A 144,179-nucleotide genomic window follows, 5' to 3' on the forward strand; every position below is an offset into this window, starting at 1 on the left:
TCTGCATATAATTCGGATCCTAACAAATGTCCAAAAATATTCAATTATAATCTACCTTTAAACTTGACGGTCAATCGGCTAGTACTTCGTTAACAGCCTGCCAGCAATTGGGAGCTAACCAGGCAGTGATCAGATAGCAATTAGTCAACAACCGAATAGCACTCAGGCAACAACCAGACAGCAATCAGGAACACTTCTCCTGAATAGGTGAGGCTACAGGGATAGGATCCCAACTCCCACACACTTGAAGGGGGGGAGGGGCTGCAGAAAATCTTATACCTACTCCTGACTATGTGAGGTGAGGGCAGCAGAGATGTATAGGAACAACATATTCACATGATAGAAGGTAGTAAGAAGGGACACGTCATAAATTTATTCAAATAAAGGCTGGAGCAGGGAACAATTTTATGTGAAATTGATATGTTTTGCCTTAGCATTACTGTGGTAGTCATTACAATTTTCTCGTTAATGCTATTGTGATGTATCACGCCTGGAGGGTAAAACCGCATTCCATTTCTGGCACTGTAAGCAATAAATTCTTAAGTTGCTTGCTCAGCTATGACAGGTTCTATATTTGTATGTGTTTAAGGTTGAAATATTTACCATTCCACATCCAGTTTCTGCACATGTAAAGCCTCCTTTGTTCAATCAATGTAAGGCACCCCCGGCAAAACAAAGGTAATGGGTAACCAAATAATAAAAGACCCTAAAAGACCCCCTTTATATAGCTATACAATGTAATCCAATAGTAATTTTGACGGTCTTTGGCTACCATTTTATTGGGTACTTTTATTCAATTTACATTACATAAAATCTATAACTTTGCAAAATGTTTTGTTCTTCTTTCTATCTCTCCTCACCTTTCAACAGTTAAATACCACTGTATAGTATTTATAATAATACTCTTCAGATTTCACCACAAACATATGTAAAAGAGCATCAATGATCTACACGCTTAATCAACTCACACTACACACATTCAATATCTATAAATACATTCATTCATATTCTTGAAGACATAAATTTATTCTTTCATTTCTTCAAAAGTTGCACCGATATAATCAATCAATCAGTTGTAATTCATAAACATGATTAGTATATATTCTCTTTGCGCAAAACTTTCTGTTCTTAAAATATTATCATTGTATATGAAACATTTAGGGCTCCATTACTATGGCGGGGGGACAAAGTCAGCTCGCCACCGCAATGGAATGCGGGAGCATCCGCAAGGGGTGCGACGGTCCAGCACCTGTAATTAGGATGCCACCGCCACCGTGTCATCCCCTATTACAGCAGCCATCACCCCCGCAGTTTACGAGATAACCTCCCTTTTGGCCAGTTTCTCCGCATCCGGAGGAACTGTACCAGAAGGGAGGATTATTTCAGAGAAGCCAAAATATTACAAGAAAAACTTGTGATGCGTTCATATCCCTACCGGCTGGTAAAACACGCAATGAAGCGTGCCTGGTTTTATGACCGACAAGCTTTAATGCAGAAAAATCAGTTGAGAGTTTCCGAGTCCAACACGGAGCAGACTACCTGTGTTCTGACTTTTGGCACAGAATCTACAGCAATAACGAAAATTATCAGAAGCAATTGGCATCTGATTAGAAAAGTTGAACCCCAACTGGCTATGCCAAGATTTGCGTTTAAAAGGGGAAGAACTTTACGGGATCATCTGGTCAAAGCCTATACTGAACCTAAACTTAACACCCTTCCAAACATTTGGGGTCTTGCACCCATTGTTGGACACTTTCCCTGCGGCAGCTGCACGGCGTGCGCTACCACACAAGTCACCAAAACATGCTGTATCAATGGAAGAACATTGACTCTTAAACATCATTCAAACTGTTTGACTAAAAATGTGGTCTATTGTATCCAATGCCCATGTGCCCTCCATTACATTGGAAAAACGACACAAGAAATAAAAAAACGCATTACCCAACACCAATCCCGCATCAGATGCAAAGTCAACACTGCACCACTAGTAGAGCATTATAATAACATGTCTCATGCTCCGTCTGACATGAAATGGTATGTAATTGAGTCTGTAAGAGGCACAAGGAGAAGACCCAATGTTGAAAAATTGCTGGCACAAAGGGAAAACAAACTGATTTGGCTGTGTGACACAGTTGAAAATGGGCTGAATAGCCTTATTGAATGGCATACTCTAGCCACGCTTACCTGATTGGCTTTACATCTGATATATATATTTTTGAAGATGACTGTCATTGTAATTGGAAAGGTTATCTGGACACTACTTGTGATGGTAGTTGCTCTCTGCCTCTCTAATGTAGTACTGTGTAGGTATGACTAGCCTTAGATGGCTACCATTACTGGTTCCGATTTTTGATGTACATGCATCATGTTGGTTGTGCATTCATTGTATGTGGGAACCTTGCACCTGTTAATTGTTTTAATTGTTTTAGTATCTGTTGTTATTAGGTTTTCGTTTTATTCACATATATGTCTACTAGATCTTTTGACTAGGCTAAGATGGCCGCCGATATTGCGGGTATCGATGATGTCATCACGCTAGTATACTTAATCACGCAATGGGTGGAGATCGCTTGGTGTCCCGAGTATTCACCGGGGATCCAGCACGGACTCTTTCGAGACGGCGCATTGCTGTTGTTTCAGTAAGTGTCTTGTACCCTCTCCGTTTCTGGGGGGCTTGTTCCGTTTTCGGACTTGACCATTTCAGTAGTTGCAGGCACTTGTACTAATTTTAACTCTGTACTGTTTTAGACTCCGTGGCGACAGTCCTGACTGTGAGTTGGTCTTTTTGGCTATTGGGTGCATGGGTTTAAGGTTATGTAAACTTAGGCATTAATTAGGAGCGTCCCTCTTGATTTATGCTTTGTTTTGGTTTAAATGCAGAACGACCTGTGTGGCGTTTTAGTTACCGTGAGTTATGTCCCGTTATTATTGCACTTTAACACGCTGGTATTTTTTGGAGCATGCTATGCTTACATCTCCCCCTGACTAGATTGACCCCGCATGTTCACCTTTGGTTGCATGTGGTTATAGTGACATAATGGTCTGGCATTTGATTTGCCATTTTTTTACAACACTGGAATTGGGTTGTGTTTCAGATCACGTGTTTTTATATCACTTTATTGGTTCTTTGTGTTGAGCTGGATATTGGTCTCCGTGTGCCTCAGGGTTTATTATTGTTGTTATTATGTTTATATTAGACATTTCTGTGCAACGGCTCTGTCCTGAAGATGGTCCGACGGATCGACTTGACCAGCATGGACCGAAACGTCGACGCTTAACACCTGTCATGCAACACACTGTATAATTCACTGTAGAGTTTGACGTGTGAATTTGTATGTGTAAATAGTTACCTGTATGTGGTCCGTATATCGTAGCCACATGTTATGCTGAAGGTGTTTGTAGACTACCAATCAGTTTACATGTCTTGGTAGTCTGTCTGTTGCCAGTTCTGTAATTCTTTTCATGCATTTAAAATGAAAATTGAAAATCAAAAATAAATAAATTACATATTTTTGATATAAGCCCTTTGGTTACCATATTGATTTGTGTGATCACTAACGTGACATATATAAATGCAAAGTTGTTGATGTTAATGATTCCTACCTGGACATTTAGCTTATATCTTTGATATTACCCAGTCCCGGTGGGATTATTGGGTGGCTCTATTCTAAAACTATCCCCTATTCCCAGCATTGTGGCGGGCGGTGCTCACAGCACCGCCCGCCACAATGCTGGGAATGCACGTTGTGCATCTGCATGCACAAGTTGACAGGCACCGCGTGATGGCTGCCTCTTTGTCCATACCAATGCAGGTGGGTACCATAGTACCCCCCATGTGCACACCCCACACCCCCAACCCCCTGGGGGCCCGCTACGAAGGCAAAGACTGCATGCCTTTCCATGGCGGCAACGCTGCCATGGAAAGGCTGAACTCTGCAGTGACCCTAATATGGATGGCGGTGCCCTCTATGAAGACAAAGACCGCATGCCTTTTCATGGCGGCAATGCCACCATGGTAAGGCTGATCTCCGCAGTGAACCTAATTTGGATGGCGGTGTCTTGCAGACACGGCCACCCTATTAACCATGTTTTCCATCTGCAGCAGATCCCCAGCCCTCCTGATATGGCGGGGGAATTTGAAGTGTGAATGGCGGGTGGATCGCCCCCACCAAATCAGCGGTGTCTACCGCTGGCCCGGCGGGGGCGATCTGCCCGCCATCCTAATGGGCCCCGAAGAGGGTAATCCATTCTGCAAATGTAACTTTTTTGTAGGAGTGGGCGAAATTTGCTAAATTGACTTTCGCAAATTATCACGAAAATGTCGAAAATCTCTGCAAACACGCGGAAATATCGCGAAGATGTGGACTTTTTTCCCCCGCCTGTTTGCAATATTTTCTGCGTGATCGCGTTGGAAATGTCTCGCCAACTTGCCCATGCGGTCACCTATGGACACGGCCATCTTGTTTTCACTTGTCCCGACCGCTCATGATGCTTATTTCCTGTTCCGGGTCACACAATGCATGCTCATGCCTGTTCGCGATACATATTTCCTGTTCGGGAAGGCTTTTACGTGTTCGGGAAGCTTTTTGCTTGCTCGGGGGGAAAATATCGCGCAAACTTGCCCACGCGGTCGCAATGGGTGCGTCCATCTTGTTTTTCACTCTATTGCTATGGTTCTGGGGCCTGCATTTGAATACTCCCTCTATCTTTTCAATTCTTTGTTTCTAGAAACTTTTTTTGATCTTTTTTATTTATTATCTCTCAGACTATTTTCCTGCTTCTATATTTTTTTTTCTACTTTTTGTGTTTTTAACTATTGTCTGCTCTTTTCATTTCTTTTACTTACTTTTTAAATTATTTTACCTTTTCTTTCCCACCCTAGAACCATGTCGAAAGGGCAAAGGGATCGACACAGGAGCCAGAGCTGCGACCGCCTTCCTTGCGGAAGGTGGCACCCGCAAGGGGTGCAGGCAGGGGGCTTATTTGGGGAGGTGGAGTTGGCTGCACTGGTTTTCTTTGTGCAGAGCCACCTCCGCTTAACCCTGGCAGCAGGTGGCAGGCCTGAGTCCGGGTACGGGCTCCGTGAGCATCGGCAGCGGTGGGGTATGGTGGCCGGGCAATGTTTCGCTGCTCTGGGGTCGGCGCACCCAGAACCAATTGACGCACCGGTGGTCCGATATCCTGGACCGGGAGCAGGACCTGCTGGACCTGCTAAGAGTGGAGTTCCCGGGTCTTTGTGAGTAACTATTTAATTAGTACTACTTTGTGTCTGTTCTTGTGCTCTGTGTTACATATTGTGAATATCTTTTTTCCAAATAGCTAGAATGCTGCTGCTTACATTACAGGTAAATTACATTTAAAAGTCTTCTGTGATTGTTATGACACAGGTGCTCTTCTGCGCTACTAATCTTACTTGTTTGCAACTTTGCGTTTGCGCTCCCTTAGCGTGATTAAGTAAGAGTTTATTTTAGAGAAATTAAGTTACGTAATGCTATAGTGACTCTAGTCCTTACTTTGTCCTGTCACTAAGAGATGGGGCGGATTGATACTTAGGTTTAGTTACTTTGTATGAGTTTGTAATTTTTAAGTGGTATGCGTGATGACCCCTCTGTTACTTCACTTGCTGCTTGTACCCCAGTCTTTGGTAGAAGCTTTTCTAGTTTGTTCAATGAGTGGTAATAGGTTTAGCACTAGGGGTGGACGGAATTTGCATAGTCACGCAATGCAAAGTTCCGCAAAACTGTAAAAATCTCCGCGAACACGCTTGTTTGCGATGCTTTTTTCCTGTTTGTGATCGCTGTTTGCGCGCTCGGGAAGAAATTTCTCGCGAACATGCATTTTGAGAACGTGAACAAGCAAAATATTCTGCGAAGCCGCGGAATGTAGAATTTTGGGTAATTTCACGTTCTCCGCAGAACGCGAGATTACCCAAAATTCTGCGTAATTCAGCATCAATAAATCAACCAAAAATTTGGTGTATACAAAAATGTAGTTATGTGTCTTCCATTTGACGATTTATGCATTGTTGAGGACTAAAAGAAGTGGAAATGCATACTTAATGTACAGTTGGCACGCCTGGAATAGGTGAGCTAGGTCAGGTGGTATGTACTACTTAGGCTTAGCTAGTATTCTGGAATCAGAATGGAAGACTGGATTATTGTTGATAAATAGTAAGTAGTCGATGCGTGAAACCCCCGATACTACTTGTTGACCAGATGAGATCGATCACTTTATTTATTGCAATTGTTGTTTACATAAATGTTTTTAAAAAAAAGATTTTATTTGTTTCACACCAATCATCAATGTTTGTCTCTTTCTTATATCTTTCATGTACAGCACGCAGGGGCAGGCAGACAGGGTCTCAGTCGGCAGGGGGAGAAGAACAGCAACAGGAGGACAACAACGAGGGCTCTTCTGCTGGCCCTAGTAAGTCTTCTCGATTTGAATATTAATAATTCTTATTCCTGCATTTTTATTGCACCATATTTTTTCCAAACTATTGTTTGCGTTTCCTAATGCTATTTTTTACCAACAATTATCCTTCGATCTGGACTATCTATTTCTAAATTCTTGTTATCCCTGCCTCTAACTGCCTCTGCTATGATGACTCTCTGTACTACTACTATTAGTCTGTCTGCAGCTAAGCTTGCCCAGTTGGCCACTCTTTATTTAAAAGGTTTTAAATAAAACTCAGATTCCCCAGTAGCTCTAGCCATTGAGTCCAGTCCTTTGGGTTGTCCTCTTGTACTACTTCTATTCTTATTGATCTTGAGTCTTTGTTAATCTTGAGGTTTTTCGACAATTCCCACCAACAAATGCACAACCAGATTTTACTATTTTGATAGGATAGGACATACTACTACTGTTGTAGGGATTTTGCTCATACAGAACTTTGCACAAGAAAATAGAATGTTGGTGATGGTAGGTTGGACCTTCCTCGCACATCAATCAGAAGTTCAGAACCCACCACAATCCCCTGCTCGACTAGTTAGTAGTGTCTCATCATAACTATTAGCTCTTCAAACCCCCCCCCTAAGATACCCAACAAGTAGACAACCCAGAACAAAACACTTACAACCTCTCAGTTGTGGAAGCAATGCACATGCACACCCTTCCTTTTGCTCGCTCACTCATGTAAGTCTACACCAAATACCACAAAGTCTATGTGAGTTCAAAAGTTTTATTTTCAATTGACACGCTCTGTACGTTGTTCTATAATGCAGCACCAGCATGAAAATGCATACCATTAAAACAATAAACATTGTTACACTTAGTTACAGTTACAACAATTACAGGTACATGGAAAAAAATAGGAAATTATGAAAGCTGAACAGTGGGGGAAGCACCAACCATCCCCTTAGACGGAATATAGCTTATATAAAATTATAAATGAAGATATCTGAACGAAGTCTGGGGATCCCTCACCTTAGAAGAACCTAATACTGGTAGTTGTTACATCATAAGCTATGCAAAGCTCTATTTCGTAGAAGGGAATCTTCCATCTGTAATGAGAAAAATGGTGCACTTTACTATATTGCAAGCATTTCTCAGTCGTGCCAAAAAGTGTAGCATTTTTATGGATAAGCAATATGGACTAACACCACAACTCCATAATGTGTCTTGTTAATGTTTTGGTTCACCTGGTATGCAGCGCTTAGACAGTAGCAGTATGAGGTCATGTGGGCTCAAAGGTGTCTTATACAACAAGCTGCGAGGTAACATCACGTGTGAGAAAATAAAAGACACAAAGGTAAAATGGTTGCATGGCTCAGGCTAACTAAGCAAAGACTAGAATGACCCTAGGGACCGCATAACTACTAGTGTCTACTCTACTACTACCTGATTTGTACTAGTGATGTATGTGGTATATGTATGTATTACTATTAACTCATTTTCAATCTTGGGAGGTGTATATGACTCCTAAAAAATGTGTAATATTTATTCTAGGCGCACTACTGACCACCAGTGCTGGGGCCAGCGGCGAAGGCGCCACGGCTGGCGAGGATGCAGCAGTTGCAGATGGAGCTGCAGGGGGTGAGCCAGCCCCAGTGGCGGGCGGTGGTAAGTTAGATTCATAATCCTTAACTATTGACATTACACTCACTGCAAGGGTGTACTGTATGTGTACTGCACTATTGAGACTTAGTAAGGAAGAAGTTGTTGTGAACGTTTGAAGTTTGAAGACACCCTTTAATTGGCATTAGGGGAGGGAGTATTGACTAACCAATGGCCTCTTCTATCTGATTTCATCTCCTCTTTGAAAGTTTTATGGAGAGGACTAAATGTCAGATCAGATAACCTGGTGTCGAACTAAAAAGGGAAAGACGGGTGATAGGAAGAAGGACGGGCGAGATTTAATATTTATGACTGACAGGGAGAAGGATACGTGTGATGCATGCTTGCAAATTCCAAAGGTGGCTCATAGGAATCAGATGCATGGTTGGTTGAATGCCTGAAAAAATCCTGCAAATGTTAAAACCCAAGCAAGTGAGAGGATAGATACATACCACAAATGTTATGTACTGTGCTTTATAGTGCTACCATGCCACTATGTGTATAATTAACTTGTCTTACTGTTTTTCTAAGAGTATATTTTACAATAGTCTTGTTTTTTCTTTTTGATATACAGCTACTCCTTCAAAGGGGAAACCAGATCGGAAGTAGTTGCCCACCAAGGCACGACGCCAGAAGCTGGAGGCCATACAATTGGAATATCATCTGCTGGTGGTCCTGGAAGAGGAAGAGGAGGAGACAACAGCAGCTGAAGTCTCCTCCAATACCCCGGGCCCCAGCCACTGCCCTACAGCGGTACGGCGCCACCATCTGGTGGCCGCCCGCCACCGCTTTTCCATCACTGGTGCCCCACCACTGTTGCTGAATCTGCCGCGCTCTAAAGCGCTGCATCACCCTACTTGAGAAGGCAGTGGGTGTCCTCCAAAGACAATACTGCAGAACATAGGAGACCCTGTTTATTGCCCTTTTTTATTTATTGTTTTGGTGGGTGGGAATTGGGCGTTATGGTTTTTGGACAATTGGACATTTGGTTGTGCTTTTTCTATACGGACATTGGTTGGGGTTAGGGAGAGGGGTGGGTCAGGTTTTTTTTTTTACATAGTTCATTTTTGCTAGGGTTATTAAATAAATATTTCTACTTTACATACAATGTTGCTAATGTTTTGTGGGTGGGATTGCTGTTTTACATCACACAGTTTCCTTGCTGGTGCAGGCCAGCCCATAGCTAGTGTTTGATTTAAATAATTGACTGACTTTGTAAGACACAAACAGATAGATGCGGCACCCCTCACTGATTGAGTTGTCCTACTAGTACTGTCAGTCTCTCTGTTCTAGTCTATGCATGCTTTAACTGGACTCAAAGGGGTGTGTGAATTGATTGAAAACATGTCCATTATTAATTATGCCTCCCCCAAACTTCTCTTACCTTTGCTTGATGTGTAACTGAACTGGGGTGGCAGAGTGGGCTAAAGAACGGTGATGGATTAAACCCAGATCTGTTGACTGGGTGTGAGTGTTTGATTGGTTCAGATGCTCCGTCCATCACCACCCCCTTTTGTACCGCTTTGTTCGCCATTAGTTGGCAGGGTATGCTCAGACGCGAGTCCCTTGCTCACTTTGCCATTGGATTCAAGCAAGCCTGGCTGAAGACGGCTGTAATACCAGAAACCAGTCCTAGGAAGCTTGTTTCCGGTCCAGGGAAGGCATGGCATGGCAGTTTGGGCAGGACTGTTCCAATGAGGCACAGGGTCAGACTGATTTGCACATGGCCATGTCTGAACTGGAGTGGCAGAGTGGGCTAAAGAACGGTGATGGATTAAACACAGTTCTGTTGACTGGGTGTGAGTGTTTGATTGGTTCAGATGCTCCGTCCATCACCACCCCCTTTTGTACTGATGTGTAACTTAGGCACAGAGATGGCTACATTGTGATGATGGTTTCCTTTCCTAGCATGCCATGGTTGTGGTGGTGGTAGTAGTAGTAGACACTGGCAGGGCAGCAGCATTTGCAAAAAAATGAAATGAGACAGTCAGTCGCCTGAGAGAAACTGTTCGAGGAGTACTAGAATGAAGTACAGAACTTACCGTGAAACAATAATGTGCAAAAATATTTTACAGTAAAATATCATGGTGGTGGGGATAGCCTACTAAACAGAGTTACAAACGATAGTTGTGTCGAGTCACTTGACTAGACCTACAGTACATTCAACACAAGAGTAACAGTTAGTACTGTGTATGAGGATGACAACAAATCCAATCAAAGCCGGCAATTAATGCCGATGTATATGTTCATTTGGTAAATAAAAATCAACTGTAAAATATAAAGCTCATGGGTGGGAAAGCAGAAGAAGATCCTCGCTCTGCCTTGAAATTGAAGTACTGTTGCTTTCGCCACATCCGCCCCAGCAAGCGTGTGATCAATTATTGGTGTACATTTAAGTTATTCACACCTCAATAAGTCACACAGCCCGGGGGAAGAGGGTTAGGGTTTGTTGAATGGATGGGAAGGGGTGTTTGGGGAAAGGTTTGAAAATGGAAAACAGTACGCATGGAGAAACAACAAACGACAAACTCTGTAGACTACCATATCTATATCAATATGTTAAGGGAGAAAAAGGAAATGCATGCATGATGATGATTGATAAGGAGACCCAGATGACATACAGTTTTTGTTCAGTTGTTCCGGGCTTACTTTTACAGATAGCAAATAACATTTTTAAATATTGGTAGGGGTGAATCATAAACAGATAGCAAACTTAATGATAAAAATAACAACAAGAAGAATACACTGTTGTAAAGATTGTAGACAAAACAATGAATCAAATTTTTTAAAAGATGATGAAAGTTGATACTGTTACTGTGTTATCCTGGTCAAAAATGTGGATTTGCATCTCAGCATTCCTCTTGGTCCTCTCGTCCATCAATCTTGGGTGTCGCCACTGCCTGCCTGGCAAGTGTAGATTTATTGATAAGGTAAGTGTGCATTGTTTTCCAAAGTATAGCACAGGGTAAGTCCCGGCCTGTAATTGCAGATGGAAAAACAAAAAGGATATTATTGAGAAACAAAGTTTTAAAAAATGCACAAGTTATGGTGCAGTGCAACAAGAACACTTTCCGAGGAGGCATGTATGCTTCATCTCTACTCTAATCTGTTTCCAGCATTGACCTACAACAACCACAGGACAGAGCAGGCTCACAGTGACGGCACGTCGCTTAGCACATCCTCTGTTTAGAGTACATTTTTTTAAAGAGTTGGACAAAGCGCATATCCAGCAACATAGCATTTTAATATTTGAGTGACTAATCAATGCACCACAGTCATACCACCGCTAGCCTCGATTCCACTTTTACACAGACATTTAGGTCTGTTGTGGTTGTTGTTGACTTGTTTACCTTTTATGCCACTCATGAAACGTCCTGACTTTTTATTATTCCATCAATTATCTCTGATACTTTTACTGACTGACTGTGAAGATCGGCCTGCAGTAGAAGTACAACTTTGTTATCAAACAACAAGAGTAGAAATATTATTGACTTGAGTCACTGTTTAGTGTGTACACGAAGACTAGTACACTTTGACTTCACTTCATGCACAACAAACAACAAAAACAGAAACACCAATCACTCAGAGTCAGGTGTCCAATGCATGCCATTAATTTTCATTACCTGTTCCTTCTCATCTTAAGTTAAGGGGCCGTCTCTCTCGCCATCATCATCATGGACGGTGCTGTTGTCATACTCAGTGTGCAGTGTACTACAGATTGAATCCCCCTACTGTATTCAATCAAAAGCTATGTATCAAGCTGCAGTAGAAGTACAAATGTCTTATTAAAAATATTTGCGCGAAGGGAAAAATTACCTTGAGTTACTTTTAGTGTGTAGAATGATTATTAGAAATAGTGCACAATGAAATAACTTCATGCACAAAAAACAACAGCAAAATCACTCAGTCATGGCATCATTCATTACCTGCTCCATCTCATTTTCAGTTAATGGTCAGTCTCTCTCGACTCAGAAACAAGGATAGCTATAGTAGTCATCATGTTCCACTTCTTTTGGAGGGACTAGGAAAGATTTTATTTTTTCTTCTATTTTGCATCATCCAATCATCATCTGTCTTGAGGGCAATGGATTTAGGGAGATTCAGGAGGATGCAGCGGAGGAGCTGGATTCGGAGGACTGTACTGTGAAATACAGACATCGTATATCGTACATTGACATAAAAAGAGTAAAAGAAGGTAGTGATGGATTTGTTGTGATTCAAAGTTTGTAACCGGAAAGACAGACACACAAATAATAGAAAATAAGGGAGTAAAACAGTAAGTGCAAGCCTAATTGTCAGGGAAGTATAGCTCATCGTCAAACCCTGGGGGTTCAAGCAGAAATAGGTAATCATCATGTAACACACTACTTCCATCACCTGAGCGGCAGTCCTCATCTTCCTCCTTTGATTCATGTATTGTGTAATTCGGTGGTATGAAGTGCTGATTCATTTTGATCATTGTTAACCTCTCCACATTTTTGGGCGAGAGACTGGTCCTTCTCACAGTTACAATGGAATCAGCAGTACCGAAAACACGTTCAGAAGACACACCTGCGACAGGGAAAGCCAGATAGCTTATCGTCAGCCTGCTGAGCAGTGGCCATTGGGCCCCTTTTCCATACCAATACTGCAGTGGTAAGGTAAGGTAAGTGCTTTATTGTTCAGTTAATAAAAACCATTACAAATAGCCATCGGCAATAAAAGAGAGCAGGTTGTAAAAGAAGACAGTTAAAAACAGTTAAAAAAAAATAAAAATAAAAATAACTGGGGGAATGTCCGTCCACCACGAGATGCTCGTGTATTTCTTCTAAGAGGTTTTTGTTTATCTGTCCTGGGTCTTGTTCCCAATGGATGGTGTGTTCTATCAACTCCATTCCCCTTTTTTCCTTTTGGGGGACGGGCTGGCACTCTCCCTAAATGTTCGAACCTCTTGGAGGAGGTGCTTCAGTGTTCCGTATCAGTTTAAGTCTCTAGGCCGACCTGATGTTTAGGAGCTGACGGTGTTAAGGGAGTGGTGATGGTGTGCGTTTGGTCTTTCATTTTTTTTAGCCTGATACCGCAATTGGTTTTGATCAATGTACACCTCTGTTAGGTCGTCCAGATAGGCCTGGATCATCTGCTCAATGTTCAGGGGTGCGAAACTTTTTTCCGGGTCTATTCTCTGTACATCAGCACTGCATTTACCAATGCCTAAATGTAAATACCAACCCTGTAAAGATTCTACTGGTCCGAATGATCCAGTTATTGCTGTTGTCAACAGTGATGGTGAGTGTTCTGAGCCAAACGCACTGCCCTCATCCTCCGAAGTTGCACTTGATGCCGGATGCCCTGCTGCAGTACCTGTTGTGGGTTGAACTAATGGGCTTTTAAATTTAATTAGCAGCCGTTCATTTTCCAACTTACTCGCTGCCTCAGCTATCCAAGTTTTGAAGCGGGCAACATCCATCTCTGAAAAAGGAATTAATGTCTTCAGTGTCAATCTTGTTCGTGGATCCAGAATTGTGCTAGAAATATAATGTTCTTGTGACAAAATCTTATTTTGCACCCTTGTATTGTCAGCTAAGCGACGGGCTAAGCTCTCCACCCACTCATAAGCTTCTTTTTTTTCCTCTACACCTTTGTATGATTGATTTGATTTGATTTGATTTGATTTGGACTTGTAGAGCGCATGGCTGCCCTGGAGCGTCCCAGCGCTAATCCTAATCTGAACCTGATGAACTCAAGCGAGCATCTCTTTCAGCTGATGCTCTAGCATTTACAATAAAGGGATAGCTTGGCCCATAGTACAGTCCTTGCTGACTTCACGTGTGAAGACTTCAAAAGGATGAAGCATGTCAGTCAGGAATTTAATTAGGCACCATTGGTACATCTGTAGGGTCATGCCTTTCACAGTAGCATCCCCTCTTCGCATGACATATTCATTGAGTGGCCTGTACTGCTCAAACAGATGATAAAGCATGTAATAAGTTGAGTTCCGACGTGTCGCCACCTCCTGGATGAGTGCTTTGACTGACATTTTATAGTCACGTTGAATGATCCTCAGCTGCTTCCGATCTTTAAAAGAATGGCTGAAATTAGTGCATATTCTTCGGCAGGTGGTCAGTAAGTTGCTGACTATGGGTTCTTTTTTCAGAAATTCTTGAACTATAATGTTTATGCAGTGTGCCAAACACGGAACCCTGAAAGAGGAACCAAGCTCCATGGCCTTGAGTATATTATTGCCATTATCTGTGGAAACAAAACCAATCCTAAGCACTCTTGGATGCAGCCATTCAAAAACCTTGCTGCAAAACTCCTCCAAAATGTTTACAGCAGTATGAGATTTCTCCATGGCGAACATGGCTACAGTAAAGTTGCATGTTTCCGAGAAACTGTAAAAATCTCAGCTGTGTCAACAGCACCTCCTTCAGATAGCTTATCTCTAACCCCCACAAAAGAGACAAAGCCTGCAGTGATGCACATGTAATATGTGGCTTGGCAACTGGTCCACATGTCTGTTGTCATGTGGATATTGTGAACAGCACTCTGCTGCAAAGCTTGTCCAACGAATTCCAGCACATCATGATGTATGGCCGGAACAGGAATTCTTGTGAAATAGGACCAGCTGGGAACCTTCCATTTAGGGCAGATGGCTGACACAAATTCAAGGAAACACACCCCATCCACAAATGAAAAAGGGAGAAAGTCCAGCGCTAACATTTTAGCCAGCTTCGCATTGCACAACCGTGCAGTTGGGTGGCTGTGTTGGAACTGCCCCTCCAACATAAGCATACTCTCAATGGTAGGCTGGATTACTTTCCATAGTGGTGCTGTTGTTTTCATTAACCCAATTAGGCTTAGGCTCAAAGACGCACTTTGTTTCATTGCAGTACTCAGTCGCCTTGGTGTCTCAGCCTGACTCTGATTATGGCTCTTACTGTGGTGCCACTGGGATGTTGCTGAGGAGGATGTGGGCGTGGGCGGTACCACTACACTACTGGGGACAGGGCCTCCACCTTCTTCACCTTCCACCGCAATAATATGGTCCCCTAATTTTTCATGCCCAACATCAATGGGTTGATGTTTTTTACTTTGTTGTATGTGAAGTAGGTGATTTTCCCACAAGGTAGTGTGGTGTATTTTGAGATGACTTGTTTGGCCTCCGGTACCATAGTTTGAACCAAGCTTACCCCGCCGAACACCTTGTCGACCAATTTAGCTCATAGCAACGTTCTCCTCCTTAGTGCTAACAGAAAAGAAGTCCCAAACTGGGGAGGAGAACTTTCTGGCGCTGCTGGATGTGCCGCTTGCAATACCAGATGTACTGGAGGGTGTGCTTGGAATGTGACTCTGTGCAGCTACACTGTGACTTCTACTACCACTACCTACTGAGATGGTTGAGCTGGATGTAGGTCCCTGCCGGGCCTTTGAAAATATGGCAGCAGGAGGTTGTGGTGGTGTAACCTGTGTTGGTGGTATCCGTGCTACATCCCGCTCAGCAGCAGCCTTTCTGGATAGTGTGAGAATGTTGGTCTCCATCCCCTTTGGGGCGGGAGTGATGTGCGAGATGACTCGCTCCTGTTCATCAACATCATCCCCCTCTTGTACATCTACCTCCATAACTCTATATTTTTCCGGAACCTTCCTATCAGAAGCATTGCCTTGTGGCGTGCATCACTCTCAGACTGAGCTGATGGCTGCTAAGTGGCATCACAATCATCAGAAGCGGGGCTTGGAGAAGAAGATATGGCAGCAGGAGGTTGTGGTGGTGTAACCTGTGTTGGTGGTATCCGTGCTACATCCCGCTCAGCAGCAGCCTTTCTGGATAGTGTGAGAATGTTGGTCTCCATCCCCTTTGGGGCGGGAGTGATGTGCGAGATGACTCGCTCCTGTTCATCAACATCATCCCCCTCTTGTACATCTACCTCCATAACTCTATATTTTTCCGGAACCTTCCTATCAGAAGCATTGCCTTGTGGCGTGCATCACTCTCAGACTGAGCTGATGGCTGCTAAGTGGCATCACAATCATCAGAAGCGGGGCTTGGAGAAGAAGATGATAAATTAAGGCTCCTTTTCCTTGCTGATGGTCTGGAAGAAAAGAGATCTTCCGAAAAAGTGGTTTGCTCCTTTTTGTCTGCAGGAAGCTTGATTTCCTGAAATGCCCCTACTTCAGGAGCAACAACTACTATTGTGGGCTGTTCTTGTGGCTGCTGCTGTTCTTGCGGCTGCTGCTGTTCTTGCGACTGCTGCTGTCCTTGTATTGTATTGTATTGTATTTAATGCTTGTTAAGAGCAGCTGTCACCCGAAAGGGTATCCTGGCGCTGAGACCGTGTCTAACCGTCAGGCGAGGTGTATTTTACATTGCTCTTGGGAACAGGTAGGTCTTAAGGTCCCTTTTAAAAGAGGGCAGATCTTGGCTGCTCCTCAATGCCAGAGGTAAGGTATTCCATAGTGTGGCGGCCGTGAAACTAAAGGCACGGCCGCCCATCCTCACTCTATTGATCCTGGGAGTTCTCACCAGGAACGCCGAGGAGGATCTCAAAGGTCTGGCAGCTTGATACCATGAGAAGAGGTTTTGGATTGGTATTGGTCCTAGTCCATGCAGGGCCCTGAATACAAGGCATAAAGCCTTGAAGGCAATCCTCTGCTGGACCGGCAGCCAATGCAGATCAGCTAGTGCTGCAGACGATGAGGCCGATCGTGGCAAAGACAGAGCCAGTTTAGCAGCCATATTTTGGATCCTCTGCAACTTTAAGATCAGGGTCTTAGGGGCTCCCAGAAGTAGTGCTTGCAGTAGTCTAACCTACTGAGAATAGAACTCCGCACTACCTCTGCTCTGGCAGCCCGGGGAAGTATTGGTAGGATCTTACGTAGGGCACGCAACAAGCCCATGCAAGTCGCTGCAGTCCTGTTTACAGAGGCGTCGAGCTGTAAATTGGGTTCAAAATTGGGTTCAAACAGAACTCCTAAATTACGAGCCGATTTTGCAGCTTCCACCGAGCCCGGGATGGAAGTAGGCCAAAAATTGTCCGGTAGGCTTGCGGTGTTCTTGTGGCTGCTGCTGTTGTTGTTGCCGCTGCTGCTGTTCTTGCGGCTGCTGCTGTTCTTGCAGCTGGTGCTATTGTTGTTGCTGCACCTGCTGCACACTTATCTGCTGAGTTTCCACCTGCGATGATTGTGTAGTACTTTGCGATAATGACATTTCAATATTGCTGCTTGTTAGATGACTGGCTACCTTTGCGACCCTCTAGGGCTTGGGCCTAGGTTGGTGGGGTTGGACCCCTGATGCGGAGGTGCTGCTGTCAGCTTGGTTCCCGGACAACGCTGCTGCATGCGCAATTTGTTTGGTCCCCAAAAAAATATTGGCCGGCACACCAGTCGTGGTTAGTGGCACTTCCTTTTTCTGTTCCTTCTTCTCACCGGCAACTTTCTTGGTACTGGACCTGGTACCTTTCTTTGGGGCAATCTTCTTCAGATGTCAGGCAGGACGCAGGTTCACAAGTTGTGGTCACAAGTGGACGTGATGCGCAGCAGGACTACTGTCTGGCTGGCAGTACAATGGGTGATGATGATAACACCTCCTCCTCTGGCTTTTTGTGCACCTAAAAGCAAATACGCCAGGAGAAGAACATCAGTGAAATGTTACATTTGTTGTTGTGGTTCAGTTACTACTGTACTAGTACAAACAAACAAACAAACAAAAGTAGATATATCCATTTCTGAGACTTTGTCAACAAGGGCTATGTTATACTACTGTGTACAGACTACACTCTCAGGAAGGATAGGAAAGAGAATAAGAAACACCAAAATACAAATGTAATGGAAGTGGGGTGGACCCTAGTTGGCATTAAATTATTTGAGCATCACATCATTCATGGAGCTGCTGTTGGTAAAGGGGATGGATGGATGGAAGCATTAAGCCAATAGGAAAACCATGCAGGCCTATATGGCAAAAGCAGGACACTAATAACTCCCACTACAAAAAAAGGCCACCAGCCACATGGACACTCACAAATCACAAGCAACAAGCAGGAGGCCTGGGAAACACCATGAACTGACAAAAGGCCTACAAAAACCAGGCAAAGGATGCATGCTGAAGCACATTGGTCTGCCTTTTTAATGCAATAAAATGCAAAAACGAAAATACATAGGCCAAAAAAAATGTCTGCAGGGTGCATGCATTGCACACCAACACACACCAGACACACACGACAAAGGCATGTCTTTAAGACACCCAACATCAGAAACCCCATCCCAAAAACACACATTTCCCAACTCAATCCAATGCCATTCATGCCCTAAATTATGTCTAAATTCAACAGGCCACAGAGAAACACTTGTTTAATGCACCTGTGGCTACCTGCTCTGAGGCTACTGGATGAAAGCAGGCCTGTTGGCAGACAAGGCCAGACAAGCTTGAAGGCCTAGACTTCAAAGTGGCTACATGGCCAGGTCCACCCAACTACAAGAAACAGGAGACAGACAATGCACTGCATGCCTATTGCAAAAAACACACTGCCAGCCTTCAAAATGGCTGCCAGCCTCATGGCAAGGACTACCCACAACAAGAAGCCCAGGCCCAAAAGGAATAGCATGCAGGCCTATATGGCAAAAGCAGTGCACTAATAACTCCGACTACAAAAAAAGTCCACCAGCCACATGGACCCTCACAAATCACAAGCAACAAGCAGGAGGCCTGGGAAACACAATGGACTTACAAAAGACCTATAAAAGCCAGGCAAAGGATGCATGCCATGCTAAAGAATACTGCTTTACCTATTTAATGCAATAAAATGCAAAAACAAAAATAGACAGGTCAAAAAAATGGTCTGCAGGGTGCATACATTGCACAATAAAAAAACACCAGACACATACAACAAAGCCATGTCTTTAAGACACCCAACAACAGAAACCCCACCCCAAAAAACACATTTCCCAACTCAATTCAATGCCATCCATGCCCTAAACGATGTCTAAATTCAACAGACCACACAGAAACACGTGTTTAATGCACCTGTGGCTACCTGCTCTGAGCCTACTGGAAGAAAGCAGGCCTGTGGGCAGACAAGGCCAGACAAGCTTGCAGGCCTAGGCTTCAAAATAGCCACCAGCCACATGGCCAGGCACACCCAACTACAAGAAACAGAAGACAGACAATGCACTGCAGGCCTATTGCAAAAAGCACACTGCCAGCCTTTAAAATGGACGCCAGTCTCATGGCCAGGCCTACCCAAAACAAGAAGCCTAGGCCACAAAGGAATAGCATGCAGGCATATATGGCAAAAGCAGGACACTAATAACTCCCACCACAAAAAAAGGACACCAGCCACATGGACACTCACAAATCACAAGCAACAAGCAGGAGGCCTGGAAAACTCCGAGAACTGACAAAAGGCCTATAAACGCCAGGCAAAGGATGCATGCTAAAGCACACTGCTCTGTCTTCAATAAAATGCAAAAACGAAAATTCACAGGGCAAAAAAAGGTCTGCAGGGTGCATCCATTGCCCACCAACACACACCAGAAACACACAACAAAGGCATGTCTTTAAGACACCCAACAACAGAAACCTCACCCCAAAAAACACATTTCCCAACTCAATCTAAAGCCATCCATGCCCTAAATGATGTCTAAATTCAACAGACCACAGATAAACACTTGTTTAATGCACCTGTGGCTACCTGCTCTGAGCCTACTTGATAAAAGCAGGCATGTTGGCAGACAAGGTCAGACAAGCTTGCAGGCCTAGGCTTCAAAAGGACCACCAGCCACATGGCCAGGCCCACCCAACTACAAGAAACAGAAGACAGACAATGCACTGCAGGCATATTGCAAAAAGCCCACTGCCAGCCTTCAAAATGGCCGCCAGCCTCATGGCCAGGCCTACCCACAACAAGAAGCCCAGGCCACAAAGGAATAGCATGCAGGCCTATATGGCAAAAGCAGGAGACTAAAAAATTCCACCACAAAAAAAGGCCACCAGCCACATGGACACTCACAAATCACAAGCAACAAGCTGGAGGCCTGGGAAACACAATGAACTGACAAAAGGCCTATAAAACACATATAGCTCCATTGAGAACCTTTAAGACCCGCCCGACTAAAAATCAGGAGGTGTGGTTCTCAGAGGATTTAAGATCCATGAAACGGAGTACTAGGAAATTAGAGAAAATCTGGCGTACATCCCATCTGGAGTCAGATAAAGGGAAGTATCAGACGGCGCTAAATTCATATCATAAAGCTATTCGAACTGCCCGCAAACAACATATTTCCTCACAATTAGAGGCGGTAGGAAATGCGCCAAGGATACTCTACCAGATACTGAACTCCTTCCTGAAGCCAGCAGCATGTGAGAGTGTTGACACTTCATCTCAACAACTTTGTGACGATACTGCCAGCTTCCTCACGAATAAGATCGATACCATCTATGAAAAGATTCATGCCTCCATAGCATCCATTGGACATGTTATCTTTCCCACTGTGGTCCCAGCGAGTAAAAAGGTCCTCGCCCCCACCTTCACTAATTTTCCTAACATCACTGTGGATGATGTGGAGGGACTCATTACAACTATAAAAAGTGGGAGCCCCATGGATCAGCTTCCACCGAGAGTGATGATCTCAGTGAGGAGCATATTGGCACCAGAAATCCAAAGTTTGGTCAACCTCTCTTTGGACACAGGATGTGTCCCTTTAGAGTGGAAGAGAGCCCAAGTGCGACCCATCCGCAAGAATACCGCCACTGCATGGGCTGACATGACCAATTTGAGACCTATTTCCCTCTTGCCATTCTTGGGAAAGCTCATAGAAAAGCATGTCAACAAGCACTTGTCCAATCACCTGGAACATACTGGTGCACTTGATCCATCTCAGTCGGGCTTTAGACCAAAATACAGCACGGAAACAGCATTGCTGTCAATTACCGATGATCTACGCATGCTCCAGGACAAAGGAACATCAGCTGTCCTGGTGCTGCTAGATCTATCGGCAGCTTTTGATACCATCTCTCATGAAATTTTGGTTGAGCGCCTGACTGAGACTGGACTAGGGGGCACGGCACTGGCTTGGCTAAAGAGCTTTCTTCTGGATCGAACCCAATGTGTCACCATGGGAGATTTTCGATCCAAGGAGACCAGGATTACTAAGGGGGTGCCACAGGGCTCTTGTTTGAGCCCCACATTATTCAACATCTATGTGGCCCCCCTGGCGAACATCCTGAGAGCCTTTGGCTTTTGCCCAGTGTCATATGCTGATGATACTCAGCTGCTCTTTCCCTTTGACCATCTAACTCCAGAGGTATTACACTCTTTCTCTGAGGGGATGAGAGCAGTTTCCCAATGGATGTCTTTGAACAAGTTGCAGTGCAACGTCTCAAAGACAGAGGTTATGCTCTTTGGTGAGGCTAAAATCTGCTGGGCTCCTGACTGGTGGCCTTTAGACCTAGGCCCAGTCCCTGAGCCTAAGCAGATAGTCAAGAACTTAGGGGTCCGTCTGGAACAAGAACTCAGCCTGAAGCAGCATGTTACCAACATTGTAGGGTCCTGCTTTCGAACTATAGGGCTACTACGCCGAGTTTTTCCTCTGCTTCCAGACACTATTAGAAAGACCCTGGTCCAGGCGCTGGTTATCAGTCGTCTCGACTATTGTAATGGCCTCCTGTTGTCAGCCAATGAGGAAGATTTGGACAGGTTGCAGGTTGTGCAGAACACTGCAGCTAGGCTGGTGGTAAATGCTCCTCCCAGAACACCATCAAAACCTCTTCTTGCCAGGCTTCATTGGCTCTCCATCCGGCAGAGAGTCACCTTTAAGATCTGTTGCACGGTACATAAAGGTCTTCATGGTTTGGGTCCCTCTTATCTCGCAGACAAGTTTGTGCCGTATGTCCCTTCCCGTGCTCTACGGTCCAGTGATCAATTGCTTCTTGTGGTCCCTAGGATCAAGCGGGCAAGGCAAGGGGGTAAGGCTCTGTCGGTAAGGGGACCAAAGATTTGGAACGGCCTCCCCCTCCAGCTTAGGCAGCTTGAAAATCATCTGGCCTTCAGGAAAAAGTTGAAGACGTTTCTGTTTCAGGTCTAGCTTTACAGGTTTCAGAATTGGATTACAGTTATATAACTTGTTCCCTGGTAGGTTTGGCAGTCATATAGCGCGGAGATACTCCCCTGGGAGTCTATTCAAGCGCTCTATAAACACGCAAAATAAATAAAATAAATAAATAAAAGCCAGGCAAAGGATGCATGTTAAAGTACACTGCTCTGCCTTTTTAACACAATAAAATGCAAAAAAGAAAATACATAGGCCAAAAAAATGGTCTGCAGGGTGCATGCATTGCACACCAACACACACCAGATACACACAACAAAGGCATGTCTTTAAGACACCCAACAACAGAAACCTCACCCCAAAAAACACATTTCCCAACTCAATCCAATGCCATCCATGCCCTAAACGATGTCTAAATTCAACAGACCACATACAAACACTTGTTTAAAGCACCTGTGGGTACCTGCTCTGAGCCTACAGGATGAAAGAAGGCCTGTTGGCAGACAAGGCCAGACAAGCTTGCAGACCTAGGCTTCGAAATGGTCACCAGTAAGCATGGGCGTAAAATCCGTTTCGCTCGCGGATTTTGCGGATTTTCAGTAAATTCGCAATCCGCGAGATTCGCGAATCTCCCGCAAAATCCGCAAATCCGCGAGCAGCGGACTTTATGGCTTGCTCGCACTGTTCGCGTGAGTTCGCGGCTTCCCAGTACAACTTCGCGCCCCTCGAATAAGCGCAAAATTGCAGAAATACGATCTTAGCAAAACTGAAACTACTTACCAGGTTCAAAAGTTCAGGCTCATCATTAGTAGCCATTTCCTGTAGTGCCTCCTGAGGGGCCCCTCCAGAGTTCAGTTGCCAGTTGCAACTATTATGTGACCCTGCTCTGAACCTCAGAATAGTTACACATATGCCACAAAGGTCCTGAATTACAGCTAAGGGAGACAAGCAGGAGCCAGGCTGGAAGTTCAAATCCATTAATCAGCCCCTAATTCATTATTGTCAGTTGGGGCAGGGCAGGTGTTGTAACTAATTTTGCAACAATGAAAGCACTTAGCAAGTGCAAAAGATCACTAATCAGGAAGCACTAAGGAAGCAGGTGCCAGCTAAAAAAATATTCTGTGACACATTAATCAGCCCCAAATTAATTCAGGTCACTTGAGGCAGGGAAGGTGTGCTTGCTTTGCCACAATAATGTACACTGACTGGACAACCAGAGGGTGCTGTGATGAAACAGAGGGTGGCATGGGTGGGCCAGAGGGTGGCATGAGTAGTCAGAGAGTGGCAGTGGTGACAGAGAGTGGCAGTGATGAAGAAGAGTGTCCCAAACAGGCTGGACACGTAGAAACAACAAGTTCGCGAAACTTGCGACCCGACAGGTAAGTTCGCGTTTGCGAAATTGTACAAAACCCTCGCGAACTGGCAGAAACCCGCGCGAACACACGAAAAAAAAAATCCGCAAATTTGCGAGAATTCGCGGATTTTGCGAATTGCGAGTTCGCAAATCCGCAAAATTCGCGAACGCGAGATTCGCAAAAATTCGCCCATGCTTAGTCACCAGCCACATGGCCAGGTCCAACAGAAACCCCACCCCAAAAAAACACATTTCCCAAGTCAATCCAATGCCATCCATGCCCTAAATGATGCTTGAAAATTAAATACATTCAAAACACACTTAAGGAACAGTTGCTTCATCATGCACCGACCCATGACTATCGCTGGGCCTACTGACTACTACTACCCATAACAAAAAAAAAAGGAATTATAAGTACCAAAATTAAATTGTAGTTGCAACAACGGCAATGCTCCCAATCAAACAGACACAACAACCACTTACTTGTAAAATATCTAATTAAAAAATCCTCAAATCCAATTATAATGATGCAGCAGACAAAAAGAGTGAACTTTCCAGCTCAAAATCCAAAAGCAGAATGAGCAGGAGATGGACAAAGCACTGGGAGGTGCCTGCTGGACAGGCACAGAAAGTTGAAGATTCTGTGGCACTTCCTCCCTCTCCCCATATTAAAAAAGGAATACTTGCACAAACAAAAGAACAGCCAAAAGTCAATCTGAGGGATTTTTTTTATCCAAATCATCATATACAGAAGGTTTTATGCTTACATGTTCGAGTTCTCGAGCTTCACCTTTTTTCCGCCGGATGTTGATGGTGCGTCCAAAATGACGTGTTCGCGTTCTCTCGCTCCCTGTCGAGTTGGATATGATGTGTTCGGGTTTTCTCGCTCCCTGTCGAGTTCGATATGATGTGTTTGCGTCCTCTCGCTCTCGTTTGCGGTGGAGAATGACGTGTTCGAGATCTCATACTCTCACGGAGCATGATCGCGAAACGAATGACGTGATCACGGGCGCGAACTCTCGCGAGATAGTGCAAACGGCTACCAACATGTCTTGGAGCACACAACCGGATTGGAAAAACTTGTCGGCAAACGCGGGGATCCCGGTAAGGCAATCACGCAAGTGAGAACGTATTTTCAGAGAGCGAGCATGAAAGAAATCTCCGGTACGCTGCGCATCGTGGAAATTTTGGCATTTTCGCGATCTCCGTGGAACGCGAAAATGTAAAATGATGGCAATTTCCGCGAGCAGAACGGAATTTTTACACCCACCCCTACCTTTGTCGCGATATTCTTTGTACAATCCATTCTGTAAATGTAACTTGTGTGGCTTTATTCTTTGTTCTACATGCGTTTTGGCACAAAAGCCTTCCTCGGGATACCCACTATATGTCGGACCTGTGTAGGTCTCCAAGTACCTGCAGGGACACAGTGTGATACTTTTCTGAGCATTCACCAATTTTCATTGGGAAGAAAATAGAATATAGAAAAGGAAACCTGCTACCTATGATGTGTATCAATTACAGTGCTTCCAAGGATGCTATACCCCAAGACATGCTGTGGCCCCCTTCACCATGTCCTAATTTGGTACAAGTCTTCTCTGTAATCGTGGTCTAAGACCTTGCAGATCCCACAGTGGGTAAGTCCATCGCTGGCAGAGTGTCCTTTATTGTCATATAGTGGCCTCTAGATATCACCCCTGACCAAGCCGTTAAGATACTCAACAAATCTAATTACCCACCAGGTGTCAATTAAACAAATTCCCTGTAATGGTCTATGTACTGCCAGCAATCTTAGTCAGGAAATGCCTATATTGGGAGGAGATCGTGAACATCCTGCCAATTTTAGATCCATACTTGAGCACATAAAGAAAAAGCAAAAGATGTGATATTACTCCGTAACTTTAATCAAAAGGGGGGTGGGCAGAAGCATAATCAGGCCACTGCTAGTGCCCATCAGTTTGAATAAACTTCCTTTATTTGAAATCATATGTAAAAGATGTGTGCCCTTTCCTATGTTCAATAACTGTTCTTACTTTTGAATAATGTTGGTAACTCAAGGTCTAGCAAGACCAATAATATGGATAGGGGAAGACTAAGGTTGAGAACCAAAATATTGATGCAAATAATATGTTTCCAATACAGAGACTCACACACAAGGTGATACTCATATGCCAATTGAAGTGCACAAGCACGGGTCAATTATTCAATCAATCAATCAATCATGGTTATTTATATAGTGCATCAAATCACTGAGAGGGTTCAATCAATCAATCAGAACATTTGTTAAGTGCACTACTTACCCGTGAGGGTCTTAAGGTGCTGGGGGTGGGTGGGTGCTGCTGCTACTGTTCGAATAGCCAGGTCATGAGTAGCCTCCTGAAGATTAGTAGGTCCTGGGTCTGCCGTAGGAGAATGGGGAGGGTCTTCCAGTTCTTGGCGGCGAGGTGGGAGATTGATCTGCCGCCGGTGGTTGCTCTTCGGATGTGGGGGACAGTGGAGAGGGTGAGGTTGGCAAAGCGGAGCTGGCGGTTTGGGGTGTAGAAGGTCAGTCGTCTGTTGAGGTATGCCGGTCCGGTGTTGTGGAGTGCCTTGTGAGCGTGGGTAAGGAGCTTGAAGGTGATTCTCTTGTTGATGGGAAGCCAGTGCAGGTCTCTCAGGTGGAGGGTGATGTGGCTGTTACAAGGGATGTCGAGGATCAGGCGTGCAGAGGCATTCTGTTTGCGTTGAAGTTGTTTCAGTAGTTTGGCCGAGGCTCCGGCGTAGATGGCGTTTCCGTAGTACAGCCTGTTGCTGACGAGGGCCTGGGTGACCGTTCTTCTCGTTCTGGTGGGGATCCACCTGTAGATCTTGCAGAGCATGCGGAGGGTGTTAAAACAGGAGGATGAGACGGCGTTGACTTACTTGGTCCTGGAGAGTGTTGAGTCGAGGATGAGTCCCAGATTGCGTGCGCGCGTGGTCGGTGGGTGTCGGTGCTGCTCCTAGCGCAGTCGGCTACCAGGAGTCGGCTGAGGGGGTAGGGCTGAGGATGAGGCTTCTGATGGCTGTTCTTCATCCACTCGGTGACGTCTTTCATTCCTTCATGGAGGTTGGTTTTGGCAATGAAGGGGTTCTTGGTGAGCTTGGTGAGGGAGAGGATCAGCTGGGTGTCGTCGGCGTAAGAGATGATGTTGAGCTCTTGCAGTCGGCGACGTGGGCGAGCATTGCCATGTAGACGTTGAACAGTGTCAGGCTGAGGGATGATCCTTGGGGTACACCACAAATGATCTTGGAGGCTACGGACCGGAAAGGGGGGAGGCAGATGCTCGGGGTTCTACCGGAGAGGAAGGAGGTGGTCCATTCCAGAGCCTTGTCTCAGTTCCCTGCATTGAGGAGGCTTTTGTTTAGGGTGCGGTGACAGACAGTGTTGAAGGTGGCTAATAGGTCCAGGAGGATGAGGGCCATGGTTTCGCCGTTGTCCAGCAGGGCCCTGATGTCATTTGGTGGCGGCGATGACGGCAGTTTCGGTACTGTGGTTGCTGCGGAACCGGGACTGGGAAGGGTCCAGGAGGTTGTTCTCCTCAAGGTAGCGGATCAGTTGTCCGTTGACGGTCTTCTCAATGACCTTCGCCGGGAACGGGAGCAGGGAGATGCGGCGGTAGTTCATGAGGTCCTTTGGATCTGCCTTGGGTTTCTTGAGTAAGGTGTTGATCTCATCGTGCTTCCAGCTCTCTGGGAAGGTCGCGGTCTCAAAGGAGATGTTGATGGCCTTGTGGAGATGGAGTGCAATGTTGGTGCTAGCTTTGTTGAAGATGTGGTGTGGGCATGGGTCTAACGGAGAGCCGGAGTGGATGGTGTTCATGATTTTGATGGTGTCGCCATCTTTTATGTTGGCCCAAGTGAGCAGGGGATCGATGCGGGTGGTGGCCGTTTGAGTCTGAGGCGTCGGTGGCTGTCAGGGCGGCCCGGTTGTTGATGCTGTTGTGGATGTCTGTGATCTTGTGATGGAAGAAGGTGGCAAAGGAGTTACACAGGTCATGCGAAGGTGGAATGTCATTGGTGTTACAGCTGGGGTTGAAGAGTTCCTTCACGAGGATGGTGTTTAGCTGGTCTTTGGTGACTTTGCTCCAGCTGTGGCGGGGGATCAGTTAAGTACGGTGGTGCGTGGTGGGTTTGCAGAAGATGAAGTGGATGCAGAGACGGTCGGTTCAGTGGAGTTCGGTGGTGTGGTTGAAGGTGACGTGGGTGCTTACGGAGAAGATGGGGTCAAGCGTGTCGGTGGCAGAGTGGGTGGGCGTTGTGACGAGCTGTCTGAGTCCAAGGTTGGCGAGGTTGGTGGAATTGGTGTCCTTGTTGTTCTCGAGGTGGAAGTTCAGGTCTCCGAGGAGGATGCAGTCTGTGGAGACAAGAGCGTGTGTGCTGATGAAGTCGGTGATGGAGTTGCTGAACTGAGGCCGGGGTCCGGTAGGTCTGTAGATGAGAGTTCCTCTGAGGGTAGGGTTAAGGTCAGTCTGGATCTGGAAGTGCAGGTGTTTGGCAGTGTTGAGCATGTCGTCGCTTCTGGTTGAGACCCTGAGGCTGTTCTACTGGACGATGGTGATTCCACCTCCTACTCCGTTGGTGCGGTCCCTGTCGGTGATCTTGTAGCCTTCCCGGATGGCTATGGCGATGTTGGGTGCCGAGGAGGTGTTCATCCAGGTTTCTGTCAGGAAGGCTACATCTGGGGAGGATGTGTCAAGCAGGTCCCAGAGTTCGATGGCATGTTTGCGTATGGAGCGGGTGTTCAGTAGTATGCATCTGAGGTGGCTGTGTTCTGTAACGGTGGGGGGTTTGGCAGCTCGGAGGCTGGTGAAGCTGCAGCTCCGACAGGGCACGGATCCTTTGGTGTGCTTCGGGGTGGCCAGGAAGCAAGCGTGTGGTCGTCCGGTGTTGAGTGCGTGAAGGGTGCTGGCGGTGGTCGGTGTCGCGTTCGCGGGGACCAGGGAGCCTGGCACTGGGCATGGTCCAGGCGCGGACAGGTGTAGACAAGCTTGCCTTAGGCGCACCTATGGTGCACCAGCAGTGCGCCCGTTGTGCATGTCCACTGCGCGGCCGTGCGGCAGCTGCCATTATGAGGGGAGGTGGGAGGGAGGAGCAGCTGGGAGGCGGCAGTGGGCAGCGAATGGGCAGGCAGGGGGAGGTGCCGCAGGGGACGCAGCACCAGGAAAACAGGGCACAGAGGGAAGAAAACAAAAGGGCACAAAACCGAACAGAGAATCAAGAAAACAAAAAGTCAAAAAAGAGGGCAACAGAGTCAAAAGGCAAAAAACAGAGCAACAGAGCAACAGAGTCAAGAGGCAAAAACAGAGCAGCAGAGTCAAGAGGCAATAAGACACCAAAAACGGAGCAGGGGGACACGTTCACACAGGCGGTGCTGTGCGGCGTGGGGGAGCGACCTACCTGAGGTAAGGGTTTCACAATACTGATGTTTCTGGCAGCTTAGTGGTGTACTGCTCAGTCAAACAGCTAGGTCATCAGTCCTTTCCTGAATTTCTGAAGTCGATGAGATAGTCCTGAGGTGCAGAGGAAGATCATTCCAAGCCTTGACCGCTAGATTGGGGAATGAGTCACCTCTGCTATTGCTTTGCCGGATCCAGGGAGGCAGCAAGGGAGAGAGAGGCAGAATGTAAAAGTCTGGTCGGTCGGTGGAAAGTGATGTGCTTGTTGATGTATACTGGCCATGTGTTGTGCCAGGCTACGTGTGTGTGGGTCAGCATTTTGAACAGGCACCTCTTCTGGATTGGGAGCCAGTCCAGTTTTTTGCAGTGTTTTGTGATGTGGGTGCATCTGGGGAGGTTGAGGATGAGTCTTGCTGTTGAGTTCTGAATTGTCTTAAATCTCTTCGGTCGGCATACAATGTTACCTACATAGAGTGTGTTCCCGTAGACTAATCTGCTTGTAATGAGGACCGGTGTGATGGTCATTATTGTGTGGAATGGAAGCCACATGACGATTTTGCATAGCATGCATAGTGTGATCAAACAGGCTGAGGAAATTGCATTTACCTGTTTCTTCATAGGTAGCTTGTTGCCCAGGATAATGCCAAGATCATGGGCATGGTCTATGGGGGAGGGTGGTGGGCTGAGGACCACCAGCCGCCATGTGTTGTTCTATGACAATGAGTGGTTTCCAAAGATGAGGACTTCTGTTTTGTTTGAGTTGAGCTTGAGACATTTGTCCTTTATCTAGTAAGTGACATTTAATATGCATCTGTGGAAGTTTGTTTTGGGTGTGGCGGGGTCTTTGGACAGGAGAGGATAAATTGTGTGCCGTGAGTGTATGAGATGATATTACGTCATGTTACCTGACTGGGTCTGCTAGGGGGGTCAAGTATAAGATGAAGAGGGTGGGCCTTAGGGATGACCCTTGGGGAACGCATGAGGTAAAGGGTGGAAGACTGATCCTCTGGGTTCTTTTTGTGAGAAAGGAGGTGCCCGTTTTAGGGTGTCTTCCGGTGACCTGGAGTCTGTTTTTGAGGATGTGATGGGACACAGTGTCAAAATCAACTGACAGGTCAAGGAGGATGGGGGCTGCTGTCTCACCACAGGGTCCTGATGTCATCTGTGACTGTGATTAGGGCTGTCTCGGTATTGTGTTGGCTCTGATTCCGGATTGATAGGTGCCCAGATGTGTGGTAAACTGTTGATTGATAGCCTTTTCGAGCACTTTTTCTGGAAGGCAGAGCAGGGAGGCCAGCAGTTTTTTAGTTCTGTTGGGTCAGCTGAATATTTTTTCAGGAGGGGCCTTACTTTGGCATGTTTCCAGATTCCATGGAAGGATGCCATGGCAATGGAGGTTTTCAGGACTTTTTTTAGTTCGTCGCCAATGTACTTACATCCTAGGTTGAAGACATGGTGAGGTCAGGGGTCCGTTGGTGCCCTCAAGTGTAATGGGTTTATGAAGGCGAGAGTTGTAAGGAGGAGCCACTGACTCGGCAGGTGCTCTCATTTCATGTTTGTGGGTGCAAGTAGTCTGATGCAGTTATCAGCAGAGGGCTGGGATTTAATTTTTTCATTGATGTTTGCAATCTTCTCATGGAAGAAGTCTGCCATGGGAGTCGCATAGTCCCTGAAAGGAGGTGATGTTTGTCACGGCAGCTGTGGTGTTGGAAACTCCCTCACGATAGTGAAGAGTAAGTATGGGTTAAATTTGCGAATTTGCGCTCCGCGAATTTGCGCGAAATCGAATTTGCAATCTGCGAATTTGTGCGAATTTGCGGATTTTTAGTTTTTTGCGTGTTCGCAGGGCTTTTTGCATGTTCGTGGGCCACTTGCACGGCGAAATTACCCATGCAGCAATGTATGGGCGCGGCCATCTTGTTTGCGTGACGTGTTTCCGTTTCCGGGCGCTAGTTGCATGTTCGCGTCGTATGTGGCGCACGATTACGTGTTGGCGGGTGTTTGCGCGTGCTCGCGAGGGAAATATCCCGCTAACCTACCCACGCGGTCCTCAATGGGCACGGCCATCTTGTTTTTCATTCATTGCTATGGTTCTGTGCATGCTTTCTAATCCTCCTTTCATCTGTGCAATCCTTTGTTTGTTTGGACTTTTTTTATCTTTTCTACTCTATATCTATCCCTCTTTTTTCTAGATCTATATTTTGTGTTTTTTTCAACTTTTCGTTACTTTTAATGCTACTTTTTTAAACTTTTTTTTCTTTACTTTTTCCCTATTCTTTCCTTTTTTTTTCTTTCTGCTGTACAGGACCATGGCAAAGGGAGCCGGGAAGGACAAGGCGAAGGGTCCCGCTCCCCGTACCTGGCTCCCTTGTGGGAGGTTACGAGGGGAGGAAGTGATGGCCAGGGAGATATTCAGCACAGGGGAGGTGGCCGGACTGACCTTTTATGTGCAGCGCCACCTCCCCAAGACCGTGGCAGCAGGGGGCAGGCTTGCGTCAGGGTATGGCCTCCGGGAGCATCGCCAGCTGTGGGAAAAGGCGTGCCAGGCCTTGCGGAGGGAATCGGGGGTCCGGCACACCTACCAGCAAGCAACGCACCGGTGGCCAGACCTCCTTGACCGTGAGCAGGACCTGCTCCACCTGCTCGGTGTGGAGATCCCTGGCCTTGGTGAGTAGCTATTTATTAACTACTTTGTTTTCTTCTGCTCTGTGTTACATTGCTAATAAATGTTTTTCCCGAAGAGCACAAATGCTGCCAATTCGATTACATTGCAGGTAAATTAACGTTTAAATAGCTTCTGTGATTGCAGGTGCTTGCCTGCTCAGTGTCGTTGCTACTATGCTTACTTGTTGCAACCTTGTGCTCATTTAGCCTGAATATGTATGAGTGTAGTACTTTACAGAACTGCGTAATGCTAGAGAGACTAGAGACTCAAGTCTAGTCCTTCATTTGTACTCCTGCTGCCACTAAGAAGAAGAGATAGTGATGGATTGATAGGTTCAGGTTGAGTATATTATGACTTGTTATTAGTAGTAGTAGTAAGGCATTTTTTAGTGCTCTGCAATCATGATGACGGACTGTGTCTGTCATGTCGTGTGCTGCTGAGTGATGGCAGTCGTAGTAGAACCTTTTTGTTGTTGGTTTAGTTAGTGATTTACATAACTTTCCAAGTAGACGGTCTGCGAATCCAGCAATTCTGTACTAGTATCCTCCTAGTTGACCAGAACAGATAGGTCAATACATGTAGTGCAATTGTTGCTAATTTGTTTCCCTGAGATAATTTAGGATTGTGGTCAAAGAAATCAAATATTTCCAAAAAACAATCATCCATGTTTATGTTTATTTCATGATCATCAGCATCTCCCAGGGGCAAGAGGACAGCAACACCCCAGACTCCGGCGGAACAGAGTGGGCAGGAGGAACGGTCCTCTGCAGGCTCTTCTGCTGGCCTCAGGAAGTAGTTCTGTTGTTAATATAATTATACTTCCCTAACTCTATTTTTTACAAAATAGTCTTTGATCTTCTTGTAGACTGTTTCGACATTCTTATCCTGCCTCTCTACCATCACTCTCTGTGCTACTACTATTTACTATTATTTATGATTCAGTCTGTGTAGGTAGCTAAACTTGCCTAGTCGGCAAACAGTGTTAAATAAAATAGTGCTAGAGGCACGCAGTGCAGTCCTCTGGGTTGCCCTTGCTGTCTATTTCAGTCTTTTTATTGTTAGTGCTTTGACAATTTCCAACAACATAATGTCAATGTCCTCCAAGAATAAGCTTGTAGTTGTCTTTTTGATTTGATAGTAGCACATACCACGCTAGTGTTTCAGGGACTATTCTGCACATACAGAAATATGGACAAGAGAAATAGGACATTGTTGATGATAGGTGCAGTTCGACTTTCCACATATCCCAGTCAGAAGTAACTGTGCGGTTCTGTCTGTAATTATAATAATGTTGCACGTTAAAGAGCAAGCATTCATCAGTTGTGCCAAAAAGAGTTGCATGTTATGGCTAAGCATATAAGTTAACACCCTCTCCAAAACCGTGACTTCTTTTCAGTCCCAATAATTACAAATTGTTTAACATTTTCTCTTCCATTACGAGACAAAGTAGGGGGTGGTGTATGGCATCTAAAAATATGACATGTTTTTTTCTAGGCGTCACAACATCTAATGCACCACTTGCCACCACCAGTGCCGGGGCCAGCCGCGCGGAGGGGTCCACTCAAGTGGCGGCGCCACCAGGAGGAGCTGAGGGCAATGGCTCAGCATGGCGGACTGTGGTAAGTTATTATTATACTCCTTACTTATTGACATTTTAGAGTAGGCTCGCAAAGGAGTGTATGATGTACTGTACAGTAGAAAGTACACTGTACTGTTAAGAACAGTTACTGATTTAGAACGAATTTTTTTTTTACCCAATCACGGAGAAGACAGTCACCCTTGACTTAGCAATAGCATTAGCGGCTGTAGTTCTCGAGTAAGCAATGGCCCCCTCTATTTGACTTCAAATCAGCTGGGAAACTTTTATCGTGAAGCCAAGTCATATCAGATGAACTTGAGGGATGTGATGAATGAAAAGGGAAAGAACTTAGGGTCAATGGAAGGACGAGCGAGTCGTAACATTTATGAGTAAATAATGATACGTGTTTTTTAATGCAGGCAGAGGTAGCTGATAGGAAGGAATCGGATGCATGGCTGCTTGAAGCAAGGATGGTTGGAGGAGAAAGAAAAAGACTGCCTGTGTGGGTCAATCAGAAAATTCATGTGGGTGTGCATTGCAATATATCATTTGGGTGAAACTCAAATGCAAGTCAAGACAGTGGTTTACCCAATAAATGAAAAGGTTGTTATTTGGTTGTTGAGAAAAAATAAAGTTGTTACAGTTGAGACATTAAGAAGAATGATAGACGTTTACTTTGGAAGCCTGGATGGTATCTTCTTCCTCATACATAGCAGAGGTGTATTTAGAGCAGACGCTCAGTGCATGAAGAGTGTTACTTTGTTCGAACAGCATGTCCGTGCCAGAGTAGCAAAGCAGAGGAAATCCAAATACTACAAGTTGTGATTGTTCAGAAACTCTCCCTTGCCTAAAGTAACAGTACAGTAGTTTACTTTGCAAGCACAGCATATATTGTGTATGTATTGTATAGTTGACAATTATATCAAGTCAAGACCCTTCCTTCGGCAACTATGGTTACCACACTCACTCTCTATGTTCATAATTTTCTTTCTGCTGTGTTAATCATGGGTGGACTATCACTGTTGTTCACTCAATCTATCAGAATAAAGCACCTATAGTCATCCATCACATAAGCAAAGAGATCATGTGATTGGCTGGATACAGGATCAAAAATGAATAATCTTCATTTTCCTTTTGTAGTACTGAATGCCCGGGGGGGCAGTGCGAAATATAAATTACATTGAATAGTAGCCCTTGATGTATGGCCTATGCCACCCCTTTACAAAAGTAAGAGCTTCCCTATCCCCACCTGCATATACTGCTTAAAGTAATGCATACAAGTCTGCGTCATCATGGCTTGTGTCTCTTTTTATTGGGTGCAAGCTGAGTGAGCTGGCATTATGCCGGCTACCACAAGTTCATGTACAAGTAATTTCTTTTGCAAAAGTAGAGAAAAAAATGGTGTACTCTCTGACTCTCTGACTATGTATTGAGTCCATAGTGCTGCCTGGTAGTAGAACTCCTGAATCTCCCACTGTTACAGGCCTACAAAGACAGCGTAAAGATACATGCCAAAATGTTATACTGTGCTTGCAAATTGCTAGTGTTACTGTGAGACAACTTTCTGTTGAATTATTTTGTGTTATTGTTAAAGAGTATTGGTTACATTATTTTTCTTTCATTTTTCATATAGATGCTCCCAAAAAGCTCACCAGAGGGGAGATGGCTGTCCAGGCCAGGGCCCGTAAGATGGAGGCCATTGCTGTGGAATATCGCCAGCTGTGGGCTCGGGAACAGGAGGAGAGGGCGTCAACAACCTCCTCCAGTGCCCCCCGGGGCCACCAGCCAGCAGCCTCCATCCAAACTGTGCCATGGCCCGACGGCCTCCCGCCGCCGCACGGCAGCCAAAACAACTGCTGCGCCCCCCCCCCCCAGAACCTGGATGACATGCCTGCGCCACCTGCAAAAGCGAGTGGACTTTCTGGAGCGCTTGGCAGAGAAACAACAGCGCCAGCTCCGGGAGCTGCGCAAAGAGCTGCGGGACCACCTGGCCACAGGACACCGCCGGAAGTGACTGTCCCTTGCCCCTTTTTTAAAGACTGTTGGGGGGGGGGGAATTGGGCATTGGGGAAAGGGATTTGAAGGACATTTGGACATTGGTTGGGCTTAGGGAGGGGGGTGAGTTGGGTGAGTTTATTTTTGTTAGGGAAAATATATTCATTTATTTTACATACTTAAAGATAGTATACGCGTTCATATTATTTTGTGTGGTGGTGGGCGGGTGTTACTGTACGTTTGGTTTCTTCAAACTTACTACCAGAATGGATTATCTAAACGTCCAAAAATGTACAAATGTGCCTGTAACAGTGTTAGTGAATTCAATTGCCCTACTAGTACTTTACTAGTACTACTGTCAGTCTCTCCTCTCCTCCGAGTCCTAGCCCATTATTCTACCCCCCAATATGCTTATATTACCTGTGGTTTGTGTTTGAGAATAGGGCTAGGTAGGCACAGGGCTGGCTGCATGCAAATGGCGAAAGGTTTGGTTTTGACTTGAATCCTGGATGGATGAAATATCATTTTTGTGCTGGTAGTAGTAGTGGTACACACTGGCAGTAGCAGCATATGACAAAAAAGGAAATGAAACGTTGAGTGGCTTGAGCGTAGCATTAGAAAAAGTACAATACAGATAGTATGGTAGAGAACAGTGCCATAAATTGTAGCCTAAGCAGTGCTAAAGTAATGTAAATATAAGTAGTTGCGTGGAGTATGACTACTATAAGTAAATATATTAAGTCAAAGGACACAGCAACGTAAGCATTAAGCATTTGATTTGTCACGTAGGAGGAGGATTTTGTTGATGATCAATCCACGATTGCGCACATGAAATTCTGATTGGAATGATTTCTCGGTTGCTTTGACCTTATCCTCTTCAGCAAGTGTGTGGAATTAATTGTTGGCAGTCACACCTCAATGAAAAACCAAACAGCCCGGGTGGAAGAGGGTTAGGGTTTGCAAATTGGATGGGAATGGGGGTTTTCGGGAAAGTTTGGTAGATAGGAAAAAAAACACAGCATGGACAAGCAACAAATGAAAAGAAACAAATCTTTGGATTCGAAGATATTGATAAATCTTCTAAGGTACATAAAGGAAGTGCACTACTGCATGCATGAAGTTGTTTGCTAAATGGATGGTTAGGTTACTGAAAAGTAGTACTACTACTTACTGCAACTTACTAGTAACTACGAAGAAACAAGTTGACAGTACAGGGCTGCAGTAACTAATTATGCAATTTCACTTGCCTCTCTGCCCTCAGAGAGAATAAAGAGTAGACTTATTATTAGAACATTAAATTAGTTTAAAAAAAGCAAAGACGTATATCAAATAGCTGGAGGGATGAATTTGAAGCAGAGATCAAACAAACGCACAGAGTCACACTCGTAGAAGTAAGTTCAAATTCACAACAATAACATTTAAAAGATAAGGAGAATTTAAGAGGATACCATAACTGTATGTTGTAGTTGTCCTGTTGAATTTGTGAAGTTGATGCATCCAGCCATTCCTCCTATTCGCGGTACTCCTTCATTCCATCTGATGCTCCATCGATCAATCTTGGTGACCAGACACACTGTCCACTGACTGCCGATTGCGGAATTGCGGATCGCTAATGGTAAGCCTGAGTAGTACATCATTTGTTCCATGGCACAGGGTATAAGCCGGCCTGTAATTGTTGATGGAAAAACAAGAAGTGATAAAAACACCACCAAGAAAGAAAAATATAAGGTATGCTGTGTAGTGCAAACACTCTCAGTTCAGAGTTAACAGTATCACTCCCAAAAATCCAGAACACCCCACATTACCCTCCCAAAAACGTGCAATACAGCTACCTCGCAGAGGCTTAAGTTCAAATCGTGCCAAAACGCTCTCAGAACGTAGGCCCAAAACCCCCTCTTTTCCACCATGGATTTTCTTCAAACCACTTGCAAGCAAAATTAGACATTCCCACGAGTGCTCCAATACCCCAGAACCCAGTCTCAAAAATCTAGAACACCCCCAAACACATGCAATACTGCAGTGCTAACCCTAACGAGCCCTAAGTTAAAAATAGTGCCAACCGCTTTCTGCAACTAGGCCTAATGCACCCTTTCCCAAAATGGATTTTCTTCAAACCACTTGCAACCAAAATTAGGCACACCCAGCATTGCTCCAGGAGCCCCCAACCCCCCAAACACCAGGAACCCCCCCAAACAGCCCCCAGAAAACACGAAAGTGAGAGAAAATTCTGAAAAGTGAAAAACTTTTTCACCATGGATTTTGTCCAAACCACTTGATTCCGATATTAGACCTTCCCAACTAAGCCCCCAGACCCCTGCAGCCACCCACAAAAAAGCAGAACACCCCCAAACAGGCAAAAAGCAAAAATGCAAAAACAGGCACTTATAAAAAGTTAGGCCTAGTTCCCAGATCACTCCATGCGCGCTCTGCAGCTAGGCCCTAACTGCCCTTTTCCACCATGGATTTTCTCCAAACCACATGCAACCAAAATTAGGCATGCCCAGCATTGCTCTTAGACACCCAACCCCCCCCCCCCCCCTCAAACACCAGGAACCCCCCCAAACAGCCCCCCGAAAACACAAAAGTGAGAGAAAAGTCTGAAAAGTGAAAAACATTTTCACCATGGATTTTGTCCAAACCACTTGATTCCGATATTAGACCTTCCCAGCTATGCCCCCAGACACCTGCAGCCACCCGCAAAAAAGCAGAACACCACCAACCAGGCAAAAAGAAAAAATGCCAAAACGGACACTTAGAAAAAGTTAGGCCTAGTTCCCAGATCGCTCCATGCGCGCTGTGCAGCTAGGCCCTAACTCCCCTTTTCCACTATGGATTTTCTCCAAACCACTTGCAACCTAACCCTGGGCGAAGAACTACGCTCCGTTCGCGGAGTTTGCGGAGTTTCGGCAACTCCGCGCTCCGCGGAGAACGCGAAGTTGTCGAATACTCCGCAAACTGCTGAGTAGAGTAGTTCTCGCGCGCTCAATAGCATTTTCGCGTGTGCGAGGATGCTTGTCGGTAAGATCGAGTTGCCGAACACGCAGAAACTGCAATCTGGCACAGAATAACTCGCGAACACGTTAGTAGTGACCGGAAATAAGGGGACGCGAGCGGGCGGGACAAACCTCATGGGTAACTTCGCGCGCTACACATCCCGAGCATGCAGGCAATCAATCAATCAATCAATCAGGATATTTGTATAGCACGCTACTCACCCAGAGGGTCTCAAGGCGCTTGGGGGAGGGGGGTCCGCTACTGCTCGAACAGCCATGTCTTGAGTTGCTTACTGAAGCAGAGGTGGTCTTGGGTCAGGCGGAGGTGGATGGGGAGGGAGTTCCAAGTCTTGGCTGCCAGGTAGGAGAAGGATCTTCCTCCCATGGTGGATCTTCGGATGCGTAGCACGGCAGCGAGGGCGTGGCTGGTCGATCGTAGCTGGCGGGTGGGAGTGTAGAAGGTCCGGCGGTTGTTGAGGTACCTGGGGCCCAGGTCGTTGAGGGCCTTGTGTGCGTGGTTGAGGAGTTGGAACGTGATTCTGTTGCTGACGGGGAGCCAGTGAAGGTCTCTCAGGTGTCCGGAGATGTGGCTGTGTCGGGGTATGTCCAAGATGAGTCGTGCGGAGGCGTTCTGGATGCGTTGGAGTCTTTTCTGGAGTTTGGCTGTGGTTCCGGTACAGAGGGTGTTCCGAAGTCCAGTAGGCTGGTAACGAGTGCCTGTGTGACCATCTTCCTTGGTTTCGATGGGGAGCCATCGGAAGATCTTTCGGAGCATGCGTAGGATGTTGAAGCATGATGATGAGACGGCGTTGACTTGCCTGGTCATCGAGAGGGAGGAGACCAGGATGAAGCCCATGTTGCGTGCGTGGTCCGTTGGTTTCGGTGCGCTGCCCAGGGCAGGGGGCCACCAGGAGTTGTCCCAGGTGGAGGGTGATGATCCAAGTATGAGGACTTCCGTTCCGTCTTGTCTGAGTTCAGTTTCAGGCGGCTGTTCCTCATCCACTTGGCTACGTCTTTCATCCCTTCGTGTAGGTTGGTTCTGGCGGTGGCTGGGTCATTGGTGAGAGGATCAGCTGGGTGTCGTCGGTGTAGGAGATGATGTTGAGGTTGTGTTGGCATACGATGGCTGCGAGGGGGCTCATGTAGACGTTGAAGAGGGTGGGGCTGAGTGATGATCCTTGTGGTACACCGCAGATGACTTTGGTGGCCTTGGATCTGTACGGGGGAGACGGACTCTCTGGGTTCTTCCGGTGAGGAACGAGATGATCCACTCCAGTGCCTTCTCTTGGATTCCGATGTTGCTGAGGCGCTGCACTAGGGTGTGGTGGCAGACAGTATCGAATGCTGCGGAGAGGTCCAGGAGGATGAGGGCCGCTGTTTCCCCGTTGTCGAGCAGGGCTCGGATGTCGTCAGTGGCTGCTATGAGGGCAGTCTCGGTGCTGTGGTGGGTGCGGATGCTGGACTGCGAGTGGTCAAGGGATCCGTTTGTCTCGAGGAAGGCAGCAAGCTGTCTGCTGACGGTCTTCTCGATGACTTTGGCAGGAAAGGGGAGGAGCGAGATGGGGCAGTAGTTCGTGAGGTCGGCGGGGTCCGCTGATGATTTCTTCAGGAGGTCGCTGAGTTCGGCATGCTTCCAGCTCTCTGGGAAGGTGGCGGTGCTGAAGGAGCAGTTGATGATGTCCCGGAGTTGGGGTGCGATGACGGAGTCGGCCTTGTTGAAGACGTGGTGGGGGCATGGGTCGGTTGGTGAACCGGAGTGGATGGTGTTCATCGTGTGGATGGTGTCTTCGGTGCTGACCGGGGTCCAGTCGCGGAGGGTGGTCTTGGGGGGTGTCGGTTCGGTGGTCTTGCGAGGGAGTGATGTCGTTGTTTCCGGCGCTGGGGTTGGAGAGCTCTTTGACGATGCTGAAGAGTTTCTTGCTGTTGTGTGCGTTGTTGTCGAGACGTTCCTTGAATGCTGTCTTCTTGGTGGTGTGGATCAGCTGGTGGTGTTAGCGGGTGGCGTGCTTGAGGGCGGTCATGTTGTCTGTAGTTAGGTTTTTTCGCCAGGCTTTCTCGAGGGTATGGCAGTTCATGGAGTTCTTGAGGTCGTCGTTGAACCAGGAGGCTTTCTTGCTGCCGGGCCTGCTGGGATGGTTTTTCAGAAGTGCAAGGTCGTCAGCGCAGTTGGTGATCCACTGTGTGAGGTTTTTGGCTGTTTGGTTGGGGTCCGTTTAGCTGGCGGGAGGGTTGTGGCTCAGTGAAGTGGTGAGCTGGTCGGTGGTGATCTTGTTCCAGCTCCTGCTGGGAACCTGTTGCGGGTGGTGGTGAGTCGTGGTCTTTCTGAAGCTGAAGTGGACGCAGCTGAGGTCTGTCTAGTGGAGTCCGGTGGAGTGGCTGAAGGAGATGTACTTGCTGGAGGAGAAGACTGGGTCAAGCGTGTGTCCGACATAGTGGGTGGGGGTGTTCTCCAGTTGCTTGAGTCCGTGGTTGGCGAGGTTGTCCAGCAGGGTGGTGCTGTTGTTGTCGTTGTTGTTCTCCAGGTGGAAGTTGAGGTCCCCTAGGAGGATGTAGTCAGCGGAGGCGAGGGCGTGCGGGCTGATGAAGTCTGTGATGTCTTCGCTGAATTGTGTGCGAGGTCCTGGGGGTCTGTAGATGAGGGTGCCTCTGAGTGTGGTCTTGGGGTCAGTGTGTATCTGGAAGTGAAGATGTTCGGCGGCTGTGAGGGTGTTGTCTGAGTTGGTCGTGATGCGGGTGGTGTTCTTGTGGACGATGGCGATGCCTCCTCCTGTCTGGTTGACGCGGTCTCTCCGGGTGATCTTGTATCCGTCCGGGATGGCGACGGCGATGTCGGGCGCTGAGGAGGCATTCATCCATGTTTTCGTGAGGAAGGCGACGTCTGGAGATGTGGTGTCGAGCAGGTTCCAGAGTTCCACGGCGCTCCCGAAGATGAAAAACGGCTCGCGAACAGGTCAAGCAAGCTACTAGGCATGTTCGGGGAGTTATGCGTAGTTCGCGGAGTGCAAGTGCATCTTCGCATAGCTCCGCGGAGTGCGGCTACGCGAACTACGCCCAGGGTTATTGCAACCACAATTAGGCATGCCCAGCATTGCTCCAAGACCCCCCAACCACCCCAAACACCAGGAACCCCCCAAACAGCCCCCGAAAACACGAAATTGAGCGAAAAGCCTGAAAAGTGAAAAACATTTTCACCATGGATTTTGTCCAAACCACTTGATTCCGATATTAGACCTTCCCAGCTATGCCCCCAGACCCCTGCAGCCACCCGCAAAAAAGCAGAACACCCCCAAACAGTCAAAAAGCAAAAATGCAAAAACAGACACTTAGAAAAAGTTAGGCCTAGTTCCCAGATCACTCCATGCGCGCTCTGCAGCTAGGCCCTAACTCCCCTTTTCCACCATGGATTTTCTCCAAACCACTTGCAACCAAAATTAGGCATGCCCAGCATTGCTCCAAGACCCCCCAACCCCCCAAACACCAGGAACCCCCCCAAATGGCCCCCGAAAACATGAAAGTGAGCGAAAAGTCTGAAAAGTGAAAAACTTTTTCACCATGGATTTTGTCCAAACCACTAGATTCCGATATTAGACCTTCCCAGCTATGCCCTCAGACCCCTGCAGCCACCCGCAAAAAAGCAGAACACCCCCAAACAGGCAAAAATGCAAAAACGGACACTTAGAAAAAGTTAGGCCTAGTTCCCAGATAACTCCATGCGCGCTCTGCAGCTAGGCCCTAACTCCCCTTTTCCACCATGGATTTTCTCCAAACCACTTGCAACCAAAATTAGGCATGCCCAGCATTGCTCCAAGACCCCCCCAACCTCCCCCAAACACCAGGAACCCCCCAAACAGCCCCCTGAAAAAACGAAAGTGAGAGAAAAGTCTGAAAAGTGAAAAACGTTTTCACCATGGATTTTGTCCAAACCACTTGATTCCGATATTAGACCTTCCCAGCTATGCCCCCAGACCCCTGCAGCCACCCGCAAAAAAAGCAGAACACCCCCAAACAGGCAAAAAGCAAAAATGGGCCTACCGTCAATTCAGTCCAAATGCACTCTGCAGCTAGGCCCTAACTCCCCTTTTCAACCATGGATTTTCTGAAAAACAAATGCAATCAAAATTAGACTATCCCAGCAGTGCTCCCAGACCCCCCGACCCACCCCCACAAATCTAGAACACCCCCAAACAGCCCCCCAAAAACATGCAATACTGGTATATTCAAAACATGGCAAATTGCGCTGTTCACAAAAAATTGCTGTTTTCAGCACTTCCACTACTTCGATCCTCTTGAAACTTACCTGGACACTTGTTCCAGCGATTCCCAAGAATCTCAGCAAGGCAGAACAAAATCGAACCACTGCGCTCTTTGAAGAAGAAGAAGAAGAAGAAGAAGAAGAAGAAGAAGAAGGTCTACGACTAGTTTTCACCTAAACACACGCGCCCGCAAAACACCAAAAAAAGGCCAGAATTTTGCCAATTCTGGACCAAAGAACACAAAACCCCCCTAAAACCTTGACAACATCATTATGAACGAGCCAGCATCAGGCCCTGAGCCCTAGACTCAGCGGGAACCCTACCAACTTAAACCCAAAAACCCTAGTAAATCGCACTGAACCCTAAACCCTAGATATGCTTGGTCTGTCTGTGTCAAAGAGCCTAGTTATGCTTCATCAGGAGGATGCTTCACTCAGTGGTGCCTGCCTTGACCGTCTGCATGGCCCTGCCACAAGCATGGGCCAAAATCCGTTCCGTTCAAGAATTTGTGATTTTTTGGTAATTTTGCAAGATTTGCGAAATACAGAAAAACAGCAAATTTCGCAAACATAACGGATGTTTGGCCCAAGCTTGAGGCAATGCCATGCAGACGGTCAAGGCAGGCACCACTGAGTGAAGCAACCTGATGTAACATACCTAGGCTATTTGAAAAAGCATATCTAATTCTATGCAGCAAGCCACATAGCCCCAATTTTACATGAACTGCTGTCTGGAGTGGACTCTGCCTGGCATAACAACAACCACTACATACCACGAATAGACAGACATGTAGTTCTGCTGTATTAGTTGTTGTAGACTGGTTTACCTGTTTGACACTCACGAATTGGCCATAGTTCTTCCGTAAACCGACGCTGATGATCCATCCATCCCAGTGAGTGACTGTAAAGAAAAAAGATATATTATTTAATCAATCATCATGGTATATTGGCAAGTCAGTCCACTCCAAGGACATTTTGCATATTGTGAAATGCAACATAGTGGCCCCTGAATTTGAAGTACAATTTGAATTAAACAAGGTAAAAAAAACAGAGTAGTTGACATGAGTTATAATTACTGTGTAAAAGATTAAATATTAACTAAGACAAGACATATGATTCATCATTTCATGCACAAAAAACAAACAGCAATTGGTTTCATCAGAGCCAGACAGCCATTGCTGTCCACTGCATGCCATCTTCTCAATTATTCATTACCTGTTCTACTTTTTGTCTGCATCTTCTTCGGAAAGTGAGGGCCCACAGGGCAGCCTCTCCTGTCAATATCAGAAGTAACTCTGTCAGCAATCATGTAGTCAGTCAGTAATTTCAGTCCCACTTGAGGGGACTCGTCGTAATCCATCCATCTGCCTTGAGGGAAATGGATAGGGGGAGTCTGGAGGAGGAGTATAGAGGAGCATGATTGAGAACCTCAGGAATGCAGACTGTGGCACCTTCAAATCAATAAGGAATATTGGATGAAGACAGTGCTGCCTATGGACTTGTGGTTATTAGGTGATTAGAGTTTTGTTGTGGTAAAAGTTGCAAAACAAAGAAAGACACACAGGAATAAAAGTGAATAAGGATGAAAAAAAGGAAATCATTTTTAAGGCCTCGGTGTCAGGGAAGTAGAGCTTGTCCTCAAACTCCATGAATTGAGACGGGAGTAGGTCAGCTAACAGAGAAGAACTTCCGTCACCTAAGTCGGTGTCCTCTTCTTCCTGCGTGCATTAACGTACATTGTAATCTGGTGGTATGAAGTGCTGATTCATCTTGATCAGTGTAAACCTCTCCACATTTTTGGGCGAGAGGCGGGTCCTTTTTGAAGTTACAATGGCACCAGCAGCACTGAAAACATGTTCAGAAGATAAGCTTGCGACTGGGCAAGACAAATAATTTAGAGCCAGGTTGGTGATCAGTGGTCATAGAGGCATTTTCCTGTACCAATACAGCAATGGCTTCTTATAAACAAGGACCTATGTTGGGTCATCCAGATAGGCCTGCACCATCGACTCAAGGTTCTCCACGGTTGCTCCACTTTGCATACCATCTGTGGCCTTTGCAGCACTGGAACGAGCAAACCCTTGATGAGTTAGCCAATCCGGTTCCGACAATATTATGGCTGGGCCTGGTGCAGGTGAGGATGATGATACAGTTGCTGCTGGTGTCGTTAACGGCTGTGAGGGAAAGTGACTCCCTTCGGCCACAGATTCAGAAGTGGAACTTGACGCAGGATGGCCTGCTGATTCAGTTGGACTTCTGCCGGCTCCTTGAATTTTCTGCTGATCTTTTTCGAACCGAGTGGCTGACACAGCTAGCCAATGTTTGTACTTTGAAACATATGCTTCATCAAAAGGAATGAATGCTTTGCTGGCCACTGCCTTTTTGTGCTGTGGATCCAGAATAGTGCACTAATGTAATGTTGTTCTGTATGTATGTTTTTAAGCCTTTCATTGTCAACTAGGCGGCTTAATAACCTCTCCGCCAACTGATATGGTCTTGCTTTTCAGCAGCATCTCTGAACGTTGAAGACACAGCCTTCAGTTGGTGCTCTAGCATGACCAACAATGGGATAGCTTTGCCCAAAGAACAGTCCTCCCTGCTGACTTCAAGCGTGAAGACCTCAAAAGGACAAAGCATGTCTGTCAGGCTTTTAACTAGCTTCCATTCCTCCAACTCTAGCCTCCTGTTTTCCATAGTAGAACCCCGTCGAAAGACATACTCATTGATTAACATGCACTGCTCAGACAGACGCTCAAGCATGTAAAAGGTTGAGTTCCAACGTGTTGCCACCTCCTGGATGAGTCTTTTGACTGGCAGTCTACGTTCATGTTGAATGCCCCTCAGCTGCTTCTGGGCCTTAAAAGAATGGCTGAAATGTGTGCAGATTCTTCTGCAGGTGGTCAGTAACTTGCTGACTGTGTTTTCATTTTTCAAGAAATCTTGCACCACGATGTTAATACTGTGTGCCAAACACGGCACTCTGAAATAGTCACCTTGTTGCATGGGTTTAACTATATTACTGCCATTATCCGTGGAAACATAACCAACTATGCCATTTCTTGGATGCAGCCATTCAGAGACCTTCCTATTAAACTCTTCCAAAAGGTTAGGTGCAGTGTGAGTTTTCTCCATGGCAAACATGGCTAATGTTGCATGTTTCCGAGTAGCTTGAAAAAGTGTGTCCGGGTCAACACCTGAACTTGACTTGTCTCTAACCCCTGCAAAAGAGACTCAGTGTGCAGTGATGCACATGTAATCAAGTTCTTTGAAGAAAGACAAGGGGAACCCAGTAGATGGCTCAGGACCATCGGTATCAAGTATTTATAAAGGAAACAAGTGGTCCTTAGCATGTGAGAATAAGAGTAAACAAAGATATTATATAGACCACAGTGGGCTGCTATATAGATCACAGTCCTTTGTCCAGCCGGACAGGGAATTTTTATTGATCTGGTAGGTTGTTCAATGTGAGGATACAGCACATAACCAAAACAATAGGGTTACAGTAGGGCACAGTCCTGTGCCGTACGTAGGAAAGATGTAAAAAGGACAGTAAGTGAAAGAAATATCAGGCAAACAGGGTGAGCTTGCAGGTCACTGATGTGAATTTAAATTAACAGTGTATCCTGGAGTTAATCATACATACAATAATACAGTGGGGTCACATGTATGGATTACTCATAAAGGAGTCGACGTTTCGATCCCACGCTCAGTTATAAGGGGATCATCTTCAGGACTTGAAAATGATTTTGCCTGAATAAAGCTTTTTAAACGCCAAGTATGGGTCCGTGATTGAAGTCTGTTCAGTTGAATGGCCTCAATACATGAACTGCGATACAGTGCCCATGATCTGAAGTTTTCCTCTGGTACGGGTAGATATTGAAGGGCACATCAGAGGCAATGCTTGCATGCACTCTGCATATAGCACGGTGCGGTATGCGGTAATGGCGTCGCATTTGGTTTACTTGAAATTGGTAAATTGCGTCCTCGGCAGAAGCGCTGTCTCAGAAGAATTACAGGTGCATTACAAGTGTGACTTTTTAAGGCTGCATGATGCCAATTGGCATCGAGTTGGGTTTCTTGTCAGAATTATGGAATTCCGATGTTCGGCGTGGTCATAGGCGCCTGTTAATTTAAATTCTCATCAGTGACCTGCCAGCTCACCCTGTTTGCCTGATGTTTCTTTCACTCACTGCCCTTTTTACTTCTTTCCTACGTACAGCACAGGACTGTGCCCTACTGTAACCCTGTTGTTTTGGTTATGTGCTGTATCCTCACATTGAACAACCTACCAGATCAATAAAAATTCCCTGTCCGGCTTGACAAGGGACTGTGAACTATATAGCAGCCCACTGTGGTCTATATAATATCTTTGTTTACTCTTATTCTCATATGCTAAGGACAACTTGTTTCCTTTATAAGCACATTTAATCAAGGGCTTGGCAACTGGTCAACATGTCTGTTCTCAAGTGGATAGTGTGAACAGCACTCTTCTGCAAAGCTGCCCCAATCACCTCCAGGATATCTTGATGTAGTGCTGGAACCGCAACTCTGGCAAAATAGGACCAGCTAGGAACCTTCCATTTAGGACAGACTGTCGCCACAAATTCTAGAAACCCCACCCCTTCCACGAAAGAAAAAGGAAGAAGGTCCAGCGCTAGCATTTTAGCCAGCTTTGCGTTATACAGACGTACCGTTGGGTGGTTGCGTTCAAATGGCTCTTCCGACCACAACATTCTGCGAATGGTGGGCTGAATCATTTTATGTGATGATGATGATGACTTCTTCAAACCAGTTAGGCCCAGTGATGTAATTTTTCGCATTGGTGTCTCTCCCAGACTCTTAGTGTGCCTCATACATGTTGCAGGGGTGTGGGCGATACCACTGCAGTGTTGCTACCAGGGGTTCTGGGTGTACCAGAAAAAATGTCTGTCGCTTCTTCACTTCCCCCCTGCACGATCAGCCTCTCGTCATCATCAGATGCAATATCAAGGGATACATTTGGATTTGTTTTTCTTTTGCCTTCCTCGATCTTCCTTAGGTGTGCATCCCAAATGATAGTGTGGTGTTTCTTGAGATGACCTCTCTGGCCTCCCGTACCATATTTGGTACCAAGCTTACTCCAACTAACTAATGTTTTACAAATCGAACAAACGACCATGTTTTCTGCACTTTGGCTAACAGTAAAGAAGTCCCAAACTGGGGACTGGAAATGTCTGCTGGTGGTGGAGGTGCTACTTTGAGTTTAAATGCCGGATGAAATGGAGGATGGGCGTGGCTGAATTAGTTTCTGTTGTTCACTTACAGCACCACTACTTGAGGTTGAGCTGGATGGAGGTCCCTGCCGGCCCTTCTGACTAAAAAATATGGAAGCTGTAGGTCGTGTTGGTGTTGTAGTTAACTGCATTGGTGTTGGTACCAGTGCCACGCCGTCCACATCCCGCTCAGCAGCCATTCGGGATAGGGTGAAAATGTATGTCTGCTGCATTCCCACTAGGGCTGGAGTGATGACTGTGATGACTGGGTCATCGTCAGACTGTTCATCAGCAGCAGAAGACACCACTTCTTGTTTGTCGTCCTCACCCATAAGTTGAAGCCTTGCGGGAACCTTCCTTTTAGGCTTAGCTACCTTTGTCGGCTCATGGACTGCATTTGTGGGTTCCAATCAAGATCAAGGTCATCAGAATGAAGAGGGCTTGAAGAAGAACTTGTAGTAGTAGTAGCCCTCCTTGACCTTTTTCTTGCAGGGGATCTGGAAGACAATGGATCATCATCAGGAGGAGTGGCTTCCTCAGATGATACCTCCTCTTGAATATCAATTTCCTGATGTGCCCCTACTACTGGAGGAACAGGCGTTGTAGGCAGTTGTGCCACTTCATGAACCTCTAGTTGCACCTCTCCATGCACCTGTCCATGCGCCTCTCCTTGCGGCTCTACTTGCGCCTCTCTTTACGCCTCTCCTTGCCCATGTACTTGCTCTTGTACTAGTTGCACCTGTGGTTGTCGTTGCGGCTGTAATTGTTGAACACTCGTAAGCTGAGTTACACCCGGGGTTGATTGAATGGTACTTTTTTGTGATGAGCCAAGATCACTGGTCGATGGTGATTGAGCAACCAAAGTGGCTGCCACAGCAGCACTCATGGTCTTGGACCTAACTTGGCGTGGTGGCACTGAGCCCAATGAAGCGGAGGTGCAGCTTCCAGCTTGGTCCCTGGCGGACACCGCTGCTGCTGCAGGCTTATTTTTTTTTCCCCAAAAAAGGTGTTGGTGTGCACACCAGTCTCCTTGGTAGGTGGTGCCACTTGCTTCTTCTGCTCCTTCTTACTGGCAATGGCACTGGCAACTTTTTTCGCTGAGTCGCTACAGCCAGCTTTCTTTGGGGCCATCTTCTTCAGATGTCAGAACAGCAGGTCGCAGTTGCACGAGCTGCAGAGTTGTCTTGTTTGTGGCCTCACGTGACGTCACGTGACGTTGTGCTGCACACACCGCTGCAGGACTTCTTCCGGGCACTGGTGGTTCTCTTGAGCACCTAAAAGAAATGGAAGCCAGAGGAACATCAGTTAAACACCCCAAAACGTCGAAAACCACACAAAAATCACCACAATCCAATGCCATCATGCCCTCAATGATGTTTAAATTCAAGACACCCCACAGAAAGACTAGGTCCATGCACCACTGAGTACCCCTGGGCATAATGGTAGAAAGCAAGGCAAACTGGGTCAGGCCTGAGCACACTGCCTGGCTTCAAAATGGCCCCTTGACCCCCACCACATGGCCAGGCCCTGCCTGTACCAGGCCTCGAAATGGCCCCACCCACATGGCCAGGCCCCAACAATACCCCAAAAAGTCGAAAAACATACAAAAATCACCACAATCCAATGCCATCCATGCCCTCAATGATGTTTAAATTCAAGACACCCCACAGAAAGACTAGGTCTATGCTCCACTGAGTAGCCCTGGGCATAAAGGTTGAAAGCAAGGCAAACTGGGTGCAGGCCTGAGCACACTGCCTGGCTTCAAAATGGCCTCTTGACCCCCACCACATGGGCAGGCCCTGCCTGTACTAGGCCTCAAAATGGACCCCACACACATGGCCAGGCCCCAACAACACCCCAAAAAGTCGAAAAACACACAAAAATCACCACAATCCAATGCCATCCATGCCCTCAAGGATGTTTAAATTCAAGACAGTCCACAGAAAGACTAGGTCCATGCACCACTCACTACACCTGGGCATAATGGTTGAAGGCAAGACAAACTGGGTGCAGGCCTGAGCACACTGCCTGGCTTCAAAATGGACCCTTGACCCCCAGAGGCATGGCCAGGCCCTGCCTGTACCAGGCCTTAAAATGGCCCCCACCCACATGGCCAGGCCCCAACAAAACCCCAAAAAGTAAAAAAACACAGAACAAAATCCCCACAATCCAATGCCATCCATGCCCTCAATGATGTCCAAATTCAAGACACCCCACAGAAAGACTAGGCCCATGCACCACTCACTACACCTGGACATAATGGTTGAAAGCAAGGCAAACTGGGTGCATGACTGAGCACACTGCCTGGCTTCAAAATGGACCCTTGACCCCTAGCAGCATGGCCAGGACCTGCCTGGACCAGGCCTCAAAATGGCCCCCACCCACATGGCCAGGCCTCAACACCACCCCAAAAAGTAAAAAAACACACAAAAATCACCACAATCCAATGCCATCCATGCCCTCAATGATGTTTAAATTCAAGACACCCCACAGAAATACTAGGTCCATGCACCACTCACTACACCTGGGCATAATGGTTGAAAGCAAGGCAAACTGGGTGCAGGCCTGAGCACACTGCCTGCCTTAAAATGGCTCCTTGACCCCCACCACATGGCCAGGACCTGCCTGTACCAGGCCTGAAAATGGCCCCCACCCACATGGCCAGGCCCCAACAACACCCCAAAAATTCGAAAAACACACAAAAATCACCACAATCCAATGCCATCCATGCCCTCAATGATGTTTAAATTCAAGACACCCCCCAGAAAGACTAGGTTCATGCACCACTGGATACCCCTGGGCATAAGGGTAAAAGCAAGGCAAACTGGGTGCAAGCCTGAGCACACTGCCTGGCTTCAAAATTGCCCCTTGCCCCCACCAAATGGCCAGGCCCTGCATGTACCAGGCCTCAAAATGGCCCCCACCCACATGGCCAGGCCCCAACAACACCCCAAAAAGTCAAAAAACACACAAAAATCACCACAATCCAATGCCATCCATGCCCTCAATGATGTTTAAATTCTAGACACCCCACAAAAAGACTAGGTCCATGCACCACTGAGTACCCCTGGGCATAATGGTTAAAACAAGGCAAACTGGGTGCATACCTCAGCACACTGCCTGGCTTCAAAATGGCCCTTGACCCCCACCACATGGCCAGGCCCCAACAACACCCCAAAAAGTCGAAAAACACACATAAATCACCACAATCCAATGCCATCCATGCCCTCAATGATGTTTAAATTCAAGACACCCCACAGAAAGACTAGTCCCATGCACCACTCACTACACCTTGGCATAATGGTTGAAAGCAAGGCAAACTGGGTGCAGGCCTGAACACACTGTCTGGCTGCAAAATGGACCCTTGACCCCCAGCAGCATGGCCAGGCCCTGCCTGGACTAGGCCCCAAAATGCCCCCCACCCACATTGCCAGGCCCCAACCCCACCCCAAAAAGTCAACAAACACACAAAATCACCACAATCCAATGCCATCCATGCCCTCAATGATGTTTAAATTCTAGACACCCCACACAAAGACTAGGTCCATGCACCACTCACTACACCTGGGCCTACTGGCTAGTGAGGCTTTACAGGCTCCCCAAAATTAAAAAAAAATCAACATATAACAGTGAGCTAAAATTCCATGACATAAATGAGAATTAAGTTAAAAAAAAATCACAGAAACAGTTGTATCATGCACCCATGACTAACCCTGGACCTACTGGATACTGTGACTACCCACAATATATATATTTTTAAAGTTGTGAAAAAAGTTTTAAAACTGTAGTTGCCTCAACTGCAATGCCCCAAACAAACAACACCAACTTACTTGTAAAATCTCAAGTCCAAAAGTGATCCAAACTTCAAAGTCCAAAAAGTCCTCAAATGCAAATATCCAGCAGCAGCCACAAAAGTAATCCTTCCAGCTCCAGATCATGACAAAGAACTGGGAGGAGCCTGCTGGACAGGAACAGGACGTTGGAGACTCTGGGGCACTTCCTTCCTCCCACCCCCCAAAAAAATTGACTCCTTGCACCAAAAAGTGCAGCCAAATGTCAATCTGATGAGTTATTCTGATCAAAATCATCATTTTCACAAGGTTTATGCTTCCTGCGGTGGATTTCTTGTGCAGAATTGCAATTTTTGCAATTTCTGGAATGCGAGCTGTTCAAATCTCCCGCCGGAAGTCAGCTGCGCGCCGCATCTACTTGTTCTGTATTGTTTACCCCCGCAATGCGTGATCACGGGCCCTTATGACGTACTCGCGTTGTCAAAACTCGTCATGCAAGAAAAAGCAACTCGGCGGACTCAGAATCACGGTAAGCCAACGGCGCGCGCGCGATATTGTATTTTTCAAGCGCGACCAAGCAAAATAATTTGCAGCTTGCAAATTTGCCGATTTTTGGGCAAATTCGTGCGATTTGCAGATCGCGAAATTGCCAAAAATCCGCAAATTCGCCCGCGAAACGGATTTTACGCCCACGCTTAGGGAAGAGTTACTTCCTGCAGTTTCGATTGCACTCAATGCAGTCTGCTATGGTTCTCTTCTTTGTTTCTTTTAGGAGTTGGTGGTAGTGTTTGATGGCTGTTTTGAAGTTGGTGCAATCAGTTGTTTCCTTGCTGGTGCGCCACTTCTTTTCTAGTTGCCGGCACTTGCTATTGGGGGATTTGAGTTTGCTGGAGAACTAGCAGACTCTTTTTGCCCTTACTTTGGAGTTGGATGAATTGGCAGTGGTGATTGTATGGGCGCAGTCTGTCAGCATTTGCCTGGATTAGGGGGGGTGATTGTATTGGTGCAGCCAGTGATCCACTGGGAGAGGTTTATTGCTGCCCGCTCTGGGTTGGCTGCTGTGTCAGGGTGGGGGAAGTTGAGAGTATTGTTCCATTGGTAATCTGATATGTTCTTCCAATTCTGCACAGGATGGGGGGTCTGGTGGTGGTGCCACCTGAGATGGCGAAGCAGACACTTTAATGGTCAGTCTAGGTGAGCTGAGAGGCATGGTAGTTTTGGATATTGAGGCTGGACGTAAAAATGGGGTGGAGGGTGTGTCCTTTGGTGCAGGTTGGGTTGTTGACAAGTTGAGGACAATGCTTCTCATACTTTCATGGAGGTCAGTGGAGTTGGAGTCATAGGCGTTTTCGAGGTGAAAGCTAAGGTCACCTAGAAAGATGGAATGTTTGGAGAATATGGCGGTGGGAGCGATGATGTCTGTGATGGTGTGGCAGAAGCTTGAGAGATGGCCTGGAGAGGCTGTCTCTGATGGTGCTTTTTCCGTCTGTGTGGAATTGGAAGTTGAGGTGTTCCATTATTGGCGGGGTGGGGCTTGTCCAAGGAGGTGGTGCAGCTGATGATGTCCTTCTGGGTTATTGAGATTTCACTTCCATGCTTGTTGGTCTGATCCTGGTGGGTTATCTTATAGTCATCTAGGGTGGCGTTGGCAACCTATAATGTGTAAACAGGGTTCAGCCATGTCTCTGTAATCAAGATGATGTCGTGATCACCTACACAGCCGCAGCGAAGGAAAGTAGGAAAGGGAAACAAGTACGAGGGATCCCTTTAAACTACATGTCCCAGAAGGCCAAACGGCTCTGGAGAAAAGGAAAGAAGGCGGAGCCTATATAACTCCTCCTTGGAAACAGATTGGCGCTTGACAATTGTTTTCTTGGTGTTGTTTGTTGCGGATGGTGATCCCCGCCGGAGTGCGCTGGAGAACATCATCGCCGATCAAGAGCCTGCGTGTTCAGCCTCAGAAAATCATCGCCGATCAAGAGCCTGCGCGGCCAGCCTAGTTCAAGCCTTTTTTCCGATCAAAAGCCAGCGTGGTCAATGGAGTGAAGTAACTTCCGACCAACTGCAAGTATAACCCTAGGAGAACGGGATCGTTCTTCTACTCTCTGTTTATTTGTTTGTCCGAGATCCTGCTAGCATCCTGATGCGCATTCAGTATACCAAGTGTTTGAGTGTGTAGCTTGGTAGAGTGTGCAAAGACATATTCCTTTGTTTCTCAAGCTGTATTGAGGAAGCAAAAATACTTTTCCGTGATCCCCGGGGTAAAGCCGAGACTAAGAGGATTCTGCCCTTACGAGAGAGTGACGAATAACTTTCTCCCATCCGGCCAATCGCAGAGGAAGGAGGAACACATTGTTTTTTCCTTTAGAGAACAACTGAAGTGTTCCTTGGTAAGTGCCAGAGATTGGGGTCGGGGAAGGAAGTGTACTTTTTGTGGAACCGGGACTTATACCTGTCCTTTATTTCTCCACGCTGCAGTACGTCCCTTCACTACGGATTCTGCCGTATCAGACCCCTGGGACCCTTCCATTGATCCGTGTGCCCCCCTGCGCCTTATCCTCCCGGCTTCTCGCAAATACCCATTCAGGAGGTGTTCCCCGAGACACCCCTGGGTGCGGTGTTCAGATAAGTCAGAAGGACATTCATCGCATCGTTCCTGCTGATCCAGACGTTCTCAGGTTAGTGGCGCGCAATAGTTGTCGCGCTGCTTGCAATCGCGACAGATTGTCAAGCCCAAGAATACGATTCAGCCCGGACGATGGACGCCGACGCTACTCTCGCTTCACTGTTGGAGAGCTTCTCGGAACTACGTCAGGAGGTCATTACCTCTCGTGCCGAGAACCAAGCCTTATATCAAGAAGTGGCCCAACTGCGCAAAGATATGTCTGACCTGGCACAGAAGGAGCCAGTAGTCAGGCCCATACTCAAACCGGCCACGTTACCACCGCCTTCTTCTTCCCGACCCGGGGGGTACTTTTTGCCCTTATCTACTCCCGCAGTAGCCCAGGAAGCACTACCAACGGTTCAGGTGATCCAGAACCAAGGGATTCCGTTAGCCCCCCCGGAGAGGTTTTTCGGAGATCCTCGCAAGTTCGAAACTTTTTTGAACCAATGCCGGCTTCATTTCCTGTGTAAACCCGTAGTCTTTCAGGAAGAAGCAGTGAAAACGGCATTCATGATGTCCTACATGGGTGGGAATGCTTCGAGTTGGACAATTCCCTTATTGGAGCGAGACGACCCAGTATTGCATAATTTCTCTGATTTTTGTATTGAGTTGAGGAAACTCTTCGATCGTAAATCCCATATGCTCACCCTTGACCGGGAAATCATGACTCTCAAACAAGGATCACAGGATTTATTAACCTATATCACTACCTTCAATCGCTTGCTGGTGGAAACTGATTGGCCAGCGGAAAAACGGATTTCCCTTTTTTATCGAGGGTTACGAGGAGAACTGAAGGATGTTCTTGCTCAGGTGGTGCAACTACCTACCATGGTATCTGAATTCATCGATCTGACGGTTCAGTTAGATCATCGTCTACTGGAAAGAAGAGGGGAGAAACCAAGGGGAGAGAACCGTTTCTACTATCCCCCCATTCGATCTAGATCCGGAGGAGAAGACAAACCTAAGGTGTCTGATGACGCTGAACCCATGCAAATTGGGGGGGTTCGAGGCCCCCTTACTACAGAAGAAAAGGACAAAAGACGACGCCTGAAACTGTGCCTATATTGTGGGAAGGGAGGACATTTTATCAAAGAATGCAGAGCCAGAAACTATGTTCCCGGGCGCTCTACTCCTCCCCGAGTTCAGGCGACACAGAAGGAAACCGAACCGTCGGAAAACTGAAGATCTCGAGTCCAAAGGAGGTCTACGACTCGAGATACCAGTTCCCTATGATCTCCCCTGTTCTAGCCAATACCCTTCATCCCGCAGTGGCCCATATAAATATAAGTGTGACTCTCTGGATAGCGACCAACGATTCCTTGCAAGTTGATGCCCTTCTCGACTCCGGGGCCACTGGTAATTATATCGACCAGGATTTCGCGTTAAGGATGGGCATCCCGTGCGAGAAAAAGCTACGCCCAGAGACTGTTAAGGCAGTCGACGGAACCATCCTTTCTTCAGGCCCGGTGGTTTACAACACCCTTTCTTTATTGATGGAGTTTGGTGAGGATCATCGGGAACACATCCAGTTCGACCTGATAGACGCCCCGCAGTTCCGACTCATCTTGGGAATGCCGTGGCTTACGCTACATGATCCTTTTGTCAGTTGGTCAGCTCGTACGGTCAACATGACCTCTCCTTTTTGCAAGGAACATTGCAGAACCCACGAACCTTTACCATCCCTCCCTGTAACCTCATCGGCCTCCTATCTGGCGAACGCCTGTACATTCGAAAGGTTCTGTTGCGTTACGGTGTTGCCCGCCGAATACCAGGAGTATAAGGCCTTGTTCGACAAACAAAAGGCCGCCCAATTACCACCTCATCGGGTCTATGACTGTCGTGTTGACCTCGTTCCGGGGGCCGATATCCCGTGCAGTAGGGTATATGCCTTAACGGAGAAGGAAACCCAGTATCTGAAATCATATATAGATGACAACCTAGCTACAGGGTTTATCCGCCACTCTACATCTCCTGCCTCTTCACCCATGTTTTTCATTGCCAAGAAGGACTGTGATGAGTTGAGACCCTGCATTGACTACCGTGCGATCAACAAAGTGACGATCAAAAACCGTTATCCACTTCCCCTCATCCCAGTTTTGATGGACCAGTTGAAGGGTGCGAAATACTTCACAAAACTCGATCTCCGGGGAGCATACCACCTCGTTCGCGTACAGAAGGGGGATGAATGGAAGACAGCATTCCGAACCAAATTTGGTTTATTTGAATACCGGGTAATGCTCTTTGGTCTCTGCAACGCCCCTGCTGCCTTCCAATTCTTCATGGACGAAGTTCTGTGAGGATGTCTGGAAACATACTGTGTGGTATACATAGATGACATCCTGATTTACTCAACATCAATGGCGGAACATGTTGTCCATGTAAAGACCGTACTACGAAAGTTACAACAAAATTCGTTATACGCCAAGTTGGAGAAGTGTCTTTTCCATGTGCAGGAGGTCGCCTTCTTGGGATATATCATCGACGCCCAAGGGTTCCGGATGGACACCAGCAAAGTCGAGGTAATCCTTAACTGGAAAACTCCACACAATGTTAAGGCAGTCCAGAGCTTTCTTGGCTTTGCCAATTACTACCGGCGCTTTATCCAAGACTTTTCCAAAACTATACATCCCATCACATCCCTCCTGCGAAAAAACGTCCCGTTTGTATGGGGAACCGAAGCAGAACAGGCATTTCAACTCCTCAAATGCAGATTCACGCAAGCCCCCATTCTCCGGCACCCGGACCCTCAGCTGCCATATATCCTGGAGACCGATGCCTCTCAATCAGCCCTCGGAGGCATCTTATCACAAAGACATCCCAAAACCGGACAGCTGCACCCTGTGGCCTACTATTCGAGAAAACTCACACCCTGTGAGATCAATTACACTATCACTGATAAAGAACTCTTGGCGATCAAAAGAGCCTGCGAGGAGTGGCGACATTATCTCCTCGGTGCCTGTCACACGGTGGAAATCATCACTGATCATCGCAACTTGTTGTTCCTCAAAACGGCGAAGGCCTTGACTCCGAGGCAGCTCCGATGGACTTTGTTTTTTTCCGATTATGATTTTGTCATTAAGTATAGGCCAGGGTCACGCAATGGTAAGGCGGATGCCTTATCCCGTTTGGGGGTCGAGGATGCGGTTGAACTCGGAGAACCCCCTTTTATCCTTCAGGAAGCAGACAACCACAGTGCATCCCTCGCTCTAGTCACATCTGCGGACTTTCTGGAGGATTTGAAAGTGGCCATCTCCGATCAAGATATCGCTTCTTGGATTCAGGAAGACCCAGACCATCGACATGTGGAGAATGATTTGGCATACCATTACCATGCGTTGTATGTCCCCCAGAAACAGTTGCAACTACAAGCCCTGAAGTGGGCGCATGACTCAGCATTAAGCGGACATATGGGGATATTCAAGACCATGGCTAATGTAGAGCGTTCCTTCTGGTGGAAAGAGGTTCGAGCCGATGTGAAGGAGTACGTGCAAACCTGTGCTATTTGTGCCCAGGGGAAATCAGTTCACACCAAGCCAGTGGGACTCCTCCGTCCATTGCCCATTCCTCCAAAACCTTGGCACACCTTATCCATGGATTTTATAGTGGAGATGCCTCCCTGCGCTCAGCAAACCGTGGTTCTGGTGGTCGTAGATCATCTCACGAAAATGGGGCATTTCATTGCTTTGCAGGGTTTACCTACCTCTGTGGAATTGGCCAAAGTCGTTCTGCAACACATAGTACGTGCTCACGGTTTGCCCAGCGTGATTATAACTGATCGTGGCACACAGTTTACGTCACATTTCTGGAAGGCTCTCTGTGCCATCTTGCAAATCGATGCCCGACTGTCGTCTAGCTATCATCCGCAGACGGACGGAAAAACTGAACGGCTGAACCAAACGCTTGAACAGTACCTCCGCTGTTTCACCATGCAAAATGCTTCGGATTGGACCACCCTTTTGTGGTCGGCGGAGTTCGCATATAACAATGCAGTTCATACCACTCTGGGGTGTTCCCCCTTCTTCTGTCTGTATGGTTTCCATCCAAACATGCTTCCGTTCGACTGGCCTGCGGAATCCTTGGTTCCTTCCATTCAGGAACATCATGCCCATCTGAGGGCCATCCTTATAGATGCAAGACATTGTTTGGAGAAAGCGCAAGCAGCTCATAAACTATTTGCGGACCGCAGGAGGTCCGAGGAGCCGACATATCAGGTGGGGGACAAGGTGTGGCTCTCCACAAAGAACATTCATTTGAAGGGAGTAAATAAACTTAAACCTAAGTTTGTGGGGCCTTACAGCATCAGTGAGGTGGTGAACTCAGTGGCCATGAGGTTGTCGCTTCCACTTTCCTGGTCCATACATCCAGTTTTCCATGTGTCCCTCCTCAGACCTTGCCCCTTGACCATGCGATTGCCAGTACGACCCCCTGCGCTGGAGGTGGATGGCCAGGAGGAATACGAAGTGCAACGAGTCCTGGACTCTCGTATTTTGCATGGCCGGATTCAGTATCTGGTTGATTGGAAAGGGTATGGTCCGGAGGACAGAACATGGGAACCCGTGGATCATTTGCATTGCCCTGATTTGGTAGCCGCGTTTCATGAGCAGTTCCCTGGGAAACCGGGTCGACCGCCGAGTCGGCAGTCCTCGAGAGGGGGTTCTGTCGTGATCGCCTACACAGCCGCAGTGAAGGAAAGTAGGAAAGGGAAACAAGTACGAGGGATCCCTTTAAACTACATGTCCCAGAAGGCCAAACGGCTCTGGAGAAAAGGAAAGAAGGCGGAGCCTATATAACTCCTCCTTGGAAACAGATCGGCGCTTGACAATTGTTTTCTTGGTGTTGTTTGTTGCGGATGGTGATCCCCGCCGGAGTGCGCTGGAGAACATCATCGCCGATCAAGAGCCTGCGTGTTCAGCCTCAGAAAATCATCGCCGATCAAGAGCCTGCGCGGCCAGCCTAGTTCAAGCCTTTTTTCCGATCAAAAGCCAGCGTGGTCAATGGAGTGAAGTAACTTCCGACCAACTGCAAGTATAACCCTAGGAGAACGGGATCGTTCTTCTACTCTCTGTTTATTTGGTTGTCCGAGATCCTGCTAGCATCCTGATGCGCATTCAGTATACCAAGCGTTTGAGTGTGTAGCTTGGTAGAGTGTGCAAAGACATATTCCTTTGTTTCTCAAGCTGTATTGAGGAAGCAAAAATACTTTTCCGTGATCCCCGGGGTAAAGCCGAGACTAAGAGGATTCTGCCCTTACGAGAGAGTGACGAATAACTTTCTCCCATCCGGCCAATCGCAGAGGAAGGAGGAACACATTGTTTTTTCCTTTAGAGAACAACTGAAGTGTTCCTTGGTAAGTGCCAGAGATTGGGGTCGGGGAAGGAAGTGTACTTTTTGTGGAACCGGGACTTATACCTGTCCTTTATTTCTCCACGCTGCAGTACGTCCCTTCACTACCGATTCTGCCGTATCAGACCCCTGGGACCCTTCCATTGATCCGTGTGCCCCCCTGCGCCTTATCCTCCCGGCTTCTCGCAAATACCCATTCAGGAGGTGTTCCCCGAGACACCCCTGGGTGCGGTGTTCAGATAAGTCAGAAGGACATTCATCGCATCGTTCCTGCTGATCCAGACGTTCTCAGGTTAGTGGCGCGCAATAGTTGTCGTGCTGCTTGCAATCGCGACAGATGACATCCCGGTTAAGGGATGATATTGTGTCTCAGATCTCCATGGAATGTTTTCTGAGCGATAAAGCGTTGAGTAAGATGCACTGGATTTGTTCTGTGACAGTCTCGGTGGCAAGGTGGAAACCTTTGTGTTTATGGTGTCCCAGGTGTTGGTGGTTGTCTCAATGTTGCAGGTGAAGTGTCAGTGCTTGCAGAAGAAAGGCCCTTTTGTGTCCCTTGGGATGTGTGGCTGCAGTTGTTGTTGTTCCAGCGATCCTGTGCACATAGATCCATGACGATGTAGTTGCAGAGAGTGGGAGGGCCAGGGTTCCTGATCCTGGGCACGGTCCAGGAATGGACATGCTTGCCTTTGGTGCCCCGCTGCACACCCGCTGCCGCCATTAAGTAGGTCCATGAAGTGGGAGGGGCACTGGGCATGGAAAACAAAAGGGAGGGAGAAACAGGCGGGTGAGAATCGTGGTATCAAGATTAGGCAGGGAAAAAAGGCAGGGTAATGTGGTGAAAAAACAACAAATTTAGAAGGAAAAAGTTATGGGAGGCAAGCAGTGATTTGAGGGGGAAATATGTACAGTTAATGGAGAAAAAGAACAGAAGTTACAAGGGGAGAAGGCACAAGTTATCGGGGATCAAACAGTGGTTACTGAGGAGAAAAAGCAGAGTTAAATATAATAAAAAAATCAGCTATGAGGGGACAAGGCAAACTTTATTGGGGAAGAAACATGGGTAACAGAGGATAGAAAGTGGAGTTAAATAGAGGAATGAGAACAGTGAAGAAGGTAACAGTTATTGGGAAAGAAACAGTGGTTACGGAGGAGAGAAAGCAGAGTTAAATGAAGGAAAAAAGAACAGCGATTATGAGAGAAGGCAAAAGTCATTGGGGAAGAAACAATGGTTACAGAGGAAAGAAAGTGGTATTAAATGGAAGAAAAGGAATAGCGATAACTAGACAAGATAAGGAAATGTTGCCTGTTCCTTCCAAAAATAACCAAACTGATAGCTAATAGAAATGATCTATTTCCAAACAGAGACTCAACACAGAGTAATATTAGTGTGCTGGTGCCATATACAAGAATAACTGGGAAAGCTAGAGATTGCTCACATGATCTAAATAAATGTAAAACCAACCCGTCCCTTGCAAAATAAACATAATGGGTCCAACTCACAACTGTATCTGATTTCTTCTCTTGCCTACCTCCTGTTCTAAACCAGGAACTCCTCATAGCCATTCAGCCCTGCCATTCCGGGTATTGAAAGGTTTCAAACTCCTCTTGCGCCATTGTTAGGCTGTCGTAATTGGCCTGGCCGCGTTAGCGATTAGCTGAACCTACACGTTGTCCTCCTTAACTTGGCTGTATACCAAAACGCCATTTTGAATGTTGCGGCGGCCATCTTAGACCATAAGCGGCCTCGTGGCCGGCGTGCCCTTTAGTCCGTTGTCCGTTCCACTGACCATTCCAGTCTGCCCAGCAACAGGCTATTTTTAGTACTGGTCAAGCCGCACATGCGCAGTTCTAGCTGACCAGTAAGCCCTCAGGAATGTGCGCCAAACTGACCAGCGGAGTTGTGCCCCCTCCAATGAGCTGGCAGTATTCCAAAACATGACCATATATGTCCTTAAAATGTGTTCTAACTTGTGCCGCCTATCTTTTATTGCCCCAAAAACTGTATATAAATGGGGGTCACACCGGTGTTCGGTGTGATACCTCTTGCATTACCGAAGGGTGTTGTTTGAGTGTACCACCACCCCATGGGGTCTTAATAAACTTGTTCTTTGCCTTTTACAGTTTCCGTGCCAACAGTTCTTGAGTGTAAGTGGGTTATCTTCGGAGCATGTAGGCCTTGGGAACCCTGATTACTTCAAATTGGCGACCCCGAAGGGACTCATCGGTGACTCGGATGCCCGAAGGAGAGGTCGTGACGAAGGCTTGGAAACTCGCCATGGACGCGCGCTGCCACGAGTGACCCGAGTCTTGGCTGCCACGGTGTTTTTTCCTTTCCTTCCGATCTGACCTTCCAGGTGGCGCAGGTCTCCGACTGAGTTTTCGAGTGTCTGCATCGCTGAGAAAGTGCCGTTTGGCTGATTTGGCTTACAAGACCTTGGCAGTTGGAATCTGGACATTTGAGAATTTGGGTAAGCTTTGTGTTCGGTAAGGTAGTCTTCGGACGCTTACTGAAGTTCTATGATTCGTGATCGGTAAGGTAGTCCTCGGACGCTTGCCGAAGTCCTACGATCTACGTTTTGATTTGAGTTAGCTAACATTGTGAATTTGAGATCTTTGAACTTATATGTGTAGTGCAATTCACATAGGCAGGCATGTAGAGATGTTTCTCTAACTTTGTTTTTTTCCCCTGAGCGGCACAATCGTGTGAAGTACTGTAAGTGCCATTTTGTACGGTGTCACGCTTTCGTGATACTTTTTGAACATGCCTGTTTTCAGCACACTCCGAGGGATGTGCTGTCTTGGAGAGGGTACCACAATTAGGTTAGCGGAAGCACAGCCGGCTCCCCCAGAGGGAACACCAAACCGTGAAATGTATATTAAACATGGCCTTCCCCCTATTATGTACAGTAAATTATGGCATAAGTATACAAAGGCCGATCCTGAATTGCAATGGCCTCTACATGGGTCGTTCGATTTACGTAAAGTACAGTTTGTAGAGCAATGTTTGTTCCAACCCAGGTCTAGACAAAATATGTTTGATTGTGTGCGAATGTGGGAGAAAGCGGTGCGCGAGCGAATGAAGCGTGAGGTTGCCTTGGTGGACAAAGAGCAGCGCAAGGCTGCTCGGGATAAGGCTTTACAGCTTGAGGAAAAGGAGGCTCAGGAGAAGAAAGAAAGGGAGGAACGGGAACGTAAATTACAGACGACTGGTCAATTTCCTATCCGCCGACCACTTTATCCTGTCCTTAATAATGAAATTGATGATTTTTCTTTGTTAGATCGGTCACCGCCTCCGTATGTTTCGCCGACGGCTCCGGCTGCGGATTCAGAGGACGATGAACAGGATAAGTCGAACCAGAAGGGTATATCCGCTCTCAGGTTTACTACGGCGAGGTCCGCTCATTTGCGTAGTTGGGCTCGTAAAGTGAATAAGAATTGTGTTTCTCAGGAGCAGTTGCTAACAGAAAAGAAAGCGTGGTCGGATCTTGAATTAATGTATTTTCTGTCTAGTTTGGCGGATGAAGTTGTAGGCGCGTATCGTGACCTTTCAGACACGTTAGAGCCTAAATCGTTGTCGGTGTATCGTGAGAATTTGGCTAAAGGTGATTTTGATCTTTCAGATGTTGACGACTTATTCCAGCAACTGATCAAGCTGCGGGATGAGACAGCCGGATTGCGGGAGGAGCGGAAAAGGATGCAAAAGGAGTCCGACTCGGGAAATAATGGGCAGATTAAGGAGTGCTCTCTCCGTGGTTCAGATAAGAGTTCTGCATTGCATGTTATGCCTATGCGTGAAGCCGCGCCTTTGTATGTTCCACCAAAAGGGGAAGGTACGGATGATGATAAATTGTCAAAAGATGCGAAAGGGTATTTTGTGTATAATTGGGTATATACGCCGTGGAATAGAGCAGATGTTATGGCATTGAAAAATTCTCTACCTGATCTTCGAAAAAATCCGGCGGCATTTTATGAAGGGGTGGAAGGGGCTATTTCGTCTTGTGTGATGACTCTTGTGGATATAGATTTGTTCTTTGGGTTAATTTTACCACCTGATATGTGGAGGCAGATTCGTAAGAATAACGATGAAACAATATTGGGGGGCACATGGAAAGAGATAAATGCTGCCGATTTAGATAGGGAACCAGCATGTAAGCCTTGTCAGTTAATTCTAGACCTTCCGGCAGCTATCTTGATTAAACTAAAAACGCTTGTTCCCTCTAAAAAAATCGACTGGACTATGCTAACGTCGTGCAAACAGAAACCCGATGAAACGGTCTCAGATTTCTTTACACGCTTCGAGGAGGCATTTCATGATTACAGTGGTCAATCTTTAACAGACGATACGGGTCGGCATCTGTTTGTAGATAAGTATGTGGCTAATCTCCTACCGGAGATTGCAAAGCGATTGAAGTCGAGTGAAAGTTCCTGGGCCACGGCGACCCCTGCGTCCTTGTTAACTATGGCTCAGTACTATGAGCGGCAGGAATTGGAGGCTAAAGAAAGTGTAGAGAAAAAGGCGAAGGAATTGAAAACGAAGGTGATGTTGGCGCAGGTTCGGGGAACACAGGGTAGAGGGAATGATAGAGGTAGACGGGGTGGAGGAAATACGTCGTATGGTCGTACGGACATAGCGGAGGATCAGTGTGCTTATTGTAAAGAGTTTGGGCATTGGGCCGAAGATTGTCCGGTACTTCGTGAACAGCGTAGTCAGTGTGGTCGAGGAGGTGGAAGGTCGAGAGGAGGTTATACGGGAGCGAGAGGTAGCGGAAGTGATCCTGGAAGGGTTGAGGAGAGGGGCCGTGGCCAGGATGAACGAAATACGTTTGATAGGCGGAATCAATATCAGATTTCGGAGGGAGAGAATGTGGAACACCAGGATTATGTGCATGCCTAGGACTGCGTAGGATGGGGTAAGGAATCAGTTGAAGTGCCGGTAGATCAGCAGGGTCCATATGTAACAGCGGGTATTCTGGGTTCTACTGATCAATTTCTAGTCGACACAGGAGCTACACGTAGCGCTTTGTCGAAAAACTTGGTTCCGAGGGCTCCCCTGTCTGGCGAAATGATTACATGTGTAGGGTTTGATGGCACACCCTCCCCCAGCCCATTGTCCAAGCCCCTTGCACTATGTCTTGACAAATACTTTAGTTTTGGTCAATTTTTGTTATCACCCCATACCCCAGACAATATCCTGGGTATTTACTTGCTTAAATATTTTCGGGCGACAATACGTTGCGCTCCGGAGGGAGTGCGGGTTATCTTGAATGACAATTATCCTGATCCCGACAGGTTTTACGCCATTTCAGATGTTTCAGCTTTGGCCTCTCTCCCGCACACGTTATGGGCGACCTCAGACACGGATGTGGGAGAGATGCGTATTCCACCGATACATATTACTGTCAAGGAGGGAGCCCCTCTACCACGAGTGCCACAATATAAGATCTCAAGAGAAGGTGAAATTGCGTTGACACATATTGTTCAGGATTTGATTTCAGCAGGGGTTGTGGAGGAGGTCCCTTATAATGTTTGCAACAGTCCTATTCTTCCGATTCTTAAGAGAGACACTGACGGCAAAATCTACCGTTTTATTATTGATTTGCGGGAGATCAACAAAATTGTCATTCCCCAATACCCGGTGGTGTCCGATATTACGACCTTGCTTACCTTGGTTCCACCGACAGCCACCACGTTTAGCGTTATTGATTTAAAGAATGCGTTCTTTTCCATCCCTGTTCATCCTGATAGCAGATACCTGTTTGGCTTTACGCTCAATAATAAATCGTATAGATTTTGTCGTGTTCCCCAAGGATATACTGAAAGTCCTAGCATCTACAGCCAGGCTTTGAAAAGGCAGCTGGATTGTTTTAAATTGCAGTCTGGCGTTGCGCTCATCCAGTACGTGGATGACCTTCTGCTTGCCGCTGACTCTTATGCTCAATGTGAACAGAGTACACTTGCGTTGCTTTCCTTTTTGGCACAAAACAATCATAAGGTCTCCAAGAAAAAGCTTCAATACTGTAGACCCCAGGTGACCTATCTCGGTCATCTGTTGTCTAAGGAGGGGCGTGCATTAACATCTGATCGAATTCAAGCAATTTTAGACACACCAGTCCGCCGCACGCAGAGAGATGTACGTGCCTTCATAGGGTTGACGTCCTTCTGTAGACAATGGATCATGGGTTTTTCACATATCATAAAACCTTTGCTAGCGTTACTGTCCAAAGCTACACCAATGCCCCTTGAGTGGACAGATGAATGTCAGAAGGCTTTTGAGCAGTTGAGGCAGGCCCTTTGTTCCGCACCCGTGTTAGGTACACCAGATTACACGAAACTTTTCACATTGTACGTGCACGAGAACGATGGGTGCGCATTGTCAGTATTAGTGCAATTACACGGGGATAAGCAGAGACCATGTGCATACTTCTCTGCCATTCTGGATCCTGTGGCGCGAGGGTTGCCTGGGTGTTTTCGAGCGGTAGCAGCAACAGCAGTGGCCATACGACAGAGTGAGGGAATAGTGTTATCACACAAACTGTTGGTGTTAGTTCCTCACGCAGTAGATGCTCTGCTAAACCAAACAAAGACCCAATACCTTATGAGTGCACGGCTAACAGGATATGAGCTGACACTTTTGGCGCCACATATTACACTGAAAAGATGCGCTTCGGAGCATGTAGGCCTTGGGAACCCTGATTACTTCAAGGCTAGCAGAAAGGTGCTATAGCAACTGTCGACAACAAACGTCCTCTATAGTTTCACATTTTGCATGCTCATATTCGATCTTCCCTGTTGTATTCTATATTGAAAATAAAATGCCTCATCTCCCAGAACTCTTTGAAGACCTCAATTTGTTGATGCACTTCGACATTCAGAGATTTTCTTTGGACAGCCTGCACTACTCATTGGCTCATCAAAGACTAGGGTTCTGAGTAATTGGCTCTGTGGGACAGGCCCTAAAAAGAGGTCCTGTGATTGTTGTTTTCAATGCTCCAATTTGTGTATCAACAGGAGAAACTTGTCTAACCCTGTATGCAACTCTACAGAGAGGGGCTGATGCCTTCTGCCAGACCTCCAGTTGTTTAAAAGCAAATTAAGGGGGCCAACCTCCAGAATGGTTTAAAGGCACATACTATTTGTGCCACCCACCGTAACTGGGCAGAAACCAGCCCGTTTTCCAAAAAATATAATGTGAGAAGTTGGGTTGTTGCTTGAGGAAGGTGTGAGCTCTTCTCAAACAACAATCCCTTTAAGGGCGAATCATAAAAAGTTACTAAATCAATGTGTAAAGTATTTATGCAGCATATAGACAGTAATAAAGGTAAAACACAACACAAGGAAAATACCAAACCATTAAAAAAAATAGAGTACATTTTATTAAATGACTAGCTTACCCGTCGAGCGTTGCTGCAATCTTAGAAGAAAGGAAATGTAAGGAAACTTGTTATGATGACAATCAATTTACATTGTGTCATTTTTATTGAAACATATTCATTTTAATATGGAAAGCATGTTAAAGTGTTGTTTTAATTCTGTTTATTTATTCAAGTGCTTGTGGAAACACGTTTTTTTTGTTTTTCCGTCTGATGCATACACGAATAAATCAGAAGGTTTTCTGACACATGAGCTGGCCGCATACAGTTGTCCATGTGAGAAGCACGGATTCTCCAAATCTAGCCCACACACTTGCAGCGATTGTCCTTGTGCTTTGGTGATGGTCATTGCAAAAGTGAGTCGCACCGGATACTGTAAACGTTGCGTTACACAAATAAATCAGAAGGTTTTCCGACGCGTGAGCTGGCCACATACAGTTGTCCATGTGAGAAGCACGGATTCTCCAAATCTAGTCCACACACTTGCAGCGATTGTCCTTGTGCTTTGTTGATGGTCATTGCAAAAGCTAGTCACACCGGAAACTGTAAACGTTCAGTATTGGAAAGAATATGTGTGCCCTGGGGGACGGGGGTTCGATATTTAACAATTTTTCATTTTTTTTTTTGCCAGAAACCTACGGGGGAGTGTACTCAACAACTTTTAACATTTTTTTTTTTATTGTAATTTTTTTTTTTTTGCCAGAAACCCTCGCGGAGTGTACTCAACAACTTCCCAAAGTTTCATGCCGATCAGATGAATGGTGTAGTAATGCATAAAGGACAAACAGACAGACAGACATACATTCGTTTTTATATATATAGATTTGACACCAAAAAAACTAAAATCCAATCAGTTGATTCATCAGCAATTTTAAAGATTTCAGATAAGTATAGCACCTAAAAGCACAAATCTCCACTTCCAGTCTTCTGGTGGTGCAAGACTAGGTGCATGTTACAAGTTTAGGCCAACTGCAATGGAGCCTTGTTTGTATACAGGGACCAGGTTAATCTTGCTGAAAATGTTACCTTCCAAAATTCAGCAACAATAGTTCTGTTCGCCGATAAAGCTGCAAGTAGCAGTGCAAGTTTGATGGGTGGTTGTTGTTGAAGTGCGAAGAGCAGGCTGGACATCAAACATGGCCATGTCTGTAATGTGAAGATCTTGTTGAGCATCATGGACAGTTGAAGTTGCAGCTTCACATTGGCAGTCACTGTGGGCTGTTGACGCTGTAGCATGAAGTGGAGATCTTGCATTGCCGAATGTTGCTGGCAGTTACTGTATCGGGAGGAGTCGGGTGCACCGGAGCCTCGCATGGGCGATCGGTGCATATGGCAAGAGCTTGGAAAAAACAGACCCATTTGATTTCACAACTTGGCCAAAACATCAGGCTTGTAGAAGCTTCTGGTGTTTCCATTACAGAGGTGTTTGGAATTTTCTGCCTCCCTGTCTTGGCTCCAGCCTTGCTACAGGCACAAAAGGCTAGTGTGAAGTTCTCTGTGTGAGCTGGGCCCAGCCAATTGGTGAGTAAATGTGGCTGCGCTAAGATCTGCCCACATCCTGTCAGTAATGGCCCGTTCAGGCATACGTACTCCCTCCATTATCTGGGAAAAATATACAAAGGCAAACTGTCACTCATACCTAGTCATGTGACCCAGGAACAGGCAGCGGGCACCAAATGGTTAGGACAATTATATGCAAACTTTCTAAAAGTTGCATTTTCAGGATTGTGACTTAAAATAAGACTTTACCATTAAAGAAGGTTTTAAATTACAATTCCTCAGATACCAAATATGACTTTGCTACCTGCTCTCAATCAAAAGTTAGCCCCTATTAAGTGAAATATATGTAGGATAAAGTATCCGTTACCATACACTATAAGGATATTGAAAGTCACTGACCATATAGAGGAATTCGGCCAAAGATTGAGTTCCCTTACAAGATTATAGAACTCTGAGTTGACTTGCAACATCCTTATCATGTATGAAAAGGGATACTCTATTCCTTATAATGCATTGTCACATGGTCACCTTTCCCACAAACCACCTAAATCCATGGTGAGTAGCTCTTTCATATGAAAGAGAGAGCTTGACTGCAACATGATGCATTAAAATAGAATCTCTATTACAAAATGAAACACATCAAAAAAGCTATTACATTTTTAAATTTAATTTTATTAGCCATCAGTTTGATATTCTAAACATATGTAGCACAGAAGAACAACACAAATAGCTATCTTCAGAACACACCCAAAAAAAGAGCATAGAGAGAAATAAAAATGCATTAACAAATTTTTTAAAAAATCGGATGATTGCAAACAGTAACATAGAATTACATATCGTAGACAATGCATCTTCTAGTCCCACTGAAGGCTCGACCACACCTTTTTGAATTTTGCCCTTGGGCGTGGACCCCTAGTTTTAGCTAAGGCCAATTCCATTTCACAAAACCCCTTCAGTAATACCCAAAATTCAGTAATATTTGGACTCAATATTTGAATCCATGCCCTAGCAATGCATAATAAACAACCACAAACTATAATAATCAAAACTAAAGATTTTGTTAGATTACCCGGATCTGATTCTTCCCCCAATAAAATTTCTTTCTCAGTTAGTTGGATATCATAGCCTGATAGTGTAACCAGCTCCCAGGTTACATCAACCCAAAACGTATTTAGCTTTGGACATGTAACAAACATATGACGGAGATCATCTGCATATTCTTGACACTTTGGGCAGCGTGACTTTACAGAAGCGTGGGTCATGGCCCACTTTGAGATTACCTCTGGGGTATAGTACAACATGAACATAATCCGATGTTGCTTTAACTTCAATTTAACTGAGGTAACTGCAGTATTTATTGTAGCCAACGATGATTCGTACATTTCCTCATTTGTAATATTAATTCCAAAAGTCTGGTTCACTTTAGCTAAAATCGGTATGCCATTGTCAGCCGCTAAAAATTTCTGATAGATTTAAATAATACCTCAGTTGAGCTGGGTAGGGCCAATAAGCCCTCTCCATGAATAAAATAATCCCTGACTTGTAAATACTCAAAGAACAAATTATGTGAAACCCCAAATTCTTCTTTCAGTGATGCAAATGATCTAAAATCTTGCTCATCATACAGCTGCCCAAACCGTGTTATACCACAGCGTTGCCAACCTCTCCCAACAGAATCGGAAAATATTTCAGACATTCTTGGATCCCAGGCTTTGGAAACTAAACAATCAGGAGGGGGGGGAAAGGAAAATGGCAGATTGACTCCGCTCCAGAAGGACGCCAACCACCATCCTCTCCTCGGAGCCTGGTTGAGTCACCCCTATTCCCTTCAGTGTTGTTCCATACCAAGGAAGGTGCTGTACGACTGTCAGCGCGGGTAAGGATTTCTGTTAATCACTGAGCACACAAGAGTTTCTTACACTTTGAAGCGCTCGCAATAATTATCGCACGTTTTATTTTCTTTGATTTTCTTAGTACTTGCTGAGTCTAGTTTTTGGCTTGTGGAAACGCGTAGAGTGTGTATCCATTAAGGTACGTTCTGGAAATTTAGACACCAAGGATGGTCATACACGACTTTTTATCACCAAGGTATCCTTTCATGATTCTTATGTTGCTTATTTTTAGATTGTTGAGCTCCTCTAGTAGAGAGATGATGTAAAGTAGAAAGATGGTCTGACACGCAGATAGCTGGCAGGTAAGTTATTTATTACAGCACAGAAGTAACAGGACTGTCGCCCATCTGGAAAAGCTCTAACTGGCACAATATGGAACATGCAGAAGCATCACAGGGAGAATCTACAGGCAATCTAGAAGGTTGACAGGAAAGAAAAGCTAAGGAAGATTAAGCAATATACAACACATCTCCCCCCCTTGGACAACAAAAGAAAAGAAACAAAAACAAAAACAAAAAGAACAGAAAGAGCTCTCAATGAACATAATCATATAAGTAGATAGGTGGGTGACGAGAACGAGGACTCCTCAAATTAACACTTGGATGAGAGGAAAGAGCAGGAACGGAATCAGGGGTAGAAACTCCAACTTCACATGAAGAAGAAGAGGCATCACCACTACCCACCTCCCCCCGTACAGCAGGCAGAGAAGAAGCATTAGAATCCTCCTGAGAAGATAGCATGTAACCATTACAACTTTTATCATAAAGACAAGGAGAAGCACCCCGAGAAGCTACTCCACACTTTTGATAAAGCGCCACCCTCCTGTAATTCCACTTTTCTCCATTGTCAAGGAGTACAAAATGAGAAAAAGCTTTCTTAACACCAAAAGGACCTCTAAATTTGGAAAGACCTTTGGCACACCGACCAGGCTTGACTTTGACAAGATCATCCACTGAGATCGGTAAAGAAGCCAAATCAGATAGGGAGGATTGATTATCACACCCTCTTAACCATGCAGGAGTCAATCTCGAGACAGGAGAACGACCACGCATCAACTCAAAAGGAGACTTTTCTCCTTGTTTATGAGGAGTTGAGCGATAGGCCCAGACAAGCTCCTGTACACGCTCGTTCGAAAAACACCCACTCGCAACAAACATCTGAATCACACCTTTCACTAACCGATTCACCCTCTCACATAAACCATTGCTCTCAGGATTGTAGAGACATGTGCGATGATGAGCCATACCACACTCACGCACAAAGGAAGCCATCTTAGCAGAGGTTAATTGAGTGCCATTGTCGGAAATCAACACAGATGGAAAACCCTCATCAAGAAAGGCAGACTTGAGAAAACAAATAGTAGAATCAGTCGTAATTTCTCTCATGAAACGAACAGTCAACCACTTAGAGAAACAATCGATTACAACCACAGCAAAACGTTGATTTGAGGGTAACTCATTCATTGGACCAATGAAGTCTAAGCATATGGTATGCCAAGGCACATCCTTAAAAGAGATATTACCGATAGAGTGAGAACCAACAACTTTTAAACGTTTCTCTCCTTCCTTGCAAAAGCAACATTTAACCACACAATCCACAGCATCATTGTCAATTGAAGGCCACCAGAAATTCTCCTTCACACAGCGCTGGGTGAGGGTCTGGCCCAAATGACCCTCATGGGCTAGATTGAGGATTTTATTTCTCAAAGAACTAGGAGGAACAAGGCGATCACCTCTCATCAATACATTCTTACCATAGAGAGACAACTCACCCAAAACCCTAAGGAAGGGTCTAACCGAAGGCTCTAGAGTACTCTCCCTTCTCGCCCCCTTACCAACAAGATCAACAACAGCTTTAAGAACAGAATCTTCTTCCATGCCTTTAGACCATTCTTCTGCAGAGAAGGAACCCTCCCCTAAAAAAAAACACCTTGCAGGGAGGCAACAGCAGCATCATCACAAACATCATCCAAAGAGTCCCGTCCTTTAACGGAAGGCACTGGAAGACGCGACAAACAATCCGCCTGAATATTTCTCCAACCATGTACAAACTCCAGTTCGAACTGATAATCTTGTAAGCGAGAAGCTAACCTGGCTAGCCTGGGCGATCCCTTGCCAGTCCCTCCAGGTGCCAAAAAATTGAGGAGGGGCTTGTGGTCTGTACGAAGAATAAAACGTGTGCCCCACAAGTAAGTTCTAAAATAGTTTACTCCCCAGGCGGCTGCAAGAGCTTCCCGTTCAATCACAGAATAGTTTGATTCAGAAACAGACAATGGTCTAGATGCAAAGGCAATAGTTTTCTCCACCCCAGCATGTTTTTGAAGAAGTACAGCCCCAAGACCAATCCCACTCGCATCCACCATCACGACAGAGAGACGCTTAATATCAAATGGGGTAAGTACATTAGCGGATTTAAGCTCTGTCTTAATCCCACTGAAGCAAGAGTCCTGTTCACTAGACCATAAAAATTTGACACCCTTCTTTAACAAAGATCTTAAGGGAGCTGTTTTCGAAGAGAAATCCCTCACAAATTTAGCATAGAATTCAATTAGTCCCATGAAGGACCTGAGCTGTTCCTTATCAGCTGGAGGAGGAGCTAACTCAATAGCTGGTTTATTTTGAATACATTGAATACATTGTTAATTAATTTTTAATTGGTAGTTAATTAATTCTCAATTGATAATTAATTTTTATTGATTGAATAATTGATAATTATGTGAATTATATTAATTTATTTTCACTAGAGTGGGAATAGTAATTTTTACCCCTACGCTATCCAACGCCTTCCCTACTGTTGCACTCTCTGGAGTGGGAATAGTAATTTTTACCCCTATGCTATACAACGCCTTCCCTACTGTTGCACTCTCTGGAGTGGGAATAGTAATTTTTACCCCTACTCTATCTAACACTTTCCCTACTGTTGCACTCACTGGAGTTGGAATAGTAATTTTTACCCATAAGCTATCCAGCTCTTTCCCTACTGTTGCATTCTCTGGAGTGGGAATGGTAATTTTTACCCCTACGGTATCCAACGCTTTCCCTACTGTTGCACTCTCATGAAGTGGGAACAGTAATTTTTACCCCTACGCTATCCAACACTTTCCCTACTGTTGCACTCTCTGGAGTGGGAATAGTAATTTTTAACCCTACGCTATCCAACGCCTTCCCTACTGTTGCACTCTCTGGAGTGGGAATAGTAATTTTTACCCCTATGCTATACAACGCCTTCCCTACTGTTGCACTCTCTGGAGTGGGAATAGTAATTTTTACCCCTACTCTATCTAACACTTTCCCTACTGTTGCACTCACTGGAGTTGGAATAGTAATTTTTACCCATAAGCTATCCAGCTCTTTCCCTACTGTTGCATTCTCTGGAGTGGGAATGGTAATTTTTACCCCTACGGTATCCAACGCTTTCCCTACTGTTGCACTCTCATGAAGTGGGAACAGTAATTTTTACCCCAACGCTATGCAACACTTTCCCTACTGTTGCACTCTCTGGAGTGGGAATAGTAATTTTTACCCCTACGCTATCCAACGCTTTCTTTACTGTTGCACTTCCAGGAGTGGGAATAGTAATTTTTACAGTCCCGCTATCCTACGGTAATAATATTGTGTATTTGTTAATAATATTATGTTAATATATATATGTTTTAACAGATATGATTGTATAATTTGTTTTTATAAGTTACATTAATTATTTAATAATTTTAAGGTAATTTAAGTATTGTTAAGTATATTTTAGCTATTTATTTTTCATATTTTTTTAATTTTACATTATTTTTAAGCAATTTGATATTTTTACAAAATATATATATTTAAACAATATTTTGGATTCGATATTTTGGTACTTACCTGTTTGTAGATAGGAATTCGATATTTTGTCTGTTGATATTTTGGGATCGACATTTTGGGTAGTCTATATTGTGTCCGTCAATCACATGATCGATGTATTCACGGGCAACCAGAGAGTTTTTTCTTGGGGCTGTGCAATGTTTGTTATGTCTCATTAAATTTTACTTGAGACAAGCGCCGATGGGTATGAACAACAGACCACCATGTGACCGTTGTAACCATTAGCAACCCGAGATTTTCTCTCCTGAGGTTACATGCGCAGTGAGCTCTCATTGCGTTTTTCCTGCAGGCAATAAAATGGACACCTTTTAGGACCCCATTTACAAGCAGGCGCCACGCCCGGGTTAAAATATTGTGTCTTGGCCGCCGCCTTTACCTCCGGTCATTATTCAATGACCACCTCGGGGTACCGACGGAGAGGTAAGGCCTTCTTTGACAACAATTTCCACGACTCTTCGGCTTCCGAAATGCAAGTTCAGAAGATTTCTTGGCCATGTGAGACGCTCCATCTCCACATTGACAGAGATAGGACTTTAATTCACAACGAAGGCAGTATTCCTCTAACCTAAGATTTATCTGCTATTTGACTCAGCTGATGCAAGTTTAGTAATTTTCTTTGCCCTGTGAGATGCTGTTTCTCCATAATGACAGGGATTTGATATATATTTACAATGGAGGCAGTATTCTTCTGACTGTAGATCAGAGGTCTTCAAACTTTTGGATGCCGAGACCCCCCTCTCAACATTTTGAGGTGTAAGGACCCCCTCCTGACAAAAATGTCTAAACCTGTAGGCAAGGCTACTGAAATTATGAGGCAGTTGAGGACCAAATTACGCGACAGGCTTGACTAAATTGTGTGGGAAGAAAATGTAAATGATGTTACGTGACGCAGCTTATTTTGGGATAGCATTGCTTCATTATTTTGATATTAATTTTTTACACACAGTAACACTGAGGAAAGATTTCACCCCATCAGTACCTGTTTATAACCAAAATACAGAAATTAACATCAGAAAGATTTCTAGTCAACCTTTGTGAAGGGCCCACCACTCTGCAGGAATACATGCTGCCACATTAGAAGCTCACTTGGCCCTGGCCGGGAGAATCATGGGTCCCTTAAAACCCTGGCGGTTTTCTGCAGAGTTAAGCAGTTTACCCATGCAGTTTTCCTCTCACTCCCTCCCTTCCATCCCTCTCTCCTCTCCCAACCCTGGATCCCTCTCTCACTTTGCAGGCCATTTTCTTTCACCCCTTTTTACAACTTCTGAACTCTCCCCATTCAACCTCTCACTTCACCTTTAATCACCTCTTGCCATTCTGTCTTTTTACTGCCCTCATCTCTAACAGTCTCTCGCATTTATCTCATCGCCTCTCTGGGCCCGTCACCACCCGTTCCCCTCAGCACTTCTCATTCACCAAGTCTCTCCATTCAACGTATTGTCTATTTGTATCTTACACCTCTCCGGTCCCCCCATTCATCTTTCACATCTCCCCTTTGTTCTAACAGAAGCCCTGAGCTTTGGCTCACACTCACTTCTAGCGTGTCCACACTACTCTTCTGCAATTTACATTTCTCCTCATCCCTGACCTCTTCAATCAAATTCTCTCAATCCCTTGCTGTCCTCTCTCATCCTCTCATCTCTCCTCACCAAGCATACGGTCGGACCTGTATGCTCCTCTCAGCCTGTGCCACTCTGCTTATTGTTCCCTAATTCAAGAAGGCATGAGTTGCCTGTCTCACGGTTTTGATGCATTTATGGAACTTGCACCCTCCTTTGCTTTGCTCCACCAAGAATTGATTATCCTTTAGGAAGATATAAAAACCTTTCTCTATGCTTTGTAGGTTAGCCCATTTGGCTGGTTCTCTATCTCCTTCTGTGTGTTTCACATTTGCCTTCAGGCAGCAGATCGTTATTAGCCCCAGGACATCTTTTGTAATGTAAAAAATAATAATTGGCAGAAGCAGGGGAGCCACTAGACCAGAACTTCTGGGGGAAGGGTACTAACACTCACAGCCAGGGCTGGCCATAACACTGGTTGCACCCGGTGCAACAGTCATTTTTGGTGCTCCACCTCCGTGTCCTCCTTCTCCATGAATTCCCTCACTACTACTCACCAACAATGCACCTCATCTCTCTATAACACCTTTCTGACAAACATTTCATTTTTTATAGTGCTACTCATAGTTTACTCACACTCATTTCTGTGATCTGCATGGTACATATTCTTTGTAGCAGGCACATTAACCCTCTGCGCTGTGTGGGTGGCAGGAGTGCCCATGTGAGTGTACAGTGAGCGATGCAACAGTGTGAGAGTAGGGTGAGAGGAGTGACTGCAGGGTGAGTGAGGTGGCCGTACGAATTTGGGTCCGGATGCAAGTTCAGAATGGGATGAATGAATGTACGATTACTACTGGGCTTGTTTGAGTAAGTTGTATATTCAGCAGTGAGGGGGTGTTCTGACCGACCTTTTCGGCCCTCCTTTGGGGGAGGATGATTGGAAGTGACTCCAGTCTATTATCATTCTAGTGCAAGGATTAGAACCATAGACAGGGCCTATTCATAGGGCACGATAATGCACTTTCGTAACCTTTTCCTTAGATCAGGGCTTAAAAACTTATGTTAGGGGATAGATTCATCAGTATTAGTGATAATCCGTCCTTTTGCAAGAGTGTTAGTATACCTTCTATGGAGTTATGCTTATTTCGGGCCTTGTAGGCCTCAAATGGGAGAGACTCCATCTTGCTTTCTGCCCCGGCAGCTTGAGATGCTTCTAGGTCTAGTGTAATGTTTTAGTTTCGAATAAGCATGGGCGAATTTTGCGAATTTGCGATCCGCGAATTTGCAAATTTGTGATCCGCAAAATTCGCGAATTTGTGCGAATTTGCGGATTTTTGTTTTTTTGCGTGTTCGCGGGGTTTTTTGCGTGTTCGCGGGGTTTTTTGCATGTTCGCGGGGATTTTTGCGTCTTTGCGAGCCGCTTGCATAGCGAAGTTACCCATGCAGTCGTTTATGGGAGAGGGAGAGAGAGATAGATAGATATATAGATAGATAGATAGATAGATAGATAGATAGATAGATAGATAGATAGATAGATAGATAGATAGATACATAGATAGATAGATAGATAGATAGATAGATAGATAGATAGATAGATAGATAGATAGATAGATAGATAGATAGATAGATAGATAGATAGATAGATAGATAGATAGATAGATAGATAGATAGATAGATAGATAGATAGATAGATAGAAAGAGAGAGAAAGAGAGGGAAAGAGAGAGGGAGAGAGAGAACGAGAGAAAGAAAGAGAGGCCGGATCTCTGAAGGGCCAGATTCCTGAGTTGCCCCTACAGAACATACAGCTTTTTATTTTTAGCAAAATGCATATGAAAATTGTGCTGTAAAGGTCTCTTTTAGTTTAACCCCTCCTGACAACTCAAAATGGGTGTATTTGCCATCCTCTCCCTTCTTCCTGTTTTTTATATCTGTAAGTGCTTCCTGATGAGGTTTAATTCCTTGGACAGGTGCCTCGTTGCCTACTTGTAACTATTCTCTGACCCTGCTTCAAGGGTCTGAGCAGGGTCAGAGAATAGTTGCAAGTAGGCAATGAGGCGCCAGGAAGCAATTAGCAGCAGGTGTCCAAGTTGAAGTTAATATGTTTGTAACCCTTTTGTAAAAGGTTACAAAGAAATTAGGTTCAACTTTTGCACCTGCTGCTGTAACCCTTGCTTGGCTGAAAATTCGTCCCCGCTGATTCGCGGACTTTACCGCGATTTCGCGAGATTCGCGGATCGCGAAATCGCGGAAAATCCGCAAATTCGCCCACGAAACGGATTTTACGCCCACCCTTAGTTTCGAAGTGTTGTTCGCTTGGAGAGAACCGGCTCAGTCTGGCCCTTATTGAAAGACTGTATTTTTCCCCACTCCGAAGACACAACATCAGGCCGGCCGGCTGGGAACGTGTCCTTGGTAAGGGGAGGTTCAAGAATTTGGTGGGCGGCAGGTTACTGGCCGTAACTTTCCATGAAATGACAAGCTTCCATATTAGCGAAAGCATGAGGCAGAGCATTCCGAATGAAGCAGTTAGTCAGGAGAACGAATACCAGAGTGGCTGAAACTGATTTATAAGATCGAAGCCGAAAAGTGAAGATGGTCCGTGACTGAGAGGAGAGAGGAGTAGCGCAGAACAGCCAGAGACAAAGCAGTTAATGAAAGGAAGGTTCCAGTGACTTGGAGGGAAGCAGAGAAGACAGAGCATAGCGGTGCAGACGTGTATCCGTGACTGCCGAAGTGTGACTTTAAGACGAGCCAAGGCACAGAAGAGAATGGAACCTAGATGACAGCTGAATCCAGACTTCACATTACTCAGGTGATGTCGACCTTTTCTCTATAGTGTGCACATTCAAACCTTTCACTTTCCTTTGCAGGATATATGTCATAGTACAGTATTGTTCTTTTTATGATCATTGTAATAAATATACCCCAGTTCTTAGTGAACCAGCATGTGCCTCGTATTCTCGTTCAATCTGGGTAAACTGCTCTTCTAGTCAGGCATTGTTTTCATGAACGGATGTAATTCCCGGTCAGGTAAGTAGTGACTGAACAATGAGGGAGAGAGGGGCCCCTTGAGGTGGAGAATAGATTGCACATCCTCTAATTTGGTAAGTTGTTGTATAATTCATCATATTGTAGTATCATAGCCCGAGTAGCCAATGAGAGATTCCTTCCAAAGGTATTCATAGGAAAGTGATCGTCGTTGGTAAGCGGCGTTAAGGAGAACACCAGGCGGGAAACTGGTGTGTAGGCCCGCCGGATTGTGGATCGGGTTGTGAGTGAGAGAACACCAGGGAGGAGACTGGTGTGTAGATCCACCGGATTGTGGATCAGGCTGTGAGTGAGAGAACACCAGGGAGGACACTGGTGTGTAGGCACGCAGGATTGCGGATGTGCCGAGCGAGCACTGACTATGGTCAGTGTGTAATGGTAACTAATCAGAACTGCCCTAGGGTAGACTAGTCTGGGCCTAAGTCGCCGCGAGACTAACCGGTATGAATGGGATATTGTAGAAAACTTATGCATGTATATTGCTAATTCCCCATCCTTAGGTACAAGGCATATACATACCTATTATAAATACGTCCTAAGGAGGGAGGTGATTACGTTCCAGCTTAGTTGGAGGTGCTCTGAGGAGCTGATCCTATCTGGTCCGAGAATCCGGCCGTTACAGGGGGACAGGTGAGTGAAGTGTTACATGAGTGCAGGATGAGTAGTGTGCTTGTGCGACTGCAGGGTGAGGTATAGGGTGAACAGCACAAGTGCATTGTGAGTGCAGAGTAATCACTGTGAGTGCAGGGTGAGCAGGTGAATGGTGTTAGTGCATGGTGATCAGTGTGAGTGCATTGTGATTGCTATGAGGGCAGGGTGAGCGTGAAAGTGAAGGGCGTGAAGGAGGAGTGAGTTGTCTGAAAGCAGGGTCCATTCCCAGACACTTGAAGTAACCCAGCATGTTACTGACGGTGGCCTAGGGTTTAAGATCTAAGTTAAACTATTGCTATTATGGCAGGGTGGAGGAAATAAATAATGTGCTGATCCTGCAACAAACTTCCAGTCTTATGGATACGGTTGCCAGTAGATTATTTTGATGGCCCAGTTGTTACAAAAATAAGCAGTCACCTATAGCTGTATTTTAAGCACTTATATGTGCATACTTCGAACAGAAAATATAAATAGAAAGCACTTTTAATTGTGTTCTAGGACTGCCTCAATGATCCATGACTGATAATTAAAAAGAACAAACACTGAAAAGTCACATAATGAATGAATACATACTTTTTTATTTATAAATCTATTTAGTGTCAAGAGGAGTTCTCTGCAGGCTATTTAAACAACACACAAAGGCATTTTACTTTTGGCAACCCTACTTTGTATTCCTTTTCATGAAATGCATTCTCACACTACACCAGTAAATGTAAAATACAAATGTAAGGAATAGGCAGAGTGGGACCCAAGGGGGACTGGAATCAGGAAAAAAACACTAAGCCCTATGTAACCAGTTTACAAAGACATGTAAATATGTAAATGGTCTTTAAAGATCTGTGAAAAACTCTGACAGGGGTGCTGGAGATAAGACTCCAGACACTGCCCAGCTGAGGCCCCAGCAGCTCGAGTTACACTGCAGCAGCCCGGGCTGAGACACAGGGGAAGAGGGGGGCTGAATCCTTTGGGCCTGAGCATAAGTGTGACTGGGAGCGCGACCCCCTTTGCATCGCTCCACGGCCCCCCTTAGGGTCGCGCCCCCCAGTTTGAAGACCCCTGCTGTAGATTCATCTGCTCTTTGACTTGGCTACTCACACTGGGTAAATAATTAAATCTGACGACAGCCACCACTGCAAATTCGATCTGAGTACAGCTGACGTTTTCTTTTGCATTAACTGTACGCTACGACTAAATGTACTTATTAGATTATATTACACCATTTTTATATATGTGTTGTTTTAGAGTTGCTTGTAAATAACAAGCGGAGGATACTATATTGTGTTTAGTTACACACATTTGAGAGTGCAGTTCTGTTGTGTCAGATGTTTAATGACTAAGAATTTTGTGACAGTCAGATATGCCATGATAAATTGCGTCACGGACATCGCTTTCTGTTACAGAGCGGGCCCCCTTCCCTGAGTAGTGACCAGATAGAGGTGAGGGTGATACCCAATTGATATGGGTAAGTTGATGTACTATTTAGACTTCGGGCAGGGATCCAGAGCAAACTATGCGTATCCAAATGATATTTTTATCTTCAAGTATTCATACATACGGGATAGATCAGACCAAACGTAAATTTTTAAAAGTTTTATTAGTCAACAGTGTTCACCTCTAAGGAATCACTGTGCCTGTCACTCTAGCTTACACGTGTTTCATCACAGCATGTGGCTGTGACTCTTCAGGGCTGATCTTAATGATCGAGGCGCGTTGTCGGGTGACCGGTGATATTTCCAACCCGGTCCTTATCGGGTGGTTTTTGTTAAAATGATCACGGCACCAGTGGTTTTCCGGTTGCCGTCAGCAAAATAGTTGAATGTAGGGTTCACAGCGAATAACTTAATATCGGTATTTGGGCCGTGTTACGCCCGTGGTCAAGCCTGGTACAGCTTCGGTCTCCAAGTGCGGGAGACCGAAGCTGCACCAGGCTTGACCACGGGCGTAACACGGCCCAAATACCGATATTAAGTTATTCGCTGTGAACCCTACATTCAACTATTTTGCTGACGGCAACCGGAAAACCACTGGTGCCGTGATCATTTTAACAAAAACAACCCGATAAGGACCGGGTTGGAAATATCACCGGTCACCCGACAACGCGCCTCGATCATTAAGATCAGCCGTGAAGAGTCACAGCCACATGCTGTGATGAAACACGTGTAGACTAGAGTGACAGGTACAGTGATTCCCTAGAGGTGAACACTGTTGACTAATAAAACTTTTGAAAATTTACGTTTGGTCTGATCTATCCCGTATGTATGAATACTTGAAGATAAAAATATCATTTGGATAAGTATAGTGTGCTCTGGATCCCTGCCCAATCATAATAAGAGGGAGGTCCCTGTACCTCTTCTCTTTACAGAGGTTAAGGTTTTCCTCTGGCCAAGAAGCACCTACCTTGAAACTACGACATTCTAATACTTTACCGTGAGAAGTTGAGCGCCAAATTTCTGAACACTTAAAAAGCCTGCTCACAGACTATACTATTTAGACTTCTTTTGTAACTACTTTTGAGTTTCATGTACGCCCTCGCATGCGAGAGAGGCTGTTTTTTTGGTGAATGTGTGAGGCGGGGTAACCAATACTTTAATATAAGTACATATTTTCTCTGCAGGTTCCCGGTAATTACTTCCACACCTGCATAGTTCGACATTACCGGTGGAGTATATGAAATGTTTGCTTTGACATTTATCACTGTATAATTTTTCACTTGTGGCATTCAGCAGCAGCTTATTTATATTTTTTGTTTGTTTGGTCCTGAGGAATGTCCCAATACTAATAGATCCTTGTGTGGGCAGAAACATGTCAACCTAATTCCTTTGCTCAACAGTTGATAATCTCAAATGTTAGCATACTGCTTTTTAATCTTGACAAGGGCACTCTTAGAATAAAATTGGCATAGAGCTCCTTTTGTCATTTTTTACACACCTTTTCGTATCATTTAGCGCTGCGCTTTTCTTTTTTAGAAACCCTTTTCACATAGCATAAAATATGCCTTTGGGTTCCTCGTTACACTCTGTGGAGTCATAAGCCATCCTCTAGTCCTTTGTTCAGCTAAGGGTACCCTAGTCAATTTATGAGACTGTGGTCCCTTGAGAGAGGAGGCAAGACCCAAATGATGAAACATCACAATCTGTGAATGATGGGTTTTGGCAAAAGAGGTACTCTTCTCGAATAGAGGAGGCTGTTGTCTTAACTTGTGACATATGTTTTCCCCTGCCTTTCTCATTTTCCTTCTTCTTTCCTAGACCCAAGGTGTTGTGTGGTATTTTTAGTGAACAAGATAGAACATATCACTAGACAACAAAATCAGGTGAGAAACAGGGAAGGAAGGGAGAGAGAGAGAAAGTCTGGACTGGAGATCACTCTCTGAGGTTTCCTCACTTTCAAGAGAATGCACCACTCTTTCTGGGTGTTATGGTAGGACGCACATCGGACCAAATGGAAAACATACGGAATACAATAAGCATAATATACCAGCTTGACCACAGAAACAAATAACAACCAAACAAGGATTACAAGTTTCAGCAGCAGATGAAACTTGTAATCAGCAGATGAAACTTGTAATACCACCTAGTCAGTAACTCCTAAGGCGGAAGCCGGGAGATTATGTTTGTGTTTTTAAGTCTACTTTAAATTGTTCTTGTGCCACAAATTGCTTCGCGATATCCTACGCAATATTTTTAAAAGCTGCACTCCCACCTGAATCTGCCGATTAGGAGCAAAGCAAGGGCACTAGGCAACACCGGGAACTGCCGCCGAAAACCACTGCCACCATCTTAGAGGTATTCGGAGGGGCAGTGGACTAGTTGTTGGGCGCAATCAGGATAAAAGACGTCCAGTTCCTCCCCTCACCCTAATACCACCTAGTCAGTAACTCCTGAGGCGGAAGCCGGGAGGTTGTGTTTGTGTTTTTAAGTCTACTTTGAATTGTTCATGTGCCACAAATTGCTTTGCGATATTCTACGCGATATTTTTAAAAGCTGCACACCCACCTGAATCTGCCGATTAGGAGCAGAGCAGGGGCGCTAGGCAACACCGGGAACTGCCACCGAAAACCACCGCCACCATCTTAGAGGTATTCGGAGGGGTAGCGGACTAGTTGTTGGGCGCAGTCAGGATAAATGGGCACTCCAGACTGTACGCGCAGCGGACGCGCGCAGGGGACGGCCGATGGCGCGCCAAAGGCAAGCCCGCCTGTGCCCGTTCGCGTCTGGCCCAGGCCTAGGGCCAGAACCCCTGGCAGTAAAATACCAAGTGCAAAAACAACGAACCCAGCACCTCAAAGATTTCGTAAATACGACTCTAGTACCCTGAAAGCCCTTAATAAATCCCCAACATCTAATTGTACCAAAACTCACGCTATCTCTGATCCTTTTTTCTGTACCCACTGTGGCTTTCACTTCATTCCCACATCCGTTGGTGCTGAATTAACCTCCCGACCCAAATTTTATACAATGACGAGTATAAACTGTCGCTCACTCCCCAAACATAAATCTAATATTTTTGTCCTACTCCATAACGACCAGCCGGATGCGGTTTTTCTAACTGAAACCTAGCTCCATGAGAGCTCAGGGCCCGATATAGCAATAGCCCTACCTTCCAACTATGCAATAATCAGATTAGATAGAACAAAAAAGATTGGAGGTGGCATCGCGATAATTTTAAAAAAAACTACTTTTGTTCTCTAGAGCCACTAACCATCACCGCATGCGAAGCTTCTCTATTCAAACTGTCTCTCTCCCCTAATTTTACATTCTCAGGAGTACTAATATATCGTCCTCCTGAACACCATGCTAACTGGATCCCAACGTTCTTTTTTTTAAATTTTTTTTTTTACTCCTCATCTCACCGTGTCAAGTTTCTGTGGAACCTTTACAGCCATAATCCTTCTCTAGGGGCCACCAGGCTGACCACCTTTACTTGGGTCACCAGACCTCCTCCCCTTTAGTACCGGGGACATGGTGTAATCATAGGAGTGTCCGAATCAGTCTTAAGTCCCTTCCCCATCTTATAAAAGGATGCCAGATGTTAAGCAGCTTCTCCTCCACCCTTTCGTATTCCAACCGGGCCATACTAAATGCTGATCTTAACCACTCCTCAGTACTCGGGGGTATGTGGTCCTTCCACCTCCTACAGATCTCTCTCCTAGCCAGCAGTATCAAATATAGGAGGAGCCCTTTTTCCAAACTTGTAGCTGACTGAAAAGACAGGCCGTCATCCCCAAAAAACACTAGGGAGGGATTGACTTTAATCACAGAGCTAAAAAGTCCTGAAAGAGCCTGTCCTATCTCAGTCCAGAATTGATCTAGCTCTTTGCAATCAAAAAACAAATGTATATCGTTGGCCAACAATTCCTGACATCTTGGACATTTCGGTGGGGGTATAGGGGCAAATTTCCCGATTTTATAGGGGGTGTAGTAAAGTCTATTACCTACAAAGAAATGTTTTTTTTTTAAACATGCATGCTTTATATGTTTGTACAAGATCTTCAAAGATGGTTCTAACATATCCTCTGCCTGCATAGCCAGTTCGGAGTTGTTCCAAACCCCTTCTGCCGCTGGTATCCCTGTATCATCTCCTTTTATTAATTGCTGATACCAAACTGAGATTTCTTTAGAAATTGGTGTAGATGATCGAATAAGCCTTTCTACTACCTCATTTTTCCCCATCTCTTCCACTTCTGCTGTATGCCAGGACACTAGTTGAAGATATTTAAACCTTGACATATCTACCCCAACCTTGGCCCTCAAATACTCCCATGAGTGTATCCCATCCTCATCCATTAGCTCCTCCCACTTCATTATCCCAGCTCTTTGGATGGGTACAGCCAGGGCATCTTTTAAGCAGTCCGGGGTACCAGGTGAGTCCCAGATTGGAGATGAGGCTGAATAATACCCAATTCCACATCCTACCCTTATCCTGTACCATGTCTCCAGGGCTGTTTTTAGAATCTTTAAACAAACCCTCTTGAAGTATCTTGGGGAACCGAACTTATACATAAATTCGTCATTCCTCGATACCAACTTTCTTTGAAGAAGTTTCCACTTTAGCCATCAACAAAGCCAACTTCACAGTCTTAGGAGATGTGAATTTACATCTGGAAGACTATACCTGCACCAATAGTACTAAATTCATATTGGACATGTCCTCATTAAATTTAAAGCTTATAAATTCTGGTCCTACCCACATGGCAGGACATTTTCTCGATCCAATTTTCCCTAACCTTAGTACCAACACTTGCTCTCCAGCACTTCCCACTAGTTGGTCCGATCACTACCAGATACATTTTAAGGTGAGCTCCCCCCATGATAATCGCAATTCCAATAATAGCAAAGGAGTGGGAGAAATACAAAGAAATTGGAAAAAACGTAACATCAGCAAGCTTAACGATTGTCTGGAGAAACATAAACCTACCTTAGAAAAAAAAGGTCCCCTTGCTGAATCAGTTCATAAATGGCTCTCTGAAGCCATTGACACCTGCCTGGCTACCACTGAATACAGAAGAACCATTCATCCTCCCCCAGCACCTTGGTATAACGATTCCTTAAAAAATTCTAAAACCAACTGCAAGAACCTCGAAAGAAAGTGGAGGAGAAATTATGATCTACCCACCAAACAGACCTATAAGATGGCTCTGAGCAAATACCACTAAGAATGTAAGCAAGCCAGAGCAAACTTTGTTAATTTGACACTATGCAATGCCGCTTATAATGCCAAAACACTCTTCAGCCTTCTTCATAAATAAAGTCGAGGGCATCTACCAAGAGATAATCTCACAGGAACATGTAGAAAATAGCAATGTGAACACTAATACATCTTCACCTTTAAGATACCATCCCCCAGATGCATCTGAATACAATGAAACAGACAAGTATTACATCCTAACGTAATGGCCCGCCCTAACAATTGAAGATATGAATTCACTATTGAATTCCATCAAATCAGGTTCGCCTCTGGACCCATTGCCAGCCAACATTCTGAAGCAATTAGATCATTCTGTGCTATCTGTGCTAATGCATCTTCTCAACACATCAATTAAAGAAGCTGAAATTCCTTCCACTTGGAAACATGCCATGATTCACCAATTACTCAAGAAAGCCAACGCGGATCCAGATGATATTAAAAACTATCGTCCCATAGCTCTGCTACCAATTCTGTCCAAAGTTCGGAAAAACATATACACATTCATTTGACACAGTATGTATCCTCACACCATTTACTTCACCCCTCACAGTCTGGTTTCAGGGCGGGTTTCTCAACAGAAACCACCCTATTAGGGGTCACAGAAACCATCCGCCAGAATTTAGACAAAGGAGAAACAGTGGCGCTCATTCTGCTTGATCTGAGTGCCGCTTTTGATACCATCTCACACACGGTACTCCTAAACACACTGTCTGACATTGGTATTGGCGAAGGAGCTCTAAAATGGATTCAAGCTTTCATTTCAAATAGAACCTTTCAGGTTTTTTCCCCAAAAAACCTGTTCCAAAACCTATTCCTAAGCACACGGAGTTCCACAGGGCTCATCCTGAGTCCCTTACTCTTTAACCTATACCCCTGGCAGAGCTAGCAGAGAAATCTGGTTTGGTAATCTTCTCATACGCAGATGATTCCCAAATCATGTTCTCAATATCGGCACAAAACCCAAATAACACCTCTACACTCAAGACAGGACTTACCAACATTGCAGCCTGGATGCAATCCAACTTTCTCAAATTAAACGGAGAGAAAACAGAGGTGCTCATAATGGGTAAACAAAAAAACCTCTGGAGCACAAAACATTGGCCAGACAAAATGGGAGCTCTACCCACCCCTGTACCCCACGTACGTCAACTAGGCGTCATCGTGGACGATTCCTTGAGCATGCAAGCCCAGTCGGTAAATGTTGCGCCCACCTGCTTCTCTATCATCAGATGGTTGAAAAAAATCTGCTGGATGTTACCAGAAACTACCAACATAACGATAGTCAATTCCTTAATTACCTCCCGGTTAGACTACGGAAACATTCTTTACGTGGGTTCCAACAAACAAGTAACTCATAGATTAAAGATGGCCCAAAATGCAGCGGTCAGACTTCTATGTAATGTGCCAAAAAAAGAATCCATCTCCATGTTTTGGAAGAAATTGCACTGGCTAACCATTGAAAATAGGGTAAAGTTCAAGGGGATGTACCATGTTACAACGCATACCATTACAACTACCTACCGTTACAACGCGACCATTACAACGCATACCATTACAATGCATAGCGCTTTGGGGTGCTGGATAGTGGTAAGTATAATTTACTATTCTAACTCCAGTCCCCGTGGACCCTAGGGAAGGTGTTGGATAGTAAATTATACTTATTCCCTATCCTAGAGCGCCCCCCAGCGCAATGCGTTGTAATGGTATGCGTTGTAAAAGTTGCGTTGTAACAGTAGTGCGTTGTAACAAATGCGTTGTAACAGGTGTATACCAGTTCAAGGCACTTACTTACATGCATAGAATCAAAGCTGGGACAGCCCCGAAATACCTCTGCTCCCTGGTTTCCCCCTACGTTCCATTGAGAGATCTAAGGTCAGCCTCCCAAGGACGCTTTGCGGTTCCAAAATACAAGCTAGCCCGCATGGGAGGAAAAGCCTTTAAATACCTAGGGCCCAAATACTGGAATTGCCTTCCCATTCCACTTAGGAAAGAAATAAGTTATTCCAGCTTCCGCAAGCAATTGAAAACTTGGCTGTTTGATAAATAACCTTTCAGTATCTCTTGCGCTATGGCTTCATGGTATGCGCCGGGAAACACTTTTGGGTAGCTGTTGCGCAATATAAATTCTAGAAAATTAAAATAAATAAATAAAAAAGATGGTGCTATGATGAGCTAGGTGCAGCTTGGAACACGGCTCTGGGCCCAGGACGCTGCAGAACACATAAACACACATACGACTCTAGATGAAATGGGATAAGAGACAGCACAGCAAACAATCCTAGGAGGTGAATGGACTAAATTGAAACAAAGGAGCCGTAAAGAGAAAAACAACAAACAGTGAAGAGATCCAAAAGCACATGCAAACTAAAGTGAGAGCTGGAAATTCAATGCCCTGAGGCAACATGCCAGACACAGGATTGATTTCCTGCCAAAACTAAATAAGACTCAATCCCTCACAACCTGAAATGACCCCAACTTAAGAAGAGTGTATAGGGAATTACTAGCGGTTATCCTCCACTGACCTATTATCCAGCAACACCAGCCCCTGTGGGTCTGCTGTCTTGCCTGAATCTTGACAGGCAAAATTAGACTGTGTTTCTCACTTCTACTGAAATTCCTACTACATCATTCAATCTTCATATAAAACAACTGAAAACACAAAAATAGAATGAGGGCCTTCAAAACTTCGTCTTTAGGATAATGAAAATTGTATATTGAACTTCCCTGATATAATACCTCATTACATCTCCAATTGTTTTTCATGCAAGGATTGCTCCAACTTTTTCACTATATTCAAAATTGATTAACTTACATGTTGGACTTGCACCTCTCTGCGAGGTCACCCTGAACTTTTTACCTTCACCCTCTTGTATCCTGTACCCGGTTTTGTTGGTTTTTAGGACTTTTTGAACTCTACCGCTGCTAATAAGTGTTAAAGTGTGTGTGCTCTCTCCTTTTAACATGGTAGAATTGGCTTACACCCAATTGTCACATTTAATTTACTTGTAAGTCTCTAGTTAAGTGGTACTACATGTATGAAGGGCATGTAAATTAAATGCCACTTGTGGCCTGCATCACTGATTGAGCCATCAACTTAATAGCCTTTTAAAGATGTTTAACATTTCCTAAATTGCTGTTCAGCTCTGATATTCAGGACTAGTTTTTGTGCAGTGCCATACAGTGATTTTCTGTAACACTAAAATCTCAAATAAATAATCTGATACCAATTTGATTTTCTTTCAAATTCTCCTTCATTGGCTCTTTTGTTTTGTATTAATTCACCCTCTCTCTACCTGACTGTCTGTGACCAGGACATTTTTTGCATTCAATGGGGCTTTAATATTTTTTAGTTGGCTCTCGGAGGATGGATGTGATAAACGTCTCTAAACTCTGCTGGGACGAGATTCAAGGCAGTGGAAGAAGGTGGGCAAGGGAAGTATGAAATAGATCAAGTTGTATTAAGATCCTCCATTATAATTGTGGTACAATTTCGTCCTGGTCTCCTTTTCCAGGTAAACAAGTTTTGAAAGAGTCTGTGGCAAAGGTGATTAGGACTCTTGCCCTGGCCTACCTGAGTCAGAAAACTTGTATCAGTTTTTCAGTACGCTCCCTGGGTCCAGATACTGTTTCCCCTACATGATGCACATAACTGATCCTGGCCTTCAGAATGCCATTTTAATGGTAAGAGTGAGGTGTAATCCAATCCACTCATCCTGCTCCTGTTGAGCTAGGGTCCAGGGTATAAACAGTATTTGTCCCTGCACCTGAATGTAAAATGCTCTTTGTTGCCTATACCTATGAACTGTGCTTTTTATTTTTCGAGTTGGAATAAGTTTCTAAGACCCCTGTTTTTTAAATACAGAACTTTACAAAGTATGAAGGCTATAGAGTTGCTTTTATGAAATGCGTTATTTAGATGTGGCATTAGGAATTGCTTGGTTTGTACATTTTGTTAAACAAAGTTTTAATGATGGACTACAGTGCAGGGGGGAGCAATTGATTTGCCTGATGGGTTTTAAATTAATTTTACACTGTAACTGTTTTTATGTAATCTTTAGAATGTTTTATTAACAATTGTCCAAATAAACTTGCTTTCTATCTACCTACCCATACCTACAAAAATGTAATTGAAGCTCATCAACCTGGACAGCTACACTGTGGATGAGCTCAAGGAGTTCCGTGAGAAAATGGGACTTCCAACTAATAAAGGAACCTATAAATTGGAGCTTAAGAAAGCCTAGTTGTCCTGAGTGGATGCTTATCAGTTTCTGAAAACAAGGATTAGGATGAAAGGTGATATGAAGGATAAAGGGAGGGAACTGCTTGCAGGTCCTGAGATTCAGCACTTAAGGGAGGGTGATAACTTGCCTCCTGAATTGAAACTCCTTTCCATAGCAGAAAGCAAGTGAATGGCCTGCCCCCAAAGGTAAAGGCGCACAGGAAGACAAAGATAGGAGTTAGCCTGCAGATGGCCAATCTTAAGGAATAAAATAGCAATAGAAGAGAAACTGGCCTTGAAGCAACTGGCAAATGAAGGGAGCCTCAAAGAGCTGGATATCAGAGTGCAGCAGACAGAGTGCAGCAGTATTGATGGCAGCATACGTGTGGTGTCTGAGGGGGGCAATAGAATCCATATATCTAAAGATCTGGTGTCGCACTATGTGGGAGGGGATGACAGTGACAAGTGGTTTACTGACTATAAGGTGGCCCTCAAATGCACAAAGTCCTAGAAGAATATTGGCGGCATCACTTTGGAAACACATGCCTGCAGTAGGTAAGGATACTTTAACCATCCTTGTTACCAAGTTTGGGCTCCTTCCAGAGAAGTACTGCATTAGTTTCAGGGATAGCCAAAAGTTGCAGAACCAGTCTTGGGTGGATTTCAAGGATTTCACCAGTAAGGCACTGACTGGTTTGGTGTGCGGCAGCACAGTGAATGATTTTACTAGTTTGTACAGTCTTGTTTTGAGAGAGCACATGTTTAGTCGAGATGTGCCAGCACATGTTTGACAGCAAGCTCACTGACCTCTAGTAGCGATCCAAAGGAGGCAGACCTATGAATCACTACTAGAGTGTCCAAGATGGTACCTAGTAGTGACCCCAAGAAGGGTGGTTCAGGTACCCCCACAGCAGAGTGAGGGGAAGATCAAGGATGACCCAGACAAGTCCCAAAGTAAGGTGGGAGGAAGGGTTCACAAGCCCCTTCTGCGAAACAGGGTAGTGTTCTGGTGGGTAATACTCCAGGCACCCCATTTCAAACCCTGCTGCTTTGAGTGTTCACAGTTAGGATGCAAGGATGGGGGACTCTGCATGTCTTTGGAAACCCCCCACTGGTGGGAATTGTACTGGAGTGGCTAATGTGGCCTTAGGAGGACTTAGTCACTGGGGGATTCACTGATAGAATATTAATGCTAAAAACTTCGATGTAAAAAATATTATTAAAAATCTAGAATGCAAAAATATTGATTCCTTGTACTTAAAAAGGTAAGTACAAAAATATCAAATAAAAAATATTGACGATAGAAATATAGATGTTAAAAATGTTGATTTAAAAATATAAATAAAATCGAATATTATACATTAAATATATGAAATATTAATATTATCTTCAACAAAATAAATTAGATTTAATATACATTTTACCTAAATATAAAAAATAAACTTAATTTAAAAAATATAAACAAACACACATAATAATTTATACATATATTTACTTAGAAATAATGCATTAACTATTATCTTTATTTAATTTTTAAAATATTTAAATATATAAAAATAATATATATATATATATATATATCAAAAATTTCAAATAAAAGCAAAACATTCTGTAATTAATTAAAACGTCAAACTATTAAAAAATGAATATGTACATTTCGCAATATAATAAATACAACAGTAGGGAAAATGTTGGCTAGCGGAATATTTAAATGTACTATTCCAACTCCAGTGAGTGCAACAGTAGGTAAAGAGTTGGATAGAGTAGGGGAAAAATTTACTATTCCCACCCCAAAGAGTGAAACAGTTGAAAGTGTTGGATAGCAGAGGGGCAAAAATTACTATTCCCGAGGGGTGTGGCGAGCGACCAAGCAAGATGGCCGCAGCCCAGAGGAGCTCCAAAGGTGAGGCTGTCTCCCTGGTAATCTGTGCGTTTATCTGGCGTCTACAGTGTGCCCAGAGACCATATGCGTGCAGTGGAGGAGTAACGGAGCGTACCGATCCTGAGTTTGAGTCTCTATGTGACCGGGAACAGTAATTACAGGAGGCGGACAACTGGGGCCTGCGCAGCCGACTGAAGCCGGGGGCTCAATTTGGAAAGCCTGGCTGGTGCACTGATCCTGCAACCGGCTACCAACACTGCGGAGGAGGAGGCCCCCGCCTGTGGTGAGAACGAGAACAGGCATGGGCAGTGGTGGGGTTGAGGACTGCCTCCAGATCGGGTGCTGGGGGTGGCAGAGCCCTCCCCCTGGAAAATCGAGTGCAGAGGTCTGTGGCATGATTGGTGGCCAGCTGGACACTGAGAGAAGGCGAGCTGGCATAGGTGCAGAGGACTAGCGCTGAAGCAAGCGTGGTGTGCCCACGGAGGGGCAGTTGAAGAACGTGTTCCTTGGCCAGCCTAAGTGAGAGCCCCCATCACAGAAGGTCCCCATCTATGTGAGGAGGAGTAGTGCAGGGTGACCGGAGGTACAGAAAAGAGATCAGTGAGGGCTGTGAAGGGCACATACAACCACTTCTAGTCTGAGTGGACGCTGTCTGGGGTGAATGATTGCGGGACGGGGAAGTTCTCCAACCCAAAGCATACCACATAAGGCGCTATTGCCTGTGGGGGTACTGGGACAGCGATGAAACTTCTGGGTGAAATATTGCGGTCCCCCCCCAGATTAGTGCCAGTTAGATACAGGCGGTGCTACACATGACACAGGAGCCAGGCGGAAAGTAAAACACATCCATACCAATCGCGGTCGACAGCCCCACTGGGACGAAGTTACGCCATCTGCATCGAGGAGCAGCACAGGAAAAGGGCGGCGGCGCGGTGAACAATAAGTGGCAAGGGGTCCCGAGTGACCCAGCAGGGAAAGTTGGATAAGTTTGCCTACACTAAAGACTTCCCTCCATTAGCAGAGCGTACAGGTCAGGCTGAAAAAAGTTTGACGGTGGAGAGCGGCCCCAAGGTAACACTGGAAGATATCATGACAGCCCTAGGCAATGTGCAAACTACCGTAGGCACAATCTGGACAGACGTCACGTTCCTGCAAGCGGATTTTCAGAAAATGTCAGCCAGAGTCACAGAAGTGGAACAAGTGACTAAGACTTTCACCAAAGATACAACGCTCCTGATCATGAAGGTGACGCAGTTGGAGGCCGATAATAAGCATATGGCAGCCAAGCTAGACGACCAGGAAGGGCTCTCCCGCCTGAATAATGTTCAAATAACGGGGCTTCCGGAGATGGAAGGGGGCCCGCCATAGATCTCTACATAAAAGAACTCGTAAAGACACAACTACAGCCAAAGGGCCTATCTGCCTTCTTCTCTGTGGCGAGGGCACATAGGGTGCATGGGGGCAGACCGAAACCTGGAGCCCTCCAAGACCGGTGCTGGCCCGCATCTTCAATTTTCGGGATGGAGACGTCATTCTTCAAACGGCCCAGGTGGAGCTGCCCGTCCGTGTGCATAACTCTTTGATCTCTTTCTTCCCTGACTACACGGCGGCGGTGTGTCTGCACGCCGCAGAAGTTTTCTCAAGGTCAAAAAGGAGCTGAGGACTCGTGAACTGCCATACTCCATGCTCATTCCGGCAAAGCTCCGTTTGGTGGCGGCTGGTAAAACATGGGTTTTGAATCGCCGGAGGAGGCCCACGACTGGCTTGAAGGGTGGAGATCAACAGGACGGTCCGGACACACACAACGAAGAAGACGCCATCTGGGGAGAGAGGGTGAGCCTGAGGACATTGAACATGGTGGGGACGAGGCAGAACAACAGGGTACAGATGCCGGTGAGTGAAACCTCTTGGGACTGCCCACCTCCAAGCATGGAGGATGGAATTTGGTGTTTGTTCCGGCCCTCCTCGACATTTTGGACAAGATGTCAGTTGAGATGGACAAGGACTCTGGGACAGGGGGTGGTACGGTCTTCCTTGGACTTCCCGCTCCCATACATGCAAGTAAAGTTTCAGGGATTGGGGTTTAAGCACTCTGCTGAGTTGGGGTGGCGGGCAGTTTTGGGTCCGCATGGCAGGGAGGCAGGTAGGGGGGTAGGGGGCTGGGGTGGGTTATGGGTTTCTGTTATAAAGATTTGTTGCTTGTTATGTTCGAATTTTGTTCTGCAAGAGTAGCACGCACGATGAAGCACAACAATTGACTTTGGGTAAAAATCACTAGCTTTCATAGGTCCGCCTGGTATGGACATGGGTGACATAGATCGGGGTGAGACAGCTGTAGGCCCCATCTCCACAGAGCCAACACTTTCTGTACTCACGTGGAATGTACGCGGCCTGGGAGATAAAATAAAAAGTGGCCTGGTTTTGCAAAGTATCAAAAGAGGGGGCTCTGGGGTGGTACTGTAACAGGAGACGCATCTTACGGGTACATCAAGTAAAGCAATGGATAGGTGGGGATACAAAATGGTGGTGCATTCCGAATTTACCTCTGGAGCTAGGGGGGTGGGTATATTGGTAAAGAAACAGTTCCCATTAATCATAAAAGATGTTAAATCTGATGGGTCGGGGAGATTTGCTGCCATAGTTACACAATGGGAGGGGTGGCCTCGAAACAGAGTGTTGGTTTACATTCCCCCATCACTGCATGAAGTGGCCATCTTGGTCCTCAGTGTATTCCTGCTGGGACTGCCGGAAGGGGAGCTACTTATTAGGGGGGACTTTAATGCTATTTCAGATGAAACCCTGGATAGGCTTCCTCTAAGGGTGGGAGCCTCTGGAGTGTCGCGTCTGGGGCGTTTTCTGGAAGCGATGGGTCTCACAGATGTGTGGAGAATGCACCACCCAACAGAACGTCAGTTCACATATGATTTGAGTGTCCATAATTGCCTAACAAGAATAGACTACTTCTTGGGATCACAGGGCAGCCTTACAAATGTCATATCTGACCATTCCCTGTTGCTGCTCAAAATAAACTTACTACCAACAAACGCAATGCCGAATTTACCCGATACAACCAGGTTTTCTGCAAGTTCCCCAGATCCGGAAGGCGCTGAAGAGCGTAATTAGCCACTATTTTTGTGAGAATGAGGGGTATGTTGCTTCTCCAACTACCCTCTGGGAAACATTTAAAACAGTTATCAGGGGACATGCCATAGCTTCCATTACGATATTCAAAGAAGGGGATTGGCCCAGCAGATTTGGGGAAGGAAGGTAGGGCCGATTATTGCTAAATAAAGAGAATGTACCTTCACAACCACTTAGTTTGAAAAATTATTTGGAACAGAAATAAATGCAAATCAATACGTTATTCCTAGCCTTTGACTTTGGCTAATTAGTTTTTAATTATTCAACACTTTTATAAAAAGAAGAAGGACATGTAATCAACTCAACAGAGAATACATTTTAGTGGTGTCCTACTAGCAATACACATAATAACTAAAGAAATCAAAAATCGATTGTACACATTGCAAAAAGAATATACACAAAAATCACAAATCTTATCAATAACATTTACCACTATAACATGTAGTGATCTAATCGTCTACCTGGTGAAAACAGTTGGAATATAATGAAATCATTCTTGCATGTTTACACAATTCATGAACAAAGAAAATGCAACTGTTACAAATACAATTACAAATTGATGCAAAGATTCCTATCAATCAAGATTCAAGCTGTACTTAATATAGTGGCCGACGCGTTTCAAGTCTCGGTCTCGGTAGCTTCCATTACGGCACATTAACGGGAGGGGCAGCAGAAACTGAGAACATTAGAGCTATACTTGCACACAGCAGAGACCCAACACGCTGACGACCCTACCCCGGATACATTCCACAATTTGCGCCTCAAGTAACGACAGCATAGAGAGCACCTAACTGAACTGACTAGAAAACAGCTAGAGACCACACAACAAAAAGTATATGATATAGGAGATAAAGCAGGGAAGTTACTGGCGTGGTTAGAAAGAAGGGAAAAAGTGATAGATGGATTGCAAGGCTTTGCATAGAGGAGAGACAGGTCACAACTGACCCACACAAGATAGTATGCAGATTGGCGCGACACTTTCAGTCAATTTATGCGTCAGACTCCGAGATGTCCTTGGAGGAGGCACAGACATATGTACGAGACCTCAAAATGCCCAAACTGACTCAGGAAGAGGTGCAGGAATTAAAGGCAGATCTCAAAGTGGACGAATTACAGACATGCCATGGGGGCGCAGCAGTCAGGCAAGCAGTAGGATTAAGCATGGGCGTAAAATCCGGTCCGTTCGCGGAATTTGCGGATTTTCTGCAATTTCGCGGTCCGCGAATCTCGCGAAATTGCAGATAAATCCACAAAATCGCGAGCGGGACGGATTTTCAAAAACTGAAGTACATAAAGCACTTATAGGGTTACCACAGGTGCCATAATGAAGCTAATTTCTTTGTAACCATTTAAAAAATGCTTACAAAGAAATTATCTTCAACTTGAGCACCTGCTGTAATATTGTAAGTGCTTCCTGAGCGGCGCCTCCAGAGTTCGTTGCCTACTTGCAACTATTCTCTGACCCTGCTCTGACCCTCGAAGCAGGGTCAGAGAATAGTTACAAATATGGCACAATGCTCCAGGCTGTCACAAAAAATAAACCACAACAGGAAGCACTTACAGATAAGGAAGCAGGTGCCGGACTAGAAGCTACAATTCAGTAAAATGTTAACCAGCCCACGGTTGAGGTTGGGCAGGTGTGCTTTCTCCCCATAATCTACAGTGGTGAACCAGAGGGTGCAGTTGTGAACCAGAGGGTGGCAGTGATAAACCAGAGGGTGGCAGGGGTGAACCAGAGGGTGGCAGTGGTGAACCAGAGGGTGGCAGTGATGAACCAGAGGGTTGCAGTGGTGAACCAGAGGGTGGCAGTGTTGAACCAGAGGGTGGCAGTGGTGAACCAGAGGGTGCTGTGATGAACCGGAGGGTGGCAGTGGTGAACCAGAGGGTGGGAGTGATGAACCAGAGGGTGGCAGTGATGAACCAGATGGTGGCAGGGGTGAATCAGAGGGTGGCAGTGGTGAACCAGAGGGTGCTGTGATGAACCAGAGGGTGGCAGTGATGAACCAGAGGGTGGCAGTGATGAACCAGAGGGTGACAGTGATGAACCAGAGGGTGGCAGTGGTGAACCTGAGGTTGAAAGTGGTGAACCAGAAGGTTCTGTGATGAACCAGAGGGTGGCAGTAGAGAACCAGAGGGTGGCAGTGATGAACCAGAGGGTGATAGTGGTGAACCAGAGGGTGATAGTGGTGAACCAGAGGGTGCTGTGATGAACCAGAGGGTGCTGAGATGAACCAGAGGGTGGCAGCGGTGAACCAGAGGGTGAAAGCGGTGAACCAGAGGGTGCTGTGATGAACCAGTGGGTGGCAGTGGCAAACCAGAGGGTGGCAGTGATGAACAAGAGGGTGACAGTGGTGAACCAGAGGGTGACAGTGGTGAACCAGAGGGTGATGTTATGAACAAGAGGGTGCTGTGATGAACCAGAGGGTGACAGTGGTGAACCAGAGGATGGCAGTGGTGAACCAGAGGGTGCTGTGATGAACCAGAGGGTGGGAGTGGTGAACCAGAGGGTGGCAGTGATGAACCAGAGGGTGGCAGTGATGAACCAGAGGGTGACAGTGGTGAACCATAGGGTGACAGTGGTGAACCAGAGGGTGCTGTTATGAACCAGAGGGTGCTGTGATGAACCAGAGGGTGGCAGTGGTGAACCAGAGGGTGCTGTGATGAACCAGAGGGTGGCAGTGGTGAACCAGAGGGTGGCAGCGATGAACCATAGGGTGACCGTGGTGAACAAGAGGGTGACAGTGGTGAACCAGAGGGTGCTATTATGAACCAGAGGGTGCTGCTGTGATGAACCAGATGGTGGCAGTGGTGAACAAGAGGGTGGCAGTTATGAACCAGAGGGTGGCAGTGATGAACCAGAGGGTGGCAGGGGTGATTCAGAGGGTGGCAGTGGTGAACCAGAGAGTGCTGTGATGAACCAGAGGGTGGCAGTGATGAATCATAGGGTGACAGTGGTGAACCAGAGGGTGACAGTGGTGAACCAGAGGGTGAAAGTGGTGCACCAGGGGGTGCTGTGATGAACCAGAGTGTGCTGTGGTGAACCAGAGGGTGGCAGTGGTGAACCAGAGGGTGGCAGTGATGAACCAGAGGGTGGCAGTGGTGAACCAGAGGGTGGCAGTGGTGAATTAGAGGGTGTCAGTGACGAACCAGAGGGTGGCAGTGATCAACAAGATGGTGGCTGGGGTGAACCAGAGGGTGGCAGTGCTGATCCAGAGGGTGCTGTGATGAACCAGAGGGTGGCAGAGATGTACCAGAGGGTGGCAGTGATGAATCAGAGGGTGACAGGGGTGAACCAAAGGGTGACAGTGGTGACCCAGAGGGTGCTGTGATGAACCAGAGGGTGACAGTGGTGAACCAGAGTGTGACAGTGGTGAACCAGAGGGGGCTGTGATGAACCAGAGGGTGCTGTGATGAACCAGAGAGTGGCATCTGTGAACCAGAGGGTGGCAGTGGTGAACCAGAGGGTGACAGTGGTGAACCAGAGGGTGACAGTGGTGAACCAGAGGGTGCTGTGATGAACTAGAGGGTGGCAGTGGTGAACTAGAGGGTGGCAGTTATGAACCAGAGAGTGACAGTGGTGAACCAGAGGGTGGCAGTGGTAAACCAGAGGGTGGCATTGGTGAACCAGAGGGTGGCAGTGGTGAACCAGAGGGTGACAGTTGTGAACCAGAGGGTGCTGTGATGAATCAGAGGGTGCTGTGATGAACCAGAGGGTGACAGTGGCGAACCAGAGGGTGGCAGTGATGAACCAGACGGTTCTGTGATGAACCAGAGGGTGGCAGTGGTGAACCAGAGGGTGGCAGTGGCGAACCAGAGGTTGGCAGTGGTGAACCAGAGGGTGGCAGTGATGAACCCAAGGGTGGCAGGAGTGAAGCAGAGTGTTGCAACAGTGAACCAGAGGGTGGCAGTGATGTACCAGAGGGTGGCAGTGATGAACCAGATCATGGCAGGGGTGAACCAGAGGGTGGCAGTGGTGAACCAGAGGGTGCAGTGATGAACCAGAGGGTGGCAGTGATGAACCAGAGGGTGGCAGTGGTGAACCAGAGGGTGGCAGTGATGAACCAGAGGGTGGCAGTGATGAACCAGATGGTGGCAGGGGTGATTCAGATGGTGGCAGTGGTGAATCAGAGGTTGACAGTGGTGAACCAGAGGGTGACAGTGGTGAACCAGAGGGTGCTGTGATGAACCAGAGGGTGACAGTGGTGAACCAGAGGGTGACAGTGGTGCACCAGAGGGTGCTGTGGTGAACCAGAGTGTGGCAGTGGAGAACCAGAGGGTGGCAGTGATGAACCAGAGGGTGACAGTGGGGTACCAGAGGGTAAAAGTGGTGAACCAGAGGGTGCTCAGATGAACCAGAGGGTGGCAGTGGTGAACCAGAGGGTGGCAGTGATATACCCGAGGGTGACAGTGGTGAACCAGAGGATGGCAGTGGTGAACCAGAGGGTGCTGTGATGAACCAGAGGGTGCTGTGATGAACCAGATGGTGGCAGTGGTGAACCAGAGGGTGGTAGTGGTGAACCAGAGGGTGCTGTGATGAACCATAGGGTGGCAGTGGTAAACCAGAGGGTGGCAGTGGCGAACCAGAGGGTAGCAGTGGTGAACCAGAGGGTGACAGTGATGAACCAGAGGGTTGCAGGGGTGAACCAGAGGGTGGCAGTGGTGAACCAGATGGTGGCAGTGGTGAACCAGAGGTTGCTGTGATGAACCAGAGGGTGGCAGTGGTGAACAAGAGGGCGACAGTGGTGAACCAGAGGGTGGCAGTGGTGAACCAGAGGGTGGCAGTGATGAAACAGAGGGTGACAGTGGTGCACCAGAGGGTGCTGTTGTGAACCAGAGTGTGGCAGTGGTGAACCAGAGGGTGGCAGTGATGAACCAGAGGGTGACAGTGGTGTACCCTAGGGTGAAAGTGGTGAACCAGAGGGTGCTCAGATGAACCAGAGGGTGGCAGTGATGAACCAGAGGGTGGCAGTGATATACCAGAGGGTGACAGTGGTGAACCAGAGGATGGAAGTGGTGAACCAGAGGGTGCTGTGATGAACCAGAGGGTGGCAGAAGTGAACCAGAGGGTGGCAGTGGTGAACCAGAGGGTGGCAGTGATGAACCAGAGGGTGGCAGTGATGAACCAGATGGTGGCAGGGGTGATTCAGATGGTGACAGTGGTGAACCAGAGGGTGCTGTGATGAACCAGAGGGTGGTAGTGATGAACCAGAGGAAGACAGTGGTGAACTAGAGGGTGGCAGTGGTAAACCAGAGGGTGGCATTGGTGAACCAGAGGGTGGCAGTGGTGAACCAGAGGGTGACAGTTGTGAACCAGAGGGTGCTGTGACGAATCAGAGGGTGGCAGTGTCGAACCAGAGGGTGGCAGTGATGAACCAGACGGTTCTGTGATGAACCAGAGGGTGGCAGTGATGAACCAGATCTTGGCAGGGGTGAACCAGAGGGTGGCAGTGGTGAACCAGAGGGTGCAGTGATGAACCAGAGGGTGGCAGTGATGAACCAGAGGGTGGCAGTGGTGAACCAGAGGGTGGCAGTGATGAACCAGAGGGTGGCAGTGATGAACCAGATGGTGGCAGGGGTGATTCAGATGGTGGCAGTGGTGAACCAGAGGGTGCTGTGATGAACCAGAGGGTGGCAGTGATGAATCAGAGGTTGACAGTGGTGAACCAGAGGGTGACAGTGGTGAACCAGAGGGTGCTGTGATGAACCAGAGGGTGACAGTGGTGAACCAGAGGGTGACAGTGGTGCACCAGAGGGTGCTGTGGTGAACCAGAGTGTGGCAGTGGAGAACCAGAGGGTGGCAGTGATGAACCAGAGGGTGACAGTGGGGTACCAGAGGGTGAAAGTGGTGAACCAGAGGGTGCTCAGATGAACCAGAGGGTGGCAGTGGTGAACCAGAGGGTGGCAGTGATATACCCGAGGGTGACTGTGGTGAACCAGAAGATGGCAGTGGTGAACCAGAGGGTGCTGTGATGAACCAGAGGGTGCTGTGATGAACCAGATGGTGGCAGTGGTGAACCAGAGGGTGGTAGTGGTGAACCAGAGGGTGCTGTGATGAACCATAGGGTGGCAGTGGTGAACCAGAGGGTGGCAGTGGCGAACCAGAGGGTAGCAGTGGTGAACCAGAGGGTGACAGTGATGAACCAGAGGGTTGCAGGGGTGAACCAGAGGGTGGCAGTGGTGAACCTGAGGGTGGTAGTGGTGAACCAGAGGTTGCTGTGATGAACCAGAGGGTGGCAGTGGTGAACAAGAGGGTGACAGTGGTGAACCAGAGGGTGGCAGTGGTGAACCAGAGGGTGGCAGTGATGAAACAGAGGGTGACAGTGGTGCACCAGAGGGTGCTGTTGTGAACCAGAGTGTGGCAGTGGTGAACCAGAGGGTGGCAGTGATGAACCAGAGGGTGACAGTGGTGTACCCTAGGGTGAAAGTGGTGAACCAGAGGATGCTCAGATGAACCGGAGGGTGGCAGTGATGAACCAGAGGGTGGCAGTGATATACCAGAGGGTGAAAGTGGTGAACCAGAGGATGGCAGTGGTGAACCAGAGGGTGCTGTGATGAACCAGAGGGTGGCAGAAGTGAACCAGAGGGTGGCAGGGGTGATTCAGATGGCGGACAGTGGTGAACCAGAGGGTTCTGTGATGAACCAGAGGGTGGCAGTGATGAATCAGAGGGTGACCGTGGTGAACCAGAGGGTGACAGTGGTGCACCAGAGGGTGCTGTGGTGAACCAGAGTGTGGCAGTGGTGAACCAGAGGGTGGCAGTGATGAACCAGAGGGTGACAGTGGTGAACCAGAGGGTGGCAGTGGTAAACCAGAGGGTGGCATTGGTGAACCAGAGGGTGGCAGTGGTGAACTAGAGGGTGACAGTTGTGAACCAGAGGGTGCTGTGATGAATCAGAGGGTGGCAGTGTCGAACCAGAGGGTGGCAGTGATGAACCAGACGGTTCTGTGATGAACCAGAGGGTGGCAGTGGTGAACCAGAGGGTGGCCGTTGTGAACCAGAGGGTGGCAGTGGTGAACCAGAGTGTGGCAGTGATGAACCCGAGGGTGGCAGGAGTGAAGCAGAGTGTTGCAGCAGTGAACCAGAGGGTGGCAGTGATGTACCAGAGGGTGGGAGTGATGAACCAGATCGTGGCAGGGGTGAACCAGAGGGTGGCAGTGGTGAACCAGAGGGTGCTGTGATAAAACAGAGGGTGGCAGTGATGAACCAGAGGGTGGCAGTTGTGAACCAGAGGGTGCTGTGATGAACCAGAGTGTGGCAGATGTGAACCAGAGGGTGGCAGTGGTGAATCAGAGGGTGGCAGTGATGAACCAGAGGGTAGCAGTGATGAACCAGATGGTGACAGGAGTGATTCAGATGGTGGCAGTGGTGAACCAGAGGGTGCTGTGATGAACCAGAGGGTGGCAGTGATGAATCAGAGGTTGACAGTGGTGAACCAGAGGCTGACAGTGGTGAACCAGAGGGTGCTGTGATGAACCAGAGGGTACCAGTGGTGCACCAGAGGGTGCTGTGGTGAACCAGAGTGTGGCAGTGGTGAACCAGAGGGTGGCAGTGATGAACCAGAGGGTACAGTGGTGTACCAGAGGGTGAAAGTGGTGAACCAGAGGGTGGCAGTGATATACCAGAGGGTGACAGTGGTGAACCAGAGGATGGTAGTGGTGAATCAGAGGGTGCTGTGATGAACCAGAGGGTGCTGTGATGAACCAGATGGTGGCAGTGGTGAACCAGAGGGTGGTAGTGATGAACCAGAGGGTGCTGTGATGAACTATAGGGTGGCAGTGGTGAACCAGAGGGTGGCAGTGGTGAACCAGAGGGTAGCAGTGGTGAACCAGAGGGTGACAGTGATGAACCAGAGGGTTGCAGGGGTGAACCAGAGGGTGGCAGTGGTGAACCAGAGGGTGGCTGTGGTGAACCAGAGGTTGCTGTGATGAACCAGAGGGTGGCAGTGGTGAACAAGAGGGCGACAGTGGTGAACCAGAGGGTGGCAGTGGTGAACCAGAGGGTGGCAGTGATGAAACAGAGGTTGACAGTTAGGAACCAGAGGGTGACAGTTGTGAACCAGAGGGTGCTGTGATGAACCAGAGGTTGCTGTGATGAACCAGAGGGTGGCAGTGGTGAACCAGAGGATGGCAGTGATGAACAAGAGGGTTCTGTGATGAACCAGAGAGTGGCAGTTGTGAACCAGAGGGTGGCGTTGGTGAACCAGAGGGTGGCAGCGGTGAACCGGAGGATGGTAGTGATGAACTAGGGGGTGGCAGAGGTGAACCAGAGGGTGGCAGAAGTGAACCAGAGGGTGGAAGTGGTGAACCAGAGGGAGGCAGTGATGAACCAGAGCGTGGCAGTGGTGAACCAGAGGGTGGCAGTGGTGAACCAGAGGGTGAAAGTGATGAACCAGAGGGTGGCAGTGGTGAACCAGAGGGTGGCAGTGTTGAACCAGAGGGTGGCAGTGGTGATCCAGAGGGTGCTGTGATGAACCGGAGGGTGGCAGTGGTGAACCAGAGGGTGGGAGTGATGAACCAGAGGGTGGCAGTGATGAACCAGATGGTGGCAGGGGTGAATCAGAGGGTGGCAGTGGTGAACCAGAGGGTGCTGTGATGAACCAGAGGGTGGCAGTGATGAACCAGAGGGTGGCAGTGATGAACCAGAGGGTGACAGTGATGAACCAGAGGGTGGCAGTGGTGAACCTGAGGTTGAAAGTGGTGAACCAGAAGGTGCTGTGATGAACCAGAGGGTGGCAGTAGAGAACCAGAGGGTGGCAGTGATGAACCAGAGGGTGATAGTGGTGAACCAGAGGGTGATAGTGGTGAACCAGAGGGTGCTGTGATGAACCAGAGGGTGCTGAGATGAACCAGAGGGTGGCAGCGGTGAACCAGAGGGTGAAAGCGGTGAACCAGAGGGTGCTGTGATGAACCAGTGGGTGGCAGTGGCGAACCAGAGGGTGGCAGTTATGAACAAGAGGGTGACAGTGGTGAATCAGAGGGTGACAGTGGTGAACCAGAGGGTGATGTTATGAACAAGAGGGTGCTGTGATGAACCAGAGGGTGACAGTGGTGAACCAGAGGATGGCAGTGGTGAACCAGAGGGTGCTGTGATGAACCAGAGGGTGGGAGTGGTGAACCAGAGGGTGGCAGTGATGAACCAGAGGGTGGCAGTGATGAACCAGAGGGTGACAGTGGTGAACCATAGGGTGACAGTGGTGAACCAGAGGGTGCTGTTATGAACCAGAGGGTGCTGTGATGAACCAGAGGGTGGCAGTGGTGAACCAGAGGGTGCTGTGATGAACCAAAGGGTGGCAGTGGTGAACCAGAGGGTGGCAGCGATGAACCATAGGGTGACCGTGGTGAACAAGAGGGTGACAGTGGTGAACCAGAGGGTGCTATTATGAACCAGAGGATGCTGTGATGAACCAGAGGGTGGCAGTGGTGAACCAGAGGGTATCTGTGGTGAACCAGAGGGTGCTGTGATGAACCAGAGGGTGGGAGTGGTGAACCAGAGGGTGGCAGTGATGAACCATAGGGTGGCAGGGGTGAACCAGGGGTGGCAGTGGTGAACCAGAGGGTGGCAGTGATGAACCAGAGGGTGGCAGTGGTGAACCAGAGGGTGGCAGTGGTGAACCAGAGGGTGGCACTAATGAACCAGAGGGTGGCAGTGATGAACCAGATGGTGGCAGGGGTGAACCAGAGGGTGGCAGTGGTGAACCAGAGGGTGCTGTGATGAACTAGAGGGTGGCAGTGGTGAACCAGAGGGTGGCAGTGGTGAACCAGAGGGTGCTGTGATGAACCAGAGGGTGGCAGTGGTGAACCAGAGGGTGGCAGTGGTGAAACAGAGGGTGGTAGTGATGAAACAGAGGGCGGCAGTGATCAACCAGATGGTGGCAGGGGTGAACCAGAGGGTGGAAGTGGTGAACCATAGGGTGCTGTGATGAAATAGAGGGTGGCAGAGATGAACCAGAGGGTGGCAGTGATGAATCAGAGGGTGACAGTGGTGAACCAAAGGGTGACAGTGGTGAACCACAGGGTGCTGTGATGAACCAGAGGGTGACAGTGGTGAACAAGAGTGTGACAGTGGTGAACCAGAGGGTGCTGTAATGAACCAGAGGGTGCTGTGATGAACCAGAGAGTAGCAGCGGTTAACCAGAGGGTGGCTGTGATGAACCAGAGGGTGACAGTGGTGAGCCAGAGGGTGCAAGTGGTGAACCAGAGGGTGCTGTGATGAATCAGAGGGTGGCAGTGGTGAACTAGAGGGTGGCTGTGATGAACCAGAGGGTGACAGTGGTGAACTAGAGGGTGCAAGTGTTGAACCAGAGGGTGCTGTGATGAACCAGAGGGTGGCAGTGGTGAACTAGAGGGTGGCAGTGATGAACCAGACGGTGACAGTGGTGAACCAGAGGGTGGCAGTGATGAACCAGAGGGTGCTGTGATGAACCAGAGGGTGGCAGTGGTGAACCAGAGGGTGCTGTGATGAACCAGAGGGTGGCAGTGGTGAACCAGAGGGTGGCAGCGATGAACCAGAGGGTGACAGTGGTGAACCAGAGGGTGACAGTGGTGAACCAGAGGGTGCTGTTATGAACCAGAGGGTGCTGTGATGAACCAGAGGGTGGCAGTGGTGAACCAGAGGGTGGCAGTGGTAAACCAGAAGGTGCTGTGATGAACCAGAGGGTGGCAGTGGTGAACCAGAGGGTGGCAGTGATGAACCAGAGGGTGACATTGGTGAACCAGAGGCTGATAGTGGTAAACCAGAGGGTGCTGTGATGAACCAGAGGGTGGCAGCGGTGAACCAGAGGGTGAAAGCGGTGAACCAGAGGGTGCTGTGATGAACCAGTGGGTGGCAGTGGCGAACCAGAGGGTGGCAGTTATGAACAAGAGGGTGACAGTGGTGAATCAGAGGGTGACAGTGGTGAACCAGAGGGTGATGTTATGAACAAGAGGGTGCTGTGATGAACCAGAGGGTGACAGTGGTGAACCAGAGGATGGCAGTGGTGAACCAGAGGGTGCTGTGATGAACCAGAGGGTGGGAGTGGTGAACCAGAGGGTGGCAGTGATGAACCAGAGGGTGGCAGTGATGAACCAGAGGGTGACAGTGGTGAACCATAGGGTGACAGTGGTGAACCAGAGGGTGCTGTTATGAACCAGAGGGTGCTGTGATGAACCAGAGGGTGGCAGTGGTGAACCAGAGGGTGCTGTGATGAACCAAAGGGTGGCAGTGGTGAACCAGAGGGTGGCAGCGATGAACCATAGGGTGACCGTGGTGAACAAGAGGGTGACAGTGGTGAACCAGAGGGTGCTATTATGAACCAGAGGATGCTGTGATGAACCAGAGGGTGGCAGTGGTGAACCAGAGGGTATCTGTGGTGAACCAGAGGGTGCTGTGATGAACCAGAGGGTGGGAGTGGTGAACCAGAGGGTGGCAGTGATGAACCATAGGGTGGCAGGGGTGAACCAGGGGTGGCAGTGGTGAACCAGAGGGTGGCAGTGATGAACCAGAGGGTGGCAGTGGTGAACCAGAGGGTGGCAGTGGTGAACCAGAGGGTGGCACTAATGAACCAGAGGGTGGCAGTGATGAACCAGATGGTGGTAGGGGTGAACCAGAGGGTGGCAGTGGTGAACCAGAGGGTGCTGTGATGAACTAGAGGGTGGCAGTGGTGAACCAGAGGGTGGCAGTGGTGAACCAGAGGGTGCTGTGATGAACCAGAGGGTGGCAGTGGTGAACCAGAGGGTGGCAGTGGTGAAACAGAGGGTGGTAGTGATGAAACAGAGGGCGGCAGTGATCAACCAGATGGTGGCAGGGGTGAACCAGAGGGTGGAAGTGGTGAACCATAGGGTGCTGTGATGAAATAGAGGGTGGCAGAGATGAACCAGAGGGTGGCAGTGATGAATCAGAGGGTGACAGTGGTGAACCAAAGGGTGACAGTGGTGAACCACAGGGTGCTGTGATGAACCAGAGGGTGACAGTGGTGAACAAGAGTGTGACAGTGGTGAACCAGAGGGTGCTGTAATGAACCAGAGGGTGCTGTGATGAACCAGAGAGTAGCAGCGGTGAACCAGAGGGTGGCTGTGATGAACCAGAGGGTGACAGTGGTGAGCCAGAGGGTGCAAGTGGTGAACCAGAGGGTGCTGTGATGAATCAGAGGGTGGCAGTGGTGAACTAGAGGGTGGCTGTGATGAACCAGAGGGTGACAGTGGTGAACTAGAGGGTGCAAGTGTTGAACCAGAGGGTGCTGTGATGAACCAGAGGGTGGCAGTGGTGAACTAGAGGGTGGCAGTGATGAACCAGACGGTGACAGTGGTGAACCAGAGGGTGGCAGTGATGAACCAGAGGGTGCTGTGATGAACCAGAGGGTGGCAGTGGTGAACCAGAGGGTGCTGTGATGAACCAGAGGGTGGCAGTGGTGAACCAGAGGGTGGCAGCGATGAACCAGAGGGTGACAGTGGTGAACCAGAGGGTGACAGTGGTGAACCAGAGGGTGCTGTTATGAACCAGAGGGTGCTGTGATGAACCAGAGGGTGGCAGTGGTGAACCAGAGGGTGGCAGTGGTAAACCAGAAGGTGCTGTGATGAACCAGAGGGTGGCAGTGGTGAACCAGAGGGTGGCAGTGATGAACCAGAGGGTGACATTGGTGAACCAGAGGCTGATAGTGGTAAACCAGAGGGTGCTGTGATGAACCAGAGGGTGCTGAGATGAACCAGAGGGTGGCAGCGGTGAACCAGAGGGTGAAAGTGGTGAACCTGAGGGTGCTGTGATGAACCAGAGGGTGGCAGTGGTGAACCAGAGGGTGGCAGTGATGAACAAGAGGGTGACAGTGGTGAACCAGAGGGTGACAGTGGTGAACCAGAGGGTGCTGTCATGAACAAGAGGGTGCTGTGATGAACCAAAGGGTGGCAGTGGTGAACCAGAGGATGGCAGTGGTGAACCAGAAGGTGGCAGTGGTGAACCAGAGGGTGGCAGTGATGAACCAGAGGGTGACAGTGGTGAACCATAGGTTGACAGTGGTGAACCAGAGGGTGCTGTTATGAACCACAGGGTGCTATGATGAACCAGAGGGTGGCAGTGGTGAACCAGAGGGTGCTGTGATGAACCAGAGGGTGGCAGTGGTGAACCAGAGGGTGGCAGCGATGAACCAGAGGGTGACAGTGGTGAACCAGAGGGTGACAGTGGTGAACCAGAGGGTGCTGTTATGAACCAGAGGGTGCTGTGATGAACCAGAGGGCGGCAGTGGTGAACCAGAGGGTGGCAGTGGTGAACAAGAGGGTGCTGTGATGAACCAGAGGGTGGCAGTGATGAACCAGAGGGTGGCAGGGGTGAACCAGAGGGTGGCAGTGGTGAACCAGAGGGTGGCAGTGGTGAACCAGAGAGTGGCAGTGGAGAACCAGAGGGTGGCCGTGATGAAGCAGAGGGTGGCAGTGGTGAACTGAAGGGTGGCAGTGGTGAACCAGAGGGTGGCAGTAATGACCCAGAGGGTGGCAGTGATGAATCAGATGGTGGCAGGGGTGAACCAGAGGGTGGCAGTGGTGAACCAGAGGGTGCTGGATTGAACCAGAGGCTGGCAGTGGTGAACCAGAGGGTGGCAGTGGTGAACCAGAGGGTGCTGTGATGAACCAGAGGGTGGCAGTGGTGAACCAGAGGGTGGCAGTGGTGAAACAGAAGGTGGCAGTGATGAACCAGAGGGTGGCAGTGATCAACCAGATGGTGGCAGGGGTGAACCAGAGAGTGGCAGTGGTGAACCAGAGGGTGCTGTGATGAACCAGAGGGTGGCAGAGATGAACCAGAGGGTGGCAGTGATGAATCAGAGGGTGACAGTGGTGAACCAGATTGTGACAGTGGTGAACCAGAGGGTGCTGTGATGAACCAGAGGGTGCTGTGATGAACCAGAGAGTGGCAGCGGTGAACCAGAGGGTGGCAGTGGTGAACCAGAGGGTGGCAGTGATGAACCAGAGGGTAACAGTGGTGAACCAGAGGGTGGCAGTGGCAAACAAGAGGGTGGCATTGGTGATCCAGAGGGTGGCAGTGATGAACCAGAGGGTGACAGTGGTGAACCAGAGGGTGCTGTGATGAACCAGAGGGGACAGTGGTGAACCAGAGGGTGACAGTTGTGAACCAGAGGGTGCTGTGATGAATCAGTGGGTGCTGTGATGAACCAAAGGGTGACAGTGGTGAACCAGAGGGTGGCAGTGGTAAACCAGAGGCTGGCAGTGATGAACCTGAGGGTGGCAGGAGTGAACCAGAGGGTTGCAGCAGTGAACCAGAGGGTGGCAGTGATGGACCAGAGGGTGGCAGTGATGAACCAGATTGTGGCAGGGGTGAACCAGAGGGTGGCAGTGGTGAACCAGAGGGTGCTGTGATGAACCAGAGGGTGGCAGTGATGAACCAGAGGGTGGCAGTGGTGAACCAGAGGGTGCTGTGATGAACCAGAGGGTGGCAGAAGTGAACCAGAGGGTGGCAATGGTGAACAAGAGGGTGGCAATTATGAACCAGAGGGTGGCAGTGATGAACCAGATGGTGGCAGGGGTGATTCAGAGGGTGGCAGTGGTGAACCAGAGAGTGCTGTGATGAACCAGAGGGTGGCAGTGATGAATCATAGGGTGACAGTGGTGAACCAGAGGGTGACAGTGGTGAACCAGAGGGTGAAAGTGGTGCACCAGAGGGTGCTGTGATGAACCAGAGTGTGCTGTGGTGAACCAGAGGGTGGCAGTGGTGAACCAGAGGGTGGCAGTGATGAACCAGAGGGTGGCAGTGGTGAACCAGAGGGTGGCAGTGGTGAATTAGAGGGTGGCAGTGACGAACCAGAGGGTGGCAGTGATCAACAAGATGGTGGCTGGGGTGAACCAGAGGGTGGCAGTGCTGATCCAGAGGGTGCTGTGATGAACCAGAGGGTGGCAGAGATGTACCAGAGGGTGGCAGTGATGAATCAGAGGGTGACAGTGGTGAACCAAAGGGTGACAGTGGTGACCCAGAGGGTGCTGTGATGAACCAGAGGGTGACAGTGGTGAACCAGAGTGTGACAGTTGTGAACCAGAGGGTGCTGTGATGAACCAGAGGGTGGCATCTGTGAACCAGAGGGTGGCAGTGGTGAACCAGAGGGTGGCAGTGATGAACCAGAGGGTGACAGTGGTGAACCAGAGGGTGACAGTGGTGAACCAGAGGGTGCTGTGATGAACTAGAGGGTGGCAGTGGTGAACTAGAGGGTGGCAGTTATGAACCAGAGAGTGACAGTGGTGAACCAGAGGGTGGCAGTGGTAAACCAGAGGGTGGCATTGGTGAACCAGAGGGTGGCAGTGGTGAACCAGAGGGTGACAGTTGTGAACCAGAGGGTGCTGTGATGAATCAGAGGGTGCTGTGATGAACCAGAGGGTGACAGTGGCGAACCAGAGGGTGGCAGTGATGAACCAGACGGTTCTGTGATGAACCAGAGGGTGGCAGTGGTGAACCAGAGGGTGGCAGTGGTGAACCAGAGGTTGGCAGTGGTGAACCAGAGGGTGGCAGTGATGAACCCAAGGGTGGCAGGAGTGAAGCAGAGTGTTGCAACAGTGAACCAGAGGGTGGCAGTGATGTACCAGAGGGTGGCAGTGATGAACCAGATCGTGGCAGGGGTGAACCAGAGGGTGGCAGTGGTGAACCAGAGGGTGCAGTGATGAACCAGAGGGTGGCAATGATGAACCAGAGGGTGGCAGTGGTGAACCAGAGGGTGGCAGTGATGAACCAGAGGGTGGCAGTGATGAACCAGATGGTGGCAGGGGTGATTCAGATGGTGGCAGTGGTGAACCAGAGGGTGCTGTGATGAACCAGAGGGTGGCAGTGATGAATCAGAGGTTGACAGTGGTGAACCAGAGGGTGACAGTGGTGAACCAGAGGGTGCTGTGATGAACCAGAGGGTGACAGTGGTGAACCAGAGGGTGACAGTGGTGCACCAGAGGGTGCTGTGGTGAACCAGAGTGTGGCAGTGGAGAACCAGAGGGTGGCAGTGATGAACCAGAGGGTGACAGTGGGGTACCAGAGGGTAAAAGTGGTGAACCAGAGGGTGCTCAGATGAACCAGAGGGTGGCAGTGGTGAACCAGAGGGTGGCAGTGATATACCCGAGGGTGACAGTGGTGAACCAGAGGATGGCAGTGGTGAACCAGAGGGTGCTGTGATGAACCAGAGGGTGCTGTGATGAACCAGATGGTGGCAGTGGTGAACCAGAGGGTGGTAGTGGTGAACCAGAGGGTGCTGTGATGAACCATAGGGTGGCAGTGGTGAACCAGAGGGTGGCAGTGGCGAACCAGAGGGTAGCAGTGGTGAACCAGAGGGTGACAGTGATGAACCAGAGGGTTGCAGGGGTGAACCAGAGGGTGGCAGTGGTGAACCAGATGGTGGCAGTGGTGAACCAGAGGTTGCTGTGATGAACCAGAGGGTGGCAGTGGTGAACAAGAGGGCGACAGTGGTGAACCAGAGGGTGGCAGTGGTGAACCAGAGGGTGGCAGTGATGAAACAGAGGGTGACAGTGGTGCACCAGAGGGTGCTGTTGTGAACCAGAGTGTGGCAGTGATGAACCAGAGGGTGGCAGTGATATACCAGAGGGTGACAGTGGTGAACCAGAGGATGGAAGTGGTGAACTAGAGGGTGCTGTGATGAACCAGAGTGTGGCAGTGATGAACCAGATGGTGGCAGGGGTGATTCAGATGGTGACAGTGGTGAACCAGAGGGTGCTGTGATGAACCAGAGGGTGGCAGTGATGAACCAGAGGGTGACAGTGGTGAACCAGAGGGTGGCAGTGGTAAACCAGAGGGTGGCATTGGTGAACCAGAGGGTGGCAGTGGTGAACCAGAGGGTGACAGTTGTGAACCAGAGGGTGCTGTGATGAATCAGAGGGTGGCAGTGTCGAACCAGAGGGTGGCAGTGATGAACCAGACGGTTCTGTGATGAACCAGAGGGTGGCAGTGATGAACCAGATCGGGGCAGGGGTGAACCAGAGGGTGGCAGTGGTGAACCAGAGGGTGCAGTGATGAACCAGAGGGTGGCAGTGATGAACCAGAGGGTGGCAGTGGTGAACCAGAGGGTGGCAGTGATGAACCAGAGGGTGGCAGTGATGAACCAGATGGTGGCAGGGGTGATTCAGATGGTGGCAGTGGTGAACCAGAGGGTGCTGTGATGAACCAGAGGGTGGCAGTGATGAATCAGAGGTTGACAGTGGTGAACCAGAGGGTGACAGTGGTGAACCAGAGAGTGCTGTGATGAACCAGAGGGTGACAGTGGTGCACCAGAGGGTGCTGTGGTGAACCAGAGTGTGGCAGTGGAGAACCAGAGGGTGGCAGTGATGAACCAGAGGGTGACAGTGGGGTACCAGAAGGTGAAAGTGGTGAACCAGAGGGTGCTCAGATGAACCAGAGGGTGGCAGTGGTGAACCAGAGGGTGGCAGTGATATACCCGAGGGTGACAGTGGTGAACCAGAAGATGGCAGTGGTGAACCAGAGGGTGCTGTGATGAACCCGAGGGTGCTGTGATGAACCAGATGGTGGCAGTGGTGAACCAGAGGGTGGTAGTGGTGAACCAGAGGGTGCTGTAATGAACCATAGGGTGGCAGTGGTGAACCAGAGGGTGGCAGTGGCGAACCAGAGGGTAGCAGTGGTGAACCAGAGGGTGACAGTGATGAACCAGAGGGTTGCAGGGGTGAACCAGAGGGTGGCAGTGGTGAACCAGAGGGTGGCAGTGGTGAACCAGAGGTTGCTGTGATGAACCCGAGGGTGCTGTGATGAACCAGATGGTGGCAGTGGTGAACCAGAGGGTGGTAGTGGTGAACCAGAGGGTGCTGTAATGAACCATAGGGTGGCAGTGGTGAACCAGAGGGTGGCAGTGGCGAACCAGAGGGTAGCAGTGGTGAACCAGAGGGTGACAGTGATGAACCAGAGGGTTGCAGGGGTGAACCAGAGGGTGGCAGAGATGTACCAGAGGGTGGCAGTGATGAATCAGAGGGTGACAGTGGTGAACCAAAGGGTGACAGTGGTGACCCAGAGGGTGCTGTGATGAACCAGAGGGTGACAGTGGTGAACCAGAGTGTGACAGTTGTGAACCAGAGGGTGCTGTGATGAACCAGAGGGTGGCATCTGTGAACCAGAGGGTGGCAGTGGTGAACCAGAGGGTGGCAGTGATGAACCAGAGGGTGACAGTGGTGAACCAGAGGGTGACAGTGGTGAACCAGAGGGTGCTGTGATGAACTAGAAGGTGGCAGTGGTGAACTAGAGGGTGGCAGTTATGAACCAGAGAGTGACAGTGGTGAACCAGAGGGTGGCAGTGGTAAACCAGAGGGTGGCATTGGTGAACCAGAGGGTGGCAGTGGTGAACCAGAGGGTGACAGTTGTGAACCAGAGGGTGCTGTGATGAATCAGAGGGTGCTGTGATGAACCAGAGGGTGACAGTGGCGAACCAGAGGGTGGCAGTGATGAACCAGACGGTTCTGTGATGAACCAGAGGGTGGCAGTGGTGAACCAGAGGGTGGCAGTGGTGAACCAGAGGTTGGCAGTGGTGAACCAGAGGGTGGCAGTGATGAACCCAAGGGTGGCAGGAGTGAAGCAGAGTGTTGCAACAGTGAACCAGAGGGTGGCAGTGATGTACCAGAGGGTGGCAGTGATGAACCAGATCGTGGCAGGGGTGAACCAGAGGGTGGCAGTGGTGAACCAGAGGGTGCAGTGATGAACCAGAGGGTGGCAATGATGAACCAGAGGGTGGCAGTGGTGAACCAGAGGGTGGCAGTGATGAACCAGAGGGTGGCAGTGATGAACCAGATGGTGGCAGGGGTGATTCAGATGGTGGCAGTGGTGAACCAGAGGGTGCTGTGATGAACCAGAGGGTGGCAGTGATGAATCAGAGGTTGACAGTGGTGAACCAGAGGGTGACAGTGGTGAACCAGAGGGTGCTGTGATGAACCAGAGGGTGACAGTGGTGAACCAGAGGGTGACAGTGGTGCACCAGAGGGTGCTGTGGTGAACCAGAGTGTGGCAGTGGAGAACCAGAGGGTGGCAGTGATGAACCAGAGGGTGACAGTGGGGTACCAGAGGGTAAAAGTGGTGAACCAGAGGGTGCTCAGATGAACCAGAGGGTGGCAGTGGTGAACCAGAGGGTGGCAGTGATATACCCGAGGGTGACAGTGGTGAACCAGAGGATGGCAGTGGTGAACCAGAGGGTGCTGTGATGAACCAGAGGGTGCTGTGATGAACCAGATGGTGGCAGTGGTGAACCAGAGGGTGGTAGTGGTGAACCAGAGGGTGCTGTGATGAACCATAGGGTGGCAGTGGTGAACCAGAGGGTGGCAGTGGCGAACCAGAGGGTAGCAGTGGTGAACCAGAGGGTGACAGTGATGAACCAGAGGGTTGCAGGGGTGAACCAGAGGGTGGCAGTGGTGAACCAGATGGTGGCAGTGGTGAACCAGAGGTTGCTGTGATGAACCAGAGGGTGGCAGTGGTGAACAAGAGGGCGACAGTGGTGAACCAGAGGGTGGCAGTGGTGAACCAGAGGGTGGCAGTGATGAAACAGAGGGTGACAGTGGTGCACTAGAGGGTGCTGTTGTGAACCAGAGTGTGGCAGTGATGAACCAGAGGGTGGCAGTGATATACCAGAGGGTGACAGTGGTGAACCAGAGGATGGAAGTGGTGAACTAGAGGGTGCTGTGATGAACCAGAGTGTGGCAGTGATGAACCAGATGGTGGCAGGGGTGATTCAGATGGTGACAGTGGTGAACCAGAGGGTGCTGTGATGAACCAGAGGGTGGCAGTGATGAACCAGAGGGTGACAGTGGTGAACCAGAGGGTGGCAGTGGTAAACCAGAGGGTGGCATTGGTGAACCAGAGGGTGGCAGTGGTGAACCAGAGGGTGACAGTTGTGAACCAGAGGGTGCTGTGATGAATCAGTGGGTGGCAGTGTCGAACCAGAGGGTGGCAGTGATGAACCAGACGGTTCTGTGATGAACCAGAGGGTGGCAGTGATGAACCAGATCGGGGCAGGGGTGAACCAGAGGGTGGCAGTGGTGAACCAGAGGGTGCAGTGATGAACCAGAGGGTGGCAGTGATGAACCAGAGGGTGGCAGTGGTGAACCAGAGGGTGGCAGTGATGAACCAGAGGGTGGCAGTGATGAACCAGATGGTGGCAGGGGTGATTCAGATGGTGGCAGTGGTGAACCAGAGGGTGCTGTGATGAACCAGAGGGTGGCAGTGATGAATCAGAGGTTGACAGTGGTGAACCAGAGGGTGACAGTGGTGAACCAGAGAGTGCTGTGATGAACCAGAGGGTGACAGTGGTGCACCAGAGGGTGCTGTGGTGAACCAGAGTGTGGCAGTGGAGAACCAGAGGGTGGCAGTGATGAACCAGAGGGTGACAGTGGGGTACCAGAAGGTGAAAGTGGTGAACCAGAGGGTGCTCAGATGAACCAGAGGGTGGCAGTGGTGAACCAGAGGGTGGCAGTGATATACCCGAGGGTGACAGTGGTGAACCAGAAGATGGCAGTGGTGAACCAGAGGGGGCTGTGATGAACCCGAGGGTGCTGTGATGAACCAGATGGTGGCAGTGGTGAACCAGAGGGTGGTAGTGGTGAACCAGAGGGTGCTGTAATGAACCATAGGGTGGCAGTGGTGAACCAGAGGGTGGCAGTGGCGAACCAGAGGGTAGCAGTGGTGAACCAGAGGGTGACAGTGATGAACCAGAGGGTTGCAGGGGTGAACCAGAGGGTGGCAGTGGTGAACCAGAGGGTGGCAGTGGTGAACCAGAGGTTGCTGTGATGAACCAGAGGGTGGCAGTGGTGAACAAGAGGGCGACAGTGGTGAACCAGAGGGTGGCAGTGGTGAACCAGAGGGTGGCAGTGATGAAACAGAGGGTGACAGTGGTGCACCAGAGGGTGCTGTTGTGAACCAGAGTCTGGTAGTGGTGAACCAGAGGGTGGCAGTGATGAACCAGAGGGTGACAGTGGTGTACCCTAGGGTGAAAGTGGTGAACCAGAGGGTGCTCAGATGAACCAGAGGGTGGCAGTGATGAACCAGAGGGTGGCAGTGATATACCAGAGGGTGACAGTGGTGAACCAGAGGATGGCAGTGGTGAACCAGAGGGTGCTGTGATGAACCAGAGGGTGGCAGAAGTGAACCAGAGGGTGGCAGTGGTGAACCAGAGGGTGGCAGTGATGAACCAGAGGGTGGCAGTGATGAACCAGATGGTGGCAGGGGTGATTCAGATGGCGGACAGTGGTGAACCAGAGGGTGCTGTGATGAACCAGAGGGTGGCAGTGATGAATCAGAGGGTGACCCTGGTGAACCAGAGGGTGACAGTGGTGCACCAGAGGGTGCTGTGGTGAACCAGAGTGTGGCAGTGGTGAACCAGAGGGTGGCAGTGATGAACCAGAGGGTGACAGTGGTGAACCAAAGGGTGGCAGTGGTAAACCAGAGGGTGGCATTGGTGAACCAGAGGGTGGCAGTGGTGAACCAGAGGGTGACAGTTGTGAACCAGAGGGTGCTGTGATGAATCAGAGGGTGGCAATGTCGAACCAGAGGGTGGCAGTGGTGAACCAGAGGGTGGCAGTGATGAACCAGAGGGTGGCAGTGATGAACCAGATGGTGGCAGGGGTGATTCAGATGGTGGCAGTGGTGAACCAGAGGGTGCTGTGATGAACCAGAGGGTGGCAGTGATGAATCAGAGGTTGACAGTGGTGAACCAGAGGGTGACAGTGGTGAACCAGAGGGTGCTGTGATGAACCAGAGGGTGACAGTGGTGAACCAGAGGGTGACAGTGGTGCACCAGAGGGTGCTGTGGTGAACCAGAGTGTGGCAGTGGAGAACCAGAGGGTGGCAGTGATGAACCAGAGGGTGACAGTGGGGTACCAGAGGGTAAAAGTGGTGAACCAGAGGGTGCTCAGATGAACCAGAGGGTGGCAGTGGTGAACCAGAGGGTGGCAGTGATATACCAGAGGGTGGCAGTGATGAACCAGATCGTGGCAGGGGTGAACCAGAGGGTGGCAGTGGTGAACCAGAGGGTGCAGTGATGAACCAGAGGGTGGCAATGATGAACCAGAGGGTGGCAGTGGTGAACCAGAGGGTGGCAGTGATGAACCAGAGGGTGGCAGTGATGAACCAGATGGTGGCAGGGGTGATTCAGATGGTGGCAGTGGTGAACCAGAGGGTGCTGTGATGAACCAGAGGGTGGCAGTGATGAATCAGAGGTTGACAGTGGTGAACCAGAGGGTGACAGTGGTGAACCAGAGGGTGACAGTGGTGCACCAGAGGGTGCTGTGGTGAACCAGAGTGTGGCAGTGGAGAACCAGAGGGTGGAAGTGATGAACCAGAGGGTGACAGTGGGGTACCAGAGGGTAAAAGTGGTGAACCAGAGGGTGCTCAGATGAACCAGAGGGTGGCAGTGGTGAACCAGAGGGTGGCAGTGATATACCCGAGGGTGACAGTGGTGAACCAGAGGATGGCAGTGGTGAACCAGAGGGTGCTGTGATGAACCAGAGGGTGCTGTGATGAACCAGATGGTGGCAGTGGTGAACCAGAGGGTGGTAGTGGTGAACCAGAGGGTGCTGTGATGAACCATAGGGTGGCAGTGGTGAACCAGAGGGTGGCAGTGGCGAACCAGAGGGTAGCAGTGGTGAACCAGAGGGTGACAGTGATGAACCAGAGGGTTGCAGGGGTGAACCAGAGGGTGGCAGTGGTGAACCAGATGGTGGCAGTGGTGAACCAGAGGTTGCTGTGATGAACCAGAGGGTGGCAATGGTGAACAAGAGGGCGACAGTGGTGAACCAGAGGGTGGCAGTGGTGAACCAGAGGGTGGCAGTGATGAAACAGAGGGTGACAGTGGTGCACCAGAGGGTGCTGTTGTGAACCAGAGTGTGGCAGTGGTGAACCAGAGGGTGGCAGTGATGAACCAGAGGGTGACAGTGGTGTACCCTAGGGTGAAAGTGGTGAACCAGAGGGTGCTCAGATGAACCAGAGGGTGGCAGTGATGAACCAGAGGGTGGCAGTGATATACCAGAGGGTGACAGTGGTGAACCAGAGGATGGAAGTGGTGAACCAGAGGGTGCTGTGATGAACCAGAGGGTGGCAGAAGTGAACCAGAGGGTGACAGTGGTGAACCAGAGGGTGGCAGTGATGAACCAGAGTGTGGCAGTGATGAACCAGATGGTGGCAGGGGTGATTCAGATGGTGACAGTGGTGAACCAGAGGGTGCTGTGATGAACCAGGGGGTGGCAGTGATGAACCAGAGGGTGACAGTGGTGAACCAGAGGGTGGCAGTGGTAAACCAGAGGGTGGCATTGGTGAACCAGAGGGTGGCAGTGGTGAACCAGAGGGTGATAGTTGTGAACCAGAGGGTGCTGTGATGAATCAGAGGGTGGCAGTGTCGAACCAGAGGGTGGCAGTGATGAACCAGACGGTTCTGTGATGAACCAGAGGGTGGCAGTGATGAACCAGATCGTGGCAGGGGTGAACCAGAGGGTGGCAGTGGTGAACCAGAGGGTGCAGTGATGAACCAGAGGGTGGCAGTGATGAACCAGAGGGTGGCAGTGGTGAACCAGAGGGTGGCAGTGATGAACCAGAGGGTGGCAGTGATGAACCAGATGGTGGCAGGGGTGATTCAGATGGTGGCAGTGGTGAACCAGAGGGTGCTGTGATGAACCAGAGGGTGGCAGTGATGAATCAGAGGTTGACAGTGGTGAACCAGAGGGTGACAGTGGTGAACCAGAGGGTGCTGTGATGAACCAGAGGGTGACAGTGGTGCACCAGAGGGTGCTGTGGTGAACCAGAGTGTGGCAGTGGAGAACCAGAGGGTGGCAGTGATGAACCAGAGGGTGACAGTGGGGTACCAGAGGGTGAAAGTGGTGAACCAGAGGGTGCTCAGATGAACCAGAGGGTGGCAGTGGTGAACCAGAGGGTGGCAGTGATATACCCGAGGGTGACAGTGGTGAACCAGAAGATGGCAGTGGTGAACCAGAGGGTGCTGTGATGAACCCGAGGGTGCTGTGATGAACCAGATGGTGGCAGTGGTGAACCAGAGGGTGGTAGTGGTGAACCAGAGGGTGCTGTAATGAACCATAGGGTGGCAGTGGTGAACCAGAGGGTGGCAGTGGCGAACCAGAGGGTAGCAGTGGTGAACCAGAGGGTGACAGTGATGAACCAGAGGGTTGCAGGGGTGAACCAGAGGGTGGCAGTGGTGAACCAGAGGGTGGCAGTGGTGAACCAGAGGTTGCTGTGATGAACCAGAGGGTGGCAGTGGTGAACAAGAGGGCGACAGTGGTGAACCAGAGGGTGGCAGTGGTGAACCAGAGGGTGGCAGTGATGAAACAGAGGGTGACAGTGGTGCACCAGAGGGTGCTGTTGTGAACCAGAGTCTGGTAGTGGTGAACCAGAGGGTGGCAGTGATGAACCAGAGGGTGACAGTGGTGTACCCTAGGGTGAAAGTGGTGAACCAGAGGGTGCTCAGATGAACCAGAGGGTGGCAGTGATGAACCAGAGGGTGGCAGTGATATACCAGAGGGTGACAGTGGTGAACCAGAGGATGGCAGTGGTGAACCAGAGGGTGCTGTGATGAACCTGAGGGTGGCAGAAGTGAACCAGAGGGTGGCAGTGGTGAACCAGAGGGTGGCAGTGATGAACCAGAGGGTGGCAGTGATGAACCAGATGGTGGCAGGGGTGATTCGGATGGCGGACAGTGGTGAACCAGAGGGTGCTGTGATGAACCAGAGGGTGGCAGTGATGAATCAGAGGGTGACCCTGGTGAACCAGAGGGTGACAGTGGTGCACCAGAGGGTGCTGTGGTGAACCGGAGTGTGGCAGTGGTGAACCAGAGGGTGGCAGTGATGAACCAGAGGGTGACAGTGGTGAACCAAAGGGTGGCAGTGGTAAACCAGAGGGTGGCATTGGTGAACCAGAGGGTGGCAGTGGTGAACCAGAGGGTGACAGTTGTGAACCAGAGGGTGCTGTGATGAATCAGAGGGTGGCAATGTCGAACCAGAGGGTGGCAGTGATGAACCAGACAGTTCTGTGATGAACCAGAGGGTGGCAGTGGTGAACCAGAGGGTGGCCGTTGTGAACCAGAGGGTGGCAGTGGTGAACCAGAGGGTGGCAGTGATGAACCCGAGGGTGGCAGGAGTGAAGCAGAGTGTTGCAGCAGTGAACCAGAGGGTGGCAGTGATGTACCAGAGGGTGGGAGTGATAAACCAGATCGTGGCAGGGGTGAACCAGAGGGTGGCAGTGGTGAACCAGAGGGTGCTGTGATGAAACAGAGGGTGGCAGTGATGAACCAGAGGGTGGCAGTGGTGAACCAGAGGGTGCTGTGATGAGCCAGAGGGTGGCAGATGTGAACCAGAGGGTGGCAGTGGTGAATCAGAGGGTGGCAGTGATGAACCAGAGGGTAGCAGTGATGAACCAGATGGTGACAGGAGTGATTCAGATGGTGGCAGTGGTGAACCAGAGGGTGCTGTGATGAACCAGAGGGTGGCAGTGATGAATCAGAGGTTGACAGTGGTGAACCAGAGGCTGACAGTGGTAAACCAGAGGGTGCTGTGATGAACCAGAGGGTGACAGTGGCGAACCAGAGGGTGCCAGTGGTGCACCAGAGGGTGCTGTGGTGAACCAGAGTGTGGCAGTGGTGAACCAGAGGGTGGCAGTGATAAACCAGAGGGTGACAGTGGTGTACCGGAGGGTGAAAGTGGTGAACCAGAGGGTGCTCAGATGAACCAGAGGGTGGCAGTGGTGAACCAGAGGGTGGCAGTGATATACCAGAGGGTGACAGTGGTGAACGAGAGGATGGTAGTGGTGAATCAGATGGTGCTGTGATGAACCAGAGGGTCCTGTGATGAACCAGATGGTGGCAGTGGTGAACCAGAGGGTGGTAGTGATGAACCAGAGGGTGCTGTGATGAACTATAGGGTGGCAGTGGTGAACCAGAGTGTGGCAGTGGTGAACCAGAGGGTAGCAGTGGTGAACCAGAGGGTGACAGTGATGAACCAGAGGGTTGCAGGGGTGAACCAGAGGGTGGCAGTGGTGAACCAGAGGGTGGCTGTGGTGAACCAGAGGTTGCTGTGATGAACCAGAGGGTGGCAGTGGTGAACAAGAGGGCGACAGTGGTGAACCAGAGGGTGGCAGTGGTGAACCAGAGGGTGGCAGTGATGAAACAGAGGTTGACAGTTATGAACCAGAGGGTGACAGTGGTGAACCAGAGGGTGCTGTGATGAACCAGAGGTTGCTGTGATGAACCAGAGGGTGGCAGTGGTGAACCAGAGGATGGCAGTGAAAAACCAGAGGGTTCTGTGATGAACCAGAGAGTGGCAGTTGTGAACCAGAGGGTGGCGTTGGTGAACCAGAGGGTGGCAGTGGTGAACCGGAGGATGGTAGTGATGAACTAGGGGGTGGCAGAGGTGAACCAGAGGGTGGCAGAAGTGAACCAGAGGGTGGAAGTGGTGAACCAGAGGGAGGCAGTGATGAACCAGAGCGTGGCAGTGGTGAACCAGAGGGTGGCAGTGGTGAACCAGAGGGTGGCAGTGATGAACCAGAGGGTGGCAGTGATGAACCAGATGGTGGCAGGGGTAAACCAGATGGTGGCAGTGGTGAACCAGAGGGTGCCGTGATGAACCAGAGGGTGGCAGTGGTGAACCAGAGGGTGGGAGTGGTGAACCAGAGGGTGACATTGGTGAACCAGAGGGTGCTGTGATGAACCAGAGGGTGACAGTGGTGAACCAGAGGGTGCTGTGGTGAACCAGAGTGTGGTAGTGGTGAACCAGAGGGTGGCAGTGATGAACCAGAGGGTGACAGTGGTGTACCAGACGGTGAAAGTGGTGAACCAGAGGGTGCTCAGATGTACCAGAGGGTGGCAGTGGTGAACCAGAGGGTGGCAGTGATATACCAGAGGGTGACAGTGGTAAACCAGAGGATGGCAGTGGTGACAGAGGGTGGCAGTGATGAACCAGAGGGTGGCAGTGGTGAACCAGAGGGTGCTGTGATGAACCAGAGGGTGGCAGAAGTGAACCAGAGGGTGGCAGTGGTGAACCAGAGGGTGGCAGTGATGAACCAGAGGGTGGCAGTGATGAACCAGATGGTGGCAGGGGTGATTCAGATGGTGGCAGTTGGGAACCAGAGGGTGCTGTGATGAACCAGAGGGTGGCAGTGATGAATCAGAGGGTGACAGTGGTGAACCAGAGGGTGACAGTGGTGAACCAGAGGGTGCTGTGATGAACCAGAGGGTGACAGTGGTGAACTAGAGGGTGACAGTGGTGCACCAGAGGGTGCTGTGGTGAACCAGAGTGTGGCAGTGGTGATCCAGAGGGTGGCAGTGATGAGCCAGAGGGTGACAGTGGTATACCAGAGGGTGAAAGTGGTGAACCTGAGGGTGCTCAGATGAACCAGAGGGTGGCAGTGGTGAACCAGAGGGTGGCAGTGATATACCAGAGGGTGACAGTGGTGAACCAGAGGATGGCAGTGGTGAACCAGAGGGTGCTGTGATGAACCAGAGGGTGCTGTGATGAACCCGATGGTGGCAGTGGTGAACCAGAGGGTGGTAGTAGTGAACCAGAGGGTGCTGTGATGAACCATAGGGTGGCAGTGGTGAACCAGAGGGTGGCAGTGGTGAACCAGAGGGTGGCAGTGGTGAACCAGAGGGTGACAGTGATGAACCAGAGGGTTGCAGGGGTGAACCAGAGGGTGGCAGTGGTGAACCAGAGGGTGGCAGTGGTGAACCAGAGGTTGCTGTGATAAACCAGAGGGTGGCAGTTGTGAACAAGAGGGCGACAGTGGTGAACCAGAAGGTGGCAGTGGTGAACAAGAGGGTGGCAGTGATGAAACAGAGGGTGACAGTGGTGAACCAGAGGGTGACAGTGGTGAACCAGAGGGTGCTGTGATGAACCAGAGGTTGCTGTGATGAACCAGAGGGTGGCAGTGGTGAACCAGAGGGTGGCAGTGATGAACCAGAGGGTTCTGTGATGAACCAGAGAGTGGCAGTTGTGAACCAGAGGGTGGCATTGGTGAACCAGAGGGTGGCAGTGGTGAACCGGAGGGTGGCAGTGAGGAACTAGAGGGTGGCAGAGGTGAACCAGAGGGTGGCAGTGGTGAACCAGAGGGTGGCAGTGGCAAACCAGAGGGAGGCAGCGATGAACCAGAGCGTGGCAGTGGTGAACCAGAGGGTGGCAGTGGTGAACCAGAGGGTGGCAGTGATGAACCAGAGGGTGGCAGTGATGAACCAGATGGTGGCAGGGGTAAACCAGATGGTGGCAGTGGTGAACCAGAGGGTGCCATGATGAACCAGAGGGTGGCAGTGGTGAACTAGAGGGTGGTAGTGGTGAACCAGAGGGTGCTGTGATGAACCAGAGGGTGGCAGTGGTGAACCAGAGGGTGCTGTGATAAACTAGAGGGTGGCAGTGATGAACCAGAGGGTGGCAGTGATGAATCAGAGAGTGACAGTGGTGAATCAGAGGGTGACAGTGGTGAACTAGAGGGTGACAGTGGTGAACCAGAGGGTGCTGTGATGAACCAGAAGGTGACAGTAGTGATCCAGAGGGTGATAGTGGTGCACCTGAGGGTGCTGTGATGAACCAGAGGGTTATGTGATGAACCAGAGGTTGTCAGTGGTGAACTAGAGGGTGCTGTAATGAACCAGAGGGTGGCAGAAGTGAACAAGAGGTTGGCAGCGGTGAACCAGAGGGTGGCAGTGATGAACCAGAGGGTGGCAGTGATGAACCAGATGGTGGCAGGGGTGATTCAGATGGTGGCAGTGGTGAACAAGAGGGTGGCAGTGATGAAACAGAGGGTGACAGTGGTGAACCAGAGGGTGACAGTGGTGAACCAGAGGGTGCTGTGATGAACCAGAGGTTGCTGTGATGAACCAGAGGGTGGCAGTGGTGAACCAGAGGGTGGCAGTGATGAACCAGAGGGTTCTGTGATGAACCAGAGAGTGGCAGTTGTGAACCAGAGGGTGGCATTGGTGAACCAGAGGGTGGCAGTGGTGAACCGGAGGTTGGCAGTGATGAACTAGAGGGTGGCAGAGGTGAACCAGAGGGTGGCAGTGGTGAACCAGAGGGTGGCAGTGGCAAACCAGAGGGAGGCAGCGATGAACCAGAGCGTGGCAGTGGTGAACCAGAGGGTGGCAGTGGTGAACCAGAGGGTGGCAGTGATGAACCAGAGGGTGGCAGTGATGAACCAGATGGTGGCAGGGGTAAACCAGATGGTGGCAGTGGTGAACCAGAGGGTGCCATGATGAACCAGAGGGTGGCAGTGGTGAACTAGAGGGTGGTAGTGGTGAACCAGAGGGTGCTGTGATGAACCAGAGGGTGGCAGTGGTGAACCAGAGGGTGGCAGTGGCAAACCAGAGGGAGGCAGCGATGAACCAGAGCGTGGCAGTGGTGAACCAGAGGGTGGCAGTGGTGAACCAGAGGGTGGCAGTAATGAACCAGAGGGTGGCAGTGATGAACCAGATGGTGGCAGGGGTAAACCAGATGGTGGCAGTGGTGAACCAGAGGGTGCCATGATGAACCAGAGGGTGGCAGTGGTGAACTAGAGGGTGGTAGTGGTGAACCAGAGGGTGCTGTGATGAACCAGAGGGTGGCAGTGGTGAACCAGAGGGTGCTGTGATAAACTAGAGGGTGGCAGTGATGAACCAGAGGGTGGCAGTGATGAATCAGAGAGTGACAGTGGTGAATCAGAGGGTGACAGTGGTGAACTAGAGGGTGACAGTGGTGAACCAGAGGGTGCTGTGATGAACCAGAAGGTGACAGTAGTGATCCAGAGGGTGATAGTGGTGCACCTGAGGGTGCTGTGATGAACCAGAGGGTTATGTGATGAACCAGAGGTTGACAGTGGTGAACTAGAGGGTGCTGTAATGAACCAGAGGGTGGCAGAAGTGAACAAGAGGTTGGCAGTGGTGAACCAGAGGGTGGCAGTGATGAACCAGAGGGTGGCAGTGATGAACCAGATGGTGGCAGGGGTGATTCAGATGGTGGCAGTGGTGAACAAGAGGGTGGCAGTGATGAAACAGAGGGTGACAGTGGTGAACCAGAGGGTGACAGTGGTGAACCAGAGGGTGCTGTGATGAACCAGAGGTTGCTGTGATGAACCAGAGGGTGGCAGTGGTGAACCAGAGGGTGGCAGTGATGAACCAGAGGGTTCTGTGATGAACCAGAGAGTGGCAGTTGTGAACCAGAGGGTGGCATTGGTGAACCAGAGGGTGGCAGTGGTGAACCGGAGGTTGGCAGTGATGAACTAGAGGGTGGCAGAGGTGAACCAGAGGGTGGCAGTGGTGAACCAGAGGGTGGCAGTGGCAAACCAGAGGGAGGCAGCGATGAACCAGAGCGTGGCAGTGGTGAACCAGAGGGTGGCAGTGGTGAACCAGAGGGTGGCAGTGATGAACCAGAGGGTGGCAGTGATGAACCAGATGGTGGCAGGGGTAAACCAGATGGTGGCAGTGGTGAACCAGAGGGTGCCATGATGAACCAGAGGGTGGCAGTGGTGAACTAGAGGGTGGTAGTGGTGAACCAGAGGGTGCTGTGATGAACCAGAGGGTGGCAGTGGTGAACCAGAGGGTGCTGTGATAAACTAGAGGGTGGCAGTGATGAACCAGAGGGTGGCAGTGATGAATCAGAGAGTGACAGTGGTGAATCAGAGGGTGACAGTGGTGAACTAGAGGGTGACAGTGGTGAACCAGAGGGTGCTGTGATGAACCAGAAGGTGACAAGAGTGATCCAGAGGGTGATAGTGGTGCACCTGAGGGTGCTGTGATGAACCAGAGGGTTATGTGATGAACCAGAGGTTGACAGTGGTGAACTAGAGGGTGCTGTAATGAACCAGAGGGTGGCAGAAGTGAACAAGAGGTTGGCAGTGGTGAACCAGAGGGTGGCAGTGATGAACCAGAGGGTGGCAGTGATGAACCAGATGGTGGCAGGGGTGATTCAGATGGTGGCAGTGGTGAACCAGAGGGTGCTGTGATGAACCAGAGGGTGGCAGTGATGAATCAGCGGTTGACAGTGGTGAAAAACACAGGGTGCTTTGATGAACCAGAGGGTGACAGTGGTGAACCAGAGGGTGACAGTGGTGCACCAGACGGTGCTGTGGTGAACCAGAGTGTGGCAGTGGTGAACCAGAGGGTGGCAGTGATGAACCAGAGGGTGACAGTGTTGTACCAGAGGGTGAAAGTGGTGAACCAGAGGGTGCTCAGATGAACTAGAGGGTGGTAGTGGTGAACCAGAGGGTGGCAGTGATATACCAGAGGGTGACAGTGGTGAACCAGAGGATGGCAGTGGTGAACCAGAGGGTGCTGTGATGAACCAGAGGGTGCTGTGATGATCCAGATGGTGGCAGTGGTGAACCAAAGGGTGGTAGTGGTGAACCAGAGGGTGCTGTTATGAACCATAGGGTGGCAGTGGTGAACCAGAGGGTGGCAGTGGTGAACCAGAGGGTGGCAGTGGTGAACCAGAGGGTGACAGTGATGAACCAGAGGGTTGCAGGGGTGAACCAGAGGGTGGCAGTGGTAAACCAGAGGGTGGCAGTGGTGAACCAGAGGTTGCTGTGATGAACCAGAGGGTGGCAGTGGTGAACAAGAGGGCGACAGTGGTGAACCAGAGGGTGGCAGTGGTGAACCAGAGGGTGGCAGTGATGAAACAGAGGGTGACAGTGGTGAACTAGAGGGTGACAGTGGTGAACCAGAGGGTGCTGGTGAACCAGAGGGTGGCAGTGGTAAAACGGAGGGTGGCAGTAATGAACTAGAGGGTGGCAGAGGTGAACCAGAGGATGGCAGTGGTGAACCAGAGGGTGGCAGTGTTGAACCAGAGGGTGACAGTGGTGAACCAGAGGGTGCTGTGATGAACCAGTGGGTGGCAGTGGTGTACCAGACGGTGGCAGTGGTGAACCAGAGGGTGGCAGTGATGAACCAGAGGGTGGCAGGGGTGAACCAGAGGGTGGTAATGGTGAACCAGAGGGTGGCAGTGATGAACCAGAGGGTGGCAGTGATGAACCAGAGGGTGACAGTGGTGACCCACAGGGTGACAGTGGTGAACCAGAGGGTGCTGTGTTGAACCAGAGGGTGGCATTGGTGAACCAGAGTGTGGCAGTGATGAACCAAAGAGTGGCAGTGGTGAACCAGAGGGTGACAGTGATGAACCAGAGGGTGGCAGGGGTGAACCAGAGGGTCGCAGTGGTGAACCAGAGGGTGCTGTGATGAACAAGAGGGTGCTGTGATTAATCAGCCCTAAAAAACTTGTGAGCAAGGTCGAGGCTGGGCAAGTGTCCTTTATCCCCATATCTGCTGCCGAAAATGAGCTTTAACCTTGAGGAGGTCTATGCATCCATGAGTTTCCCGAGAACCATCTCTGTGTGGTTCCTGTGACCAGGAGCCTGCTTTCTCCTTATCTGCTGCCCTGCTCGGTCTCTGACTCTTTATAAACAAGAGGCATGTGAACTCGCATTGAAGCCCCGTCTTTTTGGCCCCACCACACACACTAGCTCTATGAAATGTATTCCTGCCCTTTCCCTATTATGATGGACAGCTTACTCAAGGGACCTCAGAGCCTTTTGGCGCAGTGGTGTGCTATATTGCGCGGTGGTGTGGTATATTGTTTTCATGTTTTGAAGAAACCGAAAGAATAAAAATCATTTAAAAAAATACTATTCCCACTCCATTGAGTGCAACAGTGGGGAAAGTGTTAGATAGAGGAGGGGTAAAAATTACTATTCCCACTCCAGTGATTGCAACAGTAGGGAAAGTGCTGGCTAGCAGAGGGGTAAAAATTAATATTCCAACTCCAGTCAGTGCAACAGTAGGGAAAGTATTGGATAGCGGAGGGGTAAAAATTACTATTCCCACTCCAGTCAGTGCAATAGTAGGGAAAGTGTTGGATAGTGGAGGAGTAAATATTACTATTCCCACTCCCGTGAGTGCCACAGTAGGGAAAGTGTTGCATGGCAGATGGGTAAAAATTACTATTCCCACTCCAATGAGTGCAACAGTGTGGAAAGTGCTGGATAGCAGAGAGGTAAAGATTACTATTCACACTCCAATGAGTGCAACAGTAGGAAAAGTGCTAGCTAGCGGAGTGGTCAAAATTACTATTCCCACTCCAGTGAGTGCAAAAGTGGGGAAAGTGTTAGATAGCAGAGAAACAAAAACTAGTAATAACATTTAAACAATTGAAAACCATTAAATATTCTGAAAAATAAATAAACAATATTTTAAAAATACACTATTAAGTATATTAAACATATAAAAAGAACACGTATAATAATAATAATAATCACATAACAAAAAGGTACAAAACTTATATGAAATAAATTAATAAATATTTTTATGAATAATATTTATTTAAAAGGAGCAAATATTAACAAACAAATATTTAAAACATAAATGTATTTATTTTATTTCCTACCCTATAACACCACACCAATAAAAAAACTCCAACATGTTTATTTACATGTATTTACATAATTAACATAATTAAGAAAGCATTTAAAAATATTAATAATAAAAATAATAAACATTAATTTAGTACACATTCTTTAACACTACAATATCCACAGCACACACCTAAAATTCATTACACAAATACTATTATTAATTACTAATTAATTATTTAACATAATGAATTACTAATTAATTGCTCATCAATAAAAATAAATTACTCCCCACCCTTTCCACCATTTACACCTATAAACACCACAATACACACCTACAATTAATTACACAATTGCCATAATTAATTATTTAAAATCAATCAACAACTAATTATTAAATAATTGGTAATAAATGCATTTACATATTTGATACTATAACATCTCAATTAAACACATATTATTCTATAGAAATTAATTAATACATGTAGAATAATTAAATTACTTACCACCCTATTCCCCTATAAACAAAAAAAACATTGCTAAAAATAATCAATACATTTTTATATAATTAAATTAATTCCCACCCTAATCCCCTATAAACCCACAACCAGCTACGGAACGAAAAGCGCAAAATTCAAATAAAAAAATTTAATAACTACTGACATTGTAACACATTTAATAAAAATACAAACAATTCTTATACATCACAAACATATAAACTATATACTAAAATACATAACAGTAATAAAAAAATCAATATTTTTAACATTATGGGGTTGATTAGGATAGCAGGCGGATCGCCAACCCAATCCGATTTACCCCCTGCCATATTATAATGGTGGGGTGTATTGCGGAGGATGACAAAGTGCGTCTGCCGTTTTTTGGGCGGTCAGCAATCGTTCCGGGCGGGCGGAGCTGGGGCACAATATGGTCACGGTGCCAAGCAGGCACTACCATCCATTTTAGGATGAAAGGTTTTAAAGACCTTTCCATGGCGGCGTTGCCGCCATGGGAATGCTGGCTGGGATACGCTTTGGGGGCCCGTTGCGGGCCCCCGGGGGAGTGGAGGTGTGGGGGGCTGCACTTGGGGGGTACCTATGGGACCCCCCTACATTACCATGCACAAGGTGGCAGACACCACGCGGTGTCTGCCACATTGTGCATGGCGATGCATAACACAGCATTTTAACATTGCTGCTGATTGCTGCATCCAGCAGCACCCGCCGCAATTTTAAAATCCCAGATACGACTGCTGCTGTGGTGGTCGCATCATGATTCGGGTGGCGGGACCGCTGCATGGCCGGCGGGTGGTCCCGTTACCGCATGGGTGGCAGGAGGACTTTCTAATCGTACCTATGTTTTTGCAAACAATATTAAACACTTCAATATTTTTTCAATCGATATTACTTACCTAAAATCGATATTCTTGACCATGAGAATTTGTCTGCCGATATTCCTGACCCACAATAATTTTGACGCAATATTTGTGCTATTCGATATTTTTACTCAATATTCTGTCTCTGCTCCCACAGGGGCAGGTTATAGGCTATGATCTTCCATAGTGGGCCAATAGACTCATAGGGTGATCTTGTGATCCCTGAGAGTGTCAGTAGTCGCGTCTACCAGATGAAGGTGAATGGAATGCACACTACTGCTTTGAGAGACACTGGGGATAGCCAGACCATGGCAGTGGAAAGGCTAATATCTCAAGAGTAGTTCACTGGCCAGGTATGTAAGGTAACTCAGGTCTAGGAGGAGAATTCTTCCACCCTTTGGCCCTGGTATCCTTGGAGTGTGGTGGGAAGGTGACCCAGAGGAGGGTCATAGTTAGTCCCCAGATACCCAAAACCTGTATTCTGGGGTATAAGTTGCCCCTTGTTTTAAGATAGTTGGGGGGAGGAGACGGCCCAGGGTGTCCTGACATTTTTGTTTTGTGGATATTTCATTCCCAAGCAGAGGGTGCAGGAGTCCAGATGCACCCCTGCCCCATATTCATCCTCAGGGTACAGCCCTGCCACTGGTGGGAAACAGAATAGAGGGCTGCTTTCAGAAACGTATGGATTATCATGAATCATCCATGCCCTATTCCCCCATTCTATGTGCATCATCTTGCAGTGTTATTCTGGTTTGGATATTTTTGATTTTGGTTTTCACACTATGTCTGCTGACGCAACACACAAACTATGCCTGCCCTGTGACATCTTCCATACAGAGCAATGCAAATTCAAACCAGATTTGATAAAATTGTGACTGGAAGAGCGTGATCATTGACATGGCCGTGACAGTGTGATTTGGACATTGTTGTAGATAAAATGTCCAGACTCCAGAATAGAGTAATCAGAAAATAGGTTTAATCGGGAGTACAGCAAAGTATATCCCAACGCCTGCTGACCAGTCTACAAACTGCCCAACAAGAGAACATAGAATGTGTATCATTAATATGCTAACTCTAGAACACATGAAATAGATAGAGACTAAGGGCCCCATTAGGATGGCGGGCGGGCTTTGCCCGCCCTCCATCTTATCCGAAATCGGGACCGCCCGCCTAAGGGCGGGGGTCCCGCACGCACCATTAGGATGTGCCCGCCACAGTGGCGGGCACATCCTGTATTTATAGTATTGTGGCGGGCGGAGCTCTGTGCTCCGCCCGCCACAATACTAAAAATGCTTTGCAGCATTTACATAATCAAAGCGGCAGGCACTGCACGGTGCCTACCGCTTTGATTATGTAAATGCAGGGGGGTACCAAAGGTACCCCCCCGTGTGCCACCCCCCTTTGGCCTTCACTCCGGGGGCCCACAGGGGGCCCCCAAAGTGAACACCGCCTGCCTTTCCGTGGCGGCATTGCCGCCGCGGAAAGGCATTGCACTCGTGCCATTGTAATATGGCTGGCGGTGTCTCATAGACACCGCCACCATATTAATCATTTTCCGCCCCGGTCGCATTGCGGAAAAGTGGCGGCCGGTGTTTCCCTACATTGCGGTCCCCCCGCCATTGTAATGTGGCGGGGGGGAAAAGGGTGGCGGGCGGACATTTCTGTCGGGCTGATCGCCACCGCCACCATGGCAGTGGCGATCCGCCCGACATCCTAATGGAGCCCTAAGTATCATAGAGATGCAAGGCAAGAACTGACAATATATGTTTACAACACATCTCCTCTCCTTGCACAAGAAAACAAAACAAAACATAACATTAATAACAAACATACTGGCAGATGCATCAAGGTAAATACCGGGAGCAAATGGGCAGATTCTCAGAATCTGCCCCTTTGCTCCCGGTATTTTTGCATTTGGGATGCATCCTCCCAAATGCAAAAATCGCAATTTAAGGAATCTCTAAATTGAGATTCCTTAAATTAGCATTGCATTTAAGGAATCCAAAATTGAGATTCCTTAAATGCAATGCATGAAAGTCAAAAAAATAGCGAATTCGCTAATAGGGGGAGCAAATTACCATGAAGTTGGACTTCATGGTAATTTGCTAAAACTTTGAAAAAAGCACTTTTGTGCATTTTTCAAAGTTTCATGTTGCGCACACACATGCCCTTAGGGCATGTGTGTGTGCAACATATGTGCATAGATCAATTTCAGGGGTGCAACAGGGTGTCATTTTGACACCCTTGCACCCTTGAAATTGCATGAGCAATTTGCGAGTATCTACTGGTACTCGCAAATTGCTCATGCAATCTCTAATACATTCCTATGGGCCTGTAGGTCCATAGGAATGAATGGGACAGCATTCCTTAATTGCTACTCGCAATTTGCGAGTAGCAATTAAGGAATGTTAAGGAATCGCTATTTTAATAGCGATTCCCACATGCATCGGCTTTTGCTATTCCTAAATAGCGATTCCTTAAAAAACGCTATTAAGGAATGGCAAAAGGCTACGTTGATGCATCTGCCAGTTAATCATTTAAATAAGAAGGTGGTTTACAATACCTTTGAACTTTAGAACTAACATTCTCACCGATGGGAGTTTGAGAAGTTTGAGAAGTTTGAGAACTTGCAAAGGTTTGGGAACTTGCACACCCAGAATCAGACACATCACCACCCCCTTCACTACACCTGTCAGAAGGAGAAGAAAACAGAACACATTCTTCTGAGGATGGAAACATATACCCATTGCAGTTACAATTATTGGAAACAGGAGTAGACTCTTGCAAAGGAGGTCCTGAACCAGCTGAACCATTTCTCTGATAAAGAGCAACTCTTCTTAGATTCCATTTTTCCCCATTTGAAAGAACAACATAATGAGGAAACACTTGTTATACACAGAATGGACCACTGAACTTGGTTAAACCCTTAGAAATTCTCCCTGGTTTGACCTTCACAAAGTCCCCTCTAGAAATTTTTAAGTAAGATTTGACACAAACAGACTCATCAGCTATATTCAAGTTTTTTGTGAAAAGTTCTCTCACCCATGAAGGAAGCAGCTTTGTCCCAGGAATTCTGCCACGCATTAGCTCAAATGGAGATTTGCTCCTGCCAGCATGAACAGTAGTGTGATAAGCAGAAATCATTTCTTGGACAAAATTCAAAACATTGCCCTCCTTAGCCAAAGCTAACTGAATAGTGCCTTTCACAAGCCTATTAATCCTCTCACAAAGACCATTGCACAGTGGGTTGTAAAAAGTGGTACGATGATGAAAGACACCACAAAAAGAGGGAAAATAACACATATTGTGTAAGACTAGCTGTGTCCCATTGTCCGTGATAATGACACTAGGATAACCTTCCATTTGAAACAATGACTTTAGAAATGTGATGGTAGTGTCTGCGGTAATGTCCTTTACAAATTCAACAACAAACCATTTACTAAAACATCAACACACAATATAGCAAAACTTTGATGAAAATGTAACTCCTCCATAGGACCGATAAAATCCAAGCAAATAGTATGCCATGGAATGTCAGAAGAAACAATTTTACCCATGACTGAACCAGAAGCAAGCTTTAAACTCTTTTCACCTTCTAAACATGTCTCACACTGCTCAACCCAAAGCAACACTTGCAAATCCATACCTGGCCACCAAAATTCATTTTCAACCTTTGTTGAGTCAATGTCCGACCAAGATGTCCCTCATGAGCTATAGAGATAAGTTTATTCCTCAAACCTGAAGGAGGAACAATTTTGTCATTACGCAAAATCAAATTTTCACTACAAACAGACAGCGCATTCAAAACCTTAACATAAGGCCGAACAGCAACTTGAAGACCACTCTCCCTCTTAGCACCTAGTTTGATCATGCTCATAACTTCTTTCAAAATATGATCAGCTTGCATCGCACTAACCCATTCATCATGCGAAAAAGAACCTTCACTAAGAAAAACCACATCCTGAAGCCAAGCTACACTCTCATCCATGAATTCACACTGTGAAACCTCACCCTGATTGTTAATAGAAAGCCTTAAAAAAGCAATCAGCTTGGAAGTTCCGCCAGCCATGTACATGTTGTGTCTCAAAATGAAAATCTTGCAGCTTTGCTGCCAATCTGGACAATCTAGGTGAACCCCTGGTTGCACCCCCAGGTGACAAAATGTGAATCAAAGGCTTATGATCTGTTTTGAGAATGAAATTAATACCCCACAAATAAGTGCGAAAGTAATGCATACCCCACACAGCTGCCAAAGCTTCTTTTTCTATCACACTGTAATTTTGTTCAGCCACAGATAAAGTCCTTAAAGCAAAGGCAATAGGGCGTTCCTCTGAACTAAGTCTTTGTAGAAGTACAGCCCCTAGACCGACTGCACTTGCATCAACCATAAGTACAGAGACCCATTTCGTATCAAAAGGTGCCAACACATCGGCCTCACAAATCTAATCTTTGATCTTCCTAAAAATCGAATCTTGTTCAGGACCCCAAACATATTTAGACCCTTTTTTGAGAAGAGCTCTTAAGCAAATTGTTTTCTCTGAAAAACTCTTAACGAACTTAGAGTAATACTCTAGTAGGCCCATGAATGACCTATGCCGTTCCTTATCCACAGGACACGGAGCTTCACGTATTGCCAACAGTAGATCTTTTTTCGGCTTTATACAGGAGACAGAGATCTCATGCCCCAACTACTCAATCTGCTTCACAAGAAATTCGCACTTTTCCTTACGAAGCGTAAGACCAGCCTCACAAATTCTATGCAAAACATCCTTTAAGATATGATTGTGTTCAGAAACAGAATTCCCAAAAACAAGAATATCATCTTGAAAGTATACCACTTTGTTTAACCCTCTAAATATCTAAGAAACCATCCTCTGGAACACACTAGCAGCTGAAATCAGCCCAAAGGGTAGACATTTAAACTGAAAAATCCCTTCAGTGTTTATAAAAGCAGTAAAATGTTTACAAGAGTCATCTAGTTTAATTTGATGGTAGGCACTCTTGAGGTCGAGCTTAGAGAAAAATTTAGCACCATCAAAAGTGGAAACCAACTCACCTATATTAGGCAAGGGAAACGTATCCGCTATGACACATTTGTTTAAAGACTTTTCCTTTTGTCAGAAAACTCCTGCCCATCTAGAGCCTCCAGATAATTATCAAAGATGATGTACCAATCCTCCCACGAGATCGGAGGATTGCCAGGCTCACTTAGGAAAGGAGGAGGAAGAGTAACGTTGATCTGTTGCGCCAAATTCTTTTAATCTGTTATGACGTCGTGACTGTGCAAGCCTTGCTAGTTGTTTTGAAAATGCTCTGAAAGAAATGGGCTTTTTTTGTGTTCAAAATATTTTATTGAAATTTTTTATCATATGTAACAATAAACAATACATAAAGAAATGTTTTAACAGTCTCGCATAGCTGCACACCTGAATTTTTAAAACAAGAGTCCCACGAAATGAGCTCTCTATGGTGTCACAGTTCACACCAGAAGAGGCAAGTAAATGTGAAAACGAAATAAATCACTTGTGTGCAATTAAATCCAAAATCCAAAGTTCCGATGTACATGTAAGCAGCTGTCCGATGTCCGATGAAGTCCGATATTAGGGCTGGAGAGAAACATACAGATAAAATGGCCGCCAGGCGAAACCGAGGCTTGAAACGCACACCAATGTAGTACGTCACTTTGGTTGAACGAGATTACCATGCAGTTCACGCAAGCTTCCTTCGTAGGCTGTAAAGAACACTGGAGGGTTGCTAGGAGATCAAGCGCTCCACACTCAGGTTAGACGTTGCGCTGCATTTTGCCAAATAATTTAAATTCTTTTTGTCCCAAAATGACAGGAATACTCTCTGATTCTTCTACCTTTACTGACCGCTAGAAGGAAGTTGTCCGTTGTGTTCGTTTGGGTTGGGAAACGTTGCTGAAACAAAACACACACTAAAAAGTGTATGAATCCAATCAAAGCGTTTTACTCTTGCTGGACAGCAGGCCAATCGTCGCCAAAATTGTTGTAGATAAAATGTCCGGACTCCAGAATAGAGTAATCAGATAATAGGTTTAATCGGGAGTACAGCAAAGTATATCCCAACGCCTGCTGACCAGTCTTCAAACTGCCCAACAAGAGAACATGGAATGTGTATCATTAACATGCTAACTCTAGAACACATGAACTAGATAGAGACTAAGGTCTAGATGTATCAAGGCTTTTGCAACTCACAAAGGCCGAAATTCGCAGAATTTCGGCCTTTGCGACTCGCAAACGGCCTTTTAGCATGATTTGGTATGTATCAAAAAATCGCAATTTAAGGAATTGCAAAAAATTGTGATTCCTTATTTTGCCATAGCATTTAAGGAAACGCAATTTTCGCGATTCCTTAAATGATATGTATGTAACTTTTTGAAATTGAGATTTTGTGTTAAGAAATCGCAAATTACCACTAACTTGAAGTTGGTGGTAATTTGCGATTTCATTTAAAAAGGCCCTATTTGGCATTTGTGAGGGTGGCATCTGACACACATGTAAATTTCAGGGGTGCAGCAGGGTGTCTTTGAGACACCCCTGCACCCTTGAAATAATTCTCAAATTGCGATTAGCACATTGCGAATTTGCAATTTGAGAATTATTGCACTATCATTCCTATGGGCCTCCTGGCCCATAGGAATGCATTGGAAATTATTATTTATTTGCGAATTCGCAAAAAAATGTGAATTCGCAAATTAAGAATATTAAGGAATCGCTAAAAAATAGTGATTTTGTACATACATTCCATTTTGCGAATTCTAAATAGCGATTCGCAAAAAAATCGCTATTTAGAATTCGTAAATCGGAATCTTGATACATCTGGCCCTAAGAATCATAGAGATGCAAGGACTGACAGAATATGTTTACAACAGACATGCACATTGATATTGATATTGTTCAAGCAACATCTAAATAAATGTTCCCTCTCAGGCACTCATCTTCTGCTCAGATGCATTGAAGCTGCAAAGGGAAGAAGGCGCACAGTCTGTTTATTAGGTGAATGTTCTTAGCTCAGCACACTCAGCTCTAGATGTACTCAGGGTTATGTGGGTGATCATCAAAGTACCCTTTGGTCCTCTGTGAGTTCCCATGATGCGTCTATGCACTGCGACCTTGGCTATGTGAACTGAAGTCATGTAACAATTGTGAGAGCAGTGTGGGAGCTACTGGATGTTAAAATGCTGTTTTTAAAGGTATTCCAATACCATTTTGCTTTCAGCTTTAATTTATTTTTAAATGAGTGCTATAAACTTTGCTTGAATGCTATTGTCCTCTCAATCTTCTATCATTTCCGTCATAGGCTGAAAACGAGTGAGTTGGAGAGCTCGTTAGAAAACCACTACCTCAAATGTTTTTCACTATTTCTTTATTGTAGAGGGCCTTACAAACAAACATCAGTAACTGAGAATTGAAAGTGCAAGACAATAGTACAGAACATGTTAAACAATGTTCCTCGAGTGATCAAAAATGTAAACTTGCTGTGATTAAATACAAGTTAGTTGGCATAGGGAATAGACTAAAAGGTATTAAAAGCCACACATACTAGAAATGTTTGAGCATATGGTTCTAAACCACTGGAAAATGTTGCCATCAATTATACTTTCCGGAAAATCAACCGCCTTTTGCAAAATCCATGGTGAAACGAGCCTTCTGGTCCTTCATAATTAATCAGTTAGTGAATGAAAACAGAATCGGGTCTCTAACCCAAAAGTTCTTAAGCTTTAAAGATGAACCCTCCTTTGAGGCTTTTCTAGATGAGATAGAGCCTCCCCTTGCGAAGTCTCTATTTCTGAAGTTCAGGTATGGGAATCTCATGCTAAATTCCAATCTGGAACGTTGGTCCAAGGGAAAACCGGAATGTCCAAACGTCACACATGGGAAGTGTTGGATGTGCTTAGGTTCTTGCACAGAGGATGAGGTCCATATACTGTTTATTTGCCAAGCATACACCAAAGCAAGAAAAAGGTGGATCAAACCCTTGTGCATTCTCTTAGGAACAAGATCTTGTATTGTGGCATATAGAATTATTAAAACCAATACTTCCCAATCCATTGTATTTAGCATTAGGAGATTTCTTTATTCTGTGTACATTGCTCGCAGGAAGTCTGGCCAATTATTTTGAGCAGTTAAATCTTTGCTGGTTTTCGAAATTTCCCTCCTAACCTGGACATGTCTAGTAACTAGACAATAACTGAGATGAAGCTTTGGTGTCTTTGCTAATGTTTTTATGAGGATGTTTATAATGAATTTTGTACTTATAGACATAATCCTTTTAATTTCTTTTTTTAAACTTGTACGTGTACATTGTTATGATCTTGTGTTTTCATGTATGTGTCTTTTATGGCCAAGGTGGCCGAAATAACGAAATAAATAAATAAATTATACTTTGACTGTTCCACTAAAAGACAAAAACAATCATACGGAATTTAATCTCATCATTGTTTAAAGGTCAGTGCTTTAAATGGGCCGCTACTCACCAGTACTGAGTACCAGCACTTCTTCATTTTCTCCCCTTGAGTACCGGTACTTTTTCTACAATGAAGAGAGTACCGGTACTCATGGGGACCTGATTTTCACCGAAGCAACGCTCCCTTCATCTCTCAACTGATACCACGGCAGCACCCTTAACAAGCACGTCACAGAATCAATCAAAGGAGCTCGTCTCTAGGACACTGCGTGAGCTGCTTTCTAAGTCATCAGAGCAGGGGTGTCTGCAGAGTCATTTGCTTATCCATAGATCTTTCACAGTGGGGCTGAGAGGGGGGCTGTAAAATCAAATGGGTGGCACTGTTCAGGACAGAACAAAAGAAAGTATGGTCTTCTGTTAGTTATCTATTTTGAAACGGGCTTGAAGTATGTTTCTGAGGCCAAAAGGTTTATTCTCCTGTTAACGAAAATTTCTTCTCCAATTTAAAAAGCATTTTTAACATCGGTGACTGTTCTATTCAAAATGCATCAGACGGGACAGTTGTTTATGAACTCTGCTACATTTCTGGTTTGAAAGCCGGAAAGACTAGCTTCGCATGCTTGCTTGTTATACCGTCTATGGGGCGGGGGGAGTGCAGATTTGGTGGTTTAAATAAGGTTTGTGACTTTCTCCTCAGAGAGGGGGAAAAACCGTGAAGACATTAGATGCGATACAGCTTTTAGCATTCGAGACGTCTGACGAAATGACCATTTGAGTGTAGACTTCCATGGATGTAACATTTTGATTAGTAGTGAATTCAATAAAGATACGATTTTAGACTGGACACATTTTGCTAGTTTGTTACACAAAGATTGGCCAAGACTGATGGCATTATTATTGTTACAGGTAGATACGATTTTTACTGTTTTGAAAAACTCTTAGCGGAGCGTTTAGCAGTATTAATTTTGCCTGTGAAGTATCCAGATTTTTCTGTAATGATGTAGGCTTTGTAGTCCTTAATGAGTTATTTGTATTTATTTTTTTCTTCAGCACAGTAATCTTTCCTCCACTTTTGTTCCTTTGTTTATTACCCATTCTATTGCATTTTGCGATAGCTAGATTATTTTTCACAATAAAATAGTTGTGTATTATCTTATGCTTTTACCGTCGCCACACATCTGAATTGCTTTCTTGCATGTTTAAATAGTAGGGGTGGGCGGCCAGCTACGCTCCGTGCACAGAGTGTGCGTAGTGCCGCCTACTCCGCATTTTGCGGAGCGGGCGTAGCCAGGCGGCACTACGCACGCTCCGCAGACGGAGCATAGCTGGCCGCCACCCGCCTCCCTCCCGCCCTCCCTAAATACTTTAAATTAAAGGAATCAATTAATTTAAAACGCACTTACCTTGCCCGCCGCTGTCCGCCGCGTCCCCGGGGCTCGCTATCTTCCGTCTTCCGTCTTCTTTACTAATGCGCATGCGCGGGCGGCCGCGTATGCGCATTTTCTCGTGAGAAATGCGCATGCGCGGCCGCCTGCGCATGCGCATTAGTAAAGAAGACGGAAGACGGAAGATAGCGAGCCCCGGGGACGCGGCGGGTAAGGTAAGTGCGTTTTAAATTAATTGATTCCTTTAATTTAAAGTATTTAGGGAGGGCGGGAGGGAGGCGGGTGGCGGGGCTGGCGGCCAGTGGTGTTTGCGGAGTGGGGCTACGCGGAGTGCGGAGGTGGGCGTAGTTTCTCGCCCACTTCGCGTAGCTCCGCGAAGCCCCACTCCGCCAACTCCGCCCAGGGTTATTAAATAGGAAGGGATCTTGTTACCACACTCGCTGATCCCTATTTTATCGACCTTGGACAGACCTTAAGTCCAATCGAAAATGTGGAGATTGGCACCTGGTTCCCCAGTAAAGACGTTATCAGCTCTGGCCCCTCAGGTTTGCAAATGTTCCAGGAGAGACTCATGTACTAGACAGATAGCTCAGAGGGCTGTAGACCATCAGTTTGATTTAATGCAGGCTGAAGCAGCATGTCATCCTTAGGCGATTGATAAAAATGAATGCGTTTTAGTTAGATTATTGAAAAATATGTTATGCAATGGCCTCATTAGTATTCAGACCTTGAGGTTTGTTTCATAAACTGTCCTCATTTCTTTGAAAAGCTTCACATTACAAACTTTATTTCAAACCGTTTGCAAGCACGAGTGGTTCCGTTTAAAAAGTACTACTTTTATATATGGATTACACAATCAGAGTAAATGGGAAATATTTGCTGAGTTGAACTTTGTGGATGCTGTATTCAGAAAGGAAGGTTTACTGAAAGTCATAGTAAGTGACAGTGGAGGCAATTTAAAACTGAAACCTTCTTACAGTACATGAGTAGGAGTGGGTAAATCTGCCTACCACTCTGAAGGGAATTGGGAGTAAGCAACGGTTTAACAGAGAAGATAAAGGGGTTATTGAGTTAGCAAAAAAACAAATAAACTAAATTGGGAGAATGCAGTAAGACAAGCACTGGCAAAGCCAATAGGTCTTGTAAAGGACAGTTGAAAAGAAGCTTAATGAAGCGGGCAGAAGAAACATGCAAGGAATGGCAGTGTGAGGGGGTAGAAGAAACAGGATGGGGAGAGGTGGAGGGTAGAAAAAACAAGATGGAGGAGGGTGGGGGAAGGTCAAAAAGTGCTGTGACGTGGCCAGCATTCACTGCGTCATATGGTAAAAGAAATAGCACCTGAATCATAGCGTGAGCAGTGGATGAACACTATTTAAAGTTATTTTTAATATTTATTTAATCGACAATTGCAAATGCAAGAATGCATTTGACATTTATTATAGTAAGTATATAAGGCACAGAATATTAATTATTAGTTGAATTAACAAGTGAGATAATGGTGTGTATTTTTATTACACATAGTGCAGCTAGATGAGCCCAGTAGATACTTGATTCTTTCTGCTATCACATCTGCAGCATGTTTACTCCTTTCACCACTCCTTTCAACCACATAAAACGGAATGTTGAAAGGCTGAACCACCAACAGCAATATGGCTATTGTCTGTGTGTCCGCATTTCTCATCCAGTGGCAGAGAGAGAGATAAAATATGCTGCTCACTAAAGTTATATAAACTATGTCTCTTCGAAAGCAAATCTGGTTTCCAGGTTTGACAGAAACACTCACTAGTGGCGTGAATGAAAAGACTGCCTGATGAATTCATGCTTTTCGCATTTGCGCCTTCACCAATCATGAGAACCATAAAGCATAAGTAAGTGAGCTTGGGGCATCATAGGTGACAATGAAATGGGTAACTCTGGAGGTTAGTGCACATGCTTGAAAGATCCGTGTACATACTAATCAAAGGTTCAACTCACCATAATATTGCTTAGGGGATCAATGTGTCTGCTGGAAAGCACAGCATGCAACATGTAAATCACAGATTAGCTGTTTTATGTAGATAGCTTAGTTGATTACTGTTTTTGTTGCATAGAGCCTTGTGTTACCTGCAGGTCAAAAGTTAACATCCCTGTATTATAGCTTAGTGAATTATGAACCTGCAGCAAGGACCTGACTTCAAACAAGACAGCATATATTTAGAACTTGCTGTTTTTCCTCAATTCTTTCTTATTTTGAAGTTGCTAAAAAAAGAAAAGTTTCTTTGGATAGTAATAAACACTTATTACTACGTGCCAAATATATATAGTTATTTGTGAGATAACTAATGGACAGATACATCCTACATTCAAACAATGCATGCAGATTTCGTGCATACAACATTTGCACGGTCAAAAAGCTAACCCCGCCCCTTGTTCCCCCTTAGCCCCGCCCTTGTGCCCGCCGTAAACTCCACCCATTGCTCGTTTTGGTGAGTACCTGCAGTTATTTTTTTCCATTTTAAGCACTGTTAAAGGTGGTAGTCCATTTCAAACCTATAGCCCAGGTCCATTCTCCCCATGTAGGCAAACCCCTGAAGGGCCTCAATTACATGGCCATTGTGCCACTGATGTGTCACTTATTGTGTCAGCCATATTTTCAAGCCCACGTACAGCCAGTCTGCGTGACCTTTCAAGGCCTTGAAAATATGTGCCCCTTTCACAAATTACTCTGCATGAAAAGGGCATTCCATGGGTGTTGCTGTGGGTGTTCCAATGCAACATCCATGGAACCTGACATATTTCCAGAGTTACAAATGGTATGCGCCAGAATCCTATGCCTCCCTAGGGGAGGTGTAGCAGTGGAGCAATGATGAGAAATACTTTCATTTTTCCTTGTGATTTTCCTCTTTCTATATGTGCAGCATGCAAAGATAGAGAAAAATGCCATCAATTATTGTTTTGTGCAGGAAGGTATCCCTTCCTGCACAAAACACTCATCTCCGCAATGCAAGCACCCTTGAAACATGACGCAAGGATGCCTGCGCTGGCGCATGTCAGCCAATTTTGTGCCAGCACAGAGGAAAGCACACAGGTGCACTGGTGTTGTGGGGGCCCTCCTGCAAGGGTAATGGAGGGGCACCCACTACAGATGAAATCCGGAGCTCTCAGGCCTGACTACTGTGCAGAGGGGGCCCACCTGCAGCTTGAACCCCACCGCACCGCGGGGGATACAGGGGCCTGTGTTTCCCCACTGCATGGATGCCTCATATTGTTGTTAATATGATGCATCCATGTGCTTTTAAAGTGACGCAGCTCAGTGCAGCAAAATGGTTTGCAGCTCCCCGTTGCACAATTTTGTGGGTGAACAATGCCCTAAAAGTTAAATATTCAGTATACATCAAGACTTCTCCCACACAGTCTCAGGGTGTAAGAGAAAAGTATTGTGCGTTTGTGCGCAGGTGCACAATTTCGCAGGGAACATAGATGTGTGTGCAGTGCTGTGTATTTCTGCCCTTCTCCTGCAACTCAAAATCAGCATTAACAAATCAATAGAAGGCTTTTCATCACTTTGCGTCACATACGCAGCAGCACAAAACCTCAGTAAATACCCTCATAAGTGATGTGTTACACTCAACTTCAATATTTTTTTTCCTAGGCACCACTGAGCAACCCAAGGAATCACAGTGATGTTCCTTTTAATAGTATATCATTCCTCCTGGGCTTGGGGTGTGGAGGGCCATCACCAGCTACCCTTTTCCACAATGATAATTGTGTCTGATTCTTTACATGCTTTACAATACAGTGAATCAAGTTGGTGCATTTTGACTTTAGGGGATTATGAATGATGCCCTCAGATTTTATACTTTCTGTATGGGGTAAAGATAGAGTCAACAAACCCACCCTCACCCAATTTTAGTACGAACTTTTATTAGTTATATGGGTTTTAGGTCCGACAGCAATGGCACAGTACTGAAAATGTTCACCTCCTTCGTTCAACACCGCTTGCAACAAATTAAAATTAACTCCTGTCTCTCAAAACCAACTAAAGTTACACTGGGGGTTCCGCAAGGCTCGATTATCTCCCCGTCCCTCTTCAATCTCTTCATGGAACCCCTCACAATCATATTGAAAAAAGCCGGAGTGAATTACCACCTTTACGCGGACGACACCCAAATCTATTTCAGGATCAAGTCTCCCAGCGACATTCTACTCCTTAATACTAGCCTAACCGAGATCCAAACTTGGTTCTACATTAACCACTTAAAGATCAACCCTGACAAAACGGAACTAATCCTATTCTCTCCAAAAAGTAACCATCGCCCAATCCAAGAGTGGCTCAAGAATCTGGTTGCCCTAAACTGCCCCCTTACCCTATCCGACTCAGTCAAGTCTCTAGGCATCACCCTTGACAAGAACTTATCAATGGATGCCCACATTAAAAACTCTGCAAAAAGTGCTCTTTTTGCTCTAAAACACCTCAAGAAACTGAAACCTTTTCTACCTCATGATGACCTCAAGACAGTGGT

Source organism: Lissotriton vulgaris, chromosome 2_1 (assembly GCF_964263255.1).
Source record: "Lissotriton vulgaris chromosome 2_1, aLisVul1.2, whole genome shotgun sequence".
In the NCBI taxonomy this organism is placed as follows: Eukaryota; Metazoa; Chordata; class Amphibia; order Caudata; family Salamandridae; genus Lissotriton; species Lissotriton vulgaris.